The sequence below is a fragment of the Peromyscus eremicus genome, chromosome 17, assembly GCF_949786415.1.
Source record: "Peromyscus eremicus chromosome 17, PerEre_H2_v1, whole genome shotgun sequence".
Taxonomy (NCBI): Eukaryota; Metazoa; Chordata; class Mammalia; order Rodentia; family Cricetidae; genus Peromyscus; species Peromyscus eremicus.
The window spans coordinates 35,704,475-35,848,653 of record NC_081433.1 but is presented as its reverse complement, the minus strand read 5'-3'; the positions used below and the strand labels follow the sequence as shown (position 1 = coordinate 35,848,653).

General features: G+C 41.4%; 4 protein-coding genes across 5 annotated transcripts in view; all 4 read left to right on the top strand.

Annotated features, from left to right (window-relative positions):
• The window catches only part of Fam149a (family with sequence similarity 149 member A), a 48,338-nt gene extending 3,289 nt beyond the window's left edge, over positions 1–45,049 (top strand). The window contains exons 2-14 of the mRNA XM_059244788.1: positions 25,356–25,463; positions 25,709–25,847; positions 27,115–27,257; positions 29,027–29,152; positions 30,266–30,439; positions 32,086–32,276; positions 32,632–32,786; positions 34,985–35,097; positions 36,599–36,802; positions 40,209–40,329; positions 41,542–41,670; positions 41,758–41,836; positions 44,046–45,049. Coding sequence (XP_059100771.1) covers positions 25,356–25,463; positions 25,709–25,847; positions 27,115–27,257; positions 29,027–29,152; positions 30,266–30,439; positions 32,086–32,276; positions 32,632–32,786; positions 34,985–35,097; positions 36,599–36,802; positions 40,209–40,329; positions 41,542–41,670; positions 41,758–41,836; positions 44,046–44,119 — 1,756 coding nt within the window. The 3' untranslated portion in view covers positions 44,120–45,049. The remainder of the gene's footprint in view (positions 1–25,355; positions 25,464–25,708; positions 25,848–27,114; positions 27,258–29,026; positions 29,153–30,265; positions 30,440–32,085; positions 32,277–32,631; positions 32,787–34,984; positions 35,098–36,598; positions 36,803–40,208; positions 40,330–41,541; positions 41,671–41,757; positions 41,837–44,045) is intronic.
• Positions 45,050–52,436: 7,387 nt separating this feature from the next.
• Positions 52,437–79,283, top strand: LOC131894585 (cytochrome P450 4V2). Its single transcript, XM_059244893.1, has 11 exons — positions 52,437–53,233; positions 58,029–58,141; positions 63,568–63,653; positions 64,313–64,503; positions 65,043–65,112; positions 67,034–67,160; positions 69,749–69,934; positions 74,728–74,830; positions 75,666–75,800; positions 75,882–76,061; positions 78,172–79,283. Exons 1-11 carry the CDS (start codon positions 53,020–53,022, stop codon positions 78,339–78,341), a joined length of 1,575 nt encoding a protein of 524 aa, XP_059100876.1. The 5' UTR covers positions 52,437–53,019; the 3' UTR covers positions 78,342–79,283.
• Positions 79,284–89,759: 10,476 nt separating this feature from the next.
• LOC131894423 (plasma kallikrein) lies at positions 89,760–115,634 on the top strand. Its single transcript, XM_059244683.1, has 14 exons — positions 89,760–89,817; positions 94,997–95,159; positions 97,020–97,126; positions 100,481–100,640; positions 101,055–101,164; positions 106,495–106,654; positions 107,389–107,498; positions 108,020–108,182; positions 108,271–108,383; positions 108,526–108,694; positions 111,039–111,214; positions 112,267–112,362; positions 114,514–114,653; positions 115,219–115,634. Exons 1-14 carry the CDS (start codon positions 89,760–89,762, stop codon positions 115,408–115,410), a joined length of 1,917 nt encoding a protein of 638 aa, XP_059100666.1. The 3' UTR covers positions 115,411–115,634.
• Positions 115,635–121,192: 5,558 nt separating this feature from the next.
• On the top strand, positions 121,193–139,650 carry LOC131894463 (coagulation factor XI). 2 transcript variants are annotated; one of them, XM_059244720.1, is made up of 13 exons: positions 127,994–128,043; positions 129,513–129,619; positions 130,465–130,624; positions 132,279–132,388; positions 132,757–132,916; positions 133,300–133,409; positions 133,508–133,667; positions 133,746–133,861; positions 135,573–135,741; positions 136,634–136,809; positions 138,114–138,209; positions 138,706–138,845; positions 139,480–139,650. In XM_059244720.1, exons 1-13 carry the CDS (start codon positions 128,009–128,011, stop codon positions 139,639–139,641), a joined length of 1,701 nt encoding a protein of 566 aa, XP_059100703.1. In that variant the 5' UTR covers positions 127,994–128,008; the 3' UTR covers positions 139,642–139,650. The 2 variants fall into 2 exon arrangements, with proteins under 2 accessions (XP_059100704.1, XP_059100703.1); XM_059244721.1 differs by lacking the exons at positions 132,279–132,388; positions 132,757–132,916; positions 133,300–133,409; ... (5 more) ...; positions 138,706–138,845; positions 139,480–139,650 and adding an exon at positions 121,193–121,247 and having other exon boundaries at positions 127,881–128,043; positions 130,465–130,628.
• Positions 139,651–144,179: the final 4,529 nt, after the last annotated feature.

Genomic DNA, 144,179 nt, shown 5'->3' with positions numbered 1-144,179 from the left:
AACACATGCTCATGAAGGCATTTAGTAAAAACACATTAAATGAATGAATGAAAATGTTTTCTTCCTCATATGATTCACTTTAATGAATTCTTAATCTCAAAAACCAAGAAGCAATTTAATTGTCCTTCTTTTACCATGATTGTTCTTAGGCCTTTTTGTTTTGTCACTGTGGTATTTTCTCAGAGTAAGTAATGCTTTCTCCTGGGACTTGCTGTTCCTCAGCAACGACTCATAAGCTCAGCCTACAAATGTTAAGTGGCTATTACATTCTATTTGTCATATGACCATGTCTTTCATTAAAACCTTTCATTAAAAGTCATAATCCTGGGCTAGAGAAATAGATAAGCTGGTAAAGTGCTTGCCACACAAATTCAAGGACCTGAATTCCATCGCTATAAAGTAAGTTGTACACATAAAATAAGTTAGGGGTGTGTGCTTGTAATCCCAACACTGTGGAAGTGGGTGCTGTCAAATAACTGGACCTTGCTGACCCACCCGCCTAGCTGTATCAGTGAGCTCCAGACCAATGAGAGACCCTTTTTCCAAAAACAAGATGGACAGAGTCCTTTGACTTCCACAAGCACGTGCGCGCGCATGCACACACACACACACACACACACACACACACACACACACACACGTACATATACACATGCACACACACTTACATGCATGCACACACATACATACATGTATGCACACAAAAACACGAACACACAAACTTACATGATTTTCAACATATAGCTTTTTTAAAACATAAAACAATTTCCTTCTTACTGCTTAGAGACAGTAGCTGGCTTTAACTTTAAATTGTTCTCCTTGTTATTTTATTTAAAAATCTTAAAACTGTGTCTGAGCTAGTGGTCAGTCTCCTGCTGTATCTTGACGGAGCAAGTTTAGATATTTTTCTATGTAATAGTCTGTATACACAGCATGTGTATGTAACAACAACCACACGCTATGGGGCTGGGATCCTTTTAAGTTGCATAGTAGCAACAATTCACCCAAATTAGTACAAGTTTTTAGTGTGCTTATTAAAGTAGATCCAAATCCTCTTTTATGGTTATTTTTTTAAAGAGTCCTAACAATGCTAACAGCTATTCACCTTACTCAACTCACTTTCTCTTCCATTAAACTAGAAATAATAATCTCCAGTCAAGGATACTGTAGACGTTAAAAGAGGCAATGTATAACATAAAAGTCCCCAGTCCAGTGTCAGCCTTCACAGCTCAAGGCTTCCCTGGGCCTGTAGATGTTGCTGGCACATCTGAAAATTATTTTCATCTTTCCACCTCTTGCTTATCCCAATCTCTGACCTGTTGGTTGTCTCAGACCTGCCTTTCACTTCTTCACACCCCTGGCATCGACCCACTCCATAAACAGCTATTGCTATTATTTTAGAATATTCAGTATTCTGAATATAGTATTTATCACTCACAGTTAGCATCCTTTGTACAGAGTAGAGTTTTCTGCTACAATCTTCAGTAAAAGTTAATGTTATTTTCCAACATGAACCGTCAACCTATATATTACAAATACCTGGTCTATATAGGATCTGCAGGGAGTTAGACTTTAATTGTCAGAGTATGAAAAAGATGAATGATCCAGGAGAGGGTTCAAATGAATCTCTAAGAGCACAGAGCCAAGAAAGAGGGGTGCTCATAAATCAACCTGCAGGGCAAGGGAGGTGTCAGGGAATCTGAATTCTGAAAAAAGAAAGAAAATAATTGAAATTGGGGCATTTATTTACTCAGGATTTGGGAGAACATTCTAGAAGACTAAATCTGTGAGACAAAGCATAAGGGTGCAAAAGAACATGCCATGGGAGGAGATGACATTACTAGAAGCCAGCTTTTGTGAGGAATTTAGAGAAAAATCAAGGAGAACCTTGGGTACCAGGCTGTGTTCAGTTAACAAGGGAAGAGTGACTGATGTGTTTATTCAGAGAAGAGGCACTGGCAAGGCCCATGGTGTCAATGTAGACCCACGTAGAAAAGTCAGGACCAGGCCAGAGACAGAAGGATGGCAGGGACTTGCTGGCTGCCAGCTTTGCTCCAGATTTAGTGAGAGACTACATCTCAATAAGACAGAATGAAAGGACACCAGTCACACATGTGCGCATACCATACCCACAACACACAGATACATGGAGGAGGAGGAGGAAGAGGAAGAGGAGGAGGAGGAAGAATAGGAGGAGGAGGAGGAGGAGGGGGGGGAGGAGACCATTGTCAACACTGGAAAGGGATAGGAGTCTGGACACAGATATAAAAACTTTAGTATGACAACTATTACAAGACCTGGCAACACAAAGGGGAAAAAAACAAAACAAAACAAAACAAAAGAAACTAGAGGAAGAGCTGATGATACTTTCATGTACAGGAGGAGAATGTCATTAACATAGAATTAACACAGAAGAAGTAGGTCTGTCCAGAAGATGAGGAATTCGTTTTGTGATGTATCTTGAAGTCTCAGGTAAATGTCTAGATAAGCTGGGAATTTTGACACAAATTTGGAAGAAAGGTAAGGTCTGGATACACAGACATCCTTCCAAGTAGCTGATGATGGGTATGCATAGATTATTCATTCTCCAACAGTTGCCTTATATTACACATAATACTTAATGTTCTTTATTTTTATCCCTGGATATTTTAAGATCTTTAAGAATGAGAAATGTATGTGTTTTCCTTGTCTTGCTTGACCAATATTTCTCTAGTTACCTCTGTCCACAAAGACAATACAATCTAAGAAAAGCATTTGTAAACTTCAGAGAAACTGACAAAGTAATTTTATTGATTATAATAATGAAGTATTTTAAATCATGTTTTGCATCTTTTCCTCCATTAATTCATTTGTTATATTATTAAGATATCTGCAATTACTTAAAAACATGTTTTAAAATGCCCAAGTACTATAGACAGTTTGAGGGTTAAGGTAGCCCTTACTAGATATATTTTTACTACACCAACAAAAATTTCAAGATATTAAGAAAAATGCAGCTAAGTAATTATACTTTGCTCTCTTATGTAGGCTGAAGAGTAGTCAAAGTGTGTCCTATAGTTAAAGATGAGGTTTTCTAAATTGCTCAGATAACTTGAAATTGAGGATGCTTAGCCATGTCGATACAGATGCCAGCCAAGAATACAGAGAAAGGAATTACTGATACTTTATGCTTTGCTCAGAGCTGATAATGTAAATTAACAACCGTGTGCTATCAGCCTCTATTAGTCATTCTCAGCCCCAGATGGCAGTTTCTCTCCTAAATCAGAGCCTACATAAATAATTCCACCCAAGGAAAGCCTTTGACTTATGCATAGGAAGTTTCTTGTGTTACAAATATGTGGTCTGTCGCTTAAAACTAGTGGGTAATGGTAATTCTCATCTCAAGCATCCTATGTCATAATGAGGTCATTGGCTTTGTGTCCCGTGAGGGGGTTTCCCCAGGGCTTAAATTTAATTTGTATTTGAAGTTTGGAAGCTGCCAAAGGGTGGAAACTGGAATTCTGTTGTCTGGGATCATCCTTGCCTTGGTCTAGTCTGGAGCCATGTTCTGATGTGTTACATGAGACCAGGAGATTCATGGAGAGGAGGAAACCCACTTGTTATTTGATGTCTTCTGGCATCACTGGATTCCCTGGTACATCTTGTATTGTCCTTGACCTGGATGAGCTCACAAAGGCCCATCACATTAGAGGTGTCTTCCCCCTTGCTTCTGTCACATTCCCAGGAGCTTCTGGAGATGATAGTCTTGTGCTTTATCTGTTTTATGAATCTATTCAGAACAGCAGCAGCAATGATGACAGCAAGAACAACATACAGAAAAACACATGTGCAGACACTCGTACACACACACACACACAGTCACATATATGTAAACACATACACATGCAAACACATGCCCACAAACCATGCAATCACACATACACGCAAACACATGCACATGAAAACACATGGACACACACACACACACACACACACACACACACACACATCTTTTAGACTTCTCAAAACAAGGGAAAGAATGAAGAAAAATGAAAACACGTGGGAAAAGACAACAGCTAAATTCAAGTATTCTTGTATTCTTGAATTTAATTGTTGTCATTTAAACATAATACAGAGAACACTCTTATCTCCTGGGAACAGTGCAAATAACTGTTTCATTTCATTTGATGATAGCAGATCACATACATGTATTTGGATATACAGAATTTTATAATGTATATACAAAATAAAAATTCTCTAAATATTTTTGTTTTTTCTCTCTAAAGATTTTTATGGCCTAATAAATAGCACCACATAGACATACTTTGTAGGATATGACTCATTAAATACTGTATATGCTTAATTAAATAATCAAATGAACACTATTAATTAATACCATTGGAAAAAATCAGACTTTGGCCATTGATTCTGGAGAAGTAAAGGAAGCTAATAAGGATATCACATTTTTTTTTTTAAAAAGAAGCTAAATAAAGCCTTTGCAATGATTTTATATATGAACTTAGAAAGGAAGGTCTTTGACAATGACCAAGAAAAATGTCACAAAGGCTTTTCCTATTGGTATTTGTTGAGGAAAACTACAGCTAAATAAAGTATCTTTTCTGGTGAATATATATATATATACTGAAGAATAAATATACATATATGTGTCTATATACATATATATTCTTTCTAGAATTATTGTCTCCTTCAATTCGTATTATAATTTTTGAAATTATTTTCAAATAATGTAGCTGTTTGAAAGTATTACTAAAATGGATGAGGACGAAGCCCCTCTGGAAGCTAATAGTTTATATCCATGTGTCTGCAGGACTCTTGAAGAAAAAGTCTATATTGAAAAAAAAAGTCACTATCTACAAATCAACACAATCATTGCTAAGTCAGTGCCTTAAAACAAAGCATAGAAAGCTATAGTTCTACCATATTAAGCACATTCTAAAGAAGCAGGCAGCATATCCCCCAAGAAAAGGTCTACTTGGTCAGATGTGTGTTGCACTTACCAGCTTTACTATTTTTCCAAGTGTGCTGATGTGAAAATCACTCAAATATATACTGTACAGATATTTAAAATAACAGCCAGGGGGTTCATTGTCCACCAGTTACCAATTGCTGCAGGGGTGCACTACATACATTCTCAGGAGCCCTCAAATACACAAGGCAGTAATACATTCCCATTTACAGATGAGGAGACTGGTCTGAGAAAGTATAAGAAATTGTCTGTTTTCATACAGCTGATAGAAACGGAAGATTCAATTCTAGGTGCTCACATGCATTCACAAGCCTCCTCCCCCCCAACACACACACTCACACGCATGCACACTGTGGTATTTTTGTATGGATTAATTCAGGTAGAAAAGACCTAACTCTACTTCTCTCTACTATAAAGAAATGTGTAATAGTTTTCCTGCAACAAAATGATTTTTAATGGGGAAAGTTCTGAAAAGAAAAAAGTCACTATAGAAATCTAAAAGTATCTTCTCAAAATCATGTAGCTATTAGTGCCAACAAAGACATTACGTAAGGCACTTAGTTTTGCCTATATTGAAGAGCAGACTAAAACACCAGTCACTGTATAGTCACACCTTTTTAAAAAATGAACTTTATAGACTCACTCCTGGTTCATTTTTAGTTTGTACACACACACACACACACACACACACACACACACACACACACACAGAGAGAGAGAGAGAGAGAGAGAGAGAGAGAGAGAGAGAGAGAGAGAGAGGTAACACTGAAACATTTTACTATACTAATAAATCAGATAATGAGTAAGTACTGTTTCTAGAAAAAAAAAATGAAAAGGAGAAGCAATTGGGTAGACCACAGGCTGGGGGAAGGCCATCCTGGTGTGTAAGTATTTTCTCAAAAAAAAAGTTTCACTTAGGAGTCAGCATTACAATCAAATAATGACAAACTGTATACTGGCCAGATACTGATATTTATGTTTGCCTAATGAGGCTATATGGGAGATCATTTTTGACCATTGATTTCTAAAAGAAATGAAACAGTTTTGGGGATCTAAAAAAAACAATTTTTTAAGTTTCAAAGATTTATTAACTAATGATTTTAAAAGTATAGCAATTAACTCCTGTTTGAATATCAGTTTGCCTCCTGATAGAATAATCCATTACATGTCTGAGAACACTAACTCACATACCCCTACACTTAATCTTGCGGAATTTTCTGTCAGCTGTCCTAACCAATCCATATCCAGCTCACCGATCTTCATAAGACCCTGACCTCCTCGTTGGCACCATGTCTATACCTGTCCTGTGTACTTAGGAGACATAAATAGCTAATACTTCATTTCTTATTTTTCCTTTCAGTCAATACTTATTTAATGCCTTCAAGTTAAGTGTAAATATTTCTGATAAAATGTCCATAGCAGGAAGAAATACACCATGAAGGAGTTTAAAATACAAACCTATTGCTAAAGAAACTAGAAGATGAATTCAGAACATGAGGTATTACACATAGCTGCTCTTAGCAGTTCTTTCTTACAATGCTTTGGTGCCTACAGGCATGCGTGTCCTTCTTGACCTCCTGTGGATGCAGTCTTCACAAAGGAAAGCAGCTCAGTCATGTCTTTAACACAGGACAGTGATGTTACTTTTCTGCAGCTGGTGCAGGAAACCTTGGAAACATGTGGAGGACAGTGTGTGTGTCAGCTGGCCAGGGAATGGGAAGCTCTACTACTGTAGGTGGGATGTAAATACAGTGAGACGTTTTCTCATGGGAGGAAGAGGGAGAGTTACTGGGCACCCTTGGAGGGGGCTGTTGTCAAGTGGAAGTGAGATAACCACACCAGGGACTTAGTACAGTACTAAGTTATAATATAGGGGTTTAATACACATCAGGTCTTAAACATTAATATTGTTAATAGTTGAAGGAAAATTTGAGAGAAGGCATATTAACATTTTTCTTACTGCCATGACAGAGTTTCTGGCAGAACCAACTTACAGGAGGAAGAATTTATGTTGGTTTGCAGAGGCAAGTCCAAACCAAGGTTATAGTACAGCCCTCAGTGGCCTACAGAGTAACCCACATCTGGTGGCTATGTCCTCAGGTTCAAAGACTCTCTAGGCTCCCAAGATAGCACCGTGAGCTGGGGAACAAGAGTTCAAACATGGGAGCCTATAGGGTAAGTCACATCCAAACCGTAGCAGACTTAAGGGCCACAAATAACCATAATGCTTGGAAGCAAAGACCAAGAAATAGTATTGGATGGAGAAAGAGACACTGAAGAAGCAACATAAAAGACCTGCTGTATTCTTATATATAAAGGGTTCCTGGGCCAGGTGCTTAGTTACTGCCAAGCCTGACAACTTGAGATCAATCCCTAGGACAGCAAGTTGTCTGTCTGGCTTCCACACCTCTACCCCAACAAATAAATAAGTACAAAAATACACAAATAAATAAATGTGAATAATTTTTTTTAAGTTTAAAGGATTAATTCATTGTGTCCTGTAAACACCGTATTTTCCATAGGACAAGAGGATGGGTTGCTCTCCAGCTCCCTGGAAGGCTGAATAATAATGGCGTTAAAAAATTCCAGCCATGGCATTTCTGCTCTTCCTAAATACTTTGAGTGGCATTGCCCTTTGGGATCTGGAATCTATTTTTGTTATTAAAAATAGATTTTTAATATACATTTTTGTTATTAAAACCTTTTGTTTTTAATAATCCTATTTTAATAGTTCCCACAAAGCGAAAGTTTTTCACTGTTGTGTCCTTACGTTCCTAGTTCATATTAAGCATTCATGAGCAATTGTTAGCATATTTGCTTCACTTAAACCCTTAGTCTCCCCAGGAAAATAAGGGCTTATAAGAAAAAAGGTGCTAGAAAAACAGTTTATTCCCTTACACAAATCATGGACAAAGTTAATTCTACTTTTCTGGGAGGGGGTCCCACCTTACCACTGATTTTGACATTCAGAACTATGATTTGAGATGACTCATGGGTAAGAAGAAATTACACTCTGCAGCAGTTATTTTAGGATTTTCTGTCCTTTGGAGAGATTCCACTAAATATTATAAAACAAAGGAAATGCAGAATCTTCTGTGGAAAACTTTAACACCTACTGTTATTTTCTTCTTATGGTAAAAACAACAACTACAACAAAAATCACACTTTTATCTTTATCATAGTGAAGAGCTAATCTTTATTTAATGGAAATGCATCTGCTGTATTCCAGAGCTTATTTGCTCACAGAAGAAATTGAATTCAAGGTCAATATTGAATTCAATTTCTTCTTTATCATTTATCACATCTCAGTTGTTGGTAGTGTAGTGGCATACTTTGATTCTAACACTATTTGTACGTATGTGCTACAAACACGCATTGAATCCATGTATTGGCTGTCTTTGGTGAAAATGTTTGATTTTGCCCCACAGTGACTATGAAGCAGGAGGCAACTCGACTTTCCTTATAAACAATTAATGAGTTATTTTTGCATTAAACCATGAAGAAAAGACTGTATGATTTGGTGAGGATTCTTTTGGATGATGAATGGGCTTTCACATCACACGCTGTACTATATTTCCTACAAAACCTACCTCTGCTCTACTTCCAGCCATCCTAGACTAGGTTGTTTCAGACCAACTACCAGCTGTGAGCAACCGCTAAAGCTCAGAAACTCCAAAGCCCACTCAAGAGTTAAGATGAGCTGGAAATCAGCCAGCTTGCCTGGCTCTGAAACCCAATTTCAGATCTTCTCAGTTCCTGATTGGATTAAGGAGACCCGCAGTGGCCAGGGCTCACAGCTCAGTCTGCCTTGAGAAGTAAACGTAATAATCCCCTCTGAGTGTAAGCTGCAAGCAACAATTCAGTACTGTTTACTAAGGACATCACTTATATATAAGGAAGTAGAAATGTTTACATGTGGGTTAAATGTTGGTACATATAATCATTCTAAATACAAGAGAGCCAGTGTGGGTTTTGGAATATCAGAGCAGGTTAGGCTTTCAAACAGGAAGCAAGAGTGAAAGTTACATGGGCTGTTACATAAAGATACAAGGACCAGTCTATGAGAAGATGTAAAAATTCTTAATTTATAAGCACCAATAACATATACAAAAAGTATATGAAGACGTATCATTTAATGAATCTGAGGACATCAGTGCCCACTCTTAAGGTTTCCTCTACAGATGCAAGAAAAAAAAAAAAACATGTTTGTGGTTTCTGTCCACAGACCATGGCAATCAAAATCAAGTGGAAGGGTACAGCGATTCTAAAACACAGGGTGAGATCATTTTTATAACCGTGAAGTGAATTTGTCCAATAGTCAAAACTGCATTTTAGTTTAAAATGCAGATCTAACATTTGAGTATATAAAAGACTAATGTCAACAGTCAAGAGACCTAAAACTGAGAAGTAAATCCAATAAATTACAGTAGGTAGTTGTGTACACAGAATTCTTCAGAGTTCGTTTGTGCCAGGAAAATAATCCCAATTTCTTGGGAAAATCTGAATGATGAAATAGTTACTTTAACAGGTAGAAAATGTACTAAAAGTTATAGTAACAGCAAGCAAGGCAGCATGAGACTGGCATGAGAGATTAAGAACAAAGCCGGAAGCAGAGGTTTATGTATATGGTTTATGGATGTTTGGTTACTGCAAAGTTGGTATTGTGGCTATTGCTGACAAAATGGCTGGATGTTCATCCACAGGCTCCTGTGTTGAGTCCCCGATCCCCAGTGTTTGGGTGTTTTGAATGGGTTCTCAGGAAATAATAAGATTGGATGGGTGGGATGTACCTAATAGGATGTGAATTCTTATGAGGTGGGGGAGAGCTTTCTCCACTCTCTATGCACACAGAGAGGAGCCTCTGGGAGTTCCCTGGGAGATGGTGACCTTCTGCAAGCTGAGATGTAGACCTTCAACAGGGACCAAGTCACTGGGCTCTTGATCTTGGATTTCCAGCCTCCAATACTGTTGGGGAGATTCAGATTCTCTGAAGCATTCCTGTCTGTGGTATTTTGGTAAAGCTGCCTTATCTAGACAATGAGTGCTTTATTCTTTGTAGCATATATTAATTGAGCAAAATAGTAGACTTCACTATTACTCTTGCCTACATGAGTATAATGCACTCTAACCATTTCCACCGACCCACCACTGCTCTCTTATCCCTTATCCTCTTCTTGCTAGACCTTCCATTTTCTCAAAGTCCCCATTCCTCTTTCTGTTCCCTCCACCTCTCCCCACCTGTGGTAGTCTGGATGTAATTGGTCCCCATAAGCTCATAGGGAGTGGCACTATTAGTAGGTGTGGCTTTGTTGGAGTGAGTGTGGCCTTGTTGGAGGAAGTGCGTCACTGTAGGGGCGGGCTTTGAGGTCTCTTGCTCAAGCTTCCCTCAGTGTGTCTGTCAGTGGACTTCCTCTTGCCTGCAAGATGTAGCACTCTCAGCTTCAGCACCACATCTGCCTGCACACCATCATGCTCCCTGTCATGATGATAGTGGACTGAACCTCTGAAACTGTAAGCAAGCCACCTCAATTAAATGTTCTCTTTAGAAGAATTGCTATGGTCATGGTATCTCTTCACAGCGATTGTAACCATAACTAAGATACCACCCCTTTCTACTTTCATGTCTTAAACATATTCTCCATATGAGAAAAAATAGACAATTTTTTTCTGAATCTAATTTTGCTTAATGGTTCCATTCATTTTCCTGCAGAAGAATTCATCCTTCTAAATCACTGACTAACACCCTACTGTTTGTGTGTGTGCGCGCGTATACATATGCATATATGTATTCATATATAGATACACACATAGACCTGTAGCATGAATTTTAAAAGTTCTTATTAATAAAATCAAACCTGAGGCCAGTTATTGGGGTCAATGCTGGTAGATCAGAGAGACAGAACAAGCCACAGCTAACCTCACCTGGCCAACTTCTCAGCTGGTCTTGTTTCCTCAGACTGGATGCTTCTGTGTCCTCATCCCAACGACTCTCAGCTGAACTGTGCTGCTAGAAGCCTGAAAGCTTAACCAGCCAAAGGCTTCTAGTTCCTGGTCCTCACGCCTTATATATTTTTCTGCCTTCTGCCATCACTCCCTGGGATTAAATGCTCGCTTTCTGGGATTAAAGGCGTGTGTCACCATGCCTGGCCATTTTCAATGTGGCCTTGAACTCACAGAGATCCAGAGGGATCTCTACCTCTGGAATGCTAGGATTAAAGGCGTGTGCTACCACTGCCTAACCTTTATGTTTAATATTGTGGCTGCTCTGTCTCTGACCCCAGATAAGTTTATTAGCATGCACAATATTTGGGGAATACAATACCACATAGACCCACTGTTCTAGAAAAAAACTTAAAACAATCATGCTGGGGGATCATTAACAGGGCAAAGTAATTCCTAGCTAAATCATGAAAGATTTAAAAATTGCGCTATATTAAAATGTCTTTTCATGAAAGAGACCTCTTATGAGGAGATTTTTAACTACCCCAAATAAGCTTTGTAAAGCCAGCTAGCCCTGGAAATGTGATTAATTGCCAGAAATAGTCTTTCAGAATTTCTTTTGGGTTTGAATTAATGTTTGTTCCAACTGATCATCTCTGTGAAAGACAGGAAGACAGAGACCTACCTTGTTACTGGGTAAGGGATAAAAGCAAAGATCAAGGCACTACTCACAGCAGGAGCTTATTAATAATACTTTCCTTAGAGTTGTCATCTCCATACAATATTATATTCCAGTTTCATCTACTTATAAATTAATGTGCATGGGTGTTTTGTTCATTGTCTTAGGTAGGGTTACTATCACTGTGATGGAAAAAACATAATCAAAGCAGCTATGGGAAGAAGGAGTTTGTTTCATTCACAGTTCCATCACCAAAAACAGTAAGGGCAGGAACTCAAGCAGGGCAGGAATCTGGAGTCAAGAGCAGATGCAGAGGCTATGGAGGAGTGCTGCTTACTGGCTGGCTTGTTCTCCATGGCTCGCTCATAGAACCTGCCTTCTTATAGAACCTAGAATCACCAGCCCAGGGATGGCACCATCCACAGTGGGCTGGCCCCTCCCACATCAATCACACATTAAGAAAATGCTCTGCAGTTGGATCTTATGGAGGCATTTATTCAACTGAGGCTCCTTCCTTTCAGATGACTCTAGCTTGTGTCAAGCTGGCATAAAACTAGCCAGCACAATTGACCCTTTGTCAACTTGATGCACAAACTCATCACTAGTAATCTTTCCTTTCTTGCTCTTCTCCAAGATCACTCACTAATATCAACATTTCGATATCAACATTCCATTTTTAAAAGTCCCACTGTATTTAACTATTCAAACACTTAAAAAATCAATCTCTCTAAAATAGTCTTTTTTAGGCTCCTGTTAAATAAATTAAATACCTTTTTACTTCAAGAGGGAAGAACCAGGACACAGTCACAGTCAATTCAAAGCAAAACCCAACTCCAAAAGTACAAACAACTCAATGTTCAGTTATGTGGAGTTTACTCACAATCTTATGGGCTCATCCAAAGGGCTTGAGTCACTTCTCCAGCTCTGCCCTCTGCAGCACACACAGCTTGTCTTCTAGCTCGGGCAGGCTCCACACCACCATTGCTGCTGTTCTGCGTGGGCATCCAATGGTACTGGCATTTCCAAAAATGCTGGGGTCCCTTGCCGCAACTGGGCTGCACTTTCACTGATAGCCTCTCCTCAGCTTTCTTCAGGGACTCGAGGATTGCCACATAGTGCCAAGCCTCAGCTGCTCTCCATGACCCTTTCATGCCTTCAAAACCAGTTCCACCTGGGTGACTCACATTACCAAGTTCCACTGCCAGCATGAGGCACAACCTTGGCCACCTTTGGAACATAGCTTCTGTGTGCTTCCTTCTGAAACTCCACATGCCAGGCATCCATAGTTTGCAATGTTCTCAGCATTTTTTTTCTTCCAAGCTCCTACAGAACAGTTCGCTGGGATCTCAATGCTCAATGGCATTTCTAGCCCAAAGTCCCAAAGATCTTCCATAACCTTCCCCAAAACATGGTCAGATCTGTCACAGTAATATCCCACTACCCTGGTACCAACTTGTCTTAATTAGGGTTACTATTCCTGTGATGAAAGACCATGACCAAAGCAACTTGGGGAGGAAAGGGCTTATTTCACTCACAGTTCCATATAACTGTTCATCATCCAAAGCAGTAAGGGCAGGAACTCAAGCAGAGCAGGAACTAGAGGCAGGAACTGATGCAGAAACCATGGAGAAATATTGCATATTGGCTTTCTCATCTTGGCTTGCTCAGCCTGCTGTTGTGTAGAACTCAGGACCACCAGCCCAAGAATAGCACCACCCACAATGGGCTGGGCCCTCCCCCATCAATCACAAATTAAGAAAATACTCTACAGCTGGATCTGATGGAGGCATTTTCTCAACTGAGTTTCCCTACTTTCAGATAACTTTGATCAAGCTGGCATAAATATTAGCCAGCACAGCCACTTAACCACATGCATGCTATGCCTAAGGAGGCCAGAACAGGGAGTTAGATCCCCTGAAACTAGAGCTCCAGCCCATTCTGAGAGGCCGTGGTGGTGCTGGGAATCAAACTCTGGTCTCAGAAACAGCAGCCGGTGCTCCTAAGTGCTAAGCCATCTCTCCACTCATTCTATTGTGTTACATTTAAATGAAAGGAATACTTTAAAGGCATACTTGCCTCTGAGACTAGCTATGGGATGCTGAGGCTAGGATATCATGGCCTGAGGCCAACCTAGGAAACATAAATAAATGAAGTTTAGTAATGTCTGATGTTTTCTCCAGGGAGGGTGCTGCTTTTGAGACAGGATTTCAGTGTGTCTCCCAGCCTTGCCTCAAGTGCTGGTATTGGAGGCATGTATGCAAGCTTTTGCTTTTTATAAACTTGCTTTTGTTTTGCATTCTATTATGAAGGAAAAAACAAACCCTCAAATTATTTTACAATTCATTGTCACTTAGAATTCTAACTTTTCCTTTTTGTAATAGATCTTGTAGATTTGCTCAAACTTTTAGAAATCATGACTACTCTTGTGCTCACATAAAAGGAAATTCATATAACCCAAATGAATTCCTCAACACTAATTATTATTAATTGTTATCATTATCAATAAGTGATTTCTTGGACCCTTTCTCTGCTTGGCATTGGAGGCCTGTGTTTTTCACTCCCTATGTTCTGTGCTGGTAAGACACAGGAAGGCGAAGAACGTGTTGAGAATCAGAGCCACAGCTACCTCATCTTCAAGCTGCCTTTGCAGCTGTGTGGGGATCAGGGTCCATGTGCTGCTGCTGAGGGGTTTGGAGAATGTTATCTGCTTCACCACTGTTCACTCGTTTCTAGTGTTCATCTTGGTAAAGATCAAACAGGTGTCGTTGTTACTTTCTTGTTGTATTGCTCCGATAAGACACCATGACCAAGGCAACGTATAAAAGAAAGCATTTAATTTGAGGCTTATGGTTTGAGAAGGTTAGAGTCTGTGACGGGGACAGGAGCAACTGGGGGTTCTCATCTTGGTCCGCAAGTAAGAGGCAGGTAGTGGTCGGGAATGGCTCAAGCCTTTTGAAACCTTTGGTCTGCCTCCAGTAATACACTTCCTTCTACAAGGTCAGCCTCTGTGTCATTCCCAAACCGTCCCCACCAAGTGGGGAACCAAATATTCAAACTTAGGAGCCTATGGAGGCCATCTTCATTCAAACCATGATACCATGTGTCCTGCATTATTCCTAGAACTCCTTTCAAGCAAGTTAGGATTACTCCAAAAGCTGGGAGGTGTAGTTTTAGATTGTAATAAATACACATGTCAAAAGTATCATTTTAACCATTTTTAAATGCAATTGGGGAGTTGGGTAGATTTTAATGTTGTGCAACCGCCATCACTACCATCCATCTCCCCCCTCCACTCCCCTCCCCTGTTCCTTCTCTCCCCTCCCCTCTCTTTCCTCCCTCCCCTGAAAACAGCCCCATGCTTTCTTCCTCTGCCTCACACAGGTAGAACCTTGTATCATTTTTTTCTTTTGTGTCTTGCTTAGTTTACTTAGCATCATGCTTTTCAAACTCTAATTCACGTTTCTGTATTTACTGCATGTACTAAACAGAACATAACAGTTTAATGAATGTGAAGTGGGGGTGGTGGTGGATGATCTCTCTCATATTTCATGACAAGTACTTCAAGATTCTCACCCAGGTGTTTGGTGTCCTGAGACGCCATGGATGGTAGACACACCCCAATGCCCAGGTTGAAACATGGAAAGTTGTGGCCTTTATTTTCTATTTCCAACCTCTTCAGCATTTTTCTTGTTGTCAACTAGAAACACAGTTGTATGTGAGGTGTTTTCAGGCCCAACTTTGTGCTAAGTGCTGTCTGTGCATGGTGGAGGAAGTGCAGAGTCTCACTTCTCATGAGGCAGGAAGCAAATATCTAGAGCACAGTCAGCCCTAGAGTCTCGTAAACTTAAGTTCTCCTTTCAGCTTTGATCAGCTAAGGGCCCCACAGCAAGAAGAGGAACTTCTATGTTCTCTCAAGTGTACTGTTCCTGAGCCCTAAGTATTCCCCAGTTATCCTGGCCTGATGCAGAATCCAGTGGTTCTCTTCTATGGCTGGAAAGAGCCTTCTTCCACTTATGATCCCACCCAAAGACAGAGTGGGTATTACTTAGGGTGACAGTAGCAAATTATGCGAGGAAGCCTGGTTGACCATTTCATGTGCTAGAGCTAGGGTTTGTGTGCCTGGTTTGGAGTGACTGGTGGTGGGCCTCATTTTCTTCTGTAATAGAAAAGCTTCAGTCTGGTCCTCTTTATCATCCATAATCAGAAGGCTAGGGCTGGCAAGATGGCTCAGTAGGTAAGGCTGCTTGCTATCACTCCTGAAAACCTGATGTAGATCCCTGGACTCACACAGTGGAAGAAGAGAACCAGCTCGTGCAAGGTATCCTCTGACCTCATGTGTGCCCTGGGATGCTTGTACACACACACACACACACACACACACACACACACACACACACACACACAGAGTCAATCAATCAATCAATCAATCAATCAGCAAGCGAACAAAATAGAATAATTAAATAACTAGTATGTATTGAGGGATAAGTCCAAGGCCAACAATGACATGGTTTCTGGGCTCGAGTCCTTCAAGGGTTAGGGTATGGTTGTGAATGGGACAGAAGGAGAGAATCATCAAGCAGATGAATAGAAGTCATGGTTCTCACGGTCTCAGCTTGGGTCCACAGAGAGCAGAACCCCTGAGATTTTGTGAGAAATCCGAATTCTCACCCCATAACTGCTGAAATGGAAAGAGTAAGGCAAGGTCTGGTGACTCCTTTTTCTGACAAATACTCAGGGGATACAGGTGCAGGTTAAAAAAGGAGACCTGCAGAACTCAGTTGTGATCTGTGGGAACAGAAGTCAATGGGCACATCACATTCTGTACATAGAGACTCCAGACTCAGAACTAACTGTAATACTTAGTTATCTCCATTTATAGGTTTTTGGAAGCATTTTTGTGCTTGTCATATTTTAACAGGGCTTTGAAGCTGAACAATAGATTTTGACGATAATATATGGTAATGGATATAAGTATGACTAAAAGTATGGAGTGAATCTCCTTGTGCCCTGTAGAGATGCTCCACAGAGTCGTATTCAGGCTAGGCAAGGCAAACCAGTGTGAGCAATAGGTTCCCAAGAGCCAGCCAAAGTGTTAGGAACCGCCCCTGCTCCCATTGTTAGGAGTTCCACAAATAGACCAAACTACACAACTGTCACATATATGTAGAGGGCCTAGGTCAGTCCCATGAAGGCTCCCTGGTTGTTGGTTTAGACTTTGTGTGTTCCTATCAGCCAGGTTAGTTGTTTCTGCGAGGTTTCTTGTGATGTCCTTGACCTCTCTGGTTCCTACAATCCTACATCCCTCTTTTCATCAGGATTCCCCGAGCTTGGCCTAATGTTTGGCTGTGGGTCTCTGCATTTGTTTCCATCAGTATACTGGACGAAGGCTCTCTGATGACCATTGGGGTAGTTACCAATCTGATCACAGGGGATGGCCAGTTCAGACTATGCATCCACTGCTGCCAGAAGTCTTAGCTGGAGTCATCCTTGTGATTCATGGGAGTTTCCCTTGCATTAAGTTTCTACCTCACCCTGAAATGCCCCCCCCTTTCCAGTCACTTGTTTCAGTACTCTCCCCCTCCAACCACACCCAACCCGATCCCTCAAGTTCCCATCTCCACCTGGCCCCAGTCTACCCAGGATATCTCTTCTATTTCCTCTTCCCAGGGAAATCCATTTTTTGTTACCTAGCATCTCTGGGTCTGTTGTAGCCTGGTTATCCTTTACTTTATAGCTAATATCCACTTATGAGTGAGTACATGCCATGTTTGTCTTCTGGGTTTGGGTTACCTCCCTAAGGATGATTTTTTTCTAGTACCATCCATTTGCCTGCAATTTTCCTGATGCCATTGTTTTTAACAGCTGAGTAATACTCCATTGTGTATCACATTCTCTCTCAACTCTGAGATTCCATCTTATACGTATCAGAATGGCTAAGATCTAAAACACAAATGACAGCTTATGCTGGAAAGGATTAGAGGAAGGGGAACACTTCTCCATTGCTGGTGAGAATGCAAACTTGTTCAGCCACTTTGGAAATCAATATAACAGTCCCTCATAAAATTTGGAATCAATCTATCTCAAGACCCAGCTATACCACTCTGGGGCATATACCCAAAGGATGTTCAATCATCCCACAAGGACACTTGCTCAACTTTGTTCATAGCAGCTTTATTCATAATAGCCAGAACCTGGAAACGACCTAGATGCCCCTCAACCAAAGAACGGATAGAGACAAATCTTAATAAAGTAAATAAATGAGGTCGGAATGGGCCAATTTGGATAAAACTACTTGCCCTTGGCAATTTGCAAAATGTTGCTGACCTTGCTTTTCTCTTCTGTATAAGAGAGAAGAATCACTCAGGATAGTTTTAAAGCTTAGAAGTAGGATACTTACTGAATCTACCCATGGCAGATTCTAATACCATGACACATCCTGTGTGCTGTGTTTGCCAGATAATTGCCACAGAAAGGGTGGTTTCTGATCTACACAGAATTCTTCAGCTATTCTGGAATGAAAATTTAGTAAATCTTAAGTCTTGAAGAAACAAAAAAACAAAAACTCAAAAGACAAAACAATAACAAAAACTTGGAGTATTATGTTCAGTGCAAGGATTATAATGACAAAAAAGGGCCATGGCGCCATCTATTGGCTCTCCTCCAGTGTTGGATGACAATAACTTCATGCCAAAGTCTTGGGTAACCAGCAATAGGAGGAAAAGAATAAGGAAGGTTAATGTAAGTATTTTTAAGTGTATTCTTTTTCAAATTTTACAATAGTTTCATATTTAAGAAGGCTCTATTTTTAACATCCATTACTATGGTACATTTGCCACAAAGAGCCAATCACCATTGATGTTACTATTAACCAAACTCATTTTTTTTCTGATTTCACTAGATTATTAGGTATTAGTCAATGTTCTCCAGAAAAATAGAACAATTGGAAGTGCATATGTGTGTGTGTGTGCAGCTGTGCATATAAATGAGTATTAATTTATAAATGTGTATTCATTTGTTCTCTTCTGAGCAGTGGTGGACAGTCTAGAATATGCATTCTAGATTCTTCAGATCCATTGAATGAAAAGATTTTTTTCACTTTACTACTTAAGCAAGCAGTGTTGTTCTAGATGATGAAATTGAAGCAAGATAGATGTGAATTAAATGTCATAGAAATAAATTAAAATGAAACTATTCGAATGTTGAAGAGAATCCACAGGAAATAAGAGTCAGGGCAAGAGATATGAATAATTAAGCAGTCTAGGCATGGACTAGATGATCATTGTCTCAGCTCAGATCCTGCACCTTGGTCATCTAAGGGCCTGAAAGTAAGACTGTCTCTCTAGGTAATACTAGGAAGTGGGCTCTGTGCAAGGATCAGATCCTAGACAGCGATGAAGCTAAAGTCAAGGATTTGGCTTAGAAGACCTCAGAAATAGCTGAAGCATTTTCTTACTTCACGTGGCTTTCAAAACTCAAAAAAGCCTATCAGAAGCCTTAAGATAAACCCAAGGGTTGGGTAGCAAATAAGGATGTGGCTTATAATTAACTCGGTGAAATCTGATGACATTGAAGTCAACAGCAATGTGTAACAGGAGAGTTGTGTTGGTGGAGCAGTAAAGAACCCATGATCATGGACTAAAACGAAGCAGGCTTCTGGACCCCTTACCAAACTTCTGGGAGCAAGCAGGTTGTGAGGCCACTCAGTAGGTTGCAATGGCACAAGTATTTTCTCCCTGATGATGAGAGCAGAGGGTGGAAACAGCAGAATAGGGGCCGGGGAGAGGACAGAGAGCAGAAGAGAATATTCACCGGGGAGTTGTCAGCATATGCCTGCCGGTGCCTCCCACTGCTGCGTTTGTGGCAAAGAGGGTCAACATAGTTCTTCCATCTCCACCCTACTGATCACTCTCTGAGTAGACGGTTGATTGCTCCTCTTGTAACTGGAGCTTTCAGGGCCAAAGCCATGGTTCTTGGTAGCTCCAATAGGCTCTGCCCATCCATTCCATATGTCAATCAAAATGAGTAATGGTGAAATTAAACGTGAGTAATGGTGGGGGCAGGGAAGGAATTTTATTCAATGTAATCACATTGGGAAGGGAAACCAATAAAGGGATTCAGTGAGCCCATATTAATCTTCTGGATCCTGACATGAGTTTCATATTTTATTTTATTTTATTTTTGTTTTTGTTTTTGTTTTTGTTTTTTGAGACAGGGTTTCTCTGTGTAGCTTTGGAGGCTGTCCTAGATCTCACTTTGTAGACCAGGCTGGACCTGAACTCACAAAGATTCCCCTGGCTCTGCCTCCCAAGTGCTGGGATTAAAGGCGTGCGCCACCACCGCCCGGTGAGTTTCATATTTTAAACAGAAGAAGTTGAGCAAGGGCCAAGACTAAATAATGAAGCACTCTTGGTACGCACGCACGCACGCACGCACGCACGCACGCACGCCGCACTTCCAATTTATTCTATTTTTCTGGAGAACATTAACTAACACCTAATAATCTAGTGAAATCAGAAAAAAAAATGAGTTCGGTTAATAGTAACACCAATGGTGATTGGCTCTTTGTGACAAATGTACCATAGTAATGGATGTTAAAAACAGAGCCTTCTTAAATATGAAACTATTGTAAAATTTGAAGGGACAAGATGGTTCTGAGAATATTACTTTTGCTCCAGGGTGTGGCACAGTCCTCATGAATAATTAATTGCCTTCCCTTGGGTGAGGTATGTCCTCTGGTATGTCCATCCAGGGATCTAAAATTTGGGACAATGGCTTATCTGTGGCTTCAGCTAAAACAAAGGCGAGAGACACAAAATGAAGACAGAGATACCAGTTTTCATCCTGCTTTTTTTCAATCAGCCCTTGGGCCCAAGTGAGGAGTAGATACCCTTCAGCAATAACAGTTTCGAACACCTGTTGGAGCTGTTTTGTTCAGACCTTCGGATGCAAAGGAAATGGCCTGTAAACAGCTGTGTGATCGATCCACAGTTGGGTGTGCTGAGACTCCTCAGACTCTTGAGAGCACTCAGCATGTTAGAGGCCAGGAGCAGTGCGATTGTGACTAGTTGGAGGATTGCTGTGGATCCAAGATGGCTACAGATCCTTTGACATCCTTCCCAAAGAGAAGTGGGGTTTTATGTCTCTGCCTTTGACTTCATGACTGCTTTAATTATAGTACAAGTGTCACCATACAGTTTCAGGCCAGGTTTTGATGGAGTTGAGTGTCTACTCGAGTCTTGGAGTCCTGCACTCTACTGTGTTGGATGACGGCCATCCTGTTGCAGGAACTGTTTGAAGAAGTCTTGAGACTACACTAAAGGAAGGCCCAACTAAAATCAGGGTTTTAGCTACTTATTAGCCACCTCTCTATCCACTGAGTGGACACCTGCATGAAGCCAATATGGATTCTCCAGACCAGATCGGTCACCAGATAACAATCTGAGTGAGCTCACATGGAGCAGGAAACAGTCTTGACAGCAATGTCTGAATCCTGTCGACTGTGAACATGGGGAAATGAGTTTTCATATTTTTTAAAATTAAAATACGATTACATTGTTTACCCCCATCCACTTCCTTCGCCAAGCCTTCCCATGCACCTCCCCCTCACTCACTCTCAAATCCATGGCCTCTATTTTTTTTAATTGTAGTTGTATATACATACTTATGTAGGAATAAATAATCCTAATTATATAAGTAAAACCTGTTCAGTCCATATAATGTTACTCATATGTATGTGATTTCAGGGCTGACCATTTGGTATTGGATAGCCAATTTTGGGCTCTTCCCTGGGGAAGGCTCTTTCTCCCACGCTCTGAATTTTTTTTAGTTGCCTGTTTCTTTGAGGATGATGGCAATGAACTTGCTAACAGGAAAGGGCAGATTTTTTTGCGGGTGGAGATTGCACTCAGGGTCTTACACATGCCAGATCAGCAGGTTTACCACTGAGTTGCACATCTAGTTGCACATCATTTCATTCCAGTAAGTCGGTTGTGTATTGGTATTCAAAAGTAGATAACCGGGTCACATATGCACGCGCGCGCGCGCGCGCGTACACACACACACACACACACACACACACACACACACACACACACAAATGAACGTGAGTGCTCACATTTGTAACTCAGTGGTCACTACAGTTGGAGGCTAGCTCAGGCTACATAGTGAGTTCCCGGCTAACACGGGCTACAGAGCGTGAGACCTCATCTCAAAAACATGCAAGAGAGCAAACCGTGCATTAAAAATCCAATGAGTCAAACAGCACTGATGCTCTCTGGTTTACAGTAAAATGACTGGTTCGCATGACTTGAAGCGTTTGTTTGCAGAAAGAGAGGCGGCACAGGAAAGGATGCTAATCTTGTGTGTCATGGGACCTAAAGCTCCGATTAATTGAATAATTGATCTTCCATTTGCTAGGTCTGGGACTTGGTTATTTTAAACCTCTCTTGCCTTCTCACTTGAAACCTTGCATCTCATTGATGCGGGGAGGAGGGATGTGAAAATCTCCTGCGGTTCCTTGCCTTTCTCTCAGGAATCGATGTGCTATTTCGGAGAAGCTAGGTTGGAAGCACCAGGGCTTGGGAAATCCAGATTTTAAAGAGGACTATGGGGTTGGCTCCGGGAGGCCATCAAAACTCTTCTTCCTGTATAAAGAAGTCTGTGATCTGCCAGAGCAGGGACCAGCTTTTCCAGAGGTCCTGGCCGGAGAGGGCGGGAAGGGGCGGGGAGTGCTGGCCACGATTCTGCCCACTCCACTCCGGGCCGAGGCGGGAGGCAGGAGAAATCCGAGGGTCGGGAGACCTCGCTGTGGCATCCAGCCTCCGCCGGACCTGAGGGTCCCCAGCGAGAAGCCGTGCCCGGAGCCCCGCGACCCGCCGCGCCCATGGGCCCCGCTGGTCCGGCCGGGAGAGCCGCTGGCTGCATCTCTGCGAGCTCGCGGGTCCCGGGCGCCCCGCGGCGGCGGCAGGAGCAGCGCTAGCTGGACTCGGGGCGCAGGGCTGGGCGGGCGCGGAGCTGAGGCCCGGGGGACGCGGGGACATGCTGCAGCCCTCGCCCCGCGTGGGGCCGGCGCGGGGAGCCACCGCACCGGGGTGCCCAGGCCTCGAGGCTCCGGGCCTGGCCTGTGGGATCCCGGCCAGAGTCTGGGGCTGATTGTGATTGGGTAAGTTCACCGGAGCCGGGTGTAATGAGTTCTAGATCATGGCTTGTTTTTCTTTTTCTCTTGTGAGAAGTGCGTGTTTATTTTCCCCGGCCTACAAAGGCGAAATCCATCTGGTCTGTGCGTTCCCTCCTGCATTCATTCATGAAATTGTGGCGTGCTGACATCAGCAGGCCTTCCCAAATGACGTTACTTCTTGGCTTCTCAAAGAGGCAATTATGGTTGCTTCTGGGGCTTCAGAAGACCACCCGTGGGTGTGTTTATTACAGAGTCTAAAATCAGATCCTTGCTGGCTTCAATTCGGGGGTAGAGGGCTTGCTTAGCTTGCATGAGGCCCTGTGCTCAGCACCCAACCTCGGGGGGCGGGGGGGGGGGGGACAAAAACAAACAAACAAAAAAAATAACTCCAGTGCTCTGCATTTTAATCTAGAGACTGTATCCATTGTATCCATTTCAAATACTCCTTTCAAACAGAGGAACGGTGTTTTGAAGGCTGTGCGGATCTGAACTTCCACAGGGCAGTTGACCCAAGTTTTGCAGGTCATCAAAAACCCACCTTAAAAATAAAAGTGAAAACAGAGCAAGTCAAGTGTCTGGAGGAACTACTGGAGATGACTATTCAGCCCTAACTTTGATGAGTCAGCAAGTTAGTGCATTGTGGTTCCTTCCATTCAGTCCACCCCAAGGGAACCCACCTCTTGGTTTCTCTTGTTCACAGAACAAAACTGTTACCATCTCTAAAATTTAAGCGTCAGGAAAGAACTAACATAAAATTATCAAGTGTCTGTACGTTAGATTTCATAACTTTAACAGACATTGCACCGGATGTAAGTTTTAAAATACTTACAGCGTTGGATATGTCCTGTAATTTGCATACTTTTTTTTTCAGGCTGAGTAGATTATGTAGGAGTTGGTAGTTCACAGGGGAGTAAGATGTTCAAAGCTACGCATGGATTGACAGATCAGTGTTTGGCTAGAGAACAGAGGAACCTAAGGGCTAAAACATAATAATATAAGAAACAAAGACCCTTTAGGCTGTGGTTTGAATTCACCATGTTAGTACCTTCTGCTTCCTGGAAAGTGCTGGTGTTAGCCATCCTTCAGTGAGGTCACTCCTATCTTGTCCATGACCTTGGAGTCAGTGATTCTAGGATACAGGGACGATGGCTGCTGTATTGTCTACAGTTTACAGAAGTGGATGTTGACCTCAGGGGTCCATGGCAGATCCATGACACCAAAGTTTTAATGTTTATGAATGGCATGTTAGCTCACATCTAAATCATACTCCTTAATGTTCAAAATACATCTACTTGATGTAATGTTGGTTGATCGTGGAAAAGCTGGTCTGTAGGAATTTCTATGACTGCCTAAAAGTTGATTCACGATGTGGGTGGTTGTAAAGACCGTTTAGAAACAACTGAACCGTGCCAACAGAAAGTGGCTTATTAGCATAGGAGTTGCGCAGAGGATGTGGCTCAGTGGCAGAGCATCTGCCTCATGTAGAGAGTCTCTGGGTTACACTTACACTAGGCTTTGTCCTTTTCTTTGCTCCTCTTTAACATCTTTGCCTCAGAATTATTTAACTGTACCTAAGAGATATAAGTAGTAGGAATGGAAAACAACACAATTCTGTTCATCGTTGTTGTACAAACACCACCAGTGGCAGGCAGAGATGTTCTTGGCTAACCTCTGCAGATGGCGTTAATTTTTTAAAGAACTCCCTTTGTCGTAGAGGACTCTAAGAGTGTAGGGAAAGGCAGGGTATGTTCCATTTATATTAAAAATACCAATGTTAAAAGTTAGGTACCACTTTAATCAAAAGCAATGCCAGCCTTTATTTTCAAAGCACACTGAGTGGCGTCTTCATTTCCAGTACTGAAAGTTGGAGTCTTCTTCCCCCATCTTAAGTTGATATGTGTTTTATTTGTATGGAAATTTATGATTCCTATTAACAAGCAGAAGTGGTTTACTGCCGCTCCACATGCAGAAGATATTTAGATGAGGAGGAAGTAAATGTTTTAGAAGGTTCATGGAAAAGGCATGTTAATGATTAACACGAACTGTACCACATTGGTTTAATAGTTTACTTAGGTTTTAAATACTCTAATTTTCCATTCCATTTTAATATGTCAGAGTCCTTTAAAACTCCGAATGCACACCAGACAACAACAGTAAGATGAGATGTTTGAATGCCTTCTGAGTGATTCAAAATAGTTTGATGTCTTTCAGAATCGATCTGGGATTAATGATTGCTGGCTGGCTGCGTGCTCACTGGGTTTTATAGGTACAAAGGGGCCTGGTTAAGAGACAACAGGGACCCGGCTCATGCTCCCCTTGCTTGGAAAAGCACTATGTCAGAAGTACTTCCAACTAGCAGGCCACTTTGGATTTTCTGACTTTGTCACAAATAGCTGTTAATTATATTTTCATTACGTAAATATTCATGTAGGTTATTGGCAACCTTGATTGCAAGAAAAATTAAAATAAGGGGTTCCTGGGCCTCAGTGGCAGGGGAAGAGGAGTGGCCCTGGACAGCAGGGGATTATAAGTCAATGAAGGACATGTGATCACGTTAGAGCCTTGTCCGACTTCCTGGTTTCCTTTCTTTCCAGAAGAGGGCTTTCGGAAGGACTCAGGAGGCACAGCTCTGTAAAGAGCAAAGATCCTCTACCTACAAATTTTACACGAAACGTGCAGAAAGCCATTGACAAATATGCCAGGTAAGAAGTAATTGTCTTCAATGCTGCTGGTGGCCCAAGCAAAACACGCGCATAATAAATATGGGGGAGGGGGATCAGCAGTAGGGATACCTTACCAAGTGACTATGAAGCCAGTTTGCCGTGAACTTCGCAAACACATTTAAGGGAAAGGGGGAGAGGAAGTGGGCCTAGAGAAGTCAAGTCCGTGCAGGATGTCCACTCCTCCCAGCTCACGGGATGCCTGTCACCTGTGTTCCTTCCTGCAGTGAGTCCCCCTCATCCTTTTCATCCAGTGGGAGCCGCACGCCCACGGAGGCCCACAACTCATGGCCTGGCTCTTCCACTCAGAGTTCCACCACCGAACTGTCGGCAGAGAGGAGCTCAGTTTCTTCTTGGAGAGACGATGTATGTCTTTTTTATAATTTCAATAACACGTGGGTGTGGTCTATGGGGAAGTACCTTCTTGTAATTTACTCATTTGTGTACGTGTGGGTGGATGGAGGATGCACATTCAACTGTGATGCTCATTCAGAGGTCAGAGGTCAACTTTGAATATCTTCCTCTATCATTCTCCACCTTTTTTTTTTTTTGGACAGGGTCTCTCACTGAACCTGGAGTTAACCCAGGGATCAGCCTGTCTCTACCCCACCCCCCAGGACTGAAATTAGAGGTGCATGCTCCCACACCTAGCTTTCACTTGGGTGCTCAGGATCCAAACCAGGCCCTCACTGGACACAATGACCTACCTCCTCAGCCCTAAGAATTGCTTTCTTATGTTCAGAAAGCATCTGTCTACATTTATCCAAGCATTATTAAGGATATCATACATATATAGATATAGATATATATTTGCATTTAAACTGTTACATGTGAAAGTATCAAAGTATCAAAATATAGAGAAAAATAAATTGTCTGATTAACTCCTAGCCCAGAGTCTTAGCTGTCGTCTGTTTTGTTCTTCCCCACAACTCTGCCTACCATTGTGCTTCACTTTAAATAATTTCCTATGGCTAGAAACTTAAGACAACACCTTGACAATTAACGCAAGAAAGAGAAAGTTTGGGGAAAGCAAAAAGTATGAACCATCTTCATGATGAGAGGACCCTGGCACCCCCACGTCTACCCTCCCCCAAGCCAGATACTTCACTTTTGCCTTCTAACCTGAGACAAGCCATCAACTTGAACCCAGTGTTGGGTATTTTTATGACCGTGGGATTCTCAGACGAGTGAGTTATTTAGCTACGGTTCTGGGTTTGCTAGGATTTGCAGAATCCTAGGTCTCCTTCATACTCCCCCCGACCTCATCCCCCGGGATGATGGCTATGTACACATGTGCATCTGTATCCATGAGGGACCTTAGATGAGCCAAAACTGATGTTGTAAACCTTATCTTTATTTAACAGTTGATGAAGGAGAGGCTTAATATCATTGCCATCAATCAGCTGCCATCGATCAGAAAAGTAAACATGGGTACACTGGTCTATCTGGCTACGGAGCCCATACTTTTACCTTGTTTTGCTCCTTCTTACTTAGTGGTCTTCAGTTTATAAATACTTATTGTGAAGACCATGTTCTATAACTTTTAGTGTGGTATCTGTGTGATGAGATCAGGCATTTCAGGGCACTGTGGCCATAAACTAACGGGGTATTTGAATATGTACTTCTGTTTTAGGAATTTGACAAAGTCAATGCTCAGAAAGTCCAGCAGCTGTTTTGGGAGGTTGAGGAAATGCTATTCGAAGGGAAAGTGAGTCCCCAGACTCAGAATCTCCTGGCCGAATGCAGTGAGTGGGCAAGAAGATCCCTCCATCTCAGGTACAGAAATGGCCATCAACATCTACCAGGATGGGGTTCTGATCTACACACAATTGATTTCCGCTTATTCTGCCATTGTGACTGAGAGCATTTACCCAGTCGGAGTATTTATCCAGAACTCAGTCCTTTCTTGACAAGTCACACCTTTTATAATAGGTCCCAAGGAAACCTTGACACATGGCGGTGTCACATGCCTTGAATTTCTCAGAAGCAAATTCAGGTCATTCTCAGAAAGATGTCATATACATGGCAGATGCAAGACTCTGAGGAGTGACCTTTCATCTCCACATTCACTCTGTGTGAGTGACAAGCGTCTGTCATCACTGAGGGCACGAGTGCGTGGGGGTGGGGGGATGGTAATGGTGGTGCTCCAGAGACTGAGTGGTCGTTCGCTGAAAAACTGGCTAGATGACCCTATTCTCTCTCTACTTTTCTCCACATCAGAGGAGACATTTATTGGTGAAATTATTAAGGTAACTCCATGTAGTTAAAAGGGAGGTTTATTTTGTGGGGTAACTTACAAATGAAGGGATAGGTAACAGGGTCTGGGAAAGATGTAGCACAGTCCGGCGGTGTTCTCTGGAGAACTCTGCTCGGTCTACCTCCAGGGTCCAGGATCCAGGGACCAAGAAAGCCAGCACATCCGGATCTTGGGTCTTCAGGGTCCTCTCTTGGCCCCGCCTTGTAGGCATGACAGTTACCGAAGCCTCAATGGGGGTTGGAACTTCCAGATCAAAGCTGGAATGGCTACTCACTACAGACATTTATTATTATTATTTTATATTCAAGGTGGAAAAAGGTGTATTTGGTAGAAAGGAAATATTGCTTTCTCCACCCAGTCTTGCGACTTAGGGGGAAATCCATTTTAGTGTTTTTGAGTTCTGAGCTGAGGAGAATGAATTAGAGTACTAGCATAAATATACATGACTTTTCTGATTAGCTTCTCCAGGGAACTTAAAAAAAAAAAGATGTCTTCGCTAGCTGTGGTGATGCGGGCCTGTAATCCTGGTGTTTGGAAGGCTGACAGGGGGTTGTGAGTTGAAAGCCAGCCTGGGATACATAGTGAGGCCATGTTTCAAAAACAAACAACAACAACAAAAACCAACAACCAAACAGCCAACAACAAAGAAGTCTTGCCTACGCCATTTTAAGCAGTTCTTCACGAGGCCTGGTCTTAAAGAACATGCCACGTGCAGAGGATAAGTGGTTGTGGGTATGCACTTTTCTGGGCATGGGGCACTTCCCAAAATGTCAGGCCACCGGGCTTCCATCTCTCACCATCATCTTACATTTTACTACGGAAACCCAGAAGGGACAATAGGAAAAGGAAAGGAGCCTAGGCCAAGTGTGCGTTTATGCATTTTATTCACTGGGCCTATGCAGGTACTGCCTGTAGCAAGTTTCTCTGTGCGCTTCTTTGCCCTAGATGCTCAGGTCAGACATACATTCTCTCTAGACCATCACCATTCCTGCAAGGTAACTAGGATTCTGATTCCCACCTGACCAACCCCTAAATGAAATAAGTGGCGAAGGCGCTGGACACCTCTGCTCACACTCTCAGTCCAGACTCTGAACAGAGCCCTTCTGCCTTCTTCAAGCCTGAGCTGTTTCTGTGACACCATGGTGATTCTCTTGACCCAGTGCACGCTACACCACATCCTGTGTGTGTCCTTCAGAGTCAGCATTGCATCCTGTTTAAAAATCACGAAACATTTTCCCCTTGTCTGATTAAAACAATTCTCAGCTTCTTAGCTTTTCTTCCCTTGCAGGCTGTTAGGGAGGCAGCTCATTCCGCCAAGTGATGAAGGTTTCCGCCATTTCCAGGGGACGCTGCCTACTTCTGCTACCCACCAACCCTTGCCTCCCGTTCCTGACCACATCAGCAGCATCAGAGAGTAAGTTTACATATGTAGCGTGCACAAAAAAATAAAATGAATAAATAAATAAATAAATAAATAAATAAATAAATAAATAAATAAATAAATAAATGTTTTTAGCCAGCATGGTAGTACACACACGTAATCTGAGCAGAAGGATCGGGGAATTTTTAGCTACTTTGCAAACTTGAGGCAAACCTGGGCTACATGAGACCCTCTCGGTCTCAAAAAACATAACCCAAAAATATTTGTTAACATTATTGTAACTCTCCTTGTTTAACTCTTCCGTGAGTCTTGGCTCCCGCTAATTTGCATAGAGATCCAGATTTAGTGAGGGACACTGTTTTTCGCGAGATGCTTCTGATCCTAGATTGATGCTTCGCCTTTAGCCGTGTTTGTGGGTGCGTACATGCAAAACACACATGGAATAAACACATAAGCACAGGGGAGTCAATGTCTGTGTATGTTTCAAAGGTCCGGAAAGGTAACCTCACGCAGAATCAAACACCTCACTGTGATGGGTTCCGAGCCTCCAGGCGTACATGGAGGAAATGAAACTCCATCCTGTTGTCTTTCAGTAACTAACATATTCCGATGACTCCTTTGGATGCCATTTATGCGTGTGGGAGGTGGTGCTGTCACATCCCTTTATAACTGCAAAGAGGATGTAGTTACATATTCTGGTTTGTAGTTACATATTCTTAAGAAGCCTTTAAATTTTGTATGCTCTGGAGTTGAACGTTTTAGAAGGAAGCTGGGAATGGTGGAAGGTATCTGTAATTTTGGTGCTGGGAGGTGGAGGCAGGCAAGTTCCTGGAACTCACTGGGCAGGCAACCTATCCTTCTAGGCAAGCTCCAGGCTAACACATCTCAGAATATAAGGTGGGTATCTCTTGAACCAAGACCCCCAGTTGTCCTCTGGCTTCCACATTCAAACACACACACACACACACACACACACACACACACACACACACACACGTTCAGAACATAAGAATTTTGTCAAATGTAATATCTGGTGATGTTTCAGAGATTGTGTACCTTGTAGATAACTTACAAGCCTATCACTCCCATGTAAGCATTACATCCTTTTGTTATGCAAACTCCCATGTAGACTGTTTTTGCTCCTAGGTTGTGTATCTCTGGCTCTCAGATAGTCCCTGAGGCACTCTCAGCCTCTGCCCTGACAGACCCTGATGATGGCACGGAGTTGAACGACCCCACATCATGCTCATCCCTGAAAGAAGAGGTGTACCACATGGATGGAAACATTGAAGAATATTTTGCTTTTGACGGAAAACAGGAGTAAATTGAATTTTATTTGGCATACTTCATAGTATAATACCAATTCACCATATGCTTTTAATATTTTGTGTCTTTGTTACTTACGGAAGATTCCTATCCTTTTGAGAGAAAGATACTTCAAAAGTTTTAGGTCCTGGCAGGAAGTGGAAATGCTAGAGCAGGGCATTTCTTTCTTCTCAACAATGTGGAGTTTAGTCTGGTATGCTAGTGACAGTGGACAAGGACATTGGAGCCTCATGCCCTGCAGCTCCAGGTTCCTTACACTTAGCTTCCTGGGGGATAGAGAGGAAATTCCAATACTGGTGCTAAATGCATATTTTCTATTAGACAACAGTGACATATCATAAATATTTGCCTCATGATTCAAAAGCAATACATTCAAAAGTCACTGGGTACTGAGCAAGTCCTGGCAAACACATGAAGTCACATGGAGCATCATTTCTGAGCACCATGGCTTTCAAATAGAGATCTATAGGAAAGCCACAAAATTCATCGAGAGAAATTAGATAGATACTCTTGAATTGTCACTCCATCTCAAGCCAATGGAGATGGGAACTCGACACAGCAAAATCGATGGCCCCCCACCATAGCAGGTCAAAAAGAGGGTGTTGTAACACTAAATGCCTATGTTTAGAATTAAAGGGCCTGAGCTGGTGAGAAGGCTCATTGAGTAAAAGCATTTGCTGTGTGAATCTAATGAACTGAGATTGATCCCTGGATCGTGTAGTGGAAGGACAGAGCCTATTCCCAATAAGCTGTCTTCTGACTTCCACATGCATGCCGTGGCACACATGCCGTGGTGCACATGCCCACACAACACATATCATATATACAGACAGTAAGAAGAAATAGCAATAAAGAGGGACGTTCAGTAAGCTAATTTTACACATGAAAAATAGAAGAAACTAAGTCTCCAGAGAGTTAAGGAAATAACAAAGATCAAAGTGGAAATAAAGAAATATCAGTTCAAGAGAAAATGAATAAAACAGATCAGTGAAGTTGTCATTTTTTCTTTTCGGTTTTGTTTTTCCCAGTTGTTGACTTTTTTTTTGTTTTCTTTTTGTTTTTTTTTTTTGTTTTTTTTTTTGTTGTTGTTGTTTTTTCGAGACAGGGTTTCTCTGTGTAGCTTTGCGCCTTTCCTGGGACTCACTTGGTAGTCCAGGCTGGCCTCGAACTCACAGAGATCCGCCTGGCTCTGCCTCCCGAGTGCTGGGATTAAAGGCGTGCGCCACCACCGCCCGGCCCCAGTTGTTGACTTTTAATTGACAAATTAAAGTTGTATGTTTTAAAAATAACAAGGGGATGTTTACAAGGAATGTATCATACAAGATATATGGTGATAGATACAGATAGATAGATAGATAGATAGATAGATAGATAGATAGATAGATAGATAGATAGATAGATAGATAGAGATGATGGATGGATGGATGGATGGATGGATAGATAGATAGATAGATAGATAGATAGATAGATAGATAGATAGATAGATAGATAGATAGATAGATAGATAGATGATAGATAGATGATAGATAGATAGATAGATAGATAGATAGATAGATAGATAGATAGATTAAAAACACATAGGTAATTATTTCGACCTTAACCCTGGCTATTTTAGTAATTAGAGTTGATTTCATCCTTAGTGGAGATGAGCATCTGGAACAAAACTCAACACTCCGCAGCAGGAAGTGGCATCGACATGGGCTTCCTCCCATTTCCCCTCATGACTGTATCAGAGATGCTGTGGCAGCAGAAGTATTTGATCATGTTTGGACCAATGTGATAGAACTATTGAAAGATCTCATTAGAAAAACCTGGGAATCTGCACTCACAGGTACTGATTTACAGAGCCTGGCTTCTGGGGAAGAATAGAAAAGACCACACCAAGACAGCCCTCACTCCCCACCTTATGTTTGGGCTGGACCCAAAACATGACTGCAATAAGAAGTAACCATTCTGCCTTATACACAGGCAATCTTTGATCACCTAAAAGGGACATCCTTGTCCTGGAGAATCTTCTTTGTCCCTCTGTATAATCTGTTCTCCTACCTCTGATAAGATCATTTCAGTAAACGGTTGTCCCCCGGAGTCTCTGTCCTCTGCTGCAGTGTTGTTTGATCAATGTCTGTAGCATAAACTCCTGGTAACTCAGGACATACATTTCCTGTTGATTTTTTCTGTTGACACAGATGAAAAAAAACATAAAGAAAATTTGAAAGTGGCTGAAAATAAGTCTCCACACGTGCTCGTGTCTCGTCTCTGCACTGATGTTTCCAGTGTCCCCCCGTCCCGAAGCTCTGAAACTCTGCACACATCCTTGATGCCCCACTTTAATCCACCCCAGGTAGGTGCACTGATACTCTGTCTCTCTGTCCCTTTATTTTTATGCCTTTTGCATCTGCTTGTGAAGAAGAGCGTTGTTTTATTCACTTCTCTCCCTAATGTACCTCACACCCTGCTGTACTTGAGGATACTGGATAGCTCATGTCACTATGCTTGAAGGTGTCTTAAAAAACAAAAACAAAAACAAAAACAAAAAACAACTTAAGACAGCAACAGTTGCCCCCAAAAGGTAGTAAATAGCTTATAAAAAAAAAAAAAGTACGTGGTTGTCTGTCAATAAGATTAAAAGTAATGTGGTTGTCTCTTGGTGTCTAAGAGAATCACAGCTTTCTTTAGTGAATTGGCATCGATTTGAGATACAGAACTAGTTTCTACATTTTAGGAGAGCAAAACGCCATTTTTTTTTCTAAATATTTAGCCATCATAAACCATCTCCACCCCTTACACTGAAGTGGAAAACATATTAATGAGTATTCACAGAGTTCGTGGAGCACTCATTGTTTATATTGTATGTACCCTGTTAGATGTTTTGAGGAAGATACGTGGTTGAATGAAACCAGTCACTAACCTAGTGAAACAAAGCTATGGCCCAGGGTCAGATAGCATACACTCTGCGAGGGATGGGGAAGGAAAGAAGAGAGGGAGGGAAGGAAAGAAAGGAGGGAGGGAGGGAGGGAGGGAGGGAGGGAGGGAGGGAGGGAGGGAGGGAGGGAGGGAGGAAATTGAAGAATTGAGGAGAGAATTGTGTGTCTTGGTTAAAGATGGAGGGTTGACCTTTGTAGAGGTGACACCTGAGCGGGAACATGAAGAGACGAACAGCATGGGTGGGGTTTTGGGTGAGGCCATTTCAGCCCCGGCATGGTTGTGTGTCAGTGAAAACAGATGTGTCTGAGACCAGCATTGGGACTGAGAGCTTAAATGACAGAACACAGGAAGCCACAGGGCACTGGAGCAAAATCAGGGGAGTTAAGAGACAATGTGTGTCCTCGAGGTATTGTTTCATGTGTTAGCTCTTCCACGTATTAGTCTCTATATGTGTTGAGGGTAAGGGTATATGGTCTAAGGATTGTTCTCGGGCTCCAGCACAGAGTCTACATAAGCCCTCAATGCAGTCTTTCATCATTTTGTCTTTATTTAAAGATGGAGTAGCAGGCGAGGCTAGAGAAGGTTGGCTTGTTCATGGGAATCTTCGGGGTAGCTGGGAGACTGAACATGATGCTTAACTCTGCCCATCTTGTGTTGGGGAGCAGAGTAAAAAGACCATTTGCAAGTTCTGCTCTAGAGCTACACACCCTTACCCCCTACACACACACACACACACACACACACACACACACACACACACACACACATATACACAGAAGCAGTACAGTTGCTGGTAGAGTAGCTAAGGATTTGTGCTTTATATATAGGGTGCAAGTCTGCAGCCTGACGTAATGTGAGTCCTTTTCTTGCAAAAACTCATTGTTATTCTGTGTGTCATTTGTGCAGTTGGAAGTTCTAAGAATTAATGGATTTAAGCCATTCACTAGTGTATCAAGTAGACACTCTGTATTGGCTTCCATTATAACCACATGCTATTTATATATTCCATTTAATTAAATTGCTTTAGATTGTAAGTTTTGTGGGGCTCAGAGAAAAAAAAATTCCATACCTTTTACAACGTTGTGTAAGCCTAAATGATGAGTAAGATTTGTTAAACTGAGAAAGAAAGAAGAAAAACAACAACAACAACAAAAGCCAAAACAGTAACAACAAAAAACCAAGAGACAAAATACGGACCTAGCATGGAGTATATAAACAGAAAACCGTCATAACACTGAACAGAAACAGTCCTGAGTGGGGCTTGTAGTTCAGGGTGAAGCTGAATCTTCCAGTCTGTCTTCGCTGTCTAGCATAAGACCTTAATGATAACCTGTTCTTTGCTTTTCCTCTTCAGAAGTAACTTTTGAAGTTGCTACTTGCTTGCTATTGCTTTTGGTCTCTGATACATTCAATACAATCCCCCTTGCTTTGTTTCATATGAATATGAATTCTATGAAGATGGCATCTATAGTTGTATCTATTTCTAAAATGCTACCTCTCTTACACTTTCCTCTCACTCACTAATTGGTGCCATTTGCTGCCTGCTGATTCCCAACAGGCATCTATCAACAAAATGGCCTGGGTATTGATTTAATGATGCTATTCTGTTTTCAGTTTTCTCAGCTCCATCGCTTTTCCAGCAACTTCTATAGTGATTTGAGTGGTGTAATGATGATTCAAGCCAAGCCCCTGCAGCAGAGACCCACCTATTTGGCAGATAAGACACAGTAAGTATTAAGAAAGAATTTCTCTCAACCATTGCCAGTAGCCTATCGTGGAGGTTTCTTTGTGGATTTCTGGGTACCTCTCTAGCACTCTGCTTCTTCCTATTCCCATGAGGTCTTCATTTATCATGGTATCTCTTTCCTTGTTCTCCCACTCTGTTTCTGATCTAGCTGGGACCTCCCGCTCCCCTAAGCTCTCTTTCCCCCAACCCTTGCCCTCCATTACCCCCACTCAGGTTCAGTTTGCTCATGTAGATCTTCTCCATTTCTCTGTTGCTGGTCATCCCTGTGTCTTTCTCAGGGTCCTCTTTACTAGGTAGCCTCCCTGGAGTTGTGAACTGTAGTCTGGTTATCCTTTGCTTTACATCTAGTATCCACTTATGAGTGAGTACATACTATGTTCGTCTTTCTGAGTCTGGGTACCTCCCTCAGGATGATACTTTCTAGTTTCATCTATTTGCCTGCAAACCTCATGATGTCATTGTTTTTTCTCTGCTGAGTAGTACTCCATTGTGTATATGTATCACATTTTATTTATCCATTCTTCAGTTGAAGGGTATCTAGGTTGTTTCCAGGTTCTGGCTATTACAAATAATGCTGCTATGAACATAGTTGAGCATGTGTCCTTGTGGCATGATTGAGCATTCCTTGGGTATATGCCCAAGAGTGGTATAGCTGGGCCTTGAGGGAGGTTGAACCCCGATTTTCTAAGAAAGTGCCATATTGATTTCCAAAGTGGTTGTACAAGATTGCATTCCCACCAACAGTGTAGGAGTGTTCTCCTTGCTCCCCATCCTCTCCAACATAAGCTGTCATCAGTGTTTTTGATCTTAGCCATTCTGATGGGTATCTCAGAGTCGTTTTGCTTTGCATTTCCCTGATGATTAAGGATCTTGAGCAATTCCTTAAATGTCTTTCAGCCATTTGAGCTATTGTTGAGAATTCTCTTTTAAGCTCTATAGCCCATTTTTTTTAATTGGACTGTTGGGTATCTTGATGCTGAGACACTTTGCTCAGCCTTGGTGTAGGGAGGAGGGGACTGGAGCTGCCTCAGCTGAATCTACCAGGCTGGGCTGACTCCCCAGGGGAGACCTTGCCTTGGAGAAGGTGGGAATGGGGACTGGATGGGGGAGGGGGAAGCTGGGGGGTGGAAGGAGGGAGGACAGGGGAATCTGTGGCTGATATGTAAAATTAAATTAATTATAAAATAAAAATATTTTAAAAAAAGAAAAAGAAAGAATTACCCAGCATGCAAGGACAGAAGCAGATTCTTCTGGTATGAGCCACAAAATGATCACTGCTGTGTAGTAGGTTGGAAAGGATGAGGAAAGGGGACTGGAGCTATGAACTCTTCCTCTCTCAGGCTTTCCTATTGGATTATCAATCTTTCCCCTCCTGCTCTTCACTGACATAGCAGTAGAAATGTCCATTTCTTCTGCTGCTGTGTGTCTCCTGCCCTCAGGAAACTTAGGTATGGGTACTTAACTGACATTTCCTTCCCCAGGAACGAGCAAGACGACAGAGTGTCTGGGGCAGGGGTCGGTGCATCTTCACGTCACCGACTGGGCCGCATCCCAGACCCTCGGGGACCACTGACTTCTGCCAAGAAAACACCAGTGCATAGGAGACTCCCTTCCATTGCTTCAGACCCACAGAGACTGAAAACCCCCACCGTCTATAGTGATGAAATCCTCAGGGGAACGAAACTGTGAGTCTTGTTTTTTTATTTATTTTTTTTCATGTCAGACTGAAGGCCACAGGGGCCAGGGGCACTTGCCAGTTAGGGCTGATGAACTGGAGGATCTGGTGAAAGGGTCCGCCGCCGCCGTCAGATTTTACACCAGATTCTTCCAAATGAGTTCATCTGTTGGATTTTGTTCCAGCCATGTGAGTAGCTTGAGTAAAAGTCCATGCAAAGTCCTGAAGCTCAGACCACTAGGAAAATTAAACTGATGGTGGGTGAGCTTGGGTTAATTTAGTGGCCCCATTGTAAAATGGATCATTAATGCTTCTAAAATTACAAAGCACATTTTATGGAAGGGTTTAAGTAAAATAATGCACAGTCATGCATCGGATACTAATGTTCTGGTCAATTACGGACCAAGTATATGACAGTGGTCACTTAAGATTGCCTTGACTCCTGGCATCATAGGTCCATTGTGTGACACTTACACATGACGGGATGGCTTGAGGCTGCATTGCTCAAAGTATTCCCATCATTGAGCTACATCTGGGTTATATAAAATGCTTAAAAATCAATAAATAAAGGGCCAGGATCTGGAGAGATGTCCCAGTGGTTCAAAGCACTTGGCTGCTCTTCCAGAGGACACAGGTTCGATTCCTAGCACCTACATGGTAGATCACAGCTTACATATTCTGGCTCCAGTCCCATATGATCTGACTCCCTGTTCTGACCTCCAGGGGTACTGCATGCATGTGATACACTGACATACATGCAGACAGAATACCCATACACATAAAATAAAATGAGTCTTTTTGAAAAGTTTAAAGGAGTGTTTTTCATCTTTTTTTTAGAACAGAAAGGGCTTTCTTAGGAAATAACACTAGAGGCTAATGAGCAAATTATTTGTTTCTTCCTTCATCACAGAACTCCAAGGCGCTTCCTTCTGACTGCTTGTCAGGAAATACCGTAATAATAACAGCTGTTACTTTATTATTATTGTTTTTAATCAACATCCAAGTAAACTGTAATTATTCTGTACTACAAACCTCCATAGTATGCCCAGATCTAAGCTGAGGAAACAGGCTGAAAGAAATTGGAAGCATCTTTCTTGCTGATGATCAAAGCGCTTGAATGCATGGCTGAGGTACTCCCAGTCAATCAGCTGCTGAACTTTTCAGGAAGAAGAGTCCAGGTTTTGCCCCTTTGGGGAGACCTCTCCCTCTGACAATATGTAATCATTTACTGCTCTCTTCCCTTATCGTGATTCTGAACCGCTTTTTCTTCATCCATAAGCATCCAGGTTTGCATCCTCTTACTGCCAATACTTCATATCTATTTGTACTCTTTCTTTTCTTTGTTTTTTTGTTTGTTTTTCGAGACAGAGTTTCTCTGTGTAGCTTTGTGCCTTTCCTAGAACTCACTCTGCAGCCCAAGTTGGTCTCAAACTCACAGAGATCTGCCTGCCTCTGCCTCCCGAGTGCTGGGATTAAAGGCATGCACCACCACCGCCCAGCTCTTTTCTTTATTGTTGTTATTTTGGTGCTGATGATAGAATCCAGGACCTCATCCTAAATCCCTACCACTAATCTATACCCTTAGCCTTGGTCTTCACCATTTATTGAACCGCTACTTTTTTTTTTTTTTTTTTTTTTACCAAATATTGATGAATATGACCCCAACATCAAAAATATGAAGAGAGAGGCTGGAGAGATGACTCTGTAGTTAAGAGTACTTGCTGCTCTCCCAGAGGATCCGAGTTCAGTTTCCAGCACCCAAGGCGGGCAGCTCAAACTCTCCTGTATCACAAGCTCTGGGGAATCTGATGCCCTAATCTGATCCTTCTCACGCACATGTGGCAGACACACAAATAAACATAACTAAAAATAAAAATAAATCTTTTAAAAAAGTATACAAGTCAAGGATCATTTGAGTCATAACTTTTGGTTAACTTCCTATCAATTTTATGTAGACGTTGACTGTTTCTTCTCTAGTATTTTCCCTCTGTTCTAGAATTACCTGTCATATAATGCATCCCTTTGTTATATAATTTTTTTTCTCTGACATTGTAACATTGGTATTCCCCAGACTACAAATTTTTGAAAGAGTGATTTTAATGACCACAAATTAATCAAACGGCTATATGGCTATTTAGTATTCGCTATTAGTGAAATTTCCCATTTGTTGTTTATAATATCACTATGAAGCATAGTGGACATTTTGTATCACTCTTAGTAAGAACACCTTTAAATTGTTTCCTGCTGGAACTGTCTAGAAGCAATACTGTCAGGTCAAAGGTTATGGATATTTTTAATATTCATATGTTTGCCAGGATGCTCTTTAGAACGGCTGTGCCTGTTTATAGATCCACTGGAAGCATGGGCACCTCTTCTTTCTCTGTAGCCTCTACTGGTCAAAAGTTTACTACTTCGAAAAGGTCATAATTTCATTACTAGTGAATAAATTAATTCAAGTTGTTTCTAAAATATCTATTTTTATACAAAAAAGGAGGGCAGATTTTTTTTTTTTTTTTTTTTTTTTGGTTTTTCGAGACAGGGTTTCTCTGTGTAGCTTTGCGCCTTTCCTGGAACTCGCTTTGGAGACCAGGCTGGCCTTGAACTCACAGAGATCCGCCTGGCTCTGCCTCCCGAGTGCTGGGATTAAAGGCGTGCGCCACCACCGCCCGGCATGGAGGGCAGATTTTTAAATACTGATGCCTGATAGGGATACTCTCCTGTCATTACTATATTTTATTTAGGATTTTTTTCTCAAACCACGAAAAAATGAACTTGGCTACCAGTGTGTGAAATTCAAAACTAAAGTATCACATGGAAATCACAGCATCAAACCATGAAAAACGTAGAAAATGGATCACAGTTCTTCCTGGTGGCTCTCGTTCTCCCGACAAACAATGTTTGCTCACTAATTCCACATTGCTTTTTTTGTATCTTGAGTAAAGCTTTGCAATTGTCCTCATTTAAGCTCTGCGCTTTTATAATTAATTATATTCTTCATTGATGGTTCCACTCCGCAAATCTCTATCACTAATAGATTACTATTCAGGATTAATATTAATTAATAGATTAATATTCAGAATCTATACTGCAGCACCTTGTTATATGCTGGATCATACTGCAGGGTTGCATGGCTCTCATTTGCGTTGTCCTTAACTTCTCAGATCCTTTGGGGAGGATCTATCCTGAACACCTATATTCTGCATTCTTCCTAGCATAGCCATGCATTCAATAGATGCAGACTGATACTCATTGCTAAACATGGTCAAGGTTTGCCTTGCTTGCCCTGGCTTCATATTTACCTCCCTGAAATGCAGCTTGCTGTCACTGTTTTCAGAAGCGGTTGCAATCAGTAGCTCAGACTGTCCCTTTCTCTTCTGTGTGCTCTGGTGTTTACTTGTATGTTGTTGTGTTTGCAGGCAAACCGGCATTGACCACCCGCCTTTCTCAGCAATTCCAGCCTCCCGGAGCCGGCTACCCCCAATAGGCGCTGAGGCTGGGGAGCAGAACACAGCAGCTTCCGGATCCCGCCCTGTTTCTGTAAGATGAATTCCATTATAATTGCAATCATTTAGACAGTCTGTGGGAAAATCATCTTGGCACTCAGAGAAGTCAGTCATGCTGAAAAGGGATCAGTTGACTGTGTTCAACATGTCTTCATAATCCACTTGTAGTAACTGAATGGCCTGTGAGAGTCTCAAGAGAGTGAGGAGACCGATTCACCCTTTTAGGAAATAAACCTCAGCTTGAACTGAATTGGAAAGCCCGGGCGTTAAGGAAAGACCTGAAATTCTGGCTGGTATAGTGGAGACAAGAGCATAAGGGTGAGGGGCTGCGCTTCAGTGTGGCCACACAGGTCCTGTGACCTGATGCACGTTACTTCCATGGTCCTCCATCTTAGTTCTCACTTTAGAAGCATAATAGCCATTCCTGCATCAAGGACTTCTGACACGCATCAGATGCATTCATAAACTTCAAATGCCTTGCACAAAGTAAGAGCTCAGTAAATTGTAATCAATGTCCTTTACATCTGCTCTTATTTTTATAGCTAACCTTTTCCATGTTTGTGCAGGGCAGAGGCCGATCACCCAAGCCCAGCTCTGCCACACAATCATGAAGATGGGGTGGGAGTGAATGCTGCTGGCAGTGTGTATGACCAGGCCTCTCCCAGGCTCACAGTAACACCCCCCCCACCCCCCACTCCCACACACACTTTACTCTGCTATAAGCGACTTATATCTGCAGGGCGATACAGGTGTAGGAGAGTTCCAGTAGTAGGAACGTAAAGCAGAGAGGGAGAAAACAAAAGCTGTTTGTCTCACACACACCTTAAGCAGCGCTAGGACGCATTCCCAGAAGGCAAGCGCTGTGGATCTAGACTGTTGAATCCTAGGATAAAGTAATCAATGAAGGCAGATGTCACATAAACAAGTCTATGTTTCAAAGCATACTATTACATTTCTAGTCCAATTTAATGAGTACAACTTTATGTGGGTAAGGTCTCTGAACCCCGTTTGTATGCCATTACACTACAGCTTTATTGAGCTAAGTAACAGGGACACATACTTCACACACAGACTCATGTTTAGATGTTTCCACAGCAAAGCATACACTTAGCAATGTGTACATCAAAATGTTCAGGTAAGTGGGTGATTGGATACATGAGTGAACAACTGAAACATTTATAGGTTTCTTTTTGTTGTTATGAGGATTGTGTTTGTTCTTTAAAAGAACATGTTGTCTTCCACTTAGTACAGAGGAAGGCATCCGCAAAACCGTGTGTTGAGTGCGATGCCTGACAGTGTGGAACGGTCGCCTCTTCGAGAAAGAACCATTGTCCTGGAGCAACTTTCAAGGCCCAGCACCACACACACCTTCCGGGTAGGTTCTGTGTTGTCTTTAATTTCAATTTTAAATAAAAATCTGAAAACAATACAGCTCACCCCATTTTTCTCTTTCTCCTAACAGTCAGATACACCAAGGAAGGGTTCCCTGACACCTATGGAGTTTGTTGCTCACACTTGGACAGGTCAAAGTGTTTTGACAGGTTAGCATCCCTCCATGTGTAAAGACAATGGTATGAGCTGGGTGTGGTGACATACTTCTGCCATCTGAGTGTTCCAGAGGCTGAGGCAAGAGGTTGGAAAGACGGGCTACACAGTGAGGGTGTCAGAGAAAAAGAGGGAGGAGGGGAGGAGGAGGACACTGGCACACACACACACACACACAGAGAGAGAGAGAGAGAGAGAGAGAGAGAGAGAGAGAGAGAGAGAGAGAGAGAGAGAGAGTGCAATGGTGCTATTCGTGAGATTTAAAAATCTCAGAAAATGAAATTGAAGATTATCCACCTCGATGCCTCTGCCTTGACCATGTAGGAAGGAAGAGCAGGTGCGTGTGGTCCATGGTTGGTTGGCCTGACCTCAGACACCATGCCAGACCATCACTTATCAACTGCTGAGTGGCAAGTGGCAATGGGAGACCTGCTATGAATCAAGCAAGACCTCGCTCTCTTGAAACGAAGGACGGGCTGCCTTCAGAGAGGCCGCCGTCTGCTTCTCCCACTGTGATTTCAGTCCTGCTAAATGAAACCCTTATTCTGGATCCAACCTGAAAAAAAAAAACCACTGTGACAGTGCTTGAGAAAATTAATAGAGGCTTCTTAAATGTTTTGCAGTGTAGGGTTTGACATAAAAGTACTTATGCTTGGCCTAGTGGCTGAAGGAAGTTCTAGTGGGATGGGGACCAGTGATGTTTTGATTTTTAAAGTGTTGTCATATTTCTGTCCATGGAGGGAGCATAGCATGGGATGTGCAGATCTGTAAGCTCGGGCATGTCTCAACCTCTCTGGACAAGGTCTTCTGTTTTATGTCAAGCCACGTGGGTAAAATAATCCCTGGAAAAATCCATGACAAGGGAATAATAGCTAGTTGCTAGACATGCACCATTTGCTCAGAATTATAAGCCATTTGTGATAGGGGCAGCTGAAATGTTAAGGAAATGTATTGTTGGAAGAGAAATTTTTAGTAAGTCATAATTCTAAAATTAAATTAGGTTAGCATTGCATAACACATTTATTACTGTTTTATATCAGCCTTCCTTAGCCTAGCGACGTCACAGATTTCAGAAGTTTTGTTTTAATGAGGAGACAAACCCAGAGTCCTTTATGTATAAGGTAAATGGGTCTACCACTTACCTACACCCTAAAACTTGCTTTTTGGGAAAGTCATGCTAGATAGCCCAGGCTAGCCTTGAATTTATGATAACCACCTTGCGGCTGCTATGAGCACAGTTATGCTGTGCTCATGAATGCTTTGGACCCTTAAGCCTTTTGTTGTCCTCTTGTTTAATAGCTTTTTGATGCTTTTTATCCTTCCTGGCAGTCTTGATTGACATCATTAGGGATGATCGTTCTCTCTCTCTCTCTTAAGGGCAGCCATGTTTCATGGTGTGTGTATGGTGTGTGTGTGTGTGTGTGTGTGTGTGTGTGTGTGTGTGTGTGTATGTGTGTGTGTGTAGTATGGTGTGGTATATGTGCATGATGTCAGTTGTTCTCCTCAGTCACTCCTCCCTCCTTTTATTAAGCCTTGGCTAGCCTGGAACTCACTATGTAGACCAGGATGGTCTCAGACTTGCAGAGATCTACCTACCTCTGCCTCCCAAGGGCTGGGATTAAAGGTGTGTACTGCCACACCCAGGCATGTGACTTTCTTGTGAACTCTGCTTCCAGAACAAAGATCACCAGGAGCTTTCTGTTTGTTCTGTGGTAGGAAAAAAAAAATGGAGATGGCTATCTCAAGTAATGGGGGTCCATCTTTCATGGCTGGCACAATGGTTCAGAGGTACCTTCCACCTCATCATCCTGGGCCTTAGACAGATCTCTGCAGCAAAAGTTCTTTTAAACTCCTCAGCTGGGGAGAATGCATCCCAGCTCCTGGGTTTGGTTGTGGGGTGTGGTGGGGGATCCCTTCCCCTTACTCAGGATTTTCCATGATGGTGTTTGCATATGACGATTTTGTAGTTTATGTAAACATGATGTTAAATAAAATTTTTTATTTTTCAAAATATGGACTGCATGGAGCAGACAAGCAATCTTTGTGTAGTTTTGGTGCCTGTCCTGGATCTCGCTCTGTAGATTAGACTGGCCTCGAACTCACAGAGGCCTCTGCCTCCCGAGTGCTGGGATTAAAGGTGTGTGCCACCACTGCCCAGTGAATTTTAATCTTTTAAGGCAAATGCTTGTGTGTCTTGTGTTTCAGGTTCACAGTATCTACCTAAATCTTACCAGAGAGCAGCTCTGACTTCGAGAAAGAGGTTCCAAGTGGCGTCGTGATATCACTGCTCTGAAAGTATGGACTTGCTGGAACATGTGAGGCCTTGGCCACACCATTTGTCACTTGAAAAGCGTAGGAACAAGTATTACCTGGTGTATGTACTCACCTCTGTCTGACAACAGGAGACGGTGGGACACCCAAAAGAAACACAAGTGAGGAAGTAACTTAGTTTTGAACACTCGCTTTGTAAAGAAAACAAAGGTTGAACTCCCTAGCCCCTACAGGACGAATGCCTGAAGCGCCTTGGGACCTAGTGCTTTGCTCAAAAGACTCTAGTGTATCCTCAAATTCCCTCTTTTCATCACTTATATCTACAATTAGTGTTCACACTCTGATAATGCGGGTGCATTCCCTAAGAATATGCCATTTTGTAACTCTAGACCATCATGTATATTTTGGTCTCATTCTCTTAATGATTCCATCAAGACTAAATAGCAGTCATATTTGAGACAATTTGTCCATTTGAAAAAGATTCTGGTTCTACTACTTGTTGCGCTGACTTTAAAATAATTACTGCATATGCAATGTATAAAGCGATGGGTTTCATAATGAGATTTCTCACACCTTTGTTACCACATGATTAGTCCTGAATAGCTGAGAAATGCCTTGCAAGCCAATTGTGTTAAAACACAGCAGTAAACTAGTTTTCATTGTCAAATTTAGACAGTGCATTTAAAAGTCTCCCACATTTAAAGCTGAATATAAGCATAATCAAAATCTTTTGCATATGGTTCCAACATTAGCATTTAAGTTGACGTGTTTGACGACTGGACAGCTGAGGATTGTAGCACCAGCATCCTTACGTCATCCCAACCTAGTCTTTGCTCTGACTTCACTTCTTCATTAGAGCCTCCCTGAGTCCTTGCTGAAAGTAGCAGTTCTCCCCAACCTCGGCCCTTTCTCCACTCTGTTTTCTTCAGATCATATGTCCCACTTGGCTATTACAGTCAGGGGAGTGGAGAACATGGAAGAAATGTCCATTAGGGGCAAGGCCCCTTTCTGGTACTTAATCCTGGTTTATTTTCATACACACACATCCCTAATCAGCATAATTTTTAATTGGATAATTACACTACATCAACATAAATCTCTTCACTCTAAAATAAACTTTACATACATACACATGTATGCATGTACCATTTAAACATGTGAGAGATGGTTCTCAGCACATTTCCTGCTATAAGAAGTGGGGATCGTTGTCTACATGTTTGGAAACTGACCTATCTGTGGAGAGTAGATGCTCATTGGATCTGCTCTTTACACAGAACGACCAACCAGAAGTGACTTCGGAGCTTTGTTCTACTTGACAGTTTCTCCTTCACTCTCTCCACTTATTTACTTCAGCACCGGGACAGGGTAGAGAAGGGACACCGGTCAGGTTGCTATATTGATCCTTCCTTTCAGATAGCCACGGGGCGTAGAGTGTCACTCTCTATGCTTAGGGAGTGTGTCGTGTCGAGTGCTCAGTTTCTCACATAGAGGGTTTTTCTGGATTGATGAGTGGCTGGAGTCCCACCCACCAGGGGCCTGGCTGGCTGCTCTGTGGTCCATTATTACTGCTAATAGGGCCATCGACTCTGCCCTCTTCCAGCCACTCAGCCCACTTTGTATCAGTTCCTAGGTGCCATCCGACTGTTTCTCCCTCAACCCAACGTTTAAAAAGGGAGTTAGCGAATAGGACATCTAACAATATAATGGTGGCTCCAGGATTACAGTTTAATACTAGCATCACCGTGTTTGCCTTCAGAGGTTGGGAGGTGGAGATGTATTATTTCTATCAGCAAAGAACTGCAGTAAAAATAGAACCAGGTGCGGTTTTTATCTTCCAGGCGTTTTGATTGGAAAGCAAAGTACTGCTAGAAGGTATCTGGAGACTCAGAGGTCTCACCGATCCTAAAAGTGACCTTCTCCTGGGACTTATTTTCATGCCTCTGTTAAAGATATTTTTATTTATAGGTGAAATGAGATTGTAAGTTAGTAAATGATGCTGTCTAGACTGAAAAGGGAAAAATCAGGGGAGTGCTTTTACAATATTCTATTTTCATAAGCGAGTCTTAGGCTCTCTCTGGTAAAAAACTGCAACCAGGAAATCACTTCTGGGAAAAAAATTCAGATGTGGGTTAGTGACTCTGTGAATTAAAATATCTTTAATTTATCCCAAACCAAAGAAAGGGTGAAAGAATTTAAAAATAGTTCAAGAAAATATAACATTTAATGGAAAAATGGCAAGATTCCTAAAGAATATAAAAGGAAGCGTGGATCTTTGTGTCTGTGTTACTCTGAACCAGGATGGAGTTTCTTTACTAAATGAGAGGTTCACTTTTATTGCCATAAATCATTTCAGTATATTTTTATTATCATTGTTTTCTTATAATGATGGATGATTGTTCAGTACTTTTAATCATTTAATTTTTAATAAAATGCAAATGTTAAAAGAGTCCACAGGATTTCATTGAATTCATAAAAACATCCTTACACTCCCAATTTTATGAGTTCTGCAACTACCTTCACTCTTCAGTTTCTAACACAGACATTTGTTCATTTTCTCTTCCTTCCTTCCTTCCTTCCTTTCTTCCTTCCTTCCTTTCTTCCTTTCTTCCTTTGTTTCTTCCTTCCTTCCTTTCCTCCTTCCTTCCTTCTTCCTTCTTTTCTTTCTTTCTTTCTTTCTTTCTTTCTTTCTTTCTTTCTTTCTTTCTTTCTTTCTTTCTTCTTTCTTTCTGAGTTAAGGTCTCATGTAATCCTGGGCTTATGGTGATATTGCATCCCCCAATTTATTGTGCACCCTAATAAACTTATCTGGGGTCAGAGAACAGAATAGCCACTAGATAGACATAGGGTCCAGAAAATGGTGGCACACACACCTTTAATCTTATCACTTGGGAGGCAGAGATCCATCTGGATCTCTGTGATTTAAGGCCACACTGGAAACAACCAGGCATGGTGACACACGCCTTTAATCCCAGGGAGTGGTGACAGGAAGCAGAAAAATATATAAGGTGTGAGGACCAGGAACTAGAGGGTTTTAAGCTTTTAGGCTTTTTGCAGCAGTTCAGCTGAGATCCATTCAGGTGAGGCCTCAGAAGCTTTCAGTCTGAGGGTTCATGGAAACAGGATCCGATAAGGAGTTGTTTTGGTGAGGTTGATGGTGGCTTGTTCTATTCCTCTGATCTTTCAGAATTCACCCCCAATATCTGGCTCTGGGTTTTCTATTAATAAGACCATTTAAGATTCATGCTACACAGGCTGGCTTCAAGTTCTCTATGCAGACAACAATGGCTCTGAACACCTGGTCCACCTACCTCCATGGCCCAAGTGCTAGAATTAAAGGTGTATGCTGCTACACCCAGATTATTCAATTATTTCTAAGTAGACAGTTAAGTTTTCCCAGAAATTTCAAAATATACAGATAGGTAGACAGTGAGAGGATGAGCGAAAGCAGGAGAGTGGGCAAGGGAGAGTACAAGAGCGCGAGATGGATTTGTTGAAGTTCCTTTCATTAATAGGTACTTCCAAACAAAACTTTGTTTTTAGAAGGTAACACTTCTGTAGCTGAAAGTTTTCCTGTGTCCCACCTGGTCCGCAGCCGCTCAGACCCAAGTAAACACACAGAGGTTTATATTAATTAAAACTGCTCAGCCATTAGCTCAGGCTCACTACTGACTAGCTCTTACACTTAAACTCAGCCCATTTCTGTTCATCTATATGTTGCCACCTATTCTGTGGCTTTACCGTGGCTTTACATGCTGCTCCCTGGATGGCGGGATGGCATCTCCTGACTCAGCCTTCCTCTTCCCAGAATTCTCCTTGTCTGCTTATCCCGCCTATACTTCCTGTCTGGCTACTGGCCAACCAGCGTTTTATTAAACCAGTGTACAAAAGCATTATCCCACAGCACACTTCTGTGTTGTACTCATCAGAAATATATTATTCTTCCAAATAGTAAGTACTTTGTGTTAAATGTTTTTCTTTATCGGGCTCAACAAGACAAAGGTTTTGCTTCCAGAGAATCTAGATTCTAGGGGATGATGTAAGCAGTAGACAGATTAAGTAGAAGTGGAGGGGCAGCCAGCGATCAGCGGTACACAGAACCAGACAAGAGAAGGTGACTGAGCACACAACTTCGTGTGGACAATCAGCCAAGGCTGCATTTTGGAGGTCATACAATCAAAGACCCAAAGATGAGAAGGTCATCCATTGGGAATATGTATGAGAAGTCCAGAGTGAGCATTAACACACAGGAGCAACACTGGGAATACTCAGGAGCAGCAGAGAGGCAAGGAGAGGTAATGGCAGAGAATGACTCACAAGATGATGTCAGAGTAGTAGCAGGGTCTGAGTAAGATGCTTTTGCGACATCATGAGTCACGGTCAGAAATGTGAAATTACTTCGGTTCTGAGGATGAAGGGATCTCTGGCAAGAAAGCCTCAGGTTGCAGGTTAGATGGCAGTAGCTAGGCAGATGAGAAGCTGTTGGCTTTTAGGTCTGTTTTGAAATTGAGCTGGTAAGATTTGATGTGAAGTGTGGTTGCAAAAAGGATCAAGAATGACTCTAGAGCTTTTGCCTCATGTCTTGGAAATACAGTGGAACAGGAAAGAGAGCAAGGAGATAGGTATTGGGGCACGTTAGAACACACTGTGCTTTAGATGCGCATTAGAAGGTGAGGTAAAAATGTCACAGTATTTGGATAGCTGGAGAAGTACAGACTGGAGGTATAAAGTGAGTACTGTCACCATGTACACCTGTTGCCAGACCCCTAATGTGAATTGAAAGTCTGATAAGGAAATCATGCATTTAATTTATCTTCCATACCCGCTAGTTAGCTTACCTTAAACTTTCTCAGAACACTGACACTTAGCCTACTGTTGGACAAAAGTCATCTAATGCAAAGCCTTCTTCAGTACCTCCTACAAAGTATTGAATACCTGTATCCAAAATGTGCTGGCAATACAGAGCTCCACAAGTGATGGTTGTATATTCTTACAATGACACAACAACCTGTTACAGTTACCCATCACTTTTCACCAGCCATGGAAAAGTCAAAATTTAAAGTTCAAGACTGAGTTTCTACCAAAGTGGAATTTTTAAAGTATCATTGTAAAGTTGAAAAGTCATTCTTGGGCAGTGACCATGAGTACTGTCCATAGATGGTATTATATTGTAAATCTATGGGCTTACCCAGGAGGATGCATGTAGAGAAATAGGGAGACCATCCTGAATCTTGAGCCTTTTCAAATCTTGGATGCAAAGATGGCGTTATCTTGTAAATGGGTGGGATTGCTTGAACTGTCTTTAATAGTCAATGCACTAATTTAAGCGGGGAGCATATAATGCACCAATGAAGGTATTTTTTTCAAGTGGGAAAAGCCCCCTTCTGTATCAAATGATCTTCAGGAAGGGAAGTGTGGAGACACCTCCCTGTCGGGTTAGATCAGCTCTGTGAGGCTGATGACCAGGCAGGAGTGGTCACGCATGTCACAGACCCACTTCTTCCCTGCCGGCAGGGCAACATGTGCCCCAAAGAACACGTTACACTTCCTGGTGGGGATTCCAAGGGGCAATAATGCTGTGTGCTTTGTTGTCACATGGCTGTCCTGTGGGAGGGTGTTACCACACATCTCTTACACTCCCAACCATCGGACGTAGTCTGCAACTTCAGTATTATAAGGCAGTGTGAGAAGAATCATTACCTCAGAAGGAAAAAAAAAAAAAAACCTGGAGAATGATGAAGCAGACAATCTTTTTATTATATTATCACCCCTCCCCCATCTTCAATAGCTCTCTTGCTCATCTATCTACAAACTGGCTCACCTTCCCCACCCTAGGGCCAAATCTTCAATACCCACCCTCCTCCTTAATGAAACACTAACAAAACTCCTGAGCTTGGTGTTCAGTCTCTGTCTGTTCCACCCTAAATACACACATGAGCTTGAACTACCTCCTTGAAAATGGCCAGTGCTCTAAGGAGGGGCCCTGAAGGTCTAGTACAACTCAGACCTTTCCTTGTTTGGAAACTTTCTGTGCCTGTATCCTTATTTGCCACTTACTGAGACATATCCCCTCCCGTCTTTGAAGAGACAGGTTTCTACTACAATTCTTGTTTGTCCACAGAGATTAGCATATCTTCCACTCTTATAGCTGTAATTGAGCTCACAGCTCAGCTCTAGTCCTTTAAAGGGGAGGAAACTAAAGCCCATGAGATGTACTTAACAACGCTCAGTAAACATATTATTTCGCAAGGAAGTCTGGAAGTGATTCAATAATGTAGAAATAAAAAAGAAGAAGTCTAAGTTCCCCTCCTCCATACCAGTTTCTTTCCAGTGTAGTTGCAAAGAAAAGTTTTTTTCCCATTATATTTACACACTAATGATATATTGACGTGTGTGCATTACAAATCATAAAATACAATAAACACAGTAAACTGGTACAATTCTTGAAAACAGGCAATTAATATCAAGGCTGCATACATACACCATCTAGGACTTCTGCTCCTAGGCATATATATTCAATTGAAATACATACATAATTGAGTCCAAAGATGGCTAAGAAAAGGGACACTCATAAGTATTTACAGCATAGGAAACTTGCAAACAACAGAAACATCTATATCATTCTGTTTTATGAAATATATTAATGTTCTGCATTCATAGATGAATAAATACACTACTTTGAATTGTAATGTAATAATGCATATTCTGCTGTGCCATTTGTTTTCTTTTGCTCTTTTATGAACTTCTCTTTAGTCAGTGCATAGCATACTAATGGCTCTCTAAAAAGTTAACTGGAGGGGAGGGCAAGATGGCTCAGCTGGGCAAAGAGCTTGCCACCAAGCTTGACCACCTGAATTTGGTCCCCCAAACCCACATGGTGGAAAGAGAGAACTGTTGTCCTCCGACCCCCATGCTCTCATACCTATATAAAATGTATGAACTGAGGAAAGCCCTAGATGTGTTTTCTCCACACCACAGAGGCCACGCCGGTGTCTGTGGGCAACCGATGAAGTCTCTGTGAGAAAATAACTGAGGAAAACGGGAGTCAAGACATTCATTGGATTTCAGCTTTTCTTGGCACTCTACCTAGTGTTCAGGGAGGGACCGTCTACTAGGAGAGGACACTACCAGTCCTGCCCTTTGGTAAGGAGAATCGGGTGTAGAAAGAGGAGTGGTGTTAGGCCTGGGCACCTCTGCTGGCAGTCAGGAAACAGGCCCTCAGGGGAGGGGGAGCTTCTCGCTGGCCTTTCCCTGCGCAAGCTTGTGGTTTTAGCTGCGTTTTGACTGTGCATCATAGCTATTGTTCCCTTCCCAAACCCTCCGCATCCCTTCCTCCATCCTCTTCCGAGCTGAAACCTTACCTTTCGATCTTTTATTCCCCCTCTTCCTGTTCTCTCAAGTTTTAGCTTTCCTGGACCAGAGGATTTTGGGGGAAGTGCCTAGAGATCGTAATCTCCTTTAGCTCCAGTGTCTCAATCTGTCAGCTGACACTGGCTGGACATGTGGCTCCCCTAAAGTTCTAGGTCACGGGAAGGTGGTTGCTGTGCCTGACCCTGAAGCAGAAACCATCTCCCTTTGGCAACCAGCCCTGCCCTAGGGCAGCACTTCTGCTGCTGCGGGTTACGCAAGGACAAGTGAATTCGGAAATCCAAAGACTGCCTTTCAACGCCCATGACTCTTCATTTGAATTATTTTACTAAAATTTTAAACTTTATTTTACATACTAACCACAGTTTCCCTCCCTCCTCTTATCCCGTTCCCTCCCCCATCTTCTTTCTACCCTCCTCTCCTCCCTTACCCCCATCCACTCCTCAGAAGGGGTAAGGCCTCCTATGGGAGTTAACAAAGCATGGCATATCAAGTTGAGGCAGGACCAAGCTCCTTCCTGCTACATCAAGGCTGAGCCAGGCATCCCACCATAGAGAATAGGTTCCAAAAAGCCAGCTCATGTGCCAGGGACAGATCCTGGTCCCACTGCTAGGGAACCTACAAACAGACCAAGCTACCTAACTATCACCCACATGTACAGGGCCTGGGTCGGTCTCATTGCAGGCTGCCTAGCTGTCGGTTTAGAGTCGGTGAGCTCTCACGATCTCGGATCTCTATGGGTTTTCCCATCATGATCTTGACACCCCCCCCCCACTTGCTCATATAATACCTCCTCTCTCAGAGGTTAGGAGCACTGACTGCTCTTCCAGAGGTCCAGAGTTCAATTCCCAGCAACCACAGGACGGCTCACACCCATCTGTAATGAGATCTGGTGCCCCCTTCTGGTCTGCAGGCATGCTGCATACAGGCAGAACTCTGAATTCATTTGAGATCCGTAATCCCTCCACATCTGGCGGGGAGCGCTGTTGCAAAATCCTCAACAGCCCACTTTAGCCGGCCTCAGGGCGTCCAGAGCCGGTGATGTGAATTTCTAGTTTCTTCTCCATCGACCAACTGAGAAACTGTCCTAAATTCGACCTCCCCTGTCATCTTTCCACACTGGGAGTTTCAAGTGCGTTCTGAACTTCAGACTCAGAAGCTGTTCCGGGTCTTTCTTTTGCTTTCGCCAGCACCCAAGAGGCCGGCGTAGATTACGTAGGCTCCAGCGGCGCATCGTTAACAATCCAAAAGCGCTTCGTTTTTAGCTTCAGAAACTTTGTCCCCAGGGTCTGGCGGCGGTGGCGGTGGCTGCAGAGCTCCTCGGGTCCAGAGCAGGAAGACCCGAGCGGACCGGACGTGTCCTGGGTGCTCTCGCGGAGCTCAGAGCTCCTGCATCCCGGAGTTCCTGCATCCCGGAGTTCCTGAACTGGTCCCCTGACCCTGTCGCTTGAACTTGGAGCAAGACCTCCGTCACTCCGCCGCACCTCCCAGCCGCAGATCGCCACCCGCCCGCTGCCAGCAGGAAGAGAAGAGTATCAGAGAGATGGTGTGGCTCTGGCTGGGGCTCATCGGGCAGAAACTGTTGCTCTGGGGCGCGGCGAGCGCGGTCTCGGTGGCCGGCGCCACTCTCCTGCTCAACATCCTGCAGATGGTGGCGAGCTACGCGCGGAAATGGCAGCAGATGCGGCCTATCCCATCGGTGGTCCGCGCCTACCCCTTGGTGGGACACGCGCTGTCGATGAAACCCAACAGCACAGGTAAGGATTTGCACAAGATGTCTGTACTCTGACCCGAAGGCTGCTAGAGCTCCTTGTCAGTCTGGAAAGCCTGTCTAACGGAGTTCTCCCCACCCTTGCCACACTTGGGGTCCTCACGTCCCTGAGACCCACTTTCTCTTTGGCTGCTAGGAGAAAGAAGAACTCTTTCACCCCTAAAGAATAGATGCCCAGCGCTCCCAATTCCATTTTCCACGCTCGTGCCTGCCAAATTGCTCTGTGTCTCTCCCATCCTATAAGGAGCGTAGGAAACACACGCGTGTCTATAACAGATTGCAGTATTTCCGAGCTCCTGTGGCTCCCTCGGCCTTTTCTCTTTTCCCGGTGTTTCAGAAGTCTCCTTCCTCCTGCCTTGGTCTGCAAAGCGTTAAGGAGGAAAACACTCCTGGAAAGCTGCACCTGTCCTCAAACTTAATGCGGCTCCTCTTTGTCTGTTAGTTAAGAAAGCAGGAGAGCAGAGGTTGTTTTGAGGCTCGCCACCACCTGGCCCAGACATTGTTTGACTTGACCAATAGTTAAAATCCTCTTGGTCTTTGTATTTTGATCCTTCTGAGGAAGTTTTGCAAGGCTTCTTCAGCAGACTCTCTGCCTGAGCCTTGAGGCAAATGTTATGGCCAGTTTCAAAAACCTAATTTATTACAGAATGATCTTTAAAAAAAAGACAAAAAAAAAACAAAAAAAACCTCGAAATAATCTTTTAAAAATGTTTTATGCACTTTTTTTTATTGATGTAAAAAAAATACACGTAGTGGTATTTGTGGTTCCTTGTTGAAATAGTGCATTCGATCTTTTAACACTTAATTTTCATGTCTGTGTAAGTTAGGATGCCCAGAACTGAGGAGATACATCCAGCATGGCACATTATAAAAGTACCTGCATCAGAACCTATCCTTTCTTCAGATTAATTATTAATAGTTGCTTCACAGGCTGGTCATCAACTTTAAATATTTTTAAGGTCCTTTATTATCATTTCTGGGACCCCAGACAAAAAACAAACCCTCAGGACAACATGCCATGAATAAACTGGGGTCATCACAGGAAAGTAAGCACCAAAATATTTTCTAGCAGAAACCCAAGTAAAGTTGTCACCTAACAATCCACATGGCTTATATTAGAATTTACCCACCAGCACATGTAGGTATGTTAAAACCACATTGGTAATGTTCATGCTGTTTAGTTGCCCATACTCAAAAGGAAGCTAAACTCCCCTTCCACTCTGAGACTTGAAAGTATATCCTAACAATGCCACTGTGAAAATCATGGAAGACAAAAATCCAAAACCCAAAATGCCCATGGGGGAATAGAAGAGCTATTTTTAGAAAGCCAGATTCTCAGGAAACCATTCGGTGTTTCTGTCAGGTACAGGGGAGTCCCATCACGTTTAGTAGAATGAGACCCAGCAAGGCATTATTTTGAGTGTGTCTGTAAAGGGTTTTTCCAAGTAGTGTGTGAATCTGAGTGGCCCAGCTAAGAAAAACTCATCTTTCACATGGGCAGAATCCCAGCATCCAACCCATCCTGCGTACAGAAGAAACAATAGAGAAAGCAAATTGGTGTCCCTCTGAGCTTTTCTTCAGTTATTTGGTCAGCAGAAGTCCAGGCTTGACAACCTTTAGACTTAGTAGTACTTAGGCAAGCCCCTGGCTTTCCCCGACACCTCTTCTCCAGTTTTCTATGCATACATTTCATTTTGCATCTCTCAGGGCTGTTACTTCTGAAGGTATAAACTGCTCAAAGATTCAGAGTTCTAATTCATCTTAGGCACTGTTTTTTTTTTTTTTTTTTCATGTTTGTCTCAACACAAGTGCATTACCACAAGGTCGGCTCTTTGAGGAAGCACTATGTGTGTGTATGAGAACGTTGGAGCCTCCTCAAAGAATGAGGAGATCTGCATCCACCAAAGAAAAATCTCCTTGAGGTCTCAGCTCTTTGGGCATCTGCATTTCCCCATGGTGGGATTTCATCCATGTCGTCATCACACTTCTGTTTGTCTGTCATGACATTTCAAATGCCAGCAAACGTGCACTGAGGTGCAAGCCATTACAGTGATGGTGATATGTGTTTATATGTTTTCATTTTGACCCATTTCTTTATGAACACAGTTAATCTGCTTATGATTGTCATTAATACATCTGGGTGTTTTGATTGTAAAAATATACATATGACTACTTACTTTATTGCATAAAGTGGACCCTGAGGCATTCTAGTGTTTTTATACAGTTTTCAAGCAAACCACTTTCTGAAATTTTAAGGACATATCTTTTATATAATTTTTAAAAGTTATTTTTCTGTAATTTTATTTTGAGGATGTTAGTCCTTCAGAGTTTTAGAGTTTAGATATTTTGGTCTTTTCTGAATTTCCTCACTTGGAATTATAAATGTTTGGGATCAAAGTTTTGCTTGAAGGGATCATAGCCTTAGAACCCCTCCAACTTTACCCTTGGTAAGTCTCATATTTTGGGGAAATGAATGAAAATCTTTAGTGACTAAGGCAAGATGAAAAAGAACTTCGAGCTGATGGGATTCCTTAAAGTCCTTCTCCTTGGAGTGACTCTGAGTGAGGAGAATGGCCACTCACACAGGGACGGCTGTCCACAAGTGCTGGACTAGGGGATGAGAAAACCATTGCTCAATTTTCAGTTATGAAACCGACTTATTTGGGAAGTTGTCGAGAACTCTCTGAGCTAAGGGTTTTGTTGCTGTTCTTACTTGTTTCATTTATAGAAGTAACTATTGCAGTTAGTTTAGGATTAAAATGTAATTTGAGCCAAATTTTCTGATCACTATCTAAGATGTACTTGTTTACAGTAAGTCCTTTAAGTGCCAGTCAAGCATTTATTGAGACCTTTTGTACTCAGTATTGAGCTCAGCAAAAGAGGGCCTATCAGAACACTCTAGGATGGGATCTCTGCTCTGAGCTACTCTGACCCTTACGTAAGAGGCTGTGCCTTTTATTCTGTGGCTGGTGTCCAGATTCAGGCCTGGGTGACCTTACTCTGAGTATTGCATGTAGACTCCAGCTGCTGGCATCTAAACTCTTACATTTGCCCATCTTTCCTGTTAAATAACCAGCTTTCCCAGTAGGGCCCAACTCTGGGACCTGACTCCCTCCAACTGTGCCCTTCTTCAAATGCCCTCATCTTCCCACCATATCAGACTAAGGCAGACAGACAGTAAATATGGAACAGAATGCTCTGAAACCAATGAGTTGATAGAGTCCACAATTTAAAAAACATTTTAATACATATATATACATACATATGTATGTATATGTATGTATATGTGTGTATCAGAATGCTCTGAAACCAATGAGTTGATATAGCACACAATTTAAAAATACTGTAATACATATATACACATATATGTATGTATATGTGTGTATCAGAATGCTCTGAAACCAATGAGTTGATAGAGCCCACAATTTAAAAAATATTTTAATACATATATACACATATATTTATGTATATGCATGTATCTGTGTGAATGTATGACACATATGTGTGGGTGCCTGTGTATAGATGTAACCATCTTGTTAAATAAGAAACACAGAGCCAAATACAGAGTTAAAAGCCAAGAGGTCAGAGCAATAGCTTAAAACCTCCTTACCCTTCCTTCCACTGCTGTCTTCCCTCAGCAAGAGGCCTACTTCCTGTCTGTCTGTCCTTTTATTGACTTTCTGTTCTGCCTTCTCATTGGTTGTAAACCCAACCACATGACCTCCTCGTCACTGCCTGTCTGTACAGACCTCTAGGTCTTCTATGGTTGGTATTGAGATTAAAGGCATGTTATCTCCATGCTGGCTGTATCCTTGAACACACAGAGATCTGCCTAGCTCTACCTCCCAAGTGCTGGGATTAAAGGTGTGCACCACCACCACCACCACCACCACCACCACCACCACCACCACCACCCAGCTTCTGCTATGGCTTGCTATTAGCTCTGACCCCCAGGCAACTTTATTTATTAACATACAAATAAAATCACATTTCAGTACAAATAAAGTATCACCATACCTGTGGAGGCCAGGAAAGGTTGTTAGATCCCTTGCGGCTGGATTTAAGGAAGTCTGCTATGAGCGGTGGGAACTGAACTTGGATCCTCAGGAAGACCAGAAAGTGCTTTTACCCACTGATCCATCTCTCCAGCTCCAATTTTTGAAAGTTTGAAGCAATTTCTTAGTTTAAATTATTTATTTACTAATTTACTGTGTGTGTTTGTGTAGGTGTGCGTACCACAGTGCATGTGTGGAGGTCAAAGGTCATCTACCTGCAGTCAGCTTTTTTCCTCCCACCAAGTGCATCCCAGGGATTAAACTCAGGTTGTCAGGCTTGGTGGCAGCGGATAAATTTACTGGCTGAACCAGCTTCCCAGATCTTTCCCTGCAGTTTCAACAATGGTTTTTAATCTAAGAAGCATTTGGAGTTTCTTTTCCAAGTGTGGTTCAGATGTCAGGTTCTGGGGTCTTGGGACAAAGCCAGGTTCTACCATTTTCCAGCTCCCTGGCATCAGGTACTGATTTATTAAGAATGTACGTTTCACCACACCAAATCCTAATGATTATCTTATGATAACTTACATCATTATTGTATTTATTTGAAGGACAGATAATATTTTGAAATAACCTTACAGATACAGGAATGTTGCAATACTCATGGGTGCTCACATCCTCTCCCAGTTTCCTTTAATGGTGACATATCACATACCTCATATATTTGTACAATTCAATGAAAAAATTCTTGTCTCCATTGAATTTAGGACAAAATATTTTTTCTTCCAGACTTTTTCCAGCAGTTAATTGAGTACACAGAAGAATTTCGACCCCTACCAATCATTAAACTTTGGATTGGACCAGTGCCCCTGGTAGCCCTTTATAAGGCAGAGAACGTGGAGGTGGGTATTTACTATTACAGTGGATAGTGCGCTCTATAGGCTATGATGTAAGAAGTTCATCAGAACACAAGAAACAAATACAGCTTCAATTTTCATTACACTCCATCCGCAGAGCATTTCGCTCAGAAGGCACTGTTCAGGCCATTCAGTGATTTCTTACTGCAATTCAGTTGCATTCCTGGGAGAATAACTCCCCAGAGCTACATGTATTCCTCACTAGGTCTCAATATACTTGTTCTCCTTTCGAAAGAAGTCATCTGAGAGATTTCTGTTGTTGTTGTTGTTGTTGTTGTTTTGGGTTTTTAATGTTTTGTTTTGTGTTGGAGATTAAATCTAAGGTCACTGCATGTCTTGTTCTTCCATTAAGGTCTACTCCTTTTTCTATTTTCTAATTGTGAGACACTGAGTGGCCCAAGGTGGCTTTGAACTCATCCTGTAGTTCCAGACTACCCTTGAACTTGTCTGTAGCTCTCCTTCCTCAGCCTCTTGAATAGCTAGTGCAGTGGCCCTGCACCAAGCCTGGTATACCAGGCAATTTAAAGAGTTCAAAATTCATGACTAATAAAATAGGAGTGTTTTCAGGGTCTCATATTGTATCAATGATAAATATATTACTGTACTGGGGATGTGGAGCATAAGGAAAAGAAACTAAGCCTTGGAGTTGTTTGCCCAGTAGCAAGCCTGGAGTGTTCTGGAGTGTTCCAACCTGATGTCTGGAACAGAGGCTGTCTTAGTTATTTAGTTCTCCTGCTTGTGATGAAACACCATGACCAAGATCAAGTATAAGAGAAAGATTTTAATTTGGGGCTTATGATTCCAGAGGGTTAGAGTCCCTGACTATTGTGGCAGGGAAGCAGCAGGCAAGCTGGCATGGTACTAGACCAGTAGCTGAGAGCTCACATCTCACTCCACAAGAATTGGGCAGAGAACTAACTGGAAACCTTAAAGCTGAACTTCAGTGGCACACCCCATTCAACAAGGCTACACCTTTTAATCCTTCTCAAACGGTTCCACCAACAGGAGACCAAATACTCAAATATATGAGCACATATATATGCCATTTTCATTCAAACCACCTTAGAGGCTATTCTCTCCATTTATTAAATAGTACAGTGAATATGGTATTGTGAAGGAATGAGGAACTTTTATCTTAATCATCTTTTATAGGGTTGCCCTAAAGTGAAAAATTGTCTTTCTAACCCTTTTGACTCAGAATAACACATAAAGTCACAACCAGATATTATCAATGCCTGTCCACATGCTTCTTTCAACATTTTGTGTGTGTGTGTGTGTGTGTATGTGTGTGTGTGTGTGTGTAGTGTGTGAGGCGTATATGTGTGTGTTTAGGTGTGTGTGGGGTATCTGTATGTATGTGTTGCTCTCAATATCTTGCTGTTTTCAGGGAATGGTTTTAGGTCTAGTTATTATATCTTAGACACACATAAATTGTTCTGAGTCAGAGGCATGAGTGGGTTACAAAAAACAGGAAATATGGTAATTCAAGAATGCATTTGGTTGAGCTTATAAGACTTAATTACATTGGGAATCCAAAGTAGAGTAAGATTGATTCCTTTGTTTTTCTTAAAGGTCCATTCATTCTAAACATATAGAACACTGAATGCACAGCATGTAAGCAGAATGAAAACACAGTCATAAATGATCTCCAGTCACAGTATGAACTTGTTACAGATGGGGTGGAAGTTTGATTTGTAGCCGCAAGCTACAGGCAGCGTTCTCAGAAAAATTATTCCTACAGCCCTACTCCCTCAGCTCTATTAATTAAGGGGCACATCAATCAAAGTGGCCATTGATGTGGGGTTGGTAGTAGTGGAGTATGTTGGAGGAGTGGCATGAATTAGCATTACTATAGTTTTAATGATTCTTGGAAAAGGTGGAATGCCTTTTAAACTCAGGAGAGGGGCCCTCTTCTGCACTCAGGTTGTCTTCTGGTGCCAGTCCATGGCTTTTCCCAGTCACACTGAGGACTAGAGATGGTCTGGTAGGAGAAAGCAAAGACATGGAGCCATAGATCCAATTAATGGGTGGAGTAGGATGTAGCTATTATGAGTTCTTGAGGGAGTTTATTTAAAACCATGTGGGTTTTGTTGTTGTTTCTCTCTCTCTCTCTCTCTCTCTCTCTCTCTCTCTCTCTCTCTCTCTCTCTCTCTCCACAGTTTCTCTGTGTAACAGTCCTGGTTGTCCTGGAACTCACTCTGTAGACAAGGCAGGCCCCAAACTCACAGAGATCCATCGACCTCTGCCTCTGAAGTGCTGGGATTAAAGGCGTGTGCCACCACCACCTGGCTTACTTTGTTTTTTAAATAAAACTTCTTGCTTCTTAATGATATTTTCCCATAGGTGTCAGGAAGGGAAATTGAGAAATACAGAAATCCTTTAGTCCCAGCTTTCATTTTTGTATTTGAGTTTTGAATAATAATTGGGTTCATTTAATTATGGCTTATCCTTGGCAGTTGTATGGAATGCCACAGCAGACATAAATTTCCAAAGTTGGCAAAATGAGGTAAAAGTTTTAGGAGCACCAGTAGGATATTAACTGTTTTAATTTGTTTAGGGACCCCACTACAGAGAAAGCAGGTAATAACTATCTAGAAATAGTTCCAACAGATTCATGGGGTTTTGTAGTAATATAAAACCTGAAAAAGTACCAATGCCAACGTGAACAAATTGAAAAGAACAAAGAAATGTATGTGAGTTGTATTTATTGGTCAAAATCATTAGGATGAAAACCATGGGTGTTAACTCCTCTTGGGGTGGTGGTACCCAATGACTGACAGTTGGTACGGGACTAGATGATTTGCTGAACCTGTATCTATGATAACTGAAGTTGTTTTTGGAAAGCTTCAGCTCCTTCATAAAAGAAGAAATGGAAAGCAGGAGTCTATTGAAGAAAAGACACAAATGGGTGTCAGCAATTTGGTCTTCTTCTGTGAGGGGCCGGGCACTCCTGTATGGATTGAATAAGAACATGTTGGGTTTGTCTAGAAGGGGACTTCAGATAGTGACGACAAGAAGGAGTCTAAGGTATGAACCAAGATGGCTTGAAATAAAAGTGGAATGGCTTGAGCCACACAGTGAGAATCTCTTAGGAGATGGACAGGTTAATCAGGGAGTTGTCAGGAAGCAGAAAAGGCAGCCCAAAGTTTTGCCCATTGGGTGGTAGTTCCTATAGAGTTTACAAGAGAGTGCCATATGCCAGCATCATAGTGCTAGGCAATGGTCCCTTTTGTCTGATTTGTTGACTCAGTCTGATAAAATGGTCAGTGCATGAGAAATACGATGAGTATTTATGAGAGAAAAGGCCTGTATGGGAAGTCATACAATTGTACATGAAGTCTTTATAGGAAAGGAGGTGAATAGAAGGTTGTCCCCCAACCCTGTAAATGTTATTTTCTATTCTTCTGAGGTCTATAGCAGAAAGTGGAAGTTGTTTGGAGACATGGAAGGGATGGATGGTTTTGGTTCAGCTCCGTTGAGTGATGGTTATTCTTTTGTTGGTTTGGGGCAAAGGTTTTTTTTTTTTTTTTTTTTTTTTTTTTTTTTTTTTTTTGAGGTGTATTGGGAAAAAATAACCATCCTAAAATGACTGCAGTGGTGGTTAATTGTCCAGTGGCTGCTGTAAAGGGAAGAGGAGTATCGGAGATAAATAAATAAAGGGAGTAAATCTAATCATTGACAAGGAAGTGAGTTGTTGTTCTAAGGCTTGGGCTACTAGGTGTGGTCATCCAAGGTGATGTTGTCATCCAAGGTGATGAGTTTAAGTCAGTATCCTCTTTAAGAGACACAAAAGGGTGAGACAGAGCTACATTGGGAGTTTCCAAGGAAGGCCGAAACCAATTGACATTGCCTAAGAGTTGTTGAAGAGAATTTAACATTATCTTTTTTGGGCGGTGGGGGGGGAGACACTTGTAATTGATGAGGTTTGATGAAAGAATTAGTGACAATATATCCAAGATAACTGTGTCTTTGTCTATCAGACAAAACTGGAGTTTGTCTGGAGCAAGCAGTAAATGGAAGTTTTATCATGAAGCTCATAAATCGTATAAAACCATTAGATTTGTGTCTTTAGTAGGGGAAGCTAGTGAGAGATCCTCCATATAATGAAATATGTAAGTCTTAGGAAATTTGTGTTTAGTAGGGTGGATTGCCTTATTTGCCCGCCATTGGCAGAGGTGGGGGTAATGAAACTGAGACATACGTGTTAGATAATTGAGAATGAGCACTGAAAAGGCCAATGTTTCTGTATCATCAAGGTGTAAAGGAATAGTAAAACAAACAAATAAACAAACAAAGAAACCTTTACATCAGTCACAGTATCATGTTTGTTTTGAGGGACCATGGCAGGAGAGGGAGTTTGGGGGAGCAGGCAACCACGAGGCTCCTGTCAGAATTTGATTCGTAGTGGGGACATGATTTTAAGCTCTTTCGGGGTTTGGTTGGTTTATTATTAATCAGGGTGCTGGCAAGTTGTTGAGCCACAGTTTCTAAGTCTCCTTTCCAATGGTTACCTTTTTAAAAAAAAGGTGATTAAACAGACTTTTAAAAGCTATTAAATTTGCATCCACAGAGAGACATCATGTCCACCCTTCCCATCCACAGTTGTGGCAAAACCGCTGTTTTCCGGTGAAGACAAGTCTTTAGCTCTGGATGGACTAGCAGGACAAGGGAAGGCCAAAAAAGATGGAGGATTGGTCCCAGGAAATATATGTGGTGCAATAGGAGATGGGGTCTTGTTTTTGTTTTGTTTTTGTTTTTGTTTTTTCGAGACAGGGTTTCTCTGTGTAGCTTTGCGCCTTTCCTGGAACTCACTTGGTAGCCCAGGCTGGCCTCGAACTCACAGAGATCCACCTGGCTCTGCCTCCCGAGTGCTGGGATTAAAGGCATGCGCCACCACCGCCCGGCTTTGTTTTTGTTTTTTAATTCCCTCTTTTCTCTTGATGAAGCTGTGTAGCTAGTCTAATTTGGTTCCAAAGAGTGAAATGTTTTTTTCCCCCCAAGTTTTTGAATCAAGGGTTCCATGGTCAGGGTACCAGGGGCAACATTTCTGACTAATGTTTAAAAGCTCATAAATTGGCTTTAGTGATGCCTTAGCTCCAGCTTAAGTGCTGTGAATAAATTTAAATTCAGGAGACAAAGAACTCCCCACAGCGATCAGAAAAGCCAAAGACAATCAAGGGATTCACCTTTTCATTTTCCTCAGCTCTGTTTAGTCCCCAAGCTTGGATGACAATTTATTTGTATGCTTGAAACTCTGAGCAGATTTCTTTTAGGAATGAGAACTAAATGAACCACAGAGAATAATAAATGTTGATAAAATATTGATCTGAAAAGCAGACTTAATCTAATGTTCTTATAGCTGTGGTTGTTTTGATGTCTAAATCCCTCATTTTTTTAAATCTCTTCTTAAGGTAATTTTGACCAGTTCGAAGCAAATTGATAAATCATATATGTACAAATTCTTACAGCCATGGCTGGGACTAGGACTTCTCACAAGGTAAGGCACTGTCTGATGTTTTTGATAGACCACCGTCCAGATATCTGGTAGCCTCCAGCTGTGTCAATAGACAGTTTCTAGCCAGGCATGCCTATGACCAGTTATGAGTTCATAAATGTGAAAAGCACTCTAAGAATTAAGAGGTCTGCAGTAGATAAAAATGTGTGGTGAGGGGAAGCCTTGAAAAGCTAGTGGGTATCCAGGCAGCTGCAGGTAAGGACATAAATCAGCCTTGATCTGGCACCTGGAAATAAGCCTCTTCCCCAAGGGAGGGCTCAGCCAGGAGCAGTCATTTAGTAAACTCTGTTTCAGGATTCAAACAGTAGACATTAAGGTCGAGTCACAGAACATATGGGTGTCTGAAGACTGAGGCTTAGGGAGGGGCTGATTTTCAGAAATTCATCTTAGAAATGGACAAAATATTCTCAACATTTTCTATTTTATGAAAGTAATTTTAATTATTATCATAGAACAAGTTCCAGATATCCACACCGTGGGAATTACTGAGACCATCGTATGCCTTTCTCATTCGAATGAGATCATTGCCATGTTGTGGTCGAGGCTGTTTCAGAATTACGTTGACTTGGCGGGGCTCATGGCTGCTGCGCTGTGGCTTTACTGCTCTCTAATTTATTACGATGTGTCTGTCCTGCTTGCAGTACTGGAAACAAGTGGCGCTCCAGGAGGAAAATGTTAACGCCCACGTTCCATTTTACAATTCTGGAGGATTTCTTAGATGTCATGAACGAACAAGCCAATATATTGGTTGATAAGCTTGAAAACCATGTCAACCAAGGAGCCTTTAACTGCTTTTTTCACATCACTCTTTGTGCTTTGGATATAATCTGTGGTAAGTCTGATTGGTTTATACCCTGAAAATTAAATGGCCTAAATAGAATATAAGATTCCGTGGGTATGCCGGGTGGTGGTGGCACATGCCTTTAATCCCAGCACTCGGGAGGCAGAGCCAGGTAGATCTCTGTGAGTTCGAGGCCAGCCTGGGCTACAGAGTGAGATCCAGGAAAGGCGCAAAGCTACACAGAGAAACCCTGTCTCGAAAAACCAGGAAAAAAAAAAAAAATTCCATGGGTAGGACAAATGAGGGTATTGGTTGGAAAGGACCCAGGATCCTTCCGGGTGGTGTTGTTATAAGACTCTCCCCAAGTAGCCACAGCCATTCCTAGGGGGACGACCCAGCCGTCACCTTGTTACCTTGCCTGGAAGGTCCAGGGGAAAGGATGACAGGAACTGTAAGTAGGAGGTGCAGAAGGGAAAAGAAGAGCAAATAGAAGATAACAGAACAGGCTTCACCTGTCTCTCAGTGTCCCCGGCCACACAGCAAACACAGCTGGCTGTGAGGTAAACTGTTGCTCCCGTCTGTATTTGCAGAAACAGCCATGGGGAAGAACATTGGAGCGCAAAGTAACGATGATTCTGAGTATGTCCATACAGTGTATAGGTGAGTGTGTGTGTGTGTGTGTGTGTGTGTGTGTGTGTGTGTGTAGTGTATGGTGGGGTCTCTTAACTTACTTTAAAATTTCTATTGATTTGGGCTTTGAAACCATTGCTAATCACATCCGTCTATGTGGTATTTTAATTGTGTTTGAAGTGAAATTTTAAACTAAAGAGTCACTTTATAATAGCTTTAGCAACACGTAATTGTTATAAATTTAAATTATGGTATATCTGAGTGCTACAGAAATTTAAAATCTCTAATTGCACCCTGATGCCAAGTGACGAAAGAAAGATATAAACAATCCTAGTAGCCTGTCAACTGTTTCTGTGGATCAGTTATGAACACTCCATAACAGTTCTCAACCTGTGGGTTGTGACCCCTTTGGAGGTCAAACGACCCTTTCACATGGGTCACATGTCAGATACCCTGCATATCAGATATTTACATTACAGTCCATAATAATAGCAAAGATAGATATGAAGTAGCAACAAAATAATTTTATGGGTGGGGGTCACCACAACACGAGGATCTGTATTAAAGGGTTGCAGCATCAGGAAGTTTGAGAGCCACTGCCCCAGATCTATTCTACAGTGCTAGCAGTGATTATTACCACTGTTCTGTGTGGCTTTTTTTATTGGAAATTTTAAAATACCATTTATTTTCTTTCATATCTTCTGCATTGAGTAGGTGCTGATTTTGCAATTGAGGCAATCTTTTATTAACTTTAAAAGTACATGGAGTTATTCATCTACTAAGAGGTGGGGCTAGGATTTGATTTGACTTATACAATCTTAATTTATCACTCAACTTCATCCTAACAAGTATTTACTGATCGTCTATGACCAGCTAGCCACCATAGAGTCAGTTACCAGGTAGCTTCAAATTGACACAGACCACAGAGTAATATGGGAGATGGCCATTGAACCAAGAAATAGAAATTTAGGAATTTTGGCCGGGCGGTGGTGGCACACGCCTTTAATCCCAGCACTCGGGAGGCAGAGCCAGGAGGATCTCTGTGAGTTCGAGGCCAGCCTGGGCTACCAAGTGAGTTCCAGGAAAAGGCGCAAAGCTACACAGAGAAACCCTATCTCAAAGAAAAAAAAAAGAAATTCAGGAATTTTAACAGTTGTTGACAGAGAAAGGATCAAGTTGTTACCAGATTGCAAAACATGGATATGTTCTAGAATATAGTGTCCAGGAAAGGCCCCTTCAAAGAGCTGTCACTTAGAATGTCCTGAGGGAGATTGAGCAGAGGTCTGTCTGCCCTGTCACGTGAAATGAGAGGCAGGTGCTGGAAGCAGCTCCGTGACAGATTGCTATTTAATATGCCATTTCTTGTAAAAGACCGCTTATGTTTCTAAATTATATTTGCTTATTTTGTGTGTGCATGCATGAGTGTAGGTGTGCATGCCTCCACGGTGCACATGTGGAAACACAACAGCTTGTAGACGTTGGTTCTTCCCTTCTTCCATGTGTGTCCCAGGGTTGGAACTCAGAAGGTCAGGTCTGGTAGCAGGTTTCTTTACTTCCTGAGCCACCTCACTGGCCCCAGAGTTTTTAATGTCTTTGGAAGAGTGGCAGAGTAAGAGCATAGAGCTTAGAGGCAGACTTTTATCTAAAGCTTTGGCATAATGCTTGAACACTTCTGGGAAGCTGTGAACTTGTACTATAGAAACAAAAGCACTGGCCCGGGGCCCTCTGCAGGTTTCGTAGTGGATTTTCACTTCTCTAATACAACCATTACTGCTTAAGCACCATGCTATGTCTAGTAGTCTATTGTTCCACCATGTAGTGTTAGACATGGATCTCTATTAGCCTTGAATACTAGTCAGCATCATTTCATTTATTGCTGTTATTAAGGCCAGGCTCCAAAGGTCGGGGGATAACCTTTCTGATATAAAAGGTACTGTTATCTTGTTTATAGGATGAGTGAGATGATATATCGTAGAATCAAGATGCCCTGGTTTTGGTTTGACCTTTGGTACCTTATGTTTAAAGAAGGACGGGAACACAGAAGGGGACTTAAGATCCTACATACTTTCACCAACAATGTAAGTTGTGTGTTGTTGTTGGTATTTTACTCTTTTTTTGAGGGGGTGCTACCCAGCTCCCAAATAAATCACACATGGAAGCTTATACTTAATTATAAATGCCCAGCCTTAGCTTGTTTTGTTTCTTGCCAGCTTTCCTTAACCCGTTTATCTTTTGCCTCTGGGCTTTTCCCATTCTCTTAGTTCTGTAAATCTTACTCTTACTCCCTGGCTCACTGTGTAGCTGGGTGGCTGGCCCCTGGAGTCCTCCTCCTTCTCTGGCTCCTTGATCTCTTTTCACTTGCTGGATTTCTTCTTCTATGTATTCTCTCTGCCTGTCAGCCTCACCTATTTCTCTCTCCTGCATCGCTATTGGCTATTCAGCTCTTTATTAGACCATCAGGTGTTTTAGACAGGCATAGTAACACAGCTTCACAGAGTTAAACAAATGCAACACAAACAAAAGTAACATACCTTATAATATTCTACAACAGTTGTGTGTGTGTGTTCATGTGTGTGTCACTGTGTGCATACATTAAAATATACAAAGCATAGAATCAAATGGAGTTAAATGACTTCACAATGTTATGCAGCTATTACCAAAAGTAGAATATTCTTTTTTTTTTTTTTTTTTTTTTTGGTTTTTTTGAGACAGGGTTTCTCTGTGTAGCTTTGCGCCTTTCCTGGAACTCACCTGGTAGCCCAGGCTGGCCTCGAACTCACAGAGATCCGCCTGGCTCTGCCTCCCGAGTGCTGGGATTAAAGGCGTGCGCCACCACCGCCCGGCAAAAGTAGAATATTCTTAAGTCCAGGATTTTTATGTTTTTTTTTAATATACCCAAATGTAGGGCCATGGAGTAGAATATTTGTTCCATAAAAGTTAAAGAGAATAGTAATTCCAAAATGATTAATATTATATTTAAGTTACATATTTAACTGGCATCAATGACATATTTGCTGGGTATCATGTGCTGCACCCAGTGTTGGAAATAGAGAAATTAATTAGATAAGGATGTTCCCTACAGTACTGGAGAGTAGTCTAGGAGAGGAGGTTATCCATAATCATAACTACAGAGCATTCTATGAATTTATTAACAAACAGGGTTCTGGGTGGAAGAGAAAAGAGATAGAGATCTGTGCATGAGTCTCATGGGAAATGTTTCAGGAAGGCAGTAGCTCTCATATGAAAGGACATCTAACGCAGCACATAGTATACTTTAGTGAAAATTAATTTGATGGTACTATTTTCTTTGCAAACTGAAAATCAAACAGGTGGTAGAGGTTTGTTTTAAACATGGGATATCCATCTTTGGTTTAATTGAAAATATAGAACAAATTGCAATGTGGTGAAATTTTCCCACTGAAATGTATCTTTTCTTTGCTGTAATTTTTGCTTAAAATATATTGTGGATTGCCTCTTTGTGATAAGGACAAGCTACCAATGGGTCACGTGATTAAGCCAGTGGCGGTTAAGTGAATGAAATGCCGCCTTGAGTTGCCCACAGTGTAATCACCAGGATTCAGGAGGAGAAACAATCACATTTTATAATCACATTCTCCCTCTAAATGTAACAACATCAGCATCAGTAAAAATAAGTAATGAAGTCCAGACTTCATAAACAGTGCCATTCATTTTGAAAAAAAAAGGAGAAAAAATATATTGAGACATAAACACATAAATGCCACAAAGAAAACATAGTATTTTGCTCCCAAATTTCTGAGAATACACTCATTTAAGTGTCTTCATAGGAGGGTCGCCCTGTTACTCAACAGGAAAAAGTATACATGAACACAGCAGATGTATGGACTGTTTTTTATTGTTGTTGTTGTTATTCAGACGTAGCTAATGAACATTCTAGAATGCTTGCCAGTTTCCTTAATCTGGGCGGGGGAATCAAGACACAAAGGCAGACTCTGCCGAGTGGATGGTGGCACTTGAGACTGTGGAGAAATACACTAAAGCGCAGATACAAAGCATGTCCGGTGATAGGTGACGTGGGGACAAATGAAGGAAAGTCAGGCACACAGGGAGTGTTAGGGACCAGGGTAGGCGTGGCTATCACCTGAGACCTGAACGTGGCAAGGGATCCAGTCACATGAGCACCCGAGGGCAGGGCATTCTGGGCTCAGTGAAGAGCAAGCAGGCAGGGTGAATTGGCTCATCAGCTATTGGTTCATTGACTTGCTATGTCCTTTCTCCATAACCAGATGCAATCATCAAGAGGCATCGAGAATTAGTGCATTCTGTGGCTGTCTCCTCTCTACCAGTTACACTTCTCCTCATTAGTTCCCTCCCATCTCCAGGGGACAGTTTAGTAGACAGTGACTCTGTTCCCATGTTAGAAAGATTGCAAAAATAGTACTTGAAATTTATGGGTTTGACCTAACATTAAATTCGTATTTAATAGTTTCACCACATGACATTCTCAGCCTTAACCAAAGGCTTTGTTGCTTTTTCACAAGAGCCTAAGCGCCATTGAAATAGAAAGAACAGGAAAAGTTTGGGAGAAAAATAAGTTAAAGAAGACAGCGTATTTTCGTAGGAAAATGTACCAGTAAGCCTCACCCAAAGTGTGAATTTTGTATTCAACGTTATTTACATCCTGCAGGTCATCGCTGAACGGATCAATGACATGAAGGCGGAGGAAGACTATAGGAGTGCTGGCAGGGTTTCTGAGCCCCCCAAGAGTAAGCGCAAGGCCTTTCTTGACTTGCTTTTGAGTGTGACTGATGAGGATGGCAACAGGTTAAGCCACGAAGACATCCGCGAGGAAGTCGACACCTTCATGTTTGAGGTAATTTTTGTTGCCAGGTGATTTTTCACTATTGAAGCATTTCATAGCTCAGGTTTTACCGTGGTGGAGACACCTGCTTAACACACACACAAGAACTAGGTTTCGTCCCCAGCACCACAGCAACAAAAACACAAACAAAAATGGGGGGTGGGGTGGGGCTGGAGAGATGGCTCAGCAGTTAAGAGCAGAGGACCAGGTTCAAGTCCCAGCACCCACATGGCAGCCTACAACTGTCTGTAACTTCAGTTCCAGGGAATCTGGTATCCTCACACAGACATACATGCATGCGAAACACCAACCCACATAAAAATAAAATTAAAAAAAACAAAACTCCACAGAAATGGGACCATGAAGGCGGCTCAGCTAATGAAAGTGATCGCTATTAAGTGTGACCACCTGAGTTGGATCCCTACAACCAACATGGTGGAAAGAGATCTCTAACTTCTACAAGTTGGTCTTTGATCTCCACATATGCGCCATACTATAAACCACACACACACACACACACACACACAAACACAAACACAAATAAATTATAATTTAAAACACCCCCAGTTTCAATGATCATTAGAATCACAAGCAGAAATTAAAAAAAAAAAAACAGTCAAATACTAAAGCAGCTTAGTATAATTGGAAACTTTTAATAACGTCTTCAGAAATTATAAAATTTAAAAATAGGATGATGATAGACACATTTTTTTTTATTAAGAAAATTTAAGGTCCCCCAGACTTTTCCTAAAAAGACAAGAAACTCTACACTGTCCTCAGTTCCCTATGTCGCTTCATGTTTTTCTTAACCTCCCCAAACAGGTCTGTTTCAGTCCTTTTAAAGTCTAGCACATAGCTACTGCTGTGGGTTGCTTTAGACAAAGAGAATCTAACCAGTTTGTGATTCTAATGGGATTTCTGGAATGCTAATATCTCTTTAAAACCCTTCTTGCAAATATGTTTTAAATGTTATAGGAATATTACAAAGAGTGGACTTTCTACATGTGTGTTGCAAAATTAAGGTTTCAGAAAGTCCTATGATGTAGCAACAGCCTCCGGGTGGAGGAAAGGGACACATGCTTGGGATTCTAAAGGGTCCCAGAGTGCTTGGGCATCATGTTGCATTGGCTGCTCTGCCTCCAGCCCTCTGGATGTACTTCCCATACTGTTGATTTTGTTTAATTTTTTTATTTCATTTCTAACTGGCAGATAACCACTGTTTATGTTTCTGGAGTCCAGTGTGATGCCTTGATACACATACACGTTAGGGAATGTGCACATCATGCTCATTAACGTATCCATCACCTTCACATATTTACCTGATTCTGGAATGGGAACATGCTACACAATACATTGTAACTAATTATAACCCATCACACTGTGCAATAGATCATGATAATTCACTGTTTACATCTGAGATTCTGTGCTTTTTGAGGATCTCTCCTTCCCTTCTTCCCCAGCCACCAGCCACCAGCCACAGCCTCTAGTAACTGTCTTTCCACTCTGAATGCCTATGAGTGAAATTATTTTCAGTTTCTCCATGTTGGTGAGATTATATGTTACTTTTCTTTCTGTCTTGGCTTACTTTACTTCCCATAATGCCCCCTAGATTTATCCATGTTATCACAGATAACAGGATCTCCTAGTTTTTAAAAAGAGAATACATACTATTTTATTATGCATGCCATACAGTTTTAAAATCCAATCACCTATTCATGCACATCCCCGTTGTACAGTCTATATATTCTGTACAGTTCTTATCAGAATTCTAATAATGTTTCTCAGAGAATAGGAAAACCTATCCTAAAATTCATATGAAACCACAAAAGACACTGAAAAGCCAAAACAATCTTGAGCAAAAGAGAATGAAGGGGTCATATTGGTTACTTTAAAAATACACTACAAAGCTACAGTAATCAAAAAAGCATGGCTATGGCATAAAAATATACATACAGACCAATGGGATAGATTAGGGATTCAAGAAATGATTATGCATTTGTAATCATCTGATATTTGACAAGGGTGCTGAGAATACACAGTGGGAGGAATCTACATTACATGGTGTCTGGAAAATTAGATAGCCACATGCAGGAGGACAAAAACTGACCCTTATCCCAACCTTTAAACAAGAATTAACTCAAAATGAATTAAAGAGGTAACTGTAAGACATGAAATTGTAAAACTAATAGGAAAAATATGGGGAAAGCTCCCTAAAGTCTGGTCTAGGAACCGATTTCTTGAGGATGACTTCTAAAAGCAGAAATATGCAAATGGATTGTGTCATCCATTCTTCTCCAGAGAAGGGTTCTACCGTGTAAGAGAGCACAGCTATACTAAGGGTCTGAAGACCTGGGCTCTTATTCTGTGCCAATGATCTAAATAAAATACCTCATATCATTCCATCTCTAACTGTTTTCGTAGTGTTGTAAAGAGAGACCTAGACTGAATCGCGGTTTTAAATTTCTTTCTTTCTTTCTTTCTTTCTTTCTTTCTTTCTTTCTTTCTTTCTTTCTTTCTTTCTTTCTTTCTTTCTTTCTTTCACCAGGGACAGGGTAGGTCAGTGGTAGATTACTTGCCTCGTATGTGTGAAGCTATGGTTCAGTGCCCAACAAAGCAACTACCTTAACTACCTTGCCTGAGTTACTTTCTGTTGCTGTGATAAAATACCATGATCAAGAGCAATGTACAGAAGAGTTAATTTTACCTTATGGTTCCAGAAGGTTAGAGTCAATGATGGTGAGGAAGGCATGGCCAGCCTGGTCTAGAGAGTGAGTTCCAGGAAAGCCAAGGCTACACAGAGAAACCCTGTCTCCAAAAAAAAACCCCAAAAAACCAAAAACCAAAAACAAAAAAAAGTACATTGAGAATCATAGAAGTCATATAAGCAATGCAGCAAATATATATTATCATCAGCATTTCACATGAAGCACTGAGACCTTACATCTCTATTTTCCCATGTGCTTACATATGCACATATGTGTATATGCAAACCTACACATCTAATTCCCACTAGTAACCATCATTTCCCTCTTGAAGTTGTTCTTTGTTGCACTGAGTCGGAGGCCCATCCTGTTCAATTACTATACTGAACCTTCCTCTACGCACTGGATGTGGGTTGTTCACTCCAGGCTCTTATGGCCGCAGATTTCAACCATTAAACTGTTGAGATCGTGAGCCCTCCTCTTCCACTAATGTGCTTCTGTCAAGTCTGCTGTATGTCTTGCTTCATCCATAGGAAGCTCAGGAGACATCTCCAACATGCTTGAATCGGGCCTACATCCGTGTATTCAAGAGAAGCCGTTGAGTTATTAGGAGAGTGCTTCCTTACCTGATTTAGCAGAGAGCTGGGCAGCAGCACCTGGATCTTGTCTGCAGTCCAGAGTCACTTTGTAAAGGAATTGCAGGTGTATGAGAATGCCACAGGAGATGAAAGGAAGAAGGAGTTGAATGCCTGAAATATGGAGAGGGTGGAGCATCAGGATGTCTCTACGGGGACTTGACTCCTTACCACAGGCCACTTCAGAGTTTCACAGCAGGGTGGTACAGTGTTGTTGTTTGTTCTTGCTATTTTGTGGGGGTCTGCCACCCAGCTCCCAAATAAATCACACAAGGAGGTTTATTCTTAATTATGAATGCCTGGCCTTAGCTTGGCTTGTTTCTAGAGAGCTTTTCTTAACTATAAATTATCCCATCTATCTTTTGCCTCTGGGCTTTTACCTTTCTCTATTTCTTATACCTTTCATTATTTCTTACTCTGTGACTTGCTGTGTAGCTGGGTGGCTGACCCCTGGAGTCCTCTTCCTTCTCTGGGTGCATCCTCTTTTTCCTTCCTCCCAGATTTCTCTTTCTATTTATCTTCTCTGCCTGCCAGCTCTGCCTATTTCTCTCTCTTGCCTCACTATTGGCCATTAAGCTCTTTATTAGTCCATCAGGTGTTTTAGACAGGCACAGTAACACAGCTTCACAGTTAAACAAATGCAACATAAACAAAGTAACATACCTTAAAATAATATTCTACTACAGTCTCTGTTTTGTCATCAGACTTTGTGCTCATTTCCCACTTTCACTTCCTTTGGGGATGTTATTATTATTTTTTAATCTCTAAAATATGAATGATAGTAATGAACATTTCCTGGAGTTATGAAGATTCATTTCTACAAAATACTTAGCATTTTGCCTGAGACTCGCCAAGTACTAAATTGGCTACTAGCCAATTTATTTAGGAGAGAATATGCCTAGAACCCCACAAATATTTTTCAGTGTCCAGCACCAGCAGAGGAAGCCAGCCAAGGCAGGAACTCAAAGCAGGACCCTGAAGCAGAATACCGAGGAATGCTGCTCACTGGCTTGCCTCCACTGATGTTTAGCTACCTTTCTTATATAGCCCAGGCCCACTTGCCTAGGGATGGTATAGCAAACAGTGGGCTGGGCCCTTCCACATCAATCATTAATCAAGAAAAAGGCCCCACAGACATGTTTTCAGGCCAGTCTGGTGGAGGCAATACTTCAATTGAGTCTCTTTCTTCCCAGGTGTGTCAAGTTGACAATAAAACCTTACTAGTATAGCAATCCTCCTGCCTCAGTCGTCTCTCAAGGGCTGGGATTACAGAAGTAAGCCATTCCCACCCAGCTAAGAGGCTGTTGAGTATGTTTGTCTCTCACTGAGGTGAGCAGATGCACTGAATGATTTAGATTCTGCAGTCATACTGCAGCTGTAGATACAGGGAGAGTTCAATTTTGTCCTCACACACACCCCAACAGACCTGTGCTTTTAAATGTTTCCCCCACCCCTTGTATTTTTACAGGGTCATGATACAACAGCAGCTGCAATAAACTGGTCCTTATACCTATTGGGATCTTACCCAGAAGTCCAGAGAAAAGTGGACAAGGAACTGGATGATGTGTTTGGTACGTTGGGCCCCTTTGTTAGCTCTATTGGGGGCCCTAAGTCCATGGAAGCAGTGGCCATTCTTGACCCACAAAGATGGATGCCATTGTCATCAACAGAAGGCCATGGTGTAGGACTCCTGCCTGCACCTGTCTTGTTGACAAGGCCAAGTGAATTTCCTAGCAGACATTTGACAAGCGTCCTGACATGTAACTAACTATCCCAGAGTAGAAGCTAAGGATACACAGATCCATGACACTGTTCACAATGGACCTACTGCTGAATAGGTAAAACAGACACATGCACTTACAGCTTAGAGTCATGGGCTGTGCCTTTGAGCAATGCCAAGAGGATGCTGTCGGGGAGCCCAGGGCACAGGTGGAGATAGTTATGAGGGTAAAGGGAGAGTGCTTTCACGTGATTGCATCTGGCAAGGTGAGAGTGGCAATGGGGGATACAGCAGGAGGATTTGTTTCTACTCCACAGCAAGCGCCATCATCTCTAAAATATTGTCAGCACCCCAAGGGAAAGCTGTACTGCTGAACAGTTCTTTCCTTAGCCCCGCCCCCGGAAGCCACCATTTTTACTTTCCATTTCTATAAATGGAATCACATAGGGCCATTGTCTTTGTAATGTGACTCTATTAACATATTAAAGTGGGAGATGGTCTTGTCTTATCTGGTTTCTGTTACTTAGCTGAATGCTTCATTTTATTTTATTATTCATGATGTTAGAATTCTGCTTCGTTAGTAGACATTTGACTTTCTGTGTCGTGGTCCGGTGGTGCTTTGTGATGCTCACCTCCCTGAGTCTAGGTAGGGCTTTGTTTTCATTGTATCCATTTATTTTAACCAGGACAGTCTCTGCGCCCCGTCACCTTGGAAGACCTGAAGAAGCTTAAATATCTGGACTGTGTCATTAAGGAGACTCTCCGAATTTTCCCCTCTGTCCCTTTATTTGCCCGGAGTCTTAATGAAGACTGTGAAGTCGGTGGGTATCAGAGCAGGAGGGAGCGGGGGTTGTATTTCTCTATCTGGTAGAGTGTCCCGACACATCTTTCTCTCTTGACAGCTGGTTACAAAATTGCAAAAGGCACGGAAGCGGTCATCATTCCTTATGCATTGCACCGGGACCCCAAACACTTCCCAGATCCTGAGGAGTTCCGGCCAGAGCGGTTCTTCCCGGAGAATTCCCAAGGACGCCATCCCTATGCCTACGTGCCCTTTTCCGCGGGACCTAGAAACTGTATCGGTTTGTATCCATGCGAGTGGGTTTGACCTTTCAGGCCCACGTGATAGATTCTCACAAGAATCTCTGAAGCATGATGGGTTCTGTTTCCTTCCACTTTACAGGATAGTTTCAAAACGCCATTGTTAGGGGCTGGGAAGGCAGCTCAGTTGGTATTGTGCATGCGTGAAAACCCAAGTCTGTTCCTAAGTGTGTGTAAAGCAGCTGGCTCTTGTGTGCACTTGTGATCCCGGGGGTGGATCTCTGAGACAGAATACAGCAGAGAGGGCTTGAAATGATAGGAACTAAACCTTTCACCATTCAGCAGGGTAAGGTGTCGGTGGGTCTTCCAAGGTTTCTCTTTTGGTTTTTATGTGGCAGCCTTCTCTTCCTGCATCTTCATTTGGTCTTTTCTCTGGGTATGCTTGTGTGTTGAATGTCATGGTCTTGGCTTGTTTTGAGACCCACCATAATGACCTCACTTATCTCATTTAAATGTAACCACGCAGTGTTAATTTTTTTTATTTAAAGGCCCTATCTCTAAGGACATTCATAGTACAAAATGTTGGGAGTTGCCTGGTGTGGCGGCTTAGACTCAAGAGGCAGAGGCAGGTGGGAATCTCTGTGAGGTCAAGGCCAGCCAGGGCTGCACAGTGACACCCTGTCTCAAATAAACAAAGGAGAGAAGGAGTAAAGAGTGAGAGAGAAAGGGAAGGAGGAAGGAGGGGGAGAGAAGGAGAGAGAGAGAAAGAATATATTACTGGGAATCAGGATTTCCGTATAGGAATTTTGGATTTAGACATAATTCTGCCTATAACATAAAGTATAATCAATTTCATGGTAGATATTTAATTATTTAGTGTGCGTGGTATGTGTGGGCATGCCAGAGCTGGAGTGTGGATGTCAGAGGATGACTTTTGGAAGTTGGTTCTCACCTTCCATCATGTGGGTCTCAGGGATCAAACTCATGTCATCGGGCTTGGTGGCATGCACCTTCTGCCTCGATACCTCTAGAGATCTAAAATACTGGAGATTTAGCTTTGTTATTGTGGTAGAAAAAAAATGTAAATGATAAGACTTATTTTTTGTTTGAAAGAATCACAGACCCAAACAAAGGGCATTACCTAACTGCCAGTCATGTACTTATGAATGCACACCCCATGCATTATAAACAATTTGGCTTTAGTATTTGCAGCTCCTTATCACTTATATGAATGCAAACATTAATGAAATGAGAGTAGATCTAAATATATGGATCTGAGCCATATCGGTTACTCTAGAGTGAGTAAATGAAGGAGGCAATACAAAACCATCTAGAAGGGTTGGCAGCAGTTAAGAGCCCATATTGCTCTTAATGGGGATTTGAGTTCAGTTCCTGGCACCACCCACATTGCGTGGCTCATAGACACTAGCAATTCCAGGTCCAGGGAACCAGGGCCTTGTATTTACATGCACACCCTCTATCCCACAACATGTATACATACACACTGATTAAAAAATTTTTTAATCCAATCTAGAAATTCTCAATTTAAATGAGTCCAAATTCATCTGGCTGTCAGTCATCCCTAGGTGTCCTCTGATACCCATTCTAATCCCAGAGTTGGTCCAAGACCTCTCAGAGATAGCCATCTACAGATGTGAAATCCTATTTATAAACTGGCATGGATTTGCATGTGAATACATATTTATATCCTCCAGAACACTTAAATTATCCGCAGGTTCCTGTAATACTAGGAACAATGTATATGCTATGAAAAATAATTGTTCTTATTGCTTAGGGGATGAACAATGAGACAAAAGTATATACATGTTTAGTAAAGATGTAATTTTAAAAACTATTCTAACTGATGGTCAATTGAATCCATAGATACAGAATCTGTAGATGGGAGAGTCCGTGGTACTGCTAAAGTAGATTGCTTGGCTGCCACAGCTAAGCAGACTCATGTGGGAGCAAACAGGATGCTCGGAACTCTTCAGTTTTAGCAATCATCCCAGGGATTTGGTCCTCTGGCCCATGCGTGATTGGGAAGTGATGACTATGTTACAGCTTCTTGTGTCTCAAATTTGAGTTGTGTCTGTATTTCAAATGAGTTGTGTCTGTATTTCAAATGATGGTCTTTACATTTACTTAAAGGTCAAAAGTTTGCTGTGATGGAGGAAAAGACGGTTCTTGCCTGTATCCTGAGGCGGTTCTGGGTAGAATCTAACCAGAAGAGAGAAGAACTTGGCCTGTCTGGAGATTTGATTCTTAGGCCAAATAATGGCATCTGGATCAAGCTGAAGAGGAGACATGAAGAACTCTAACTTTGTCCTTGAACTATGACCTTATTATGATGAAGATCATTCCATCAGAAACATGGTATTTGCAATTTTTAGATTGTGAATCAAAAACTCTGAATCCTTGGACATAATGTTTTTTTCTTGTCCCCACTGATTTTGGGATCCAGTCCATCTCAGAGAGTTTTTGTGTGTTTATCACCAACATAGATGCCATGCCACACCAGCTCCTGGTCTCAAAGGTACTGTTAGCTGAGTTGGCACCAGAAATAAACATATAATAAAAATTATAACAGAAGGAACCATCAGCCTGTTCAATTTCATTTGTTAAAGTCAAAAGACATCATTTCAATGAGATTTCAGAATTAAGAAAATATTCTTGTTGACTTTGAAATTCATATGGTATCATTGAAAATGGTAGGCAATCAAGCTCTTCAGCATCATGGGCTTAAGATTTTAAAGCCAGTGTCAATAGTTCCGAGATAAGCAGTTGTCAGCTCTCTTTCAGATTTTACCCTGAAAAGCATGCCGGACTCAAGTGCCAGGCACCTTGGTGACTGTACGCAAGGGTCTTCTTTCTATTTTTGGTGGAGTCACAATCACCTTGTACGTCATGTCATTGGAAAAGATTCCTCTCGGCAACTTCCAACCTCTCACTTTCTCTTACAATATACTTCGGCTTTATGGAACTCAGGACCATGATTAAATGGATTAGAACTCAGGATATCTGCCTTCAGTGTCTTTTTTTGTAATTCCTCTACTTTTAGAGGAAGAAAAAAAAACTGTTCTTTCATATTTAGTTACGCTGTAATAACACTTGGTTCAGGATTAGACATCTAATTAACTTAGCCCCTTGCCAAGCTGAAAATTGAATCACATTCCTTGGACTTTAATTTTTGTATATAATACTACTATTTCTCACACAATGACTTTTAGAAACTTCTTTTTAATAAATAATTCTTAACAGGATCAGTTGTGTGGCTTGTTTTGTTTTCAATTTCCCATGGCCTAGCAAATTAGAAGCAAGAAATGGAAAGGATAGAATATGTATCCATGAATCAGTATCTAAGGAGAACACTATAACAAACAGCATTTGGCAAGCCCCACAACATGGGTCACTCAGGGCAATATTACCAAACAGACCTGTTAGACTCTCTAGAGAGCTGCAGCGCGCAGGACTCAAGCCCTAAGCTGATGAGAAAAAAACAAAACAAAACCAGAAGGGAGCTAGACACTTGCAGTGATATGTAAAGGAAAGCCTTTATGTCTGGCTTTAAGTGAAATGTATAGTAAAGCTGTTTTGTTGGGCTTCGAGAGAAATGTTTCATCAGCAAAGCCTTTGCTATGTTTGGGTTAATCAGTAGAGGCTGAGAAATTGCTTTGAGGCTGTTTAAACCTTCAAGAATTGTTTCTCTGGAGAGTCTGCACTTAGCGCTACGTGAGAGCTTGCAGCTGCGCCGACCTTGGTCTGAAGACACTCCTGGCAGACCTGGAGTTCTTACTTTTGATTATGCCTCATCCTAATCAAAAGAGACTGAGATTTGTGTGCGTTGTCTGCTCTCATGGGCAGAAAGAGCAAGATGATTTTGATAGTTGGAACATTGCCCAGCCCCAATTAACCTTGTATATGTTTGAATAAAATGACTGGAGAGAGCTAGCCAGGTGCCAGTCTTTTCCAAAAAGGCTGAACCCCTCTGTTCTTTTGGAAAGTGAAGGCTTAGTATCTTGGTGAGTGTCTTTCTACTGCAGCATCTATGACCGAACATCAAACAGTATATACACTGCTAAAGAGCCTCTGAAATGACTAACCTCACTGTCTAGAAATTGGGACTAAGTAGGAAGTCTCTTCCCAAAGGATTTGGAGTAGTTTATCTGGTTTCACTTGTACAAATGGGCTTTCTCCCAATTTATACCACATATTTAACCCTTGGCTTATAAGTTTTCATGTTTTAAAACAATTTACTTATTCTTTTATTTAGTATGTGTGTGTGGCGGGGGGTGGGGGGTGGGGGGTAATGTGTGTGCACAGGCACATGTGTGTCACAGCATGACCTGCTTTTTTGGTGTAAGTTTTTATTGACCCAAGCATGGTGAAGGCAGCATTCTTCCCTGGGGTTTGTCCAGCTAGAGTTGAAGGAAAGAGAGAGTTCATCTTCAGAAGAAACTCCAGGTCACAGATTGACCCTCTGGAGCAGCTTCTAGGAGATGGAATGAAAGGGAGGAGAAGAAACAGAGAAGAAATGATGAATCTGAATGATGCTGGGTTCCTACCACTCACTCCTCAGCTACACTTTGGAAACCAAGGGCAGTGTACTGCCAGCTTGCTTTAGGAGAAAAAAAATTTTTTTTCATAGCCCAAAGCAACTCCATGTTTGTCCATTCAACTTCAGGGTGAAGAATCAAGTCTTATTATTGGGACATCATCCTGGTTTTCATCCCAGTTTCTTTCTGGTGAAAATAATAACTCTTCTGTAGCCTGTCTCATTAGTGCAGATGTAGGCTATCTATGTCAGTGCAGTAACATTTGATAACATGTAAAGTTTCTTTTTAAAAATTCTACCATACTTTTTAGATCCATCTTGGAGTACAGCTAATGTGGCCAAATACACAATCTGGTTATACTCTCCAGACTAACCCATCATTTCTAACTAAGGTGGGCTCATTCTAGCTTTCCTTATGGGTAGCCATATTACAAATTTCTGAATCAATTCTGTCTCCTGTAATTATTAACAGTGGGCTAGTTGCACCACCTCCCCCAGTCACTTGCCCAGGAACTTCGGACTTTTAGGGCCAAATTCCACCTCTAAGACTCAGGCTATGGGTCCACCTCTTGCCACATCCACGTATCAGGCCAGGTTGTAGGTCTGAAGTCTGAAGCTTTATCAGGCAACACCCAAGCTCGAGGCTGATCCCCGCATCTCTAGACTCCAATAAACCTAGAGTCCAGGCCTGCTCCTCATGATTGGCAATAGGCCAGTTCCTCAGGATGCCAGTCCCAGAAGACCAAAGGCCCAGAATGGCACTCATAGGATCAGGAGACACAGCTATCCCTGCGGAGTCAGTAGCAGGACCATTTCAGAGCTCCATGATACCATGGGACAAACTCCACACCTCCCCATGGATCAAATGAAAGAAATGGGTAGATGTTGGTCAAAAGGTACAAAATCTCAGGCAAGACCAATGTGTTGGGGACTGTCATCCTTCCAACAACATTATTATCAACAATATATTATCTACATACTTGAAAACCGGTAAGAGTTGATTACATGCTCTCACCACAGAAGGCAGGACTATCCAGGGCTCTGGGGAAAGACAGCAAACAAGCTATGGCCCCAGATCCTAACAGCGAGCTGTTAAAGATACAGACGATCACAGAGTGAGTAGATGAGGCAATGCCTGGCAACCAGCTCTACGAAGGAAAGTGAACAGCAGGAAAGGAGTGAAGGCTGGTAACTGTGAGGAGGGAGCTTTGGAGCAGAGGTCTGTTTGATGTGAGGATACCTAGGACAGTATCATACTTAGAAAGTAAGGGGAAATAAGCTTGGAGGATGTTGGAAGGGAGAGTCCAGAGGTGAATCCTCTTCCCACTCAGTCATTGGGAATATTCTCTCTCTCTCTCTCTCTCTCTCTCTCTCTCTCTCTCTCTCTCTCTCTCTCTCTCTCTCTCTCTGGAGGCACAGGGGGTGGATAATAGGCTTTTTTCCAGCTGTTGGACAGTGGTGGCCCTCAAGTCCTTGTCTCAGGGCTCCTGCATATCCAAGGCAGCACCCAAAAAACCTCCCTGCTGCTCAGCCTCTTATACTTTGCAATTCTCCTTGTTAGAGCAGCGCAGGTTGGGGACAGGGCTCAGCGGGTAAAGCTGCTTGCTACCAAGCCTGATGATCCGAGTTTCACTGATCTCCAGAATTTATACAGCAGAAGAAAAGAACCGACTCCTGTAAATTGTCTTTTGACATCCCCTAGTACACCGTGGCTCATGCATGTCACACACACACACACACACACACACACACACACACACACACACACACGCACGCGCACGCGCACACGACTGTAATAAAAAAGAGCAGCAGGAACCCTGTTTTAAAGGGCTCTGGTGATGAGACCTGGCCCACTCAGATAGTCTCTACCTCGATGAGCTCAATGTCAGCTGACTAGTCACCTTAATTACATCTGCAAAATTGCATTTCTCGTCAACCACAGTCACCAAAACACAGTCTCTGCAGAGCTGCTGGCTCACAATGTCTGCACACACTCCCCGGCGTCAGAACGGGAAATTTAGAAGGGGACATTTAGAACTCTGCCTCTCTAGAACTGCTGGCTCTCTTCGATGTGATTGATTTTGTTCTCCCGAATCCATGAAGGAATTTTAGTTTGTATTCTATCTAGTTTCTATCCTATAATGGAATGTAACTCCTATTTCACTGTCAGGAGATTTTGGACTAAGCACAGAAGTATTTATGGAGGTTTAAGTCTGGAATGTTACCATGTAGGCAAGCAACCTCTGAGCAGGTCTGTTGTGCACTGAATGCTTTTTTTCCCCCCACCACTATTGAGCTTGGTGGTGGATGAGATTACAAATTCCAATTTTTTTACACTTCACAGAACGGAGTGTTTTGCTTTGTTGATGACTAATATACCGGTTAATATCCTGTCTCTAGAAAGAAGTACAGCATTGCTGTTTAAATATGCTGCTGTATGTATGGCGGTCCAGAGATATTTATTGGCAGCGTGATTCTTTGTTTCTAATAAATACAGCTCTGCATCCCAGCAACACACACAAAGTATTTATGAGTCAACTCTCTGCAAATCTAATTTACCAGTTCAAATGACATACTGTGACTTTGCAGAATAGAAAGCAGAGGAATTTTAGTGGTGAGTGATTATGGCCTTTAAATATTTTTTTAAAACCAAAAAAAAGGGGGGGGGAATAAATTACTAGTTAGTAAATCTAGGACTGAAAGTTGGTAGTTTCAAGGAAGTGTATGCATTTTGTTATATCTGAAAACACTTTTCTAAAAATTAAAAATAAAAGAGTTCCCTGAGGGGGACGAGGCAGTCTGTAAATCAGCGAGTGTTTCCCTAATATAGAAATAGTGACAGAAAAGTCTAAAATCTCTACAGAAGTGCCATGCAGCAGGTTTCAGTGAGCTTTGCTGTACGGGGCCAGATATCACAATCCCTGTTTGTTTGTTTGTTTGTTTTTGTTGTTATTGGAGAGCATTCTGTAATTAAAGGACATAAGTGGGCATAGACTGTGTATCAGTGAATGGGCATGACTGTGTTGCATTAAAACACTACTTAAAGAGCAAATACTGGACCAGATTTTTCCTGTAAACTTGGCTTATCAACTCGGAATTGGGTGGATCTGAACATAAATATTCAGTGTTATAAAAAGGTAGAAAGGCAATAACAAATCATATGCTTCCATTCACCTCCAGAGGGAGCTGTCCACCCCATCCCCACATTCAGGTACACACACACACACACACACACACACACACACACACACACACACACACAAACACACACACACTACCAAAGCAAATAGATAAGGCTCAAGCTGCATAGCCCCAAATAAAGGGATGATGTGATCATTTTATATATCCCCCCACCTACCCTCTCCCACCCCCATACACTCCTCATAGAGAGTAAATCCTCCCTTGGATAGTCAACACAGGCTGTTTTACCCGTGGTGGGGCTAGACCTAGCCTCTCCTTCCTTGCATCAAGGCTGAGTAAGGCATTGCACCATAGGGAATGGGGTCTAAAAAGCCAGTTCGTGTCCCCAGGGTAAGTCCTGGTCCCATTGCCAGGAAACCCACAAACAAGATGTGGTCATTTTCAAAAGTGGAAACCTATACCTGAATTGTATGTCCCTAACATAAATCACATTTTTCTCTTTAGGATAAGCATTTAAATGTGTGTCCTCCCCACACATATAATTTACAAAAATAATTTTTAGTGTGTTTATAATACAATAACATCTTGGTTTACATGTACACTGTGAAATTATTGCCACTATCAAGTTACTGAACACAGTCACCATCCCAGATGCTATTATGTATGTTAAGAATGCATGAGTGCCAAGGCACAGTTGTGTACACCTGTAATAATCCAGAAATCTCAAGATCTAGAGGATGAAAAGATGGCCCACTCAGCTGTACTCTTGAAGAGGACCTGATTCAGTTCCCAGCAATCACATCTGGTGGCTCACAAAGGCCTATAGCTCTAGCTCCAGGGGATCTGTCACCCTCTGCTGGTTTCCATGAGCATCTGCATTCACTTGGCGTGGACACAGACACATCATTAGAAAGACAATAAATCTTTAAAATTCATTCTCTCTCATTAATAAGTATATATTGAACTACAGTTGCAATTGCTGGGCGTGAGGTCTTGCAGTCTATTAGTGCCTCCAAACTAAAACTTTGTATTCTTTGATAAACATCATTGATTCCACCAATTTTCAGACCCTCACAACCCCCTTCGTACTTGCTTCTACAGCTTGCCTTTTTTCAAATGCCAATGCCACACGTAAGCGCAGCTCTCCAGGTGGTCATATGATTGCATATCTCCACTGGTTTTGTGTCACTGTAATAAAATACCCGATACTGGGTAATGTATACAGAACAGAGGTTTCTTTGGTTCCGAATTCTGGCGGCTGGAGAGTCCAAACAGCATGGTGGAACAGTCTGTAAAGCAAAGTGACAGTCTCCTGCCTGGGACTTCTGGCTGCATCACATGATAACAGAAGTAGAAAAATGGGCAAAACTCATGTTATTTGTTCTTTAACTATACGGTAGAATTTATCGATAAAGACATTATGCTCTGAGCTTTCCTTTGGGGGAAGTATTATTCATATTCTTATTATTATTGAGTTCATCATCTTACAAATTATTGACCTCTTCAGATTTTCATAATTTTGTCTTGTAGGTTATAGATTCCTAGAAATTTGTTAATGTATTCTAAGATAAGTTGAGATAATTTTTCACAGCCATCTCATGATACTTTGTATTTGTGTTGTATTAATTAATTGTAGTGTCTCCTCCTTGGTTTATGCTTTTGTTTGCTTGACTCTTATTTCAGAGTTCACCAAGCTCAGTTTCTCAATTTTATCTTTTCAAAAAACAGTTCAGTACTATTGGTCTTTCCTATTACTATTCTGGCATCCATTTCACTTGCTTCTGTTCTATTGATTCTGGGCTTAGTTTTTTTTTTTTTTTTTTTTTCTTCTTTCTTGTTCTCTTACACAGAAAGGTATATTATTTTAGTTCTTTCTGTTTTTTAATGACATTTTTTAATTGCTGCAAACCCTTCTTTAGTAGATCTATTTTTGCTGCATTACATACATTTTGGGCACACCATGTTTCTACTTTTGTTTGTCTCAAAATATGGTTTTGTTCATTTTTAATTTTTGTCTTGACTCACCAGTTTTTCTGGAATCTGCTAATTTTCACATATCTGTGACTTTTTTTTTTTCATTTCCTCCAGTCACCGATTTCCAGTTTCTTATATTGCTGTGTTTAGAGAGATGCTCGATGTGGCTTCAGCCTTCCTGCATTTGCTGAGAAGACTTGACATTGGTTTAATATGCGATCTGTCCTAGTTGGACATCCCGTGTGTGCTTCCACAGATGTGTTCTCTGCTGCCATAACAATGCTCTGAGCATGCATGGACACGTTTTCTATGTGTACTTGAGGGCCGTGCCAACAAATGCTTTATTTATCCTGTGTCTGGGTGATCTATCCACATTGATCGTTTACTTCTTCTACTTCTCCCTTTGGGTCCTGTTAATATTTTCTTTATGTATTTAGGTGCCCTTATGTTGACTGCATCCATATTTACAGCTGATGAGTCCTTTTGGTGAACTGCTTGTTTTATTATTATGTACAAGAGTCCCCTTCTCACAAAGGTTACTTTCTAGGATCCTCAGTGGATGCTTGAAACTCAGATGGCCCTGAACTCCATGAACACTATGGAGCTACGACCCTTGATTTGGTAACTGAGAAAACCACTGACTGAATGTGGGCAGTGTGTACAGCAAGGATGTGCTGTACAAAAGAGTCACACATGTAGTGAAGAGCAGGTTGCTATAGGATTTCATCCAGCCTGCCATTTTACAGCTTTTGATTGGAAATTTATTTATCTATTTACATTTGATAATGAAGGCTCTAGTACTTTACTGTATCCATTGTTTTCTGGGTGGATTCTTTTTTCTTTACATTCATGTGTATTTCAGTTTCTTTATGGCTATTGTAAAGTATAAATAAAACATCTTAACTATTAGAACTTAGAAACCATTTACATTTAAACCTGTTGTACTGTCCTGGAGTGTCGTCCTGGCTTGAACTAAGAAATCCACTAACTATCTTATAAACTTCCTATGTATGTAAAAAGCTGCCTTTCTTTTGCTGTTTCTGAAATTGTCTCTTCATTAATGACTTCTGAGAGATGGAATATAATGCGACATCCTTTACACTTATCTATATTGCTGGATAACCTTTTTGTCATATTTGAGGAGGGTTTTTTTTTGGTTAGTATTTCTTCAAAGATTTCTATCCATTCTTCTGGGATTATAAGACTGGACAATTTCATGATGATGTTATATATGGATTTTAGGTTTTCTGCAGTTTCTAAAATTCTGTTTTCATTTTGTCCTCCTGGGAATAATATAAGTGACCTGTCTCTGTGTTTACTAGTCCCTTCTCTGGGGGCACTGCCCATTTCATTTGTGTGGTCTTTCCTGACTTTGTTTAGTCATTAATTGTATTCACTTATAGTTCACTGAACTTCTTTGAGACAGTTGTTTTGAATTCTTTTTGAAAGATTTTATTTTTAATTATGTGTGTATGTGTATCTCTATGTAAGATTTTATTTTTAATTATGTGTGTATGTGTATCTCTATGTAGGTGTACGTGCACATGAGTGTAGATGCCCACTGAGGCTAGAGGCATCAGATCTGCTGCAGCTGGAGGTACAGGTAGTTGTTAGCTATATGGTGAGTGTGCTGGCAACTGAACTCAGGTCGTGTGGGTGTGGAGGTCAAGGGACACTTTTGGGGAGTTGGCTCTCTCCCTCTGTTTAGGTTCTGAGGATTGAACTCAGGTCTTCAGGCTTGATGGCAAATGCCTTTACCCACTGAGATACCTTGCAAGCCCCACAATTATTTTAGGCTTTTTAAAGCTTGCTTCACCAGGCAAACTTATTTGTCAGTTAGCTAATCAATAGATTCTGGGTTAGCCAACTGTGGAGTTAGAGTGTAACATGAATCTTGAAAGGTCTTATTAATAAAAACAAACCCAGAGCCAGGTATTGGGGTGAATGCTGGAAGATCAGAGAAACGGAACAAGCCACAGCCAACCTCAGCTCGCCAATTCCTCAGCTGATCTTGTTTCCTCAGATTGAAAGCCTCTGAATCCTCATCTGAATGGATCTCAGCCTAACTGCTGCTAAAAGATAACACTTAAAAAAGTTTCTGGTCCTCATGCTTTATATACCTTTCTGCTTCCTGCCATTACTTCCAGGGATTAAAGGCATGTGTCACCATGCCTGGATGTTTCTAGTGTGGCTTTGAACTCACAGAGATATGAATGGATCTCTGCCTCCAGAATGCTAGGGTTAAAGGTGTGTGTGCCACCATTTCTGGCCTCTATGTCTGTCTAGCGGCTGTTCTGTTTTCTGACCCCAGATAAATTTATTAGGGTGCACAATATATTGGGGGACACAATATCACCACATTAGAGTTGTATGTGTGAGGCTAAGTTTGAATCTTGAGTCCACAGAAAATAACCTGGCATTAGGGTCCATTGGGATTACATTGATGATTGAGTCCATAGGGTTCATGCCTGGATCCTTGGTTCAGTGGAGCCAGGATATTATATTTTGAGGACTGACTTAAGGGGCCGATATTGAAACTAACCTGGAAACTGAGCTTTTAGTGGCCATGCTTATATCCTCAAGCCCATGAGCATGGATTTGCTCCTAAATCTACCATAAATGTCCTGAAAAATATCCCACTGGAGTGGGCCTGCCTGGTGGCTTAGCCTACAATTATCATCTTGGAGCCTGGGTCTGCAGTTGCTGGCCCAAGACTGGAGTTTCCTGTGATGGGTTTGGTGCTAGGACCTGTGAAAAGTGATGTTTACATTACTCTTCTTTATCTATGAAGAGCACATCTCTGTGCTGTGCTGCCCAGCCTTGGTAGCAAGGTATCATGGCTAATGTGAAACTTCTAAATTTCTTCAATGCATCTTTGCGTAACTCTACATTCTCACCAGGTGCTGTAACCCATCACCTGGGTTCCTTGGCAGTTAGAAAGGCATTGCTGTGTGTTGGAGAATTGCTCACATGGATTCTTCTGCAAAGGGAAGCATGTTGGAAACTCCAGCTCTGTCATCGTGTTTATACAACCTCCTGGAATCGTTGACATATTAAGTAGCTGAACCTGGACTGGGATGTTCAGGGATTGTATTGACAGATTAAACAGTTGAAACTGATGCCAGAAGCCCAGTGTCAACACTGGAGCCAAGCAAATACTGCCTACAGCGCCATATTCAGAGAGCTTGGAGACTGATTCCCTCCTCTCGAGAACCATAGAGGCAACTGTCCGTCCAGGTAGCCACTTTCTCTTATTCCAATCTCCTCCTGTGTCATTTTTTTTTTAAGTATAACTATTTCTGCATGAAAAAAAGTCTATTGGTGTAATGCACTAATTTTCTGAAAATCTAGAAGGAATTGTTTTTCTTTGTACAAATATTTTTTTTTTTTTTTTTTTTTTTTTTTTTTTTGGTTTTTCGAGACAGGGTTTCTCTGTGTAGCTTTGCACCTCTCCTGGAACTCACTTGGTAGCCCAGGCTGGCCTCGAACTCACAGAGATCCGCCTGGCTCTGCCTCCCGAGTGCTGGGATTAAAGGCGTGCGCCACCACTGTACAAATATTTTAACGTACAATATTTTAAAATCAAGAATGACTTTTTGATTGGTTTAAAATTTTAAGTTGGCTTGAAGATTTTCAAAGATTTCCTTTATGTAGAGGTTGTGGGTGATATTATTATCCTTATTTATAATAATTTTGCATAAATTAATAAAAGTAATAAGTATTTTAATTATTTTTACTAGCTCTCTTTACAAAATTAGTAGAAATAAAACTTTAAAATTAACAATAAATACGCTAATTGTAATAACAATGTATAACTGCAATAACAATAAATATACTAATAGTAGTCCAAAGGTCTCAATTTATAATCTTGGGAAGCGTAATAAATATTTTAATTTTTTTATTTACAAAATATCACCTCCAAATCCTCATTCTGGAGATGATGTGCTTGGTTTGCAATTTAGACATTTGCCAAAAAAGCAAATTCTATACTAAATTCAATTGTATATTAAATGCATGGTAAGTGTGTTTTAAACTTAGCAGTTGCAAAACATTTTTTTTCTTTCATAGGATGATTTTATTCAACCAAGTGGGTTATTTCATTTCCTTGTTTGCTACAGTGTCCTGTGGTGAGTATTAGCTATAGCAGTTAAAAAATAGTATGTGAGAGAGGAATAGTTATTTAAAATATTCCACTCCTGGAGAAAGCCTTTAACCATACAGTTTGCGGGAAGGAGGCAGCTGCTGATACTTCAAGGCAAGAACTTCTCTTTAGCTGCATGGCCCCAAAAGCACATGACAGGGGGGGGGGCTCAGAGACAACAAGCTCTTGATGCTTTTGTTAGCAGACATTCCCATTTAGAGATTACTCTCTGGCAGAACCCCACCCCCACCCTCCATACTTGTTTTTGTTATCAGCCTTCAAAAAACAAACGCTACCTGAAAGATGGAAAGAATATTAGACACTGTACAGTGGTTGAGTCCAATCCAAGTATCTGATTAATATATGATATTTTTAATATAAGGCCTAGGGAGCTCTTTCTGAACTGAAGGCACTTGCTTTAGATTTAACTAGTGTATTGTCCCTTTGGTAGTCCGAATGGAGAGTTTTCAGCACTAGGTGTCAGTGTGCTTTCTTTCTCTGTGTATTCCATTAGATTTTAGAGATAAGAATGACCCTGAACAACCCCTCTCAATGGTCGTTAGAGAGTGAGGATTCCCCTGATATACAATGAAGGGTGGCTTCTGAGTCAAGGGTGACATACGATATGGACACACCACAAGGATTATTTTCTTGACTCTCAAGTATTTCACAGGGTAAAGAGCTCTGAAGAAGGCTTATCCTCATAAAGGGAAGTCATTCCTTTAGGGGGAAAACAAAACCTTTTTCTTCCCTATCTGCTAATTACGCCTCCCTCCATCTGTCCCATCAACCCTACCTGCTTGTCTATGTCACAAGTATTGCTATGTTCAAACCAATCGAACGTGGAGGATTACTAGCCAGAGATGCTATGGACTATAGCTAAGAGAAAAAAAAAATGACTTAAAACTTGTGATCATGATAGGGAAATTGGAGATGCAAGTACATATAATACTTAAAACTGAGTATTTTATGTAGTCCCAAAGTATGAAACAACTATTGCTAAATTATTTCTTTAGTTTTTCATATTTTTCTGCATGTATCTGTTTTTATAAAAGTGTTATTAATGGCTTAAAAATAACTTTAACATACCTTTGCTATTTATAGCTAATGTTAATCCAAACAAATATTTTTGTTATCCATTCCTCTTTGTGGTATTTTGTGTGTACATGCTTTGCACATATTCAATCAATTTATAAATTAAATAATTGGAAATAAAAAATGTTTGATACAAAGGTGTAAATGCTTTTGAAGGTTTTATGGCACACATAATGGGATTGTCTTCCAGAAAGGCATTCTCTGTTTGGTTTTCCACACAAGCATACTAGAGTGCTCAACTGTCCCACTTAGGATAGTGCTAATAGGCCTTGGTTGCTTTGTAGTCTGACCTAGAGTCAGCTTCCTGCAAACAGTGTCCAGATTTCTTCCTGAGAAACCATCTCCAGGTGTTGGTCCACATGGTCCTGGAGATGCTGTGTCTGCTGTTGATGCCCAGGCTGGACTGGAGCTTTTGACTCAGCCAGACCAGAGCCAGGAGCTTCAGACAGTGTTGGTGTGATGACCTAACTAAAGCTAGTCTTGTAACAGGCTTTTCATAGGCTTCTAGGAAGAAATTCAGATTTATTCTTCTTTCCAGCTTGGCTTGAGCTTCTGGGCCTGCTGCTATTGTGCATCTTGAGACCAACATACCTCCACCATGTCTCTCTCACTCTCAACTGGTTGCCTCTTACTCTTGTATTATTCTCATTACATATACATTTATATACGTACACAAAAGTGTATAAATACAACTTGCTGAGTTTGTTTTGCTTGTGTTTATATGGTTTGTGTATATATATGTGTAGACTGGATAACCAATAAGTGGGCTCATCTCTGGGAGAAGCTGATTCTTCTACTCCCAGAAATCATTAGTTGCCTGTAGTTAGTTCTTTGTCTAAGAGTGGGACCCCATGAAACTTGCCCCCTTCGATGTTACCGTGCCCATTGGTATTGCCATTGTTCTGGTCTTGTTTATGCAGCCATTTCTTATTTCACAGCAGATTTTCTGGTATTCTAGCTATCATAATATTTCCGTGCCCTCTTTCATAACATCCCCTGAGCCACAGATTCAGGGTATGTGCTGTAGATGTATCCATTGGGGCTGGGCTCCCCACAATATGTTGATCTCTGCATTGTGTTAAGTTGTGGTTTTCTGTGATGGTCTCCATTTACTATAAAAAGAGGCTTTTATGATGAGGAATGGTAGCTATACTTATGTAGGAAAGGTGGCTCCTACATTGTTATCAGTTTTTATGTACTTATAGTTACTTATGTTTCTTTGGTAAATTATCTTTTCATACCTGACATTTAATTATAAAAATGTTCTAACATTCATTTATCTCATATCTATGTCTACACACACACACACACACACACACACACACACACACACACATACACGTGTGCCATAGAGCACGTCTGGAGATGAGAGGAAAACTTGTGGAAGTTGGCTCTGTCCTTTCACTCTGGGGGTTCTGGGGATGAGACTCAGGTAATTAGGGTTGAGTACAAGCACTAGCTCCTGAGCCTTCTCTCTGCCACTCACTCAGAATTTTTAAAGTTAGATGCTTTTCTTTCATAATTGATGGTATTCTCCCTTTTCTTTTTTGACCATGTAATTTTTTAATGTGACTAAATAACATGCCCAATGTCCACAGACATGGGGTCAACCTGAAAACTGAAAAACGTGATCATTATAGATCATATAAGTTACGTAGATTGTGAACAAACAACACTGTTATCCTCCTCCTCCTCATCATCATCATCATCATTATCATCATCATCATCATTGACATTACCAGCTAAGGAGGAGGATGAACAATTCTATAATTAGAACATTTTTAGCTACTCTTCTTCATTGGCTGAGTCACATGTTAGTTTACCAAGATTCAACTGCAGGATAGGGACTTTCAGGCGATCACCGGTTACAGATTGTGTTTTTGTATGTGTCTGCACAATGGGATGGCAGAGGAGTGTCTGTTCAATAATTATGAAACACTACCATATTAAAAACAAGTCTCTTTATAGCTACCATTACCACTGGGCCTACTATTCAGCATGTTGTGCAAATGGGACAGCTCAGGATGTACACTTGGGAACACATATTCCCAGGAGCATCTACCCAGGAAAATCTGCTCTTTCCAAATATAAACCTGACCCAAGAGGTAGGCATGGCAACACCTCTCCGATAAGAAAAGAAGCAATATTGCTAGTTTGACTCATCGAAATGGGACTTAGCAACAGGATCCCCACACAGATAGAACACTGAAAATCTGAAATCTTCAGTGCTTAATGAACTATATGTTGTCTAGATACCCATTCTTTGAAGAGCAGTGGCATCATAGATACTTAAAGGGAGATGGATAAGGTTGCCACAGGAGTACTGCATAATTAATGAAAACCTGACTGATGAACATGGACAGGCGACCTAAGGTAGAAAACTCAGTAAAAGATTTGAGTTGGATCTCTTAAGGTAAATACAGATTCATACATTAAATCAATTGAAGACAGTTCTCTGATATGTGGGGTGCAGAATACCATATATAATAGATATGTTATATATATGTTATATATATATATATATATATATATATATATATATATATTCCAGTCTATTCAAGTTAGCTTACAAATACACTTTCAGTTCTGTTTTTTATTTGAAAGATATTTATTTAGACTTTTCTTCCCTTTTATTAAAAATAGATTATTTTCTTATACAATATATCCTGACTATAGTTTCCCTTCACTCTACTCCTCCCAGTTCCTTCTCACCTCCCCTCCTCTCCAGATCCACTCCACTTCTGCCTCTCATTAGAAGAGAAGAGGCTTCTAAGAGACAACAACCAAATGTAACAAAATAAAGAAACAATAAGGTAGGACAAAAGCCATCACATCCAAGTTGGACAAGGCAAGCCAACAAAAGGAAAAGAGCCCCAAGAGAAGGGGCAAGAATCAGAGACCCACTCATTCACACCCTCAGGAGTCCCATAGAAATACTAAACTGAAAGCTATAACATGTGTGTAGAGGGTCTGGTGCAGACCCCTGTAGGCTCTCTGCTTGCTGCTTCAGTCTGTGGGAATTCATAAGAGCCTTGCTCACTTGATTCGGAGGGTCTGTTCTCATGTCTTCCATCTCTTCCGGCTCTTATACTCTTTCTTCCTCCTCTTCTGTGGGGTTCCTTGCGTTCTGAGGGGAGATGTGTGTTCCAAGGACTCTCTCTGTCTCTGTCTGTCTCTCTGTCTCTGTCTGTCTCTCTGTCTCTGTCTCTGTCTCTGTGTGTGTGTGTGTGTGTGTGTGTGTGTGCATAATATCTGGGTGTGGGTCTCTGCAAATGCATTTTCCTTATCCAAGAAATGAGTGCTCGATAATTAGTTCCCTTGAACAAGGCCGAGGCAGACAGCAACATGTAACACTGCCTGCTTGGAAGGGGACAGACAAGACTGAGAGTCAGAGTGAGTTCATGTCCCAGGACATTTATTCACTGCGTGGTATGAACCATGTCTGAACTCTGAGACTCAGTTACTGACTTCTTTCATGAAAAAAAAAAAAAAAGTGCAGATAATGGTCCTGACCTCAATCTCCCCTTAAAGTGTTGGGGAATGTAGGGAGATGGTTGTTCTTAAGGAGTTTTTTGGGGAAAAAAAGTTGTATATCAGTTTTTTTTTTTTTTTTTTGAGACAGTGTTTCTCTGTGTAGTTTTGGTGCCTGTCCTGGATCTTACTCTGTAGCCCAGGCTGGCCTCGAACTCACAGAGATCCTGCCTGCCTCTGCCTCCCTAGTGCTGGGACTAAAGGCGTGCGCCACCAGTTTTTAAGGTGAGATGTTTTCATACCATGTTAGACAGCAGACAGGAAAAAAATACATACTGTATCTCAACAGGGATAATTTATGTACAAATTATTATACAGGTAATAAAAAAGAATCAAATTTTGTGTATAAGTGTCCATAAGATGATTTAAAATAGCGTGCGGTACTGTTTAAATTATTGTCATAATGTTTCTTTCTACCTCTGTATTGTAATGATCTTCGGGTAGTCATTGGGATAAGTACAAAAGAACAACAAAACAGACGCATTTCTATTAAAACTGTCACACTTTCCCTAAATCTACCTTTAATGGTTCTGTCGCAGGGTGCCTGAATCAGCTGTATAAAAACAGCTTCTTCCGAGGTGGGGATGTAGCTGCCATATACACCCCAGATGCTCAGTACTGTCAGAAAATGTGCACCTTTCACCCCAGGTGCCTGCTCTTCAGCTTCCTCTCAGTGAGTTCAACCAATGATCCCAATAAAAGGTAAGAGGTGATGTTTTTATCATTACCAGATTAGACATTCCTCAAACTGCTTCCAGTATGCAAAAATGATGTTGTATTTCTCAGAGAGTTCAAAGACTATTTTCATCCAAAGCTCCTAGACTCGGTCTTTTCAAAGCAGACTCCTAGACTACTGAACACAGAGACAGACATTCTAAACATCCATGGCACTTGTTCACAGCAGTAGGAGGCAGTAACACTCTAGCCAAGGCCTGAAGGAAGAGCATGTAACAAGAAAGGGTCCTTCCTCATACTGTAATATTTGGCCTTTCTCGTTCGTCTTTCAACATATTATACTGTCCCCACATGTATTTTTGTTTATGGCTATAAATATGTAATTGGCTAGGTTCTGCGTATGAGGGAGGACATGAGGGTTTTTTTCTTTTTGAGATTATATGATTCCACTTAATATTAGACGTTCGAAGTCTATCCATTTTCTCATTTTTCTTCAGCATGAAGTAGCATTCCACTATGTATTTTCTGTCTTATTCATTTTTATTATACATTAATTAAAATTTATTATAAATGATGCAAATAACACAATCACACATTCAAATTAACCAGACCCAGAGACCAGACAACTCAGAGAACTTCTGTCCAGTTACAGTAGCCATTTGAAAACTAAGCTATAGAACTTCACGGTGGATTTTATTTTTTAACTATCAAATATATATTTTATTCACTTATGTGTTACTTGTCTGGTAAAAGGTGAAAATTTTACCTGCATAGAGAAATATATTTAGTTGTTTAACTTGTTCTATATTTATGAGTAGCAAAGTTGAAAAAATGTAAACCAGGAGTTTTGTTGATAATAGACTTAAGATCTAGTAGGCACATCTCAGTGTTACCTGTAGTAAGCCAGTTTGAACGTTTAGAATGTAGAAGTGTGTGTGTGTGTGTGTGTGTGTGTGTGTGTGTGTGTGTGTGTATTATTAACTGGTAATTTTGACAAGTGCAAGTGTTAGAAATATAATTGGAAATTTCACCTTAATTTTCTTTCATTTGATCAATAGCCAAAATGTCAATTTTTGCTTCTGTCTCCATACACATAACTTTCGTTTTTATTCTATCCAAATTTAAGAATTAGAAATTCGACACTCATTTTCTAATCCCTACATGCTAACTTAAATAAAAAACACAAACTGCATGTCAGATTACTGTATTAAATTCTGAACTAGGTTCTAGGATTCTTATAAATAGTAAAATTAACATAAAGTTGATATTGAAGATAGAAAAATTCTCCCATTAGAAGGAAACTACCAGGGATCAGTAAACAAGATGAATATCACATAGAGACCTAGATCACGGGTGATTCAATCTTTTTAAAGTAAATTCAAATACTTGTAAAAATAATCACCACTTTAGAAAATGTAGATGTTTCAGATAGGAGAATCCTAAGTTTATGGTCAGCTTACAGATGTTAACAAGATCTTGCCTCAAAATAAACTAAATAAAAGCTGGGGGGGGTGGAATGGAAATGATAGAGCACTTAATTAACATGCTTGAAGCCCAGGGCTTCTTCCTTGGTACACATAAAACAAAAACAATTATCTTTTAGGAAGAAGATCTATGGAAGCTCAAAATGCAGGCATAATCATCAACTCTAGAATATGGTTGGCTCTCTGTGCTTAAAGCATGAACATGAAGAAAACCAATGCTTCAGATAGAGTAGAATTGTCTTAAGAATATCCTCTTCAGCAAATGCTAAGGAAATGCTATCAGTTTCCTGACCCCAGGCTTTATTTATTAACACATAGAAAATGCTGGGTAATGTCTTAACGTGTGTTTCACATTACATGCCCCTTTATAAATATATAAAAAAGGAATCTTTTTTAAAAACAGGTTTGGTTGCTTCATGAAAGACAGCATTACAGGAACCTTGCCAAGATTGCATCGGACTGGTGCCATTTCTGGTCACTCTTTAAAGCACTGTGGTCATCAAATAAGTGGTAAGATGTCAACTTTTCAACAAGATTTGAGTTAATAACACTCTAACTCACAGAAGCTTTTGCTCAAAATCTGTACTATCATGGACTTTTAGAAGAGAACACCAAGAAAGAGAGTGGAGATAGAGCAGCGTCTCAGTCACATGAAGGGGTTACATATATCTTGATAATGTTCTTGTCTTTATCACTTACAGCACACAACCTTAATGAGCCTCTGCTCTCCAAGGTGCTCACACACAATGTAAGATTTGGAGAAAAGGAATGCACACTCCAAACAGCAGACCTTTCCTGTTTCCAGAAAAGACTTTTCAAATAAGACTCAGGGGACATCCCATCCCCAAGTTCACTTCAGAGAGATTCGTGGCTCCCACCAGAATTGATTCTGCCCTTTCCAGTTCAAAGGTCTGTTGGCAATGTCTAGTGACATTTTAGATCCTTACAACTGGAGGAAATGGTACTCTATGGTTATGGCTGGAGTTGGTGCAACATGTCTACCAGGCACAGAGCAGTAAGCCACAACCTAGAACTTTCTGGCCACCACTAGGCTATTGATAAGGGTTTAAGACAATGGTTCTCAACCTTCCTAATTCTGCAACCCTTTAATACAGTTCCTCACATTGTGATGACGCACAACCATAAAATCATTTCTGTTGCTACTTCATAACTAATTTTGCTACTGTTATGAATCGTGATATAAATATCTGTGTTTTCTGATGGTCTTCAGCTACCCCTGTAAAAGGATCATTCAACCCTCAAAGGGGCCGTTGAAAACACAGGTTGAAAACAGCTGGTTTAAGAAATCTTATTGTTTGCCATTCAGCTCAGACTGAAGGTATGAGTTCTGTCAATCATGCTAAGCATATCATTTCTTACAAGGAATGTGAACGCTAGGATGTCAGAGAGCTTTATTTATGACACCCGTTGCAACTGATGTCCTAGGAAACAATTTCTACACCATCTTAGAGGTTTAATACAACGAAGACACTTCTCTAACATGACAGGGACTGACGAGAAAGAGAAAGTGCCAAGAAGAGTGAGGTGGTGTGTTTGGAGAATCTTAAGAACCGACCTGGATTATGCTGTTTTGTCTTTATACAGTTCATCCTGTCTGTTCAAATTTCCAATGTTCTTCTTTTCCCCCAATATCACACAGCCTGAGTCTGCAACTTGAATTTTAGGTAATTAAATGAAGGCCGACAATGGCTTAGCTATAAATACTCCTTCACCAGTATAATAGCTACAGTTAGCCTGAAGCAAAATGCTTTTTCTGTCTTATGTAATCAAACCCATATACATTAGTTGATTAAATTTTATATATTATGATTGTGACCAACAACAGAATTTAAAGAAATAAGAATATTGTGTCTTTTCCATAGTTACTTAGCTGTCTTCTTTTTTCCCCAGCTTCATCTTCCTCACTAACTTTGGCTTTTAAGTTCCTTTCTAACTTTCTCCCAAATATCTTCAAGTTAACAAGTGTTCTCAGGCGGGGTGGTGGTGGCACACACCTTTAATCCCAGCACTTGAGAGGCAGAAGCAGGTGGATCTCTATGAATTCAAGGCCAGCCTGGTCTACAGAGCGAGTTCCAGGACAGCCAGGGCCACACAGAGAAACTTTATCCCTGGGGTGAAAAAAGTTTAAAAAGTGGTCTCAGAAAGCAATTTTAATCAAAATTATTGAGAGGCAGGCTTAAAATGGACAGATGGTCATTAAGAAAATGTTTTTATTTGTTGTTTTTATTTGTGACTACCTCATCCCAACCCTTAGCCCATTTCCTTTCTTATCTGCAGCAAATTTAAAGGAACCTTATTCTACAGTTTATAGATTCCTGCCCTGTATGAACCTCTGAGGGTGTTCAGCAACCCCCTACACCCTAACATAATGCTTATCTATTAGTCAGTATATACATACTGTCTCAATGTATAAATTAATTTTATGATTCTTAGTAATTTGCAGTTATGTACAATAGACTATTGTTTGTGCTAATACACACACACACACACACACACACACACACACACACTGCTAATCTAATTAAGTTGTCTGAATTAACTATATTTTTGTCATATAAGATAAACTTGAAAGGACCTGTTGGGCTGGCTAAAGTCCCTTCAAAACTTCAATGAAAAGGATTCTTAAATAGAATTAAAAAAAAAATGTAAAAACTGGTGTGCTAGCACATGGCTATAATCCCAACACTGGGGAGGCAGAAGCAAAGACCATTTCAAGTTCAAAGTCATCCTGGTCTGAAATGGGAGTTTGCCACCTCCACCATGGCTTGGGTCTGAGAAAACTGACGAAGGGTATCAAGGGAATAAGAAAGGACAGACACACAGACCGACATGGAGAAAGGAGAGAGTGCCGTGCGTTGTAAGCATTGAACCCCCAAACCCCAGAGTGATTATTATGTACAGCACATGGGAGGGGTAACGAGTCTCAGAGGGAGGTCTCCAAAGGCAGCCAGTCTCTCCTCTTGGGCTGTAAACATCCTGCAGGAGGAAGGTGAAGTTGCTCGTTTTTTTGCACACACTGGTCAGTTGTTCCTGAAGATCCGGGGAAAGCTTTGCCAGTTTCCCATGGGTCTGAGGCATTGGCCCTTCACATGGCTGTGCCCATGTCTATAGACTTCATCTGCTCCTTACACGTGGACTCAGGGCTTCCGCTGGTTGCCACAGGAGTTCCAAACCAGCCAGGTCTACAAGGCATGAAGGGGTAGGGGGCGAAGTGTGGTGGTAGTGGTAGTGGTGGAATTTAAGAAAATTTTAAAGCAAGAAGGGAAATGGTTTCATCAAGCATGTAAACAAATTCCCACAGTCCATAAAAGATTTAACACAGCTGTCAGTGGTGAGACCTGCAGTCACAAATCACAATCAGACCTGAGTAGGTGAAGAAAGAGAAATAGACACAGGTCATGGTTTTTTGTTTTTGTTTTATTTGTTTGTTTGTTTGTTTTCAATCCAAAAGTCAAAGGTATACCAGTGTGTCCAATACTTCAAATCTCTAGCCCACACTATCTATCAGGACCCCTATTACTTTCGCCTTGTTTATTTATCAGTGCCACTGGTAACTTCTGTGAAACTGTATTGTTGTATACACCTTGCAGAGTAGGAAAGCAAAATAACCTGCTTTTATGCTGGTACGATAGGGGTCAGGTAAACACACTGGGGTGCGCTAATGTCCAGCAGGGTTTGATAATTTAGATGTGCAATAAAAATTCTAAATCCTGCTCTTACCAGGGAAGTCACCAAAAATGGGATCCTGGCCTTCAAAATGGATCTGGCCGAAGAGCAGTTTAGTCTGTGTCTAGAAAGAAATTCCGCCGAATGTCTCGAAGGTCTCAATGTGTTTCTTTGCAGCTTGCCACAAAGACACATATGAAGGACTTGATATGAGAGGATCCAACTTCAATATCTCTAAGACCAACAGTGTCGAAGAATGCCAGAAGCTGTGCACAAACAATATTCACTGCCAGTTTTTCACATACGCTACAAATGCATTTCATAGACCAGAGTACCGGTGAGTGAAGCTGAATGGTTCCTTGTGAAACACACCAGGATTCAATAGCATCCTCCATGAAAAAGACAAGTCTGCTTCTCCTCCACTTAAAGCACAAAGGGGATGTAGTCCTGAGCATTTTCCTCATTTACATACTTAATTTCAATGCCATCACCCCCCCCCACTACCCCGCTTCAAAACAGTAAACTTCAAAGGTACCCATAGGCTGTGTATGGATGAAGGCGTAACGCCAGACAATGATGTCTGCCGGCTACCCCATTTGCACCCTAAACTGCCTTTTGCTGAAAGAAGAGTGTCTATTGATTAATAATGGCCCAACCATGCACCACTGTGGTTATCATTTCAATAGCAAATGTTATCCACACGATTGTGTGCACCTTGAGAACCATAACAACGTCTTTTGTTGACATTCAGGAACACCTGCCTGCTGAAGCACAGCTCCAGCGGGACACCCACCAGCATAAAGACACTGGATAACCTGGTATCTGGATTCTCACTGAAGCCCTGCGCACTTTCCGAGATTGGTAATTAGATGAGGACTTTTCCACTGTGATTGTGATGTGCTAAATAAGAGTGCCTGGAAACATCCATGGGCCACTCTCAGGGACTTGGGGATGTGATGGGTTTGGGCCAAAGGGTTTATGTAGATGTGATTACATGGAAAAACTTAGAAATAAGAATTATTCTAGAGTACTAGAATGTGCCCTATGCAGTCTCAAGGGTCCTTATTTGATAAAGTGGGAAACAGAGGGGTCCAAGTCAGAGACCAAAAGACTTGAAAAGGTTACATTGCTGCCATTAAAGGTGAAAGAGTCCTAAAGCAAAGGAATGCCATGACCTGTAGGAATTAAAAAGGGCATGGGACAGGTCTACCAACATGCCCTTCCAAAGGAACAGACCCATGCAAACCTTTTGCCTGGCATCCTGAAGGATATACTTTGTTTTTCTGATCCCTAGGCCTAAAAGACAATGAATTTATGTTGCTTAAACTCTAGTTTTACTGTAATACTCCTACAACAACAGCATTAGAAAGTACAGTGACACTATAGAGAAAACTGTGAGGTCATTCAATGGTGTCCATATCTAGCAAAAAAAAAAAAAAAAAAAAAGGAAGAAAGAAAAAAGCATAGTGCCATGAACCAACAAAGTCCTATAATTTCAGACACAGAGGTAGTTTCAGTTGAATTATCCAGACAAATGCCATCATATTTAGCACATCAAGGTGCCAGTGGTGAGATCGACTGAAACCAGATCACTTATGGTAAGTAGTGCCAATACTGAACGCTGGCTCTATGCCACGCCCTGTATTGGTTCTGAGTTCTGGGATATGACCTCTCTATTCAAGACAGAGAAGCCTAAAACAACCTACCTCTTTTCCTATTTGTCTTTTCTTTTCCCCATGTATCCTTTTCATGCTGTGCCATTTAGTTGGCTCAAATTTGTTAACTATTTTAATACCCATTTTTTTTTCTAGTTTTTGAACACTTGACTACAGGAGATAGGACTCTTTATTCACATGTGTTTTGTTCTGTATATCATGCTTGTCTTAGACTGCTTATCTGCAGCTGTAGCTGAATGCCAGACGGCTGGGAAATATCTCAAGAAAACAAGGCTCTTTTAGCTCATGATTCTGCAGGCTGGGAAGCTAAAAATAGGGTGGCTACATCTGGCAAGGACTGTTGTGAGTCTGGGGTTATTCAGAGATTCACTAACCAGTCTGACTCAAGTTTTGGTTTTAGTTAATTAGAGGCTTTAAAAAAAAAAAGAAAAAGAAAGAAAGAAAGAAAGAAAGAAAGAAAGAAAGAAAGAAAGAAAGAAAGAAAGAAAGAAAGAAGACTGGCTAGGATCAAATCAGAGAGAGTTCTCTAGGCTCAGCTATTACACAAAGGATTATAAAGGCAAAAACCACAGAGTTATAATTTTGGGAAGCCAAATTAACTCATATCCTGTCTGGGTGCTGGCAAGGCTCTGGTTTTGTAACAGATGTCCAGTGGGTGCCTCAGTCATCCAAGAAAGCAAGCGTTTCATACAAAAGCAGAACATAGCAGTTGGCCTGTTTCATCTTATGACCCATAACCTCGTGGGAATAGCTGAGGCAGTGAAATATTTAGTAACAATTAGCAATTTATTTTATTTTATTTATTTTATTTTATTTTTTTGTAGAATAGCCCAACGGTTTCAGGAAGTGGTCCATCTCGGGCCAGCTGACAGGGTACATTCAAGGTAGCAACTTCCTCACGGCTTATACAAGTTAAAAACAATTAAAAAGCCTGGCACAATAAATTTGTCCTCTGAACATAATGTTCACCATCACAGGACCTGATGCTGCACCCCAGCATGGTAGAAAAACGAAGGTCAAGTAAGCATGCGTGGAAGATACAGACTACAAGAGGAAGCCTTGGTTTAACACAACCCGCCCTTGTGGTAACTGATCTAGTTCAGGGAGAGCAGGAACTCACTCCTGCAGGAAAGGCATTAGCCAGTTCATGCGGTTATGCCTTCAGGACTTCCCACTAGGCTGCATCTCCCAAACTGCCACGCTGGAGAACAAGAGACACCAGGAGTTTTGGCTGGGGGCAAACCTCTCCAGCCTTAGCAGCACAGGGCTGCAAGTATTTTTTATGCACAGGGAAGAGCTGACAAGATTCTTTTGTCCTGCCTCAAGCCCAACGCAGGGACTGCCCACAGCCTCAAAGAGCACCTCACATGCCCAGGCTCAGATTGCCTTGTACTAGCTTTCTTGAGTTGCGACAAGTTCCCACATTTTTTCAGTCTGATTAAAGTGTCCTTCACTGAGTGATAAAAATCCTGGCTATTTCAGGAAATGACCTTTTTTTTTTTTTTTTTTTTTTTTTTTTTTTTTTAAGAGGCAGGGCTTTTCACATCTCTTGCATGCCAACCAAAGCCACAGGAAGGCTGTCTCTGGGCTTAAAGTTCTAAATTACATTCATAAGCCATGGGTGGTTTTTAGTCATTACCACACCCTTGTCCTTAATTTTATCAACAATACATTCAGCTTTACGGATGAAAAAACAGTAGTTCCTGGGGTAAAACCGTATGCTAAGGTCACATAGCAGAAGCTACCACTTAGACGAGTCCCACAAATCTCCTGTGTCCTCCCTTCTTTGAAATGTCTAGCCTCTTACCTCACAACTCAAAATGAACTGTCTTTAGAGACGCGTTTTCAGCAGTTTCCTGCGTGGATTTCGAAATCTTTGGAGTTAACCACACCTCCCCTGTTAGTGAGTCGATGTTATTTGCAATTCTAATTGAGAGACTCTTTCCATATTAATGTCTTGGTATCATGCCACAGTTATTTCCACTGCACAAGGCAGATGCCAGGTCACAGAATCACCAGGACTAGTTGCTCCCTGCCTCTCCCCCCACCCCCCCCCCCACCCCGTTTCCTCCATCTCTCTTTCTCTGCTTTTCTTTAGACACACGCTCTCAAGGGGAGGACTGCTAACACTAGGCAAAGCTGGGGTCAGGTCAAATAAACTCAGGGCCTGGGAGGGGAATTTTCCAGGGAGCTTCCAGACAAGTCAAGTAATGGCCCTTGTCTGGGAATGGTGGACTGTAGATTTGGAGAGGCTCCAACCATTCTGACTGGTTGGTTTTCCAGGTCTCTATGGAGCTGGGGAGGAGCCAGGAATGTCGGGCAAGTTAAACCCCACCCAGCTCTTGCTGAAGTTTGGCCATTTTTCTGCCCCTGGATTGTGTGTCCCTTTGGCTAAATTCCAGAGATCCAAAAATGGTGGTTTGGTTCATTTTGCCAGTATTCATCACGGTTATAGAAAAGATGGGTTCTGGGCATTTTTATTCTCCCACCCTCATTAACATTCTATAACACTTTTAGTAATCATAGAGTCATAGTTAGGGTTGTTATTGCTGTGATGAAACACCATGACCAAAGTAACTTGCAGGGAGGAAAGGATTTATTTCAGCTTACACTTCCAGGTAACAATCCATCCCTGAGGGAAGTAAGAGCAGGAACCCAAACAGAGCAGGAACCTGGAGGCAGGAACCTGATGCAGAGACTGTGGAGGAGAGCTGCTTACTGGCTTGCTCATCATAGCTCGCTCAGGCTGCTTTCTTATAGAACCCAGGACCACCAGCCCAGGGATGGTACCACTCACAATGGGCTGGACCCTCCCTCATCAATCACTAACTAAGAAAATGCTCTACAGGCTTGCCTACAGCCTGATCTGATGGAGGCATTTTCTCAGTTGAGGCTCCCTCCTCTCTATCGACTCTAGCTTGTGTCAAGTTGACAGAAAACTGGCCGGCACACATAGTTAACAACCTACCTTTCGAGTGAAAATACTCTTTGAGATATGAGATGCCCATCTTGCCTGGTTCTGATTCCACATCTTGTATGCAACAGTAGAAAGCCCTTGGAGCACAGGCCAAGAGGGCCACCTGGATGACGGAACACCTAGAAATAATGGGAAATTTAGAAATGAGCAAAGGAAGATGTTAAATATGTTCAACTTGGAAAGGAGTCTAGATGACTACCTTAACTTTTGGTGAAGTTTGTTCTTCAGTTTTGAAAGGCTGTCTTTAGGGAATGGGTTGGTACACAATTCCCCGGGGTTGGTTTGGATAGAGAGGGCTTTGTAGAAACTAAGTTTTAAAAGTCCCTGACATCTCCAGTGGTCCAGACAAGAAACTGACTTTGTCATGAGGTGGCAAACTCCTTTTCAACTACCAAGGTCTCGTAAAAGTTGTAGGATGACCTGCCAGGGATATCTTGGGAGGATGCAGGTGTAGGTTGGCATAGAAATCTACATTCTCTTCCAATACCAAGGGTCTTCATGTATTTGTGTTTATTATTATTATTATTAATTCGAGCAGTTGAATCTAGCTCCCTAGGCTGCTCAAATGGATGTATTATGAGAAGCGCACTCTTTTGACCAACTATATTAAGTACTGTCCTACCATTGTTCTTAAGTTTCTATACTATACTACTAGTATAGAGTCAAATTGATTCTTACATGTTATCAAATTGAGTAAATCATGTAAACAGCACAAATAAAAGTCTATGAGAAAAAATATGTAAAGGGAATGAAAACGAAGCTTTGCTCTTCTACTATCAAATGGCATTTCTGTTAGCTCCTCAGAATCTGTGTTAATCTCTTCTTATTAAAATACTGCTCCTAACACTCAGAGACAAAACACAAGACAGCATGTTCTGAAGGCTTAGTTGGGACCAGGGTAGTTTAAGGGAAACACGAGTCACCTGAACATCTTGTATTAGAAATAGTGGAGGTGCAGGAAGCATTCATTGGCTTATTCTACATCTCTAGTGTGGGGATTTGTCTCTAGAGTGAGAACAAGTTTTGCTTTTTTCCAAAGAACAAAATATAGATTTGCAGATAACTTCACAGGCAATTTATTTTCCCCTTTTACTGAAAATAGATTTTTTTCCCTCATATAATATATCCTGATTACACTTTTCCCTCCACCTCCCCTCCCATCCAGATCCCTTTCTGTCACGAGAAAACCAACAGGCTTCTGAGGGATAATAACAAAATAAAATAAGAAAACAAAAACTAACATGTCGGAATTGAGCAAAACAAATAAACAGAAGGCACAAGATTCAGAGAGCCACACGTTTGCACACCCAGGAAGCCCATAAAACAGTAAACTGCAAGCTTTAATATATACCCGGAGGACCTCTTGCAGACCTGTGCGGGCACTGTGCATGCTGCCTCAGTCTCTCAACAGGCAATGTTAAACTCAGGATACTTAGCTCTGCAGATACTCAGTTGTCATTACCTTATTTACTATGCTAAAGCTTAAGCAAATTCGGCCTTGTGTCACTGAGGAGTGCTTTTCATCGGTGAGTTCACAGGTTGTCCCATGGATATGTTCCAGCATTTCGCCTTTGCAGACCTAGATGTGGGCCAGGTCATGACCCCTGACGTGTTCGTGTGTCGTACCATCTGCACCTTCCATCCCTCCTGCCTCTTCTTCACATTCTACACGAACGAATGGCAGATAGAATCCCAGAGGTGAGTGTGAGCGGGCGTGCTCGCTTCTAAGCCTTTTCCGTTCCTCGCAGAGGCTTGCAGGAACATTGCTGGTTTCCCTAACAGCACTGGAGCCTGTAATTTAAGTGGGTGTTTTTCTGCCAGGTGCAGGTTACTCCAGAGATGAGCAGATTCATCTGCATACCTGCCCTTCCGTAAAACAAACACACCATTGAGTCAAACTACAGCAGCAAAGGGATCAGACAGCTTTCTTACCAGCATTAGGGTTTGGGATTGGCTTAAGAGCTCCTCATTCAGTCTGCCCTTTAATCTTGTGAGAAATCAGAGCCTTGCTTATTTTGATCTAGAGTCTAGTCTGACCTCTTCACTTTTAGACAACTTCCCGTTTCTTTTATGTGCAACATGGGACCCAAAGACGGATGTGTGTGGATATAATACTGCAGGCAGCTTAAATCCAAACGATTTGTTCTCTGGTGCCTTTTCTTTTTTCTTTTTCTAATTAGAAGGTGGAATTTTATCCTCTCTCCTCTTTTCATGTGGTCTGTACCTACTAGTTTTTGCCAGAGGGAGAAGTGACTCTATTTACGTTTAATCCCTGTGGTATTTTGGAGTTTTGCAATCTGATTGACTGAAGAGAGTTGCTCAGAATACAATTTTCAGAGCTGCATTTTAATGAAAAGGAATGGGAGCTGCTTTTGTATCTGTCTAATGCCTCTAATGCTGTCTTTTTTCTCTTTTTCACTTATTTTTAATAGGAATGTTTGCTTTCTCAAGATGTCTAAAAGTGGTACTCCAAGTCCCTCTGTTCCTCAAGAAAATGCTATATCCGGATACAGTCTCTTCACCTGCAGAAAAGCTCGCCCTGGTAATGTGACTCAACAGTGATGGTACATGACGTGTGTCCTAGTGTGCCTCTTGGATGCTGTAATAAATACCATGACCAAAAGCAAGTTAGGGAAGAAGAGAGTTTGTGTTGCAGAAACAGAGGTAGGAACTGAAGCAGAGACCATGGAGAAATGCTGCTTTGGGGCTTGCTCCTATCATGGGCTCAGCTACCTTTAAAAAAAAATACAATCCAGGACCACCTGCCCAAAGGTGGCACCGCCCCCAATGGGCTGGGCCCTCCTCCATCAATCCTTAATCCAGAATATGTCCCACAGACATGTTCACAAGTCTGTCTGACGGAGATAGTTCTTCAGTTGATGTTCCCTCTTTTCAGGGGGTTCTATTTTGTGTCAAGTTGACAAATACTAACTGCCAAGAAGTGCAACAGAATGCGGGATCTTCTGAGAGTTGATGAAACTATTCTCAAGACACTAGAAACTTTGTTACTCTGGCTTATTTCCTGTCTCATTATCTGTCCTTTGATGTTTGTGCATGGTGCAGAACCCTGCCACTTCAAAATTTACTCTGGAGTTGACTTCGGAGGGGAAGAACTGAATGTGACCTTCGTGCAAGGAGAGAGCGTGTGCCAGGAGACTTGTACGAAGACAATTCGCTGTCAGTTCTTCACTTACTCGTCACTTCCAGAGGACTGCAAGGTGGAGGGGTAAGGGGCCATTTCGTTGATGATTGGCAAGGTCATTATTTTATGGTCTTAGCTGCAGGTTTGATTTTGTTCTGTCCATTTTGTCCAGGTGTAAATGTTCCTTAAGGTTATCCACGGATGGCTCTCCGACTAAGATCACCTACAGCACAGACAGGAGCTCCGGGTATTCTTTGAGATTGTGTAAAGCTGTGGGCAGCCCTAGTGAGTGAAGCTCATTTGTTAAGGAACTGTGCGGAAGTCTGGGTTGTGGGGACTGATGGCTTGGTCATATGTGATGGGGCTGTGGAATGGAGGGGGTGCGGATTTGTGTCCAGTGCTGACCACGCATCTCAACACTTTTTAGTCTGCACAACAAAAACAAATGCGCGGATTGTGGGAGGAACAAACTCCTCTTTAGGGGAGTGGCCATGGCAGGTCAGCTTGCAGGTGAAGCTGGTATCTCAGAATCATCTGTGTGGAGGGACCATCATCGGACAACAGTGGATCCTGACAGCTGCCCATTGCTTTGATGGGTAAGTTTTAGATCCTTCTTGTGTGTGTGTGTGTGTGTGTGTGTGTGTGTGTGTGTGTGTGTGTGTGTACATGTTTACCTGTGCATACACATGTGGAGGTCAACATCAGGTATCTTCCTATATTGCTGTCTGTTGTGGACTATTATTTTAACTAGACAAAGGTGTGTTACATTTGTTTATGCTGCAGAGTACTACTTTAACCGTGTAAAGGTGTGTTACTTTTGTTTATGCTGCATTTAATTATGAAATGATGAGTTGCATTTGTTTCCCCTTGCCTGCCCAAGGCACCTGATTGGTCTAATAAACAGCTGAACAGCCAATAGCTAGGTAGGAGAAAGAATAGGTGGGGCTGGCATGCAGAGAGAATAAGCAGGAGGAGATATCTAGGCTCGAGAGAAGAAGGAGAGAAGGAGGAGAGAACGAGGAACATGCTCAGGGCAAGAAGCCAGACACACTCCAGCCAGGCAGACACAGAGAAGCATCAAAAGTAAGATATACAGAAGTAAGAAAGGTAATAAGCCCTGAGGCAAAAGGTAGATAAAGAGAAATAGGTTAATTTAAATTGAAAGAGCTAGGCAGAAATGTGCCTAAGCTAGGTCGAACATTCATAACTAATAATAAGTCTGTGTGTCATGATTTGGGAGCTGGTTGATGGCCCAAAAGAAAAAGGCTGGTACATTTGTCCATCTCATTTGTTGAGAGAGGGTTTCTCACTGAACCCTTTGATTAGACTGGCAGGACAGAAAGTCTGGGGAATCTGCCTGTCTCTGTCTCCAGGCATATGATTGGCCCGAGTTGTGTGCTGGGACCTGAACTCATGCTTGAGAATCAAGCCCTTTACCCACCAAGCCATCTATCTCCTTGGCTCTGACCTATTTGTTTTGATGGTAATAAATGTTTCCAAGTCTTTTGCCTAAAAAGTATCATAATTTTAAATTTAGTTTGTATGTCTTTTACATGATTATTTTAAAATTCAAAAGATGGGTAGGTAGATTTTTAAGCAACAGAATGTCTTTAATTCAGTCTCCTACCAGGGCTTATTTTAATCAGTATGGCTACTTGATAGCTCTGATTTAATGAAACCAATTGCTTTCAGGATTGGTAAACTGAACTTGATTTTCCCACAGCTTCTTGGAAAAGGACAGAAGCATTCCCATATTTTTACTTGTAATAAACATGAAGTAATTACAAGGAAAAAAGATGTACATTTTGAGTATTATCAACCACAGCTTCCTGGACTGTGAACTGTAAACCTATATGGACTCAGTGAAACTCAATATGGGAGTTTTAAAAAATTTTAGCAATGGTAAAAGGTCCCTACATGTACACTGACCAAAGTTAATTCAAAATCAAACACATGACAGACCCAAGGCCTTCAGGCAGTCCTAGCCTGGGCTGTGTCACGTGACTCCACTGCAGCCTTTCCTCCTAAAGCACAAGGCACTTATTTTGCATTGTGCATGCTGTCATGCCATGCAGTACCAACAGATTGTACCCTAAACCCAACTAGACTGAAGATTATTTGATGTTGTGAATCACAGTGTGGGTTCTGTGCGCATCGGGCTTTCTGCTTACAGAACAGAAGCAACAGTTTAGTTACAAAGAACAAAAACTTAAAAATGTTTCTTCTCACAGTGTGCTTTGGATTGTATAGTGTTAGGCTTTGGTTTTTAAATAGGGTTGTTTGAACTGATGACTTGAATTTTATAAAAAAAAAAAAACTCACTGAATGAATGTTGGTTTGAGTATTGGATAGAATTTCCAAAAATTTCTTAATGGTCCTAAACCTATGTCTGCCATTTGGTGCTACAGATTTATGCGAAGTGACATTATCAGCATTGTCAATTACAAAATTAAAATATTAAGGAAGTCTTAAAGTCATTGAAGATGTTCTCTGTCTTTTAATATCTAATACTCAGACATGTTTTAATTATTTATGTGGAAATAAGCACATTTATTCCATTATTATGTGAATTTGCTTTCATCATTAATGAATGGTAAAACTATATGTACATCAAAGAATTGTTTTGAAGTAAGTTTCTTTATGATACACGATCAGTAAATGTTTAATATGTATATCTGCTTCATATAGTCACACACATACACTAAACAAAAAAAACCTGTTCAGTCAAAAGGGAGTCTAAAATAAAAGTTTAAGAGGTTTTATTACAAACTAAATCTTTAGAGGTCCAATACTAGGTGATGATAAATTGCCAGAAGGAAGAACTAGGTCACATGGAATGTTTTCTTTCTTCTTCTTTTGTCTCCCCACAAGAAAAAGTACTGAGAAAAATGAACAAGGCACAATGCCAATGTTACTTTGGTTTTCATGTCTCTCTTCTAGGATCCCCTACCCAGACGTGTGGCGTATTTATGGCGGGATTCTTTATCTGTCAGAGATTACAAAAGAAACACCTTTCTCAGGAATACAAGAACTTATTATACATCAGAAATATAAAATCTCAGAAGGCAATTACGATATCGCCCTAATAAAGCTTCAGACGCCCTTGAATTACACTGGTATGAAGCACATTGAAGGGAAAACCGCACAACTGAATTATATCACTTCAGGTTGAGTGAGAAAACAGATCTACAGCAATTATCTTTGTTTTCTGGTCGGTGGGGTTGAGGGAAAGAGGAGGCTGCCTGGAAAATTAAGATTCTGTGAACTCCCACACAATCACAGCTGCTTAAGGGGCAAGAAATCTCAATCACTTTCTGGGGTGGAATGGAACTGCGGGTATGGTAACAAACAGTAGGTATAGGGAAGGTTTTGCCATCTGAGGACACTGTGCATCTTTTCACAAGATTGGTTGCGTTACCTACCACTACTTGGGCTTAGGAACATAGAACTATACGAAAACAAGAGGGACTAGATGTTAATTGCTAAGAATACATGGGGCAGACAATGAGAGGCATGGAGCATGTAACTGACTTTGTAGGCACATCACTCCCCAGAAACTGAATGCCTCCCAACACCATGAACTGCGAGCGTCTGTTAACAACTCTGTAACCTCAGACTGCTCGCCCTCCCTCCTTCTACCTCTGATATCTGCTGGAGGTGTGGCTGATCTCCTCATCGCTCTGTTGTAATAATCAAGCTAGGTATTCAATTCAAGCACTGGGACTGTGTGGCTAATTTTACTCGGAATTCCACCACAGTATATATTAAAACACAAGAAAGTAGATAATGTTTTCCAATAAATTTTGGTGGAGGAGTTCCCCTCTCCTGGGGAAGTTTCGTGCCAGAAAACCATACAAAAAAAATGTGAGAATTTCCTGGGAGCTTGGGCTTTAGAAGTTGATGTCTGGAAGGCCATTCTTTTTACTCTTTAGTTTCAGTGATGAGTTTCATTATGTTTCATACGTGGACACAGTGTATTTTGATTGTAGTCACCTCCCTTCACTTTCTCTTGTCCTTTCCTGTTCTTCATCCCGACTGGCCCAAGAAGGCTCATTCTTGCTGTGTTGCTTTGTAGAAAAAAGAATAAGGGAAAAGATAGAGATTAATTTTTAAAGTCAATATCTATGGCTTTAATTAATCCAAATCTATTCATGCAATTTTCTTCCAGAATTCCAAAAGCCAATATGCCTGCCTTCCAAAGATGACACAAATACAATTTATACCAACTGTTGGGTGACTGGATGGGGCTACACGAAGGAACGAGGTACAGCCTGACATTTGAAATATCCCTGTCTTAAATGTTAAAGTCCATGGAGTAGGTCAGCTCCTCCACCATCCCTACTCATGATCTTTGTGTTTATTCCAAAATATTGGTCCTCTGATTCCCAAGAATATGATTTTTTTGCATTAAAAACCAATGAGCTCATGCTTTAAGCATCTTACTCATAATAGATATTATATGTTCATGACTCTGCATAAGAGACTGTGGTCCTCTGGTGCTATCAGGTCCAGCGCAGCCCATCTGGTCCTCAGCACTCATAGTGTCCCTGTTTACCATGCTCTCCCTTGGAATCAATAGCCAAGGTGCCAGTATCACCCTTTAAGGACAGTTCTTAATATTTGTTTTAATGCATTCCTGCAATATGATATAAATCTACCTTTTCCTCTAATTATACTGTTAAATGCTTAGGTAAAATACATAGAACTATTAGATTACAGTACAATTACTGGTATTTATTTAACAGAATTTAACATAGTGATAAGCATATGTCCTTTCTTTTTTTTTTTTTTTTTTTTTTTGGTTTTTTGAGACAGGGTTTCTCTATGTAGTTTTGGTGCCTCTCCTGGATCTTGCTCTGTAGACCAGGCTGGCCTGGAACTCACAGAGATCCTCCTGGCTCTGCCTTCCAAGTGCTGGGATTAAAGGCATGTGCCACCACTACCCAGTGCATATGTCTTTATTAATGTACCCACATGTCAAATTGTTTCAATATTTGCCATACTCTTGAAAGATGGGCATAAATGATGTTTTCATTTCTGTCATAACTACAATGTAATTCAAAGTATCTGTGACCCTTACATAACAATGCTGCTAATAGTACCATATCCCTGCATTTTTTGTCTGCATTTAAAACTGAGGGGCTTGTTCAGCTTTACTTGTAAAGCAATCAAAGGAGAGGTGAGTTTTTCTCTCTTCTTTCCTCTGAGTTTATGGATGGATCAACTGTTTGTGTAGACCTGAGGTCAAGAGTTCCTGTGTGTTGAGACTTGAACTATTATTCTAGAAAAGAAGCATGCTTATTTCTATAAAAAGTGCCAGATAAACACTAATAGACATGTTTGTGTCATGTTTACAAAAAGAGATGATTGGCTGTGTCTTCTCCATGTTTCCTGAACCAATCAGTTTGGATTCAGTTAACTCACACTATCACTATGTTGATCTGGCTACATATATATAGACACCATATACATATGCATAGATATGGGAATATAGACATGGGAAGAAATCAAGTTATCTGCAAGTGTATCATTTGTCATGGAACTTAGTCTATGTAAAGAACACAATACTTTGCTGTCAAATGTTTGGGATTTACTTCCACAAATTTTAAATTTTTTATTACAATTTAAATTTGCAAAACAAAGAAAGGCAAGAACATCCAGGCATTTGTACTAAAAATACAAATGTATGAAGGAACTTTTTTCTGAGAGGCTGTTGAGACAAGGTTAATCCTGAGAAAAACCAGTTCCACCATTTTGAGCCAAATTTGAAGCAAGTTTTATTTAAATATTAAATACTGACCAGGATGAACTTCAGTCAGGACCATTCCCTGGAATTTCCCAGCTGCGTGGCCCCAAGACACGTCTTGTCAGGACTTATAAGACAAACCCATTGTATCATCGTACTTTCCCATGAGGCTTTGTTGTTATTTTTCAAGAACTACAACTCCCAGCATCCTAGGAAATTACCTGATGTTTGGGCTGTGGGACTTACAGGTTACCTTACGGTATTACAGCAGGAGGAAGGAAGAAATCAGAGAAACCAAGTCTGTGGTAGCTTGGGTGATAGGGCTCTGGTGAAATACTTCATTAGAAGGAAGCCAACACAGATCGCTCCCTTTCCTCCCTGTCCCTGTCTCTCTCCTTCTCTCTCTTCCTCCTCCTCCTCCTCCTCCTCCTCCTCCTCCTCCTCCTCCTCCTCCTCCCCTGCTTTCACCTCTTCCCCTTTCTCTGTCCCCTTCCCTCTCATTGTTTCTGTATGTAATAATTCTACCTCATTGACATTCACTGACAAGTTTTTGATCACAATACGATCCCCATGAAAAGTGGACCACTTTGACTTCCTTTAAAATTCCGGTCTTATTTCCCCATTTATTGTATTTTCTGCCTTTAAAGGTCTATCTTGATTGCTTTGTAGGTGAAATCCAAAATACTCTACAAAAGGCAGCTATTCCTTTGGTACCCAATGAAGAATGCCAGAAAAAATACCGAGATTATGTTATAACCAAGCAGATGATCTGTGCCGGCTACAGAGAAGGCAGGATAGATGCTTGTAAGGTAATGTGTTAGACCGTGAACAAACACATCATAGTTCACTGGAGACAGTTCATTCAAAAGCAACTTTCCAACATTACATTTCACTAGGTTTTGTTCTGAAATTCAGAGTGAAATGAGCTGAAGACTTTATCTTTATAAATAACCTTTGACAAATTAAACATAATAATGCATATCATTACATTACTTACAATAGGTATATCAGTATGTGTATTGACTATGACTGGCATGTCACAATCAGTACAGCTACATGCCTTATTTAAGGACATTTTTACGAGTCATGGTTAGGTTAAAATATAAGAAAAGTAGATGTTTTTTGAACTGTGGGTAAAAATGCTAAAATTGTCGGGTTTATCTGAGAGAGGGGGAGGGAACAAGTTGGCCTTGCAACCGCACACTTATTTTGTTCATGGCTGATGGGGCACAAGGAATTTGAGGAGCTACATGTGTGTTGTGCAAAGTGTGACTGAAAAATGTTAAAAGACACTTGACTTTGAATAAGGAGCTCTTTATTTGAATCACTGTTATAACTCTCTACCACTGTGTTTTCCTACCCACTGTGACCCAGGGAGACTCCGGTGGCCCCTTAGTTTGTAAACACAATGGAATGTGGCAGTTGGTGGGTATCACCAGTTGGGGTGAAGGCTGTGCCCGCAAGGAGCAACCAGGAGTCTACACCAAGGTTGCCGAGTACCTGGACTGGATATTGGAGAAGACACAGAGCCGTGGTGCAAACACTCTGGAGATGTCTACGGCGTGAGGAGGCTGGGAAGTAAGGAAGAGCCCAGCTGGCACCAGTTTTACCACCTGCTCTCAAGTCAACACAGGGCCCCAGACTTCTCACATCCTTGTCATAGGATTAAAAGCACAATGTAGATACAGCTGCTGAAGACAACGTCTTGTCAAAACGTGTTTCCTGCCTTGAGTCATAGGATCCCCAAATGGGAACTATCCAAAGAGCATCATGCTTGGTTGGTCAAAATGGTCAAAGGGTTTTACTGGGTAGTGAAATGGGTGATCTGAAATAAGCAGTTGAAAATAAGACTCCAGAGTCTAGCACAGTGCCTCGGACCGTTCTCATCTGACTTCTGACTCCGGACCTCAGCAGATTTCAGAGTTACCTTCTGTCCACCTCACTCATTGGTTCCTTAGATCCCCATGCAGTTGTTCCATCTGCCTCAAAGAACTGAGAACCCCGGTTCTGTCTGGTGGAAGGAGGAGACCTTTGTAACATTTTCTTTACAGTAAAAGGATGGCCTACTTGAACGTGAGGAACCAGAGCACCTTTCCATCTACACCACCTTCCTGGCCATTGCCACAGGGTCTTGGCTACATATAGGTGTAAGACCTGCAAGGCTGTGCTTTTCTTGTTGTGTGCAGCTTTTACAATAGGCTGACCCCACAGTACTCACACAGGGCAGGGAATTTGATGGGAAACTCCCAGGGAATCTTGGGAGTTCAATTGATGATGCATTCTGCAATGGTAATTCATGAAGTGTCCTTGGATATAATGTGTTATATAAAATCCAAGATTGTGACTGAGTTGAAAAATAATCAGTGGCCTGCAAAGTGGATGACATTAATCCTCATGTAACACAAATTCCCAGCTTGCCAGTGATTCCCAGAGTGGGCTGTATGTGCTTAATTCCATTTAGTTAAGCTGATTAATATTTACACAGAATTGACCATTTACAAACTACTGGGCAAGTTAAACAGACAAATAGAAAAATGAAATTTTCTGTAGAAGATTCAGCTTTTCCTTGTATGTTCAGAGGCTTGTTGAGTAATTCAGAGGATTAAGTGTGGAAGAGCTAATGGGCTAGCCACAGAATTTGAGATGGGAAGTGGAGAGGTAGGAATTACCCCACAAGCAAATGGCTTTTGTAAAATCTGGCTTCCCATGAAATAATTTCCTTTTAAATCGCATGTTTTCAGCTTTTACTTTTGTATACAATAAATAGTTTTGTCTTATTCTGTGCGGAAGTTGTTTTATATTTAAAAGGAAAGAAGTGGTTCACAATGAAAATCTTTATCTTGGGTTTGGGTGTTGATAACTCTAACGGGTGTTTGGACAAGGCTTTGGAGTTTTTACTGTGTAAGCCCATGGCCTTTGTTTTCTCAAGGAATGGCCTCATTTGGGCAAAGCAGAGTTTTGAAATGTGGCGTTTTCCCGTGGCATAAAGTATCATGATAAAGTTGCCAGTTGGAGTTCAGCTGGACTGAAATGTTCTGTTTATTTTTAATCATGTGTTTGAGCACAAAGTAAACAAAGGAACCCATCTTAACTCAGAGCTGCATGGGGCTAGCGTGTGCTTAAGAGGCTAAGAGAATGAGAGGGCTGAATAGGTCACCTTCAGAGGACAGAGTGAGGGCACTTGACCCTAGATCTTCGGCAGATCCACCCAAGAAAGGGCATGGGACAGAGCCTTCCTCTTCCTATGTCACACGGGGGGGGGGGGGGGCACACATATCGCAATACTCACTGTTTTCTAGAGCTCAGCCCAAATGTTTTCTAGAGCTCAGCCCAAACTCCGAGGGCTGCCTCTAATCTTTGTCTTTTTTTTTTCATGTAATTCTTGTCGATGCCTCTCTGCCCTACTAAGCTGTTGGAAACTGAAGGAGGTTCTCTGTCTCTGTCTCTCTCTTTCATCAGTACTGCATATAGATAGGAATGTAGCAAATATCTCCTTTTATTATTTTTGTTGATGCGTATGTGTGATTGTGCGCTGTGTGGGCACCGGTGCCTGGCAACAACAGATCAAAAACATAGTATCTGAGTAACTGCAACGGCCTTCTAACATAGCAAAACAGGTGGAGTGGTCCTTCATGTCATGATCTCTTCTAAGTCACACACACACACACACACACACACACACACACACACACACATTCGTGCATACACGAAACACACTCATGAAGTTGTTCACCTTAACTTTCTGCCCTAGCAGAAATATTCCCATGTGTCTATGGAGGATGTTTCAGATTTACTACCCAGCTTCTGACTTTTCTTATTTTCCCTGTAAGTTCTTCCTTTCCTCCTCCTGTTTTGTTCTTTCTGTAGGAGTGGTTTCATTTTTTGAGACTGATTTATTTATTTTGTGTTGTGGGATTATTTTATTTGTACATGGTGTGAAGATGTATTTGCTGTGGTTGGTGTAATCAAAAGCTAAATGGCCAATGGCTAGGCAGAAAGAGGTTAGGTGAGACTTCTGGAGACAGAGAGAACTCTGGGAAGAAGAAAGGCAGAGTCACCAGGAGACATAGAGAGGAAACAGGAGGTACAAGATGGAAGTGAGGTAACACCGTGTGATAGAATGTAGATTAATATAAATGGGTTGATTTGAGTTATAAGAGCTAGTTAGGAAAAAGCCTAAGCTAGGCTGAGATTTCATAATTAATAAGTCTCTGTGTCATTATTTGGGAGCTGGCTGGTGGGAAAGAAGAAGACTCATTATGATTTTATGTATATGAGTGCTGTAACAAATTTATGCCAGGAGAGGGTACCAGATCTCATTATAGATGGTTGTTAGCCACAGTGTGGTTGCTGGGAATTGAACTCAGGACCTCTGGAAGAGCAGCCAGGGCCCTCTCTCCAGCCCCTGCAGGAGTGTTTTAAAGGGTTGCCTAGTATTTCTCATCCTGGCTCATCTCTCCACAAAGGCATGAGTATCTGACAAGTTCAAAATCAATTCAGAAAGCCCCTAGCAGCATGGCTATGATACACAGAGAATGGGACTCTGGGACTGTGTCCCTGTGTCCCCAAATATTGAAATTCTGGAAGTCAGCTGTCTCAGAAGCTAATGTTGGCACTCTGTCCCTGAACTAAGTGCATGTTTTCTTGGTACACATGACTTCAGCACATTCCATTTCTGTTCTGGTCTTCAGAATGTTTTTTTTTTTTTTAATTATAGTTGCACTTGTAAGTATGAGCTTGTACTTAGCTTTTCTATAGAAAATTGGGAGCCTTTCCAGAACCTTCAATTATCTCTCTGTGGAAGTTACTTAAATCAGACTTTAAAAACAATACAAACGAACATGGATTTATTTATGAGTATCTGTCATAAAGCGCCCTCAGAACTGAGAGGACAATCTGCAGGAGTAGGTTCTCTCCTTCCACAATGGGGACCCCTGGGATCAAGCCTAGGCTGTTAGTCTTGGCAGGCACCTTTACTGCTAGGTCATCTTGTCAGTCCTAAATCAGACTCTTAATCAGTTTATTTTTACCGAGAGAGAGAGAGAGAGAGAGAGAGAGAGAGAGAGAGAGAGAGAGAGAGAGAGTGTGTTCATGCGGTATCAAGAGACCATGAAGCAATCTTTACAACTAGTTCTTGGTTTTGTTCTGTTTTGTTTTGGGGACAGGGTCTCTCTATCTATGTAGTCCAGGCTGTCCTGGAACTCACTCTGTAGAGCAGGCTGGCCTTGAACTCACAGTGATCCATGTGTCTCTGCCTCCTAAGTACTGGGATTAACAGACCTGTATGTACCACCACACCTGGCTAGTTAGTGTTTAATATTAAAAATGAGAGACCTGGAGGGTAGTGAAATAAATGGCCAAGTATCCATTGGCCACTGCTTTAGACTACAGCTCTACTAACTTATTTTTCTCCAGTGACATGACCTGTAAAGGAATAAGTCTGGTAACAGAGAACACGAAGTGTCATGTTTTCCAAAGAATACTTGATCCTTCTTCCAGCTCAAGGGGATACCTTAACAGAAACATAGCTGGTGTAGAAGTGGCTTTCCTCTTTATAAACTGCAACAAGCCCTATCCTTGGGAGGCTCCTGTGTGTACAAGGCCCTTCATCCTTCAGGGAACCTCTCTGCTTTATTATTGGTGGCGGTGTAGCAGCACATAGCACTTTGTAGCTCGGCATTTGAGTCTCAGCGAGCCCTAAAAGAAACCCTGTGAGAACTGTCTATTCCTGCAGATTTCTTTTCCATGGTCAGGATTCACAAATAGGTACTATATGCACTTTGGCCCTCAGAGCCAGTCCTATCTCCGTAGACGTCTGAAAAGTTGACATTATGAAACAGAAACTGGGAGTGCAAAAGCAGGACTCTCACTTGCGATCTGTGTGCTCAATCTCTGGCCCCCTAGCCTCCAGTCCCCAGTCTCCCGCTTTCAGGCCCCAGCATCCAGCCTCTAGCTCCCGAGATCACCTCTCTCCACTCTACTGCAAATGACCAAGTCCATCAGATTTGTTTTCTTTGTCTGCTTGGATTGCAGTAGTTGAGCTAGAATCAATGGTGCACAGCTGGTATTGGAAAGCTCGAGCATGTATACCTTGGGCAGGCAGGCAGGCACACTCTATCTAAGTTTGCCCAACTTTCTCTGGCCACCTCGGCGTGTGCTGCTGCTTTGAATACACAGTAGAAAGAGAGCAGGCAAATGTGGTGTGTCGAAAGAGCTCGAAACTCTCCGGAGGTGGGTTGCATTAGCAGGGACTGAAAGGATATTCTCGGACGCCAGACACACTGAGCATGGTGTGCACAGGATGTCACATGACGGAGGAAACCAGCACAAGTCACCATTTAGGGAACAGTGTCCTACGCAAGCTCATTTAGAGGGGAACAAGCCTCTGTCAAAGAAAGAAAACACCCGGACGGAGGACCGCAGCAAAGAGAGAGGAAGCGTCTGCAGGTATGGCTTTAAAAGTGGACTTTTCTCTCAACCACGTATGCCTAACGGTGTGTCCCGACTGCTTCAATGAGGGCTTAATTTTCTTCAGTACAGAAAGGTAGATTTTTAACATGCATCTGGTTTCACATTGTAGATATACTCAGTCACCCTCCACAGTCGACTTGAGGGCGGAGGCAGTGGAAGACTAGGAGTGTAGCCAATGAGAAGTGTTTTTCAAGAAAAAGATTAAAGAGCAATACAGGAACTGGATCTGAGGGCGTGTGTGTGTGTGTGTGTGTGTGTGTGTGTGTGTGTGTGTGTGTGAGAGAGAGAGAGAGAGAGAAAGAGAGAGAGAGAGAGAGAGAGAAAGAGAGAAAGAGCCTTTTCAGTATTTAGTAGGGCACATACATTTACAAGTGACCAAGACAATATATTAATGAATTTGAAGTAAGATTTTTTTAGAAATAGAAATTATAAGGAGGATAATCATTCATATATATATATATATATATATATATATATATATATATATATAAACCATTCACATATATAATCTTTCATATATAGTAATAATAAAATATAATAATTCATATATATATAGAGAGAGAGAGCTTAAAACTGAAGAAAAAGGATAAAAAAGATGGAAAGTTGGAGTAGGGAGGGGATCAGATGGCAGTGACTGGAGGATTTCTTAGGTGGGTGAGGTGGAGATTGAGAGAGGGCAGGGAGGATGAATGGTCAGTGTGGCTTCAGCAGAACTCTCACAGGATTGAACAGTACGCACCCTGCTCAAGGCTGTCCTAACATTACCGAGCGATCCTGTGAGCCGCTCCTCTTATTCTGTGTAAATTCTGGTGTCAGTAAACTAGCTACAAATGTACAATTTATGTTCTAAAAACAGTGACATTCTTCTCTTTGTAGGATGGTCTCATTACATCAGGTGGTATATTTTATCTTCTTTGCCTCAGTTTCTAGTGGTAAGTGTTGCTTTCTTTATTTTTTTCCCCAACATAAATTTTTTATTAATTATTTGGGAATTTCATGCAATGCACCTGATCACACTTACTTCCCCTTCCTGACAGATCCACCCTGCCACCCTTGCATCCCCCCCCCAAAAAAAAAAAACCACCAAGTCCAATTTGTATTGCCGATACACTCACTGGAGCATGGTCAAACTCCTAATGGCCAGCCCCTTAAAGAACGCTGAGTCCTTCCTCACATGTCCACCCCCCTGCCAGAAACCATCAGCTGTGAAGAGCTACATTTCAGCATCTTTATCACAGTTTTTTAAGGACTCTCCTCACTATTTAAATACGGCTTAGAAATAGTTAATTTCCTGACCTGTAGAGTAGGAAACAGTGTAATTCCATGAATTACTGTGGGATAATTCCGTGTGCTAACTCCAGGGAAGGAAGCAAAATCATTTATTTTCCAATCAAGGCTCCCACTTAAGGAGTCCAAAGAAAGAAAGATTTAAATACAAGATTACAAAGAGACTGTGCCTGTATCATCTGTGTTATAGTTATGTCTGTCTATAGACCTGTATTTATATCTACCTATATAACACATTGTAATGGTACCTAAGAGCAATATTAGAAAGCCAAAGACTTGAGTCACCTCACTGATTAATTTTCCATAAGGCATTCAATCCAGTAACACACACACACACACACACACACACACACACACACACACACACACATGGCAATTCTGGGCTGAAAATGTTATCAAAATATTAATGTACAGCTTACACATTTGATTAATTTAACTATTGAATTTGTTTATTAATTACTTAATATTCAGTAGAAATAATTAATATAACTATAAGTTACCCAATTAATATTGATCATAACAACTTAGCGTAAGTATATTTCCCCCATGTTTATTCTTTATTTAAAATGAAAATTTAAAAACTCTGTTTTAAAAGTAATTTATTTATGTTGCATTGAATCTCTGAGACTGTCACTGGCCTTTAACCATAGTAAATTCTTTTTGGTGTTGCACATGTAAAAGGTGGCAAATATAGGTATGGATTCAAAATAAAATAAACACTATGTAACATATTAAACTATACAGTTTATAATTTCATTTGGATTTGTGATAAGATTGCTATTCAGGTTATTCTTTCATTGTCATTGTTTGAAATTCCATTGTTAGTTTCTTGGTAAATTGTCAGTACTATTTTGATATATTCATTTCTTTGTTTGTTTTGTATGTTGAGACAGGGTTTCTCTGTATAGCCTTGGTTGTCCTGGAACTCACTCTGTAGACCAGGCTGGCCTTGAATTCAGAGATCCACCTGCCTCTGCCTCCTGAGTGCTGGGGTTAAAGGCGTGTGCTACCATCACCCAGCCTGTCTTGACATCCTAAACACTGAATTAAACAACTGTGTTGATATAGACACATGTTATTTATGTACATAAAAACACTAATAAATACTGGCCACTCTGAACACGTCCTTGCCTGGTCCTGCGTGGCTTGGTCCTGGAAACCTGACTAGAGTGACTAGGGAATGAAGAAAGGACAGACACACAGACACACTCACAACAAAGCTGGGACCAGGAGGGCTGTGTTCACTCTGATGGAGCAGCACCCACTATAGTACAACCACCTGGAACCTCAACACCTTTATTATGTACAGTACAAGGGATGTGTTAGCTAGTCTCGGTAGGAGGTCATCAAGAAGTCTTAGACTGCAGTCACCGTGATCTAGGGCTATTAGTGTTTGCAATACCACCAACACTGGCACTCACACCGGAGGAAGATTCTGTCATCCACCTGAGCCTCTCCTCATGGGAAGGCTTTAGCACTGTCATGGGTCTGAAGCATTGGGGTCCTTGACGTGACCACGCCCATGTCAAACAATACACATTCACTAAGGATTTCACCTGTCCTTTACATATTCATTCAAGGATTTCTCTGCTCTGTATAAGTCTCCATAAAATTTAAAGGGTAAAAATTATATAGAGCATGTCATTTAGTTATAAAAGTACTATGCTAAAAAATAGCAAAATGATAACTGAGAAATCCCAAATGTTGAGTTAAGTAGGTATATTCTAAAATTTCATTCAAAGAAGAGATTACAATAAAAATTTAATTATATCTGATATAATTAATATACAGCACATGAAACCTTGGGATGTAAGCAGATTGGGACTGAAATGACTGTAAAAATGTATGCACATACATTAGAATAGAGAAAGGGTAAAAAATCAATGACAATACATTCCAAGAAAGTAGAAGAAAACAATTCAAAGGAGCTAGAAGACTGGGGAGGAAACTAGCAGAAAAGAATTAAACAGAATGTAAATACAGATTAGAGAAAGTGCATCCATGCTCTGCACCCCATTTCAAAGTCTCAGCGACACCAAGTTCACAGGGACACTCTGAGAATTACAAGACTTTTTGTCTATGGATACATATGCAAATATAACTGACAAAATACTCTCCGTTGTAGTGTATCACACTTGAAAGCCCCGAACTGAGAAAGTGGGGGCTCTGAGCCCTCCAGGTGGGGCTATGTAGCAAGACTCTGTCCAAAAAATGGTTTCAAAATCGGCTGTACCCATTCAGTTCATAACACCCATGGCAGGTGGCTCACAGCCTCCTGTGACGCTAGTTTCCAGGAATATGACACCCTCTCCTGGCTTCTGTGGGCACCCACACAAACATGTGGCACAATACATACACAATGAAAAAGTTTTTAAAATTTTGTTTTAAAGAAAGAAAATTAAGAGACATTACATTGTCATAATGTAGCAAAGTTTGGTTAATTCAAAGAGTGAGAAGTTACTTTAATTTTTTAAAAAAAGCAATAGACACACTACATTTGTGGATGCAGACTCAAAAGAATACTCCAACAGAGGTTTGTTTTCCTGGGTTTATAAGACTGCTATGCAAAGGACCTGCAAGGTAGAAACATATGGGCATTTGAAGCACACTCATCCATACCATAGTACAACCTGAGTATTCATCAATGAACAAATGGTTAAACAAAATATAATATTACAGTGTGCACATGCCATGGAATATTATTCAACATTAAAGGAAGGAAATTCTAATACATACTACATGGCTGAACCTTCATGGCATTATACTAAATGAAATAAGTCATTGACAAATGAACATGAATGACCTACTTCTATAAGGTCCCCAGAGAAACTGGTTTCAGAGGGACAGGAGACAGAAGAGAAGTGACCAGGGGTTAATGCTAAGGGTCATTTAATGAGTACAGACTTTCAGTTGGAAAAGCTGAAGGACATCTAGAATGGTGGTGGCAATTTTGCATAATGGAAATATCCTTAACTCCACAGTATTATATCCTTGAAAAAAGCTAAAGTGGCCAATTTACGTCATACGTATTTTACCATAGAAAAACAAAACTAAAATCCTTTAGGACATCAATGCATGCAGCAAAATTTTATTTAATAAAAATTGATTTATTTAATATTTAGTATTTTTATTTTTTATTAAACTTTACTCATAACAAAAAGATGTTTAGCAAACTCGGAAGGGAACTCTTCCAATGACCAATGGTATCTTAAAACAAACAAACAAACAAACAAAAACTACAAAAGAAAAATTCCAACCAAACGTTTTCAGGAAATCTCATACATAATGGTGACTGAACTATTAAGCGCTTCCCTAAGGGACTGAGGGAAAGGCACGATATCCACAACTACAACTTGGCTATTTTGGACAGGAGACAATGAAGAGAGGTATGCAAGTGGCTTTGGTATGTTGACTTAGAGTCCTTCACGCATATTCTCAGGAGTGGTACAGCTCTACTTTTAACTTTCTGTGAAATCTCATTATAGATTTCTACTTTTCCCACAGCCTCACCAGCAAGGCAATTATTCACAACAAACACGTTAGGGAGTATTCTTAGGTGTCCATCCATAGACGAATGTATGAGGAAAATGGTGGACATATGAACACGAGGAAGGGAACACGGTGTTTATTTAGTTTTATTAATTCTTTGAGAATTTCACACATTGTATTTTGCTCATGTTCACTCCCATCTCCCCAAACTCTTCCCATACCCATGCCCCATTGCATACCCACCCAACTTTGTGTCCCCATTTTTTATTTGGTCACAATGAACAATGAACCCACCATGCCATTTGTATGACGGATGTGGATGCAGCTGGAGAGCATCATGTTAAGTGAAATAAGTCAGACGGAGAAAGATGTATGTCATGTTTTCTCAAATTTGTGGATTCTAGGCTTTATGCAGAAAGATAAAATTATGTCTATATGTCACGAAGGTTGAAGTGAGACTCTCTGACCCTGGAGTCTAGGGGAGTAGAGGAGAACAGAAGGAAGGAGAGAAGCGGGAGGGTATGGAGAATAATAGAGTCAGAGTACACGATAAACCTCTATGCAAATGACCCTGTGAAGTACACCACTAAGTGCAATGAATTTATGCCAATAAGTGTTTTGAAAGAATGTCTACTGTCACTTCCCTTAAACATTGTATGAGAGATCCCACTCACCGCAGTAGGCAAGGTAAAAGTAACTAAACGTCAGGAGAAAGATGGAGATTAATGGATTGTTCCCATAAAATACGATTATGTACATAGAAAATTCAAAGTAGTGAACACATCGATTATTTCAGGCAGATCATCAAGGAGTCTAAGTATAAATTCAATGTGCCTTCAGAAGTGGTGGCACGTGCTTGTAATCTCAGGACTTGGAGAGGTACGGGGTGCATTTGAGGTGTTATGCCACCCTCTTCCATTCAAACTCGTTCAATACACAGTGGACAACATTCACCAGTACTAGAAACTATATTGAGATTATGGAAATCAATATTATAAAATTAAATGATTCGAATAGTGGCTATTTCCTAAGTAAAACTGCACACTTATTAATTTTTTAAAAATCAACCCAACTTACCCAAAGTTGCTGTTCTGCATGATAATAACATTTTAAGGTGTCACAGTGGCTTTGTATAAAGACAGTGAATTTCTAGAGTTAGCCTAGAGTTAGCAGACACAGTGTGAGGTGGGAATAGGTCACTGGTTGGCTGGGAGCTGCCACAATGTGCTTTGGTGGGAGACAACACAGAACTTGGAAAAAGTCAAATCTCCAGCTAGCTCCTGGGATACTTGTCAATAATGGAGAAAGCCATGCTCCCTGCCAAACCTCTGTTGAATTTTGGAAGCAGATCTGTGGTGGAGATGTTCTTCCCCTCAAGGGTTCCTTCAGCAGCTACATGAGTGCTGTGGAGTCTATTCTCAGAATGATGTTCCTAAATGCACGGACTAAAAATACATAGGATTACTGAGGAGATTAATTATATTGAAATATGATCAGTTGAAATGGAAAATATTCAATAAAGAATTATGTGTGAGCAGGGTGGTCATGGCACATGCCTTTAATCCCAGCAGATTAGGTGGGAGGCAGAGCCAGTTGGATCTCTGTGTGTTCGAGCCTGGTCTACAGAGCTTCCAGGATAGGCTCCAAAGCGACACCGAGATACCCTGTCTCGAAAAAAGCGGAAAAAAAAAAAAAAAGAATTAGGTGTGGTTCTGAGTCACACGATATATGAAAAGATTTAGTGGTGAACTAAACAGAAGTGGCCAACAAACTGGTGAGGAGTCATAACAATATTAGGAGTCATAACGATATTTGCTGTCATCGTGACATTATATATCACAGTATAAATATCAATCTAGTTAAGTGCTTACTAATGTATGTAAGGTATATACTGCATTTCCTTAGGGGTCAGTGAAAAACCAGGGGAGATCTTGTGAGTTCGTTGACTACCTAAGTCCCATGAACCTCATATGACAGTTTTGTCTGCTCTGTGACTATGGCTCTCTCAAGACATTTGCTGACGGTTGTTACAACAGTACATATTTGAGTTAGGTTTTATTCTTCCTGAAGTATTTCCACAAGAGTTCGATATTTATTTCCAATGTTATAAAGAAAAAAAATGGATTAGAAGTATCTCTCCATGAGAATATATGACTTCATGAAGAACTGTAACCTTTTATTCAGTCACTAGGGAACAGTCCCAAAGGTCACATACCATACGGATTATTACGTATCTCTTTATAGCAACAGAGGACTTTTAAATTTTTATGCAGTTTGGCTTTTTGTAAGTAAAACTTACCTGAGTTTTTAACTAAATACAACTCAATGGTTTTTCCTGGACTCTATACTTCTTGTTGGTAAAGGAGTCCGTTTTTAGTGTTAACATGACATCATGTGAGAGGCCATCAGTCTTGGCTTTTAGTATGCTGCAGTGTTAAGACAATGAATGAAGAAAAACGTGGCAAGCCTTTGCTGACCTGAAGGGGTTTCCTGAGGATCATGTTTTGCTCACCAACAGCTGAGAAATCATTGAATTGCTCCTGCAGCCCTCCCAAGACAATCACTCACAAATGTGATTCACTGAGGCCAACAAATGTTGTCCGTGGTTTTATTTCCATCTGGGGCCATTCACTAAAGAAGCTAACCCAAGAGCCTTAGTTAATCTGATGTCAGAGTTCAGGCTTATTTTCTGGGAAGTAGGCATGCTACCATTGACATTATCAGATTATCTAACGAGGTAAGTGCCTACCCAAACCCACACTAATGTGTGCCCACATGTTTCATCACAGAATGTGTCACTAAGCTCTTCAAAGACACCTGCTTTCAAGGAGGTGACATAAGTACTGTCTTCACACCGAGTGCCAAGTACTGCCAACTGGTCTGCACCCACCACCCACGGTGTTTGCTCTTCACATTCATGGCTGAGTCAGCTTCGGATGATCCTACCAAATGGTAACTGTTCATGTTTCTCTGAAGAGGAATTCATTTTAGAGGCCAGTCACTTACCACTACTGATTACCTCCTTACACATTCCCTTCTGCCATTATATGAACTGTGATGTTACCAGCTGGAAACTGAATTTTTCTTCCATTAAAATATTAAATATTACAGAAAGAATGATGTCGAGGTACATTTGTGAGAAACTGTAATGCCTCTTGAGATCTCAATGTTAAGGTCATATTTTCTCTCCCATGTTTTTGTCTTATATTTGTTCTTTTTGTTGCTGTTAGCTAATGATAGTGGCTATTATCTAGAACTTTCTTCTAATTGTTCAATTAGGAAAAAAAGTTTATAAAAATACTGTGAAAATTGCAACAATAATCTCCTGCTCCCTCTAATACCTGCCAGGTTTGCTTTGCCTACCTGTACATATTCACAGCTAAACACTGAAAATGATTTTAAAATATCGTAGCCTTGCACCTCTAAATACTCCAACATGCCCTTCACCACAAAGAAAGTGTAAGAAATTTAACAAAATTACCCTACACCATTACATCCTTCAAGTGTTATTTATAGCAGCTAATTAAATTCTCATCAAATTTCACCAGTTTCCTATGGCTGTTTTGTCTCTCTACTCATACTTTTAAAATCTTAGACATACCATTCATTTCTGTCTTTATGCTAAACTTAAAATTTAGTATATAACCTTTTATGCAAAAGCTAAGTTGCTATTATCTTTGTTTGTTCTTGCTGGATTCATAGATATTTACATAATTCCATAAACATAAATTATTCTTCTGAAATCTAGAACAGAGATTGGCAAGCCTACTATTACGAGCAAGGCCAGGAATAAAACTTTAGGTTTTGTTTGACCAGACGCAAACAGAACATTCTGTATTACAACACCATTGGAAAATGTAATCATGTAGGGGCTAGAGGAATAGCTAAGTGGTTAAGATCACTGGCTGCTATTTAGAGGACCCGAGGTCTGTGCCCAGCACCCACTTCCAGAAGTTTGCAGTCATTTGTAACTCCAGCTCCAGGTGATCCACTGCCCTCTTCTGGCTTCCACATGCATGTCACACACACACACACACACACACACACACACACACACACACACACACAGAGAGAGAGAGAGAGAGAGAGAGAGAGAGAGAGAGAGAGAGAGAGAGAGAGTTTATAATGTAGCCTTGTAAAAGAAAACCATTTTCAGCTCATTGACTATACAAAACTGTTAGATTCTTAACAACATTTTTGCAATAGTTCAGAGTCCGTCCATTCCTGTCCATGTCCTGTTGGAGAGGAGGGTCACGTGTGTTCTTTTAAATGTTGAAATAAAAAGCAAAGCCAGACTCTTGTTAAGTAAACATTTGCTTTGGCATGACATTCAGTAGTTTGTTTCCTTCTCTTTGTCCTTAGGATCCATCTTTGGAAATATGAATTCCCAGTGAGTAATGCTATTTCTTTCAAAAGAACAGGTTTGCCTGCATCCTGAAGGACAGTGTCACAGAAACACTGCCAATGGTGAATATGTCAGGAGCAATTTCTGGATATTCCTTCAAGCAATGCCCTCATCAATTAAGTGGTAAGATTTCTTACCAAATAAATACTAGCCATTATGATTTATACATGTAATCGTTTCAGATCCAGTCTTGTGGCATGAAATAAAATAGTACCGTCTAGAATTAAGCTTCCTCACTAAAGAACGATCTTCTTATGTAGAGAGCATGGATATCTGCTTTCTTTTCTCCCATAAGCACACTCCCATTCATTAGTATTTCTTAACCTCGCAAAAGCACGTCAGTACCTCAGTTCTTACTTCTTACTGACCTCTTCCTTCTCAGCCTAAAATTGTACACAAAAGCCCTTATTGGGGGCTGGAGAGATGGCTCAGAGGTTAAGAGCACTGGCTGCTTTTCCAGAGGTCCTGAGTTCAATTCCCAGCAACCACATGGTGGCTCACAACCATCTGTAATGAGATCTGGTGCCCTCTTCCGGCCTGCAGTCATACATGCTGTATACATAATAAATAAATAAGTCTTTTTTAAAAAAAGCCCTTATTATAGATACCAATTCAAACCAAAAGAAAAATAAATGCCCAGACTGAAGTGGTACGTGTCTTAATAATGAAATGGGTGTTTTTCAATAAAGGAATGAGTGAATCTATCTGTCAGTGCAGTTCAGGCACATAGGTCAGAGAGACAAGATGCAAATGTACAAGCTTGGAGTTGTTCCAGTATAAGGACGTTGGCTTCCTTACAATACCTCATAGCGGGAGTAGGAATTATGCAGAGTGAAACAAAATTAACAACTTCCGCGGGAAAGTGGGTGAGAAATGAAGTCTGAGTCCAGAGCGCCAGTTGCTGGGGAGCCCTACGGCAACTCCACCTGGCTTTTGGCGGTGCTCGCATTTTCTGCCTTTATTTCCAGCTTGCAGCAAAGACGTGTATGTGGACCTAGACATGAAGGGCATGAACTATAACAGTTCTGTTGTGAAGGATGCTCGGGAATGCCAAGAGAGATGCACAAGTGACGCCCACTGCCACTTTTTCACATACGCAACAGGGCGTTTTCCCAGTGTGGCGCATCGGTGAGTGAGCCGGAGTCTGAGCTCCAGGATATAGGAGTGCCAGTGCAAGGAAAACCACTGGTTCATTAGTTATTTTCATCAACGTGAAGCCTAAATTTCCTTAACCCCCAAAAGACATTTGCATAGTAGCAATCCCTGTTTCGTCATGGAAAGCTCATTGAGTGTCTAATTAGCATGCATTTAATTCATAATCAAGATTTTGTGTTTCAGGGCTGGAAGGTGTTTCAATGTGTAAACACACTGGCTGTGCAAGAATGAAGACCTGAGTTGGTATCCCAGTGCCCATATAAAAGCCAAAAGTAGTTGTGCCTGCCTTTAACCCCAGTGCTTGGGGCCTGGGGATAGGGTGAGGGAGTAGAGACGGGATCATTGGGGCTCACTGGTCAGCTCCAGGTTTAATGAGAGAAGCTGTCTCCCATTAAAAATCCTCCTTTGGACTTCCTATTCACACTTGCATACCCATATAACACACACACACACACACACACACACACACACACACACACACACACGCGCGCGCGCACAATGGACAGTACATACAGTGCAGCCTCACAGATTCTGTTTCAATGACACTGTTATAAGGCAGACATACACTTACCCTCTATCCGAACTGACTTCAAAAGCACTACATTTTTGCATTGGTAGTTTTGAGGGAGCTGCAACTGGTTTGGTTGGCAGTACTCTTTCCAGTCTAACAAATATTGGAGTAGTCCTGACCTAAAGAATCGAAACTTCAAGTCTGTTTATCTATCCTGCTAACTGTACCGCTCTGTTCCTTCCCTAAGATGAAGCTCGTAGACAAAGTTTGAGACTGTTTCATGTGGGATTTTGAAATCTTCCGGGAAGATAACTATTACGTAATAATAGAAAAGTGATCTGGTCACTAACGACTAAATCTGCCTTGTTAGCTTTAAATGTTTACTAGAAAATTATACGATTTGTTCTTTTAAAATAAGTTTGTGTGCGTGTGGGTGTGGGTGCTGTGTGTATAGATGCAATATGTGCAGGTAACCGTAGAAGCCAGAAGAACTCTCTCTCCAGCTCCCAAGCTTCACTTTTAGATTTAGGAATCTTTGACATGACCCAGATTTGCACATTAAACTACATTTTTAATAGTTGGATTTTAACATTGACTATTCATATTCTGCTTTCCACAGTTTTGAAAAAGAAGTGAATAGGAAGTAAAACCTCAAAGATGTATTTAAAAGTCAGTAATAAAAAATGGATAATAGCCTTCTGTGGTTCTCTTTACTTCACTCAGAGGACAATTTTTATGTCTTCGGCTTAACAGAATGTGAACTGCGAGTCAGGAAAATGTTCCTAGGGTTTATAAAGAAGCGTACTTAGAGGGCTAAAGTTACAAAGAGCTGGAGAAATTACCCGTTTACACACTCCACTCCTCACACGGCATCGGCTCTCTCAGGTTGTCTGTTCACTGATGAGATAACATTGTTCCTGAGTCCACAGGGCCACCCTGTGGATAGAGGAGCTGCCAGGACTCAGCCAGCCAACTAACCCTGGAGGCGAACACTCCTCAGAGTAATTCCTTTATTATTATAGCCACTTCCTCCCTGCAGATGGTAATTTCTTATCCTCTTGTGCTATTATATATATACTTGGAAAGAATAATGTTTTCCATTTTTGTTTTATTTAGTAAAACTTGTCTTTTGAAGTACACTCAGCCGGGGACACCAACCAGAATAACAAAGCTCAGTCACGTGGTATCCGGATTTTCCCTGAAGTCCTGTGGACTTTCTAACTTGGGTAACTATTTGTTTTCTCAAGGAGGTATTTGCACCATGAAGCCTGGAGGAAGCTGAGGATGTGTGCCGTAGGTCAGACTTGGAAAACCGTTGATGTTCACTGATGAAGGAGACCCAATGACCCGTCACTGTCTTCATGTGACGTGGCTCATTATGTCCTAGAAAGGATTTCTTCTTAAATTTCAAATAATGATCAGTTATTTTTTTATAAATTTAATAATTTTATAAATAAAATTATACAAAAATTTTACAAATAAAAAAAACTTTGGGTGAACTTTCTTCTTTGAATATAATGATCAAATACTGTCTGGAATGTCTATGACGTTGCTGATGCCCTGACTGCCTAACACCGTTTCTTCTGTTGTACAGCTTGCATCAGGGACATTTTCCCTAACACGGTGCTTGCAGACCCCAACATTGACAGCGTGCTGGCCCCAGACGCCTTTGTCTGTCGGCGGATTTGTACCCATCACCCCAGTTGTCTGTTTTTTACATTCTTTTCCAAAGAATGGCCAAAAGAATCTCAAAGGTAAGAAGCTGCCACTAAGGGTGACTTGTCCTCTTTTAAAGGCAGCCAATGAAGATGTACTGCACAATCCAGATAGGACATATCTAAGCAGCAGGCAAATGCCGGACTCTTTGAGATAGGTGGGACCTGTTGAAAGGAACATCAGGAGGGAAGACTCTGGGAACACTGACCACAGGGCAAGTTCCAAGGCGCTTTGAAAAGTTCTCGGTGACATACAGTTTAATGGCACGTTGTGACTTGATGTTTCAAGAGGAGTGATAGGGACGTGGTCGCTATTAAATGCCAATGTGAGCTGACTTTACTTTCCATATGTGCTGTAGCAGTGTTCTGTCTCTTTGATATGTTCTGCATGATTTATTTATACATCCCCTTTCGTACCTTAGAAATCTTTGCCTCCTTAAGACATCTGAAAGTGGATTACCAAGCTCACGCATTGCAAAGAGCAACGCCCTTTCTGGCTTCAGTCTCCAGCATTGCAGGCATAGCACCCCAGGTAAACAGTGAAGGACTTCCTTCTCCAGCTCAACAGCCCCGAGATAGACGAATGTGAAGGCTGCATGGTTCAAATCTGGCATGTGCTTTGTTGTCTAGTATTCTGTCATCCGTCCTTTTACAATGACACCGATTTCTTGGGAGAAGAATTGGACATTGTTGATGTGAAAGGCCACGAAACCTGCCAGAAAATGTGTACCAACGCCGTCCGCTGCCAGTTCTTTACCTATTCCCCGTCTCGAGGGTCTTGCAATGAAGGGATGTAAGACAGGAGTCAAGGTGGATGTGTTTGGAGCATCTCTTTGTAGAATGTGCTATGCTTATACTGTTTTGTTTTCAACCATAGGGGCAGATGTTACTTAAAACTTTCTTCGAATGGATCTCCAACTAGGATACTTCATGGGAGGGGCGGCATCTCTGGATACACATTGAGGTTGTGCAAAATGGATAATGGTGAGTACTTGAAACACAGCAACTGAAGGAAAGCATTTAAGTGAAGGTATCATCGACACAAAACTGGCGAGCAACAACCACAGAGGGGTGGAAACAGTGACAAAAGCCTATAATCCCAGCACTCAGGAGGCTGAGGCAGGAGAATTAGAGGTTTGAGGCCAGGTTGGGTTAAATGGCAAGATCGTGTATCAAAAATGACAACAATCATAGACACAGAACAGAGATAATTTGTGAGTTAACATATTTAGAGATTTTCCTTTATTCCAGCTTCTTTTGCCCAACCTTCCTATGCTTTAAGCATATGAACCAATTCTTCATTCAATTATACATGAATTGATAAATTGAGTATGTGTTATATCTCTATCTATATCTATCTATCTATCATCTATCTATCTATCTAAGTATCTATATCTATATCTATCTATCTATCTATCTATCTATCTATCTATCTATCTATCTATATATTTCAAAAAGCATTTCCTAAAGAGACAGACCCAGAGGGCTGATTTTTGCTTTCAACACCAGAAGAATTTTGTTTTATTTTAATTTTCAGTGATTAAACTATTAACCAGTGCATTAATTAAGTTATTCATTTGCCTTCCCACTTGATCTTTCAGTGAAACATGAATAATGATTATATATATATATATCATAATGTCCAATGTTATGATGTCCTGTTAATTGTGATGTACCTGAGATCTAGGAAACGAAATGTAACACTAATCACTCCTCGTGACAGTTTTGGAAGTACAAACTCTTTTATGTCAAATCTTTTACTAGGCTAGAAGGTGACTCCATCCTCAACTTCCAGGGACCTGATTTATAGCACATTTGGATGTCTTGTCCCAGCAGTTCTAACATCCTAACCAGAAAACATGCCTTCCTAGAGTCAGAGACTTGATGGCGATCTCTAGGTGACCCACGCCTCTTAAGAAAGTCAATTAAGGTGTAGTTCATCCATTCTCCGTTTTCCTCACGATAAATTTACCCAATAAAAAGGAACATTCAAAACAAGTGTTGTCTTAATTCTACTTCTTAGTGGCAGATGGGACTATTAGAAAATACTGTTAAGTGATGTGGGCATGCTTTAAAAACTGAGTTCCAGAACTGACACCTTGATAAATTGAAGGTTCCGTTTCTCACCCCTTTCTGCCTTCATTATGTTCTTCTCTGTTGAATTTATAGACTCTGGCCTGTGGAGGTGACAGAACAGATCAGTGGCAGATTGATAGCTAGAGGAGAAAATATGGAGGAAAATAAAACTGCGTTTCCTCTCAGTCTGCCTTCTGATGTGTAAACTAGATAAGTAGGTTGCACAGTACAGTATTAGACTACACAATACCCTCCTGTAAAGGACACATCTAACTGAGGTGTTTGTCATATTTACACTGTTGCTGGTCTCTAGTGTAATTTGACTTTCTAAAGACACCCAGCAATGCCACTAAAAGAAGTGTTTTCTAATCTCAAACACAATGTTGAGCATTTCCAGCATTCTGTTTAAACTAATGGAACAGACATCATGATGTAACTATTACTAAAGGTCTTCATTGAGTTACTGATAATGTACCCTAGTTACTGCTAGCTCACTAACCTTCTAAAGGTTACCTTCTTGCTTATAGGCTGAAAGGTTTCCTAGAGATTTCTCAAGTAACAGAAGGACCCATGACAATGACGCCATAGGCAAGTACTCACTATGCACTTTCTGTTATAGTGTGCACAACCAAAATTAAGCCCAGGATTGTTGGAGGAACCGCATCTGTTCACGGTGAGTGGCCATGGCAGGTGACCCTACACATCACCTCGCCTGTCCAGGGACACCTGTGTGGAGGCTCCATCATTGGAAACCAGTGGATACTGACAGCTGCTCATTGCTTCTCTGGGTTAGTACTACTGCTCTTCTCCTTGGGCTTCATGTGTAGGTGAGATCTGGGCTACCGTAATAGTAGATAAACACTTTGAAATTATAGACGATCCCATGTGCTAAATGAATTCTCTCTGTGTGGGGAGAGCCAACTACAGGGAAGAGTTAACCACTCCTCATCTGGCAGCCTTAGAGCAGGTGCTGGAACATGCCTTTCTGCCTTTACATCCGAATGCAAACGATTTCCAAAGGCTTTCAGTCATTGATTTCCTGCTGCAGAGGGCCAGCATGAAGTTCCCAATTTCCTGCTCTTGGGGCCATGTTTCCCTTCTTCTCTCTTTCTCTGCCCCCAAACACATAGAGCTCAGTACACACCATCAAACTGGATCCCTTACTTTCATGGTTTTCAGTATTGACCGAATGTAAATGTTTCACCTGGGGAAGTAGGTAACCCAAGGCAATTTGGTTAAGCACAATTCCCCTTTGCTGCTTTCAATGTCCTCTTAGTTGTTTTCAGACAGAGGTTTACACGTTTATTTGTTTTTGTTGATTTTTTTTTGCATAATACATGCACATACTCATAACGCTACAGTTGAGGTCAATAATCCCATTTATGAGCTCATATGAGAAAGTTCATGTGATTTTCTTCTGTCAGTGACAAGGTGGAGACTAAAACCCAGCTCTTCCTGAGCTTGTCGATGTGCTGGAGAATATGTTCAATATAAAGCAAAGTCTATCCAGTGCTTTCTTTGTAGGGGAAATATGTGACTAAATTTTTTTTTAGAATAAAATCACTTTTTTTCCTCCTAAAGGTGGGAATGATTACCAAGTACAAAACATTGAAACACAAATGTCTGGGAATTGTCTAGTGATAGATCTTTTTTTTTTTCACTCTGTGGTTTGTTCTGTAGGGCAGAGACATCTAAAAACCTGCGTGTCTATGGCGACATTGTAAATCAATCAGAAATAAATGAAGATACTACTTTCTTCAGGGTTCAAGAAATAATAATCCATGATCAATATAAGATGGCAGAAAGTGGGTATGATATAGCCCTGTTGAAACTGGAATCAGCCATGAATTATACAGGTATATAGAATTTTAGGTGGGAAGTAGTCTATAAAGGTGACCTAGATAACGTGCTCAGCCTTGGAGGAAGCAGTCCCATCTGCCAGGCCCTTACAACAGCAAGACAAGGAAAGGTCTGGAAAGATGGCGTCACTCTGTTGGGACTGAAGGTCTTGCCTGAGAACCCTAGCTCACACTCTGAGATGCAGGTGAAGAGACTTGCCTTCGGGATTCTTCAGGTTCATAGAATGACATCATTTTATAAAATACAGAAATAATAAGAATAATGTAGTCTGACAGTTTGCTTTAGGGACAAAAGACTTGAGAATAGCACTAAGGAAACATCACAGAACATGAAACCTGGTTAAAATGAAAGTTTGTGTAAAGAGGCATGTCTTATCCTTCTCTCGTCCCTTCCACTTGGGATGTTTATTTATTTATTATTTACTTATTTATTTATTTGTTTTTGTTTTTTCAAGGCAGGGTTTCTCTGTGTAGTTTTGGAGCTGGATCTTGCTTTGTAGACCAGGCTGGCCTCGAATTCACAGAGATCCGCTTGCCTCTGCCTCCCAAGTGCTGGGATTAAAGGCGTGCAGCTGTTTGTATTATTAATTTATTTGTATATATTTTATGTGCATTGTTGTTTTGCCTGCATGTATGTCTGGGTGAGGGTGTCAGGTCCTCTGGAATTGGAGTTACACAGTTGTGAGCTGCCATGTGGGTGCTGGGAAATTGAACCCAGGTCCCCTGAATGGGCAATCAGTGCTCTTAACCACTGAGCCATCTCTCTAGCCCTGACTTGGGATGTTTTATATACAACACTGAACACAAGACATGAAAATACTTGAGAAAAAGATAACACGGATATAATAAATAGAGAAAGCACGAATAAAGTCAAGTGAAATGACAATCTTTTCTGGGGAAAACAGTTGGTTTTGCTTCTGTGTTAGAAAGCTCTTCATCACTGACAAAATTCCTGACGTAACTACCTGGTAGGGAAGAAAAGTAATCTGGGCTGTGGGATGTCAGAGGCTTCCGCCTGGGGCTGGGGGACCTTACTGGAGCCATTGCTGGGGAATGTGCAGAGGAGCAAAGTGTGTACCTCATGGATGCTGGAAAGCAGAAAGACCGAAGGGAAGGGGCTGGGGTCCTAATATGAGGGGCACACCCTCAATGACCTAATGTCTTTCCAGAAGCCCCACCTTCCCCATCTCCAACAGTGACAGAAAGTGGGGTGAAGTCTTTGAAATGTGGGCCTTTGGGGAGACACTTCAGATCCAAACCATAGTGGCTTCTGATAACGAAAGTATGATTTCCGCAACTAGATTCTCAGCGGCCGATATGCCTACCTTCTAAAGGAGACAGGAACGTACTGTACACAGAGTGCTGGGTGACCGGATGGGGGTACACCAGATCACGAGGTAACAGCGGATTCATCTATCTCTGCTCTATCTTGAAATCGAAGAGCAGAGCTGAACCAAAACCTTTCTTTTCTCTCTAGTCACATGGCCAAAATGTGATTAAAGTAACACTGGTCAATTGCAGGAAGAGTAATAAAAAGACCAATATATCTGATGAAAAATATTAAATATGATTAACCCTCTCGAAAGACTATTTTAACTGAAGACTTTTAGTATGAGGCCTAACACTCCATATAAAAGTTCTAGTTTGATTTCTAATTATTTTGTCTGAAAAGAAATTCTACTTTGTGTCATAATTAATTTTAAACTTAATAACATTAATAAAATTATATACACAATAGTGGAAATAATGTCTTTATACTCTGTAATTATAAAAATTAATTAAGCTTAGTCATTTTTTCCTTCAATATTTTTGTGTAAAATTTTGACTTTTAAGTATAACTGTATGCACACACTTAATATTATTCCACTAAAACACTAATATGATCTTTTTCAGGCAAAATACAAAATTCTCTCCAGAAAGCTAAGGTACCATTGGTGTCAAATGAAGAATGTCAGACAAGATACACAAAGCATAAAATAACCAACAAGATGATCTGTGCAGGATATAAAGAAGGGGGGAAGGATGCATGCAAGGTAGGAGGGTTTCGACCAATCAGCTCCATCAGATTGGAGGGAGAACTTAATGCATTTTTAAAAACGCTTCATTCTACCATGGAGCACTGTCCTAGTTTGCCCTCTGTTGCTGTGAGGAGACACTGGCCAAACACCACTTAGGGAAGGAAAGGGTTTATGGCTTACAGCGACAGTCCACCACAGAGGACAGTCAAGGTAGGAATCGGAGGCAGGAACCTCGAGTCCAGAACCACAGCAGCGACCCGAGGGATGACCTTTACTGGTTTACTTCTGGGCTCATGTTCAGCGACTTTTCTTTTGTGAAAAAAAAATTTATCAATTAGCAATAAGAAAGCACCCCACAGACGTGCCCACATGCCAGTCTGATGGTGGCAGCCCCTCAGCTGGAGTTCCTTCTTCTTGGGTGTGTGAGCTTGACAACTCAGATTAGCCGTGATCACAAGCTACAAGGACATGTGGTGGGTTTTAGGTAAACTAAAACCTAAAATAGAAAAGCTGGATGAAGGTAAGCAATGGGATGTTTAGATCCTTGTGAAAGGACCAGAATTTCAGGTAAAGTTGCAGTGAACAGTACTTGATACAAGGATGCATCTGAAGCGATCCACGCATGTTTCCTTTTCTCCCCCTTTCGCAGGGAGATTCTGGAGGGCCGCTGTCCTGTAAACACAATGGGGTCTGGCACTTGGTGGGCATCACCAGCTGGGGTGAAGGCTGTGGTCAAAAGGAAAGGCCAGGTGTCTACACCAACGTGGCCAAGTATGTGGACTGGATCTTGGAGAAAACTCAAACGGCATGAAAGAGTTCACTAGGTATCATATGGTGGCCCTGGAAGATTATTCCACAGGAGAAGCCTTGACGCCACTGATGAACACACTGGAATGCTGCATCCTCCCCTGTAACAAACTGAAGGAGCTCGATGAATGTAAGAAAATACAGAAAGAAAACTTATTTTCGGAACTCCTGATCTGTGAGAATCATAGCTTGTTTTCCACATCCACATTCATCTACTCAATGAAACCGATGCAACAAGGGGATTTTTTTAAGATAAAAAATATAGCAGATATACCAAGAAAGTATCAAGCAGTGGTGCCATTTGCCTTTTAGTCTCTGTGACAAACACCCGAAGCAGTTCATGGGAAGAAAACTTCTCTTGCCCGTCTTTCCAGAGGTTTCAGCCTCTGCTCTGGTTGACTGGCTCCATGGTTTTAGCCCGAGGTGAGGCGGAACAATGTGGCGACAAGAGCCTGTGGAGGAGGAGTTGCTTGTCTCATGGTAGCTGGAAAGCAAATGGAACCAGGAAAGTACTGGGGATGAGACTGGTCCTTTAAAGACATACTGTCAATCACCTGCTTCTTCCAGTGACATCCCACTCCCTAAAATTCCCTTTCCTTCGCAGATAGTGCTACCGGCTGGAGACAGCTCACATTTGAACCCTCACAGGCACCACGAGATCAGGTAGAAATGCCAAGGGAACCATATAAAGAGTTGTTAAATTCAAAACAAAAATCAGAAGAAATGCAGACAAGAGCACACAGTGTCCATTTATAGGAACCTATTCTTCCCTGCCTACGTGAATAAAGGAAGCCTGGCAGAGTTCAATGATGGGTTTTGAGAGAAAGAAACAAACAAAAAACCTTGTCTGTCAGATTTGTGTGTGTGTGTGTGTGTGTGTGTGTGTGTGTGTGTCTGTGTGTTCATGTATGTGCAGGTGTGTGGCGGGAGGGAGACAAGGATCATTCTTTGCGTTGTTCCTTATGAGCCAATCACTGTTTTTTCAAGGCAGAGTATCTTACTGGAATTTGGTGCTTGCTAAACTAGCTATCAAGCAAATCCAGGATCCTTTCTGTCTCTACCTCCCAAAATTGGAATTAAGAACATGGGCCATAGTGAGTATAACATACACACACACACACACACACACACACACACACACTCACACACACGCCATAAAGTGCATGTGGAGGTTAACTGACAGCCTTTGACAATCTTCATGAGTCAGTCCTCTCCTTCCACCCATGTGAGATCCAGAGATGGGCATTGGGTGTTCAGACTTGGTGGCAAATGTCTGTACCTATTTCGCCACGTGACAAACCAGCTGTCCAGGTTGCCTGTGGATCCTGGGCATCAAACTCCAGTCCTCAAGTATCCCCAGCCAGCGTTTTTACTGAGTGAGCTCTCCACTGGCCTTTTCAGTTTTCTCTATGTATTTCCTCAAATTGGTTTGGACAAGTGCAATTGAAGGTGTGAATGGAGACTCCATAATTTCCAGGGGGCTGTGTTTAGGAGGAGCAATTTACCAGGCCGTGGCACCTTGAAGGTACATCTTAATATACTCACCTCGGAAAGTATCTCTGCATAACCTATACTCTCATTTGCAGTGTTTAGGTAAAGAACAGATTGATGGAGACAAGGTAGGCAAGCCAGAGCCTCCCTAAGTCCTGCCAGTGAGTGTGACTCTGCAAAGAGCTGAGTCATGAGTGTGTCCAACAGAAAAGAATGTTGAAAACATCCGTACTACAGGGGAAGATATTTTAGAAGGAAACATGGCTGTGGTGGAGTCTTCAGCATCCTCAAACAGCTCCCTGTATGGCAAACACCTGGTTTTTGTCCTGGCATGTATTTGAACTGTGTCCACATCATTTTCAGTCAGTGTCAATCACTTACACGCTGTCCAAAATGAAAAACATATATTGAGCACAATTATGTGAGGGTATCTTGTTGAGCTTTGGGAATTTAGGAACCAGTCAATGAATTATCCCTCACTTCAAGAAGTTCAGGGTCTGTTTAGTACGAGTCAAAGAAAACAGTTGCACAAAGTCTGTACTCTCAAACTGAAATCAGCAGGATGCAAAGGGCCCTAAGAGATGACAAAGAAGAGTTAGCATAAGGTGAGAGAGTGGGACGAAGGGAAATGGTTCCGAGCAGGACAAAGCGAAGACAACAAGCCCCCAAAGACAACAAAACAAGGATTGCAAAGCCATCAACGTTAACGAATCCAAAATGCTTGTAGAGTAAAACAGAACAGTGCTCGAACACTGTCCCAACTTCACAATCACCAAGCACGTGCTAGTATCCGTTACTACCTATTCATTTTGTATTTCACGTGGAACAATGCTAGAATGCAATTGCAAAGGAGAGGAGGTATTTCTGTCTTCTCTGAGAAGTATTTAAGGAAAGTGTACGTTTTAATTTTTTTTTTAGTGTTTAGCTATGTGCAGTATCTTAATTCTGAATATTTAATAACTGCCCGTGATTCATACATAAAAATGCTCTGGGCTATAGAATATATAATAAGAAGATTCACTTCTCCACACTGAAAGACTGCACATCTATGGAGTATCCTACACTTTCTCACTTAACCTTCTCTCCTGGAGCTAGCTCTGATTGCCATTGACAAGCTTCTTCAGTCTGTTCCAGAACATGGATTCCACCGCGGTACTTTTATGCCTTGATCTGCAGAATGTTTGAAAACCATGTATTGCTTCTTGTCTCGTCCCGGAGACATATCGCTCAACAACCTCATGGAGGGAAGATTTATTTCTGCTCATGGATTCTGAGTCCAGTCTACAGTTCCTTGGCCCCAACACTGCGGCCTGGTGGACGTTCCAACCAGATGGCGGGACAGGAAGAAGGCACCTGCTTCCTCCAGGTGGTTCCCACCTCCTAAAATCCCCAGAACATCCCACCATGAAGCCATCAGCAGAGGAGCAGCCTTTCCATTAGCGAGCCTTCTTGAGAGATGGGGAGGAGGGGAGGGGCACTTCATCAAGCTGATTGGACTGGTGTATTTGTAAAATATTTTAACGGTTTGTTATTTGACCACTAGATGGCGCCTTTATACTTCTCTGTCGGCCCTCAAAATCCAAGGGTGAGAACAGAAAACAACCTGTGTGGTATCAGGAGCGATTAAATCAAACTGCTTCCATTCCGAGATACCGGACTTTTCAAATGCAATCGTTGCAAATATCTAGCCCCTAGCGAGCAGTTTCTCCTTTATGTAGTATTTTCCAGAATCCCCAGCTCTGGCTTCCACTTCCCTTTACAAAGTAGCCAGGGCCAGTGCCCACACCAGTCACTGTGCACCAGGCTGCCTTCCGTAGATACCCCTAGGACAGCAGAGGATGGTCCATCAACCTGTCCCTGTTGTCACTTGCCATCCTGCTTCTGCCCAGGCTCCGTACCAGTCTTGCCTGCTGCCTTCTTAAATCTCTCTTCACGTCGGCATCTTCCACATCCAAGCTGCAGAATTCTACCCACCCCTGATTAAAGTATCGCTCAAATTATGTCGTACTTGTTGGAAACAGGCTGACTAAGGACTCCAGAAGAAGGAAGTGCACTCAGTATGGCTTAGTTGAGTACCCTGCCAAGGGCGACCGTTACAGGTTTGGCCTCCAGTGTGGCTGGATGAGGAGGCTCTGGGGTCTTTTGAGAGGTCAGGCATTAATGGGAGGTCTATAGAGGCTTGCCCCTCATGGCCATTGTGGAATCCCAGTCTCTGGAGTTTCTCCACGTCTTAGCTAGAGGCTTTGCTCTTTGCTGACACACTCCAACCATGACATCCCACCAGCCCTTATCCCCATCAAATTAGCACATGCAGGCACTTAGCCTTTGAACATCCCAACTGAGGGCTAAATAAAGCTCTCTTCTTATTAAGTGGTCTGTCTCTTGTATTTTGTATAATAACACAAATCTGATGAGCACACCCCAAAACACACACATACATAAACACACACACACACACACACACACACACACAAATGCTCACATGCACATTTACATCTATATACACACACACATGCATACATACACACACTATATGCACACATACATACACACACACCACATACATACAATACATATACACAGATACACACAGACACAGAGCACATACATATACACACACACAGCACGTGCACACACCACACAGCAATATGCACCTACATACACCCAGCACATTCATATTCCACAATAGTTTACAGATTCAGTCACTCCAACACTCCATGGGTCAGATTTCTTTGTAGATGTTTTCCATGACTCCCCCTGGCCCAACCTGACTTAGTCACACACCCACCATGAGCCCATAGGAGCTACTTTCTGTAAGGTTAGAGATTTGGGTATTTTGTGACATCGGCACAGAAAGCCACCTAGAACTGTTGACCTGTGTTCAGAATGAACTGGTTCATCTCACATGAAAGAGAGAAAGCCTGAGATAGGGAAAGCTCTGACATGTGGACGGTGTTTCTAAGTGAATCATCTGGTTCGAGTGTTGGAAAAAGAAAATTGGGAAATCGATAACAAGAAACGTTTGGGGACAGGGATTCCCCAGGAAGAGCA

What these genes read in the sequence shown, in the direction of transcription:
- LOC131894585 (XM_059244893.1), top strand. Translation starts at nt 53,020, where the DNA reads ATGGTGTGGCTCTGGCTGGGGCTCATCGGGCAGAAACTGTTGCTCTGG. An exon ending in TGCTTTGGATATAATCTGTG is followed by an intron (nt 64,504 to 65,042) that starts GTAAGTCTGATT and finishes CTGTATTTGCAG; the next exon opens with AAACAGCCATGGGGAAGAAC. An exon ending in TATGTCCATACAGTGTATAG is followed by an intron (nt 65,113 to 67,033) that starts GTGAGTGTGTGT and finishes TCTTGTTTATAG; the next exon opens with GATGAGTGAGATGATATATC.
- LOC131894463 (XM_059244720.1), top strand. Translation starts at nt 128,009, where the DNA reads ATGGCTGAGTCAGCTTCGGATGATCCTACCAAATG. An exon ending in TCGGATGATCCTACCAAATG is followed by an intron (nt 128,044 to 129,512) that starts GTAACTGTTCAT and finishes TCAAAAGAACAG; the next exon opens with GTTTGCCTGCATCCTGAAGG. An exon ending in TGGCCAAAAGAATCTCAAAG is followed by an intron (nt 132,917 to 133,299) that starts GTAAGAAGCTGC and finishes TTCGTACCTTAG; the next exon opens with AAATCTTTGCCTCCTTAAGA.
- LOC131894423 (XM_059244683.1), top strand. Translation starts at nt 89,760, where the DNA reads ATGATTTTATTCAACCAAGTGGGTTATTTCATTTCCTTGTTTGCTACA. An exon ending in GTTTGCTACAGTGTCCTGTG is followed by an intron (nt 89,818 to 94,996) that starts GTGAGTATTAGC and finishes GTTCTGTCGCAG; the next exon opens with GGTGCCTGAATCAGCTGTAT. An exon ending in GCTGCCCATTGCTTTGATGG is followed by an intron (nt 108,695 to 111,038) that starts GTAAGTTTTAGA and finishes TCTCTCTTCTAG; the next exon opens with GATCCCCTACCCAGACGTGT.